General features: G+C 45.4%; 10 protein-coding genes across 19 annotated transcripts in view; 3 read left to right on the top strand and 7 right to left on the bottom strand.

Moving 5' to 3' along the window:
• exosc9 (exosome component 9) overlaps window positions 1-625 on the bottom strand; it is a 5,919-nt gene extending 5,294 nt beyond the window's left edge. Inside the window, exon 1 of the mRNA XM_035418877.1 lies at window positions 462-625. Within this exon, the coding sequence (XP_035274768.1) occupies window positions 462-527 (66 nt within the window). The 5' untranslated portion in view covers window positions 528-625. The remainder of the gene's footprint in view (window positions 1-461) is intronic.
• Window positions 626-2,063: 1,438 nt separating this feature from the next.
• LOC118227881 (annexin A5-like) lies at window positions 2,064-11,859 on the top strand. 2 transcript variants are annotated; one of them, XM_035418879.1, is made up of 13 exons: window positions 2,064-2,183; window positions 2,409-2,441; window positions 5,495-5,570; window positions 6,652-6,746; window positions 7,163-7,276; window positions 7,801-7,891; window positions 7,966-8,045; window positions 8,305-8,355; window positions 9,023-9,116; window positions 9,681-9,776; window positions 10,025-10,083; window positions 10,566-10,688; window positions 11,163-11,859. In XM_035418879.1, the coding sequence occupies exons 2-13, from the start codon at window positions 2,439-2,441 to the stop codon at window positions 11,223-11,225; spliced, it is 945 nt and encodes a 314-aa protein (XP_035274770.1). In that variant the 5' UTR covers window positions 2,064-2,183; window positions 2,409-2,438; the 3' UTR covers window positions 11,226-11,859. The 2 variants fall into 2 exon arrangements, with proteins under 2 accessions (XP_035274770.1, XP_035274771.1); XM_035418880.1 differs by having other exon boundaries at window positions 2,108-2,183; window positions 2,406-2,441.
• A 12,538-nt stretch (window positions 11,860-24,397) lies between these two features.
• LOC118226827 (fibroblast growth factor-binding protein 1-like) lies at window positions 24,398-25,810 on the bottom strand. Its single transcript, XM_035416766.1, has 2 exons — window positions 25,745-25,810; window positions 24,398-25,404 (listed from the first exon to the last, which is right to left on the bottom strand). Exons 1-2 carry the CDS (start codon window positions 25,808-25,810, stop codon window positions 24,700-24,702), a joined length of 771 nt encoding a protein of 256 aa, XP_035272657.1. The 3' UTR covers window positions 24,398-24,699.
• A 3,905-nt stretch (window positions 25,811-29,715) lies between these two features.
• LOC118226828 (fibroblast growth factor-binding protein 2-like) lies at window positions 29,716-31,548 on the bottom strand. The gene is made up of 2 exons (XM_035416767.1): window positions 30,870-31,548; window positions 29,716-30,233 (listed from the first exon to the last, which is right to left on the bottom strand). Exon 1 carries the CDS (start codon window positions 31,546-31,548, stop codon window positions 30,874-30,876), a length of 675 nt encoding a protein of 224 aa, XP_035272658.1. The 3' UTR covers window positions 29,716-30,233; window positions 30,870-30,873.
• A 1,823-nt stretch (window positions 31,549-33,371) lies between these two features.
• LOC118226826 (prominin-1-A-like) lies at window positions 33,372-61,654 on the bottom strand. Of its 5 annotated transcripts, XM_035416762.1 has the most exons (28): window positions 61,137-61,654; window positions 54,583-54,641; window positions 53,647-53,673; window positions 52,994-53,199; window positions 51,341-51,461; window positions 50,931-50,994; window positions 50,463-50,552; window positions 49,469-49,492; window positions 48,431-48,648; window positions 48,045-48,119; window positions 47,638-47,701; window positions 47,213-47,221; window positions 46,758-46,917; window positions 46,242-46,394; window positions 45,739-45,862; window positions 44,493-44,596; window positions 44,103-44,187; window positions 43,835-43,981; window positions 43,580-43,651; window positions 42,811-42,903; window positions 42,207-42,224; window positions 41,734-41,787; window positions 41,326-41,406; window positions 40,780-40,848; window positions 40,369-40,458; window positions 38,293-38,408; window positions 34,705-34,742; window positions 33,372-34,608 (listed from the first exon to the last, which is right to left on the bottom strand). In XM_035416762.1, exons 1-27 carry the CDS (start codon window positions 61,360-61,362, stop codon window positions 34,721-34,723), a joined length of 2,571 nt encoding a protein of 856 aa, XP_035272653.1. In that variant the 5' UTR covers window positions 61,363-61,654; the 3' UTR covers window positions 33,372-34,608; window positions 34,705-34,720. The 5 variants fall into 5 exon arrangements, with proteins under 5 accessions (XP_035272653.1, XP_035272651.1, XP_035272652.1 ...); XM_035416760.1 differs by lacking the exons at window positions 33,372-34,608; window positions 34,705-34,742 and adding an exon at window positions 37,855-37,968; XM_035416761.1 differs by lacking the exons at window positions 33,372-34,608; window positions 34,705-34,742; window positions 47,213-47,221 and adding an exon at window positions 37,855-37,968.
• Window positions 61,655-62,985: 1,331 nt separating this feature from the next.
• tapt1b (transmembrane anterior posterior transformation 1b) lies at window positions 62,986-81,820 on the bottom strand. Of its 4 annotated transcripts, XM_035419457.1 has the most exons (16): window positions 81,614-81,820; window positions 78,429-78,559; window positions 76,916-77,034; window positions 75,763-75,795; window positions 71,703-71,865; window positions 71,367-71,502; window positions 71,114-71,211; window positions 70,508-70,577; window positions 69,948-70,028; window positions 69,657-69,766; window positions 69,283-69,342; window positions 68,794-68,862; window positions 68,210-68,286; window positions 67,638-67,801; window positions 66,332-66,451; window positions 62,986-65,470 (listed from the first exon to the last, which is right to left on the bottom strand). In XM_035419457.1, exons 1-16 carry the CDS (start codon window positions 81,801-81,803, stop codon window positions 65,220-65,222), a joined length of 1,872 nt encoding a protein of 623 aa, XP_035275348.1. In that variant the 5' UTR covers window positions 81,804-81,820; the 3' UTR covers window positions 62,986-65,219. The 4 variants fall into 4 exon arrangements, with proteins under 4 accessions (XP_035275348.1, XP_035275351.1, XP_035275349.1 ...); XM_035419460.1 differs by lacking the exon at window positions 66,332-66,451; XM_035419458.1 differs by lacking the exon at window positions 75,763-75,795.
• A 1,299-nt stretch (window positions 81,821-83,119) lies between these two features.
• On the bottom strand, window positions 83,120-88,184 carry LOC118226813 (dihydropteridine reductase-like). Its single transcript, XM_035416731.1, has 7 exons — window positions 88,027-88,184; window positions 87,476-87,568; window positions 87,191-87,287; window positions 86,607-86,747; window positions 84,620-84,728; window positions 83,997-84,080; window positions 83,120-83,473 (listed from the first exon to the last, which is right to left on the bottom strand). Exons 1-7 carry the CDS (start codon window positions 88,117-88,119, stop codon window positions 83,368-83,370), a joined length of 723 nt encoding a protein of 240 aa, XP_035272622.1. The 5' UTR covers window positions 88,120-88,184; the 3' UTR covers window positions 83,120-83,367.
• Window positions 88,185-88,726: 542 nt separating this feature from the next.
• clrn2 (clarin 2) lies at window positions 88,727-90,821 on the top strand. Its single transcript, XM_035419441.1, has 3 exons — window positions 88,727-89,555; window positions 89,991-90,170; window positions 90,265-90,821. Exons 1-3 carry the CDS (start codon window positions 89,303-89,305, stop codon window positions 90,531-90,533), a joined length of 702 nt encoding a protein of 233 aa, XP_035275332.1. The 5' UTR covers window positions 88,727-89,302; the 3' UTR covers window positions 90,534-90,821.
• Window positions 90,822-91,696: 875 nt separating this feature from the next.
• On the top strand, window positions 91,697-97,163 carry lap3 (leucine aminopeptidase 3). Its single transcript, XM_035416917.1, has 13 exons — window positions 91,697-91,929; window positions 92,275-92,390; window positions 92,536-92,590; window positions 92,819-92,924; window positions 93,167-93,326; window positions 93,510-93,674; window positions 94,031-94,189; window positions 94,679-94,803; window positions 95,050-95,138; window positions 95,617-95,719; window positions 95,843-95,922; window positions 96,053-96,165; window positions 96,567-97,163. The coding sequence occupies exons 1-13, from the start codon at window positions 91,834-91,836 to the stop codon at window positions 96,751-96,753; spliced, it is 1,554 nt and encodes a 517-aa protein (XP_035272808.1). The 5' UTR covers window positions 91,697-91,833; the 3' UTR covers window positions 96,754-97,163.
• A 7,422-nt stretch (window positions 97,164-104,585) lies between these two features.
• Window positions 104,586-114,602, bottom strand: LOC118226946 (ankyrin repeat domain-containing protein 50-like). 2 transcript variants are annotated; one of them, XM_035416952.1, is made up of 4 exons: window positions 114,245-114,602; window positions 112,599-113,809; window positions 111,524-112,020; window positions 104,586-108,359 (listed from the first exon to the last, which is right to left on the bottom strand). In XM_035416952.1, exons 2-4 carry the CDS (start codon window positions 113,072-113,074, stop codon window positions 105,022-105,024), a joined length of 4,311 nt encoding a protein of 1,436 aa, XP_035272843.1. In that variant the 5' UTR covers window positions 113,075-113,809; window positions 114,245-114,602; the 3' UTR covers window positions 104,586-105,021. The 2 variants fall into 2 exon arrangements, with proteins under 2 accessions (XP_035272843.1, XP_035272842.1); XM_035416951.1 differs by having other exon boundaries at window positions 112,599-113,815; window positions 114,245-114,600.
• Window positions 114,603-140,911: the final 26,309 nt, after the last annotated feature.

The following is a 140,911-nucleotide window of genomic DNA, read 5'->3' as shown; positions in this document are numbered from 1 at the left end:
ATATCAAAAACCGCATTTCAGACTGCTTATCGATGTAGCCTAATTAGTTAATTAGCCTGCGACTTGAGGGAGTCCTCTCAGTGTTACGATCCAAGAGATGTATGCAAACTTGTTCATTTCCTTAACTGAAATGGAACAGACTCAAACCCAGATTAACTCAGTCACGGTGGTAATACTGCCAACGTCCCTAGTAAACATCAATAGTCCCTTTGACACCTGGATATGCTACACTGACTATTCTCCAGCAGTAATCCATTAAAATGCAGTGAATCCGAGTTATCACAGCGAAGTACGCCTTGGTTAACAAAACACGTATTAGCAAGCGTTAGCAAACATCCCAATATATCATAGCTATGTTTTGGGAAAATTGCCTAGCTAGCTAACTATACCCAAGTTAACGTTAATGCATTAACGTTTGTTCGCTTGAATTGCGTACAGCTTGTGCCGTCATTTTAAGTTACCTTTTTTTCTTCGATGGCTTTCAACAGAAATTGCCGCTCGCAGTTTGATAACGGTGTTTCCCTCATCTTACTATATAAATTAATAGTATAGGTAGCCAATGAAACGTGCTATTTCACTCCCTCTTACGGCATGCACTGAGCGTCGTACATTGATGACGAAAGCAATATCTGATGGCGGCGCCTTAAATGACGTTTTAACGACATGGATCCAACATAAGCATATGAGATCTGTTATTGAAAATACTGAAAATCACTTTCTCAAATATAAAAATTATATATGTATTTTATACATTATATGATTATAAATCTGTATTTCTTTGTACCTATATCATTTATTTCTGTTATACTGTCATTTACACAAAAACAGATTTATTTCTTCATTTTAAAATATATTTCATCACCATTTTCACAAATGTAGCTAAAATGGCTGAGAGGCTGTGACTACAGGCTCTGACATGCCATTGGCTAATCATCCGAAATCGCTGACATTAAATTAATTACTCCACTGACCCTCTGAAGACATGCACCGACAGCCTAGGAAAGCAATTGTGTTGACAACAGTAGTTCCATCTTTTTTTGGCCTAACATAGTGTTTTATGTTGGACATGCAGCTTTTATTAAACCAAGTCAAGGTCTGAAGCAAATAGATCAAGCTGTTGCTATGCGAATGCATGAGTACTGTTCTTGGCTTTCTTCCCGGCGATACTGAGATTTGCCTTTGGGTAATTATTAACAGGTGGCGTTCATTCACTGTTCCATCAGTGTAAAACAAAAAGTTCTCCTAAAGGAAGGGGAGGAGACAAACCTGGGAGTACTGTTAACTGTGGAAGGCAAGAACCAGAGAATTGTTTTACAAAAATCGTGCTTTAATAAGGGATAATAAAATGGTACAAAGCTAATTATTTTATAGCATTTTGAATTTCATAGTGAACTGAAATTCCTTGATCAGTTTGGCTGTTTGTAAACGTCCGTTGTTTCTGAGAATAAGTGAGAATGAGTAGGAAGAGAGAGAGAGAGAGGGAGAAAGAGAGAGAGAGAGAGAGAGAGAGATCCATGTACAAACGAGGGAGAGACCCTGAACAAAAAAGGAAGTGAAATCCATGAATCAGTTATGCCTCCTTTGAATCACTGTCATGCAACAATATTGCAATGTTTCTCAACAGTACATACATTGTCATGTGAGGAATGGTCTATCATTCAGCGTATTTATATTTCACTGGACGGGCAAAGTTTAGTAATTTGTGCAAAATGTTTCTCAAAGTAATAAGAGAAATAATTTGCCTTAAAAAAACTGAGGCTGGCAGCATCGACAAATGCCATGCATTTAACCTGAGCTACTTTAAACAAAGGATATAAACCTTCTTGTTTAAACTCTATGCCAAGCTATCAAACTTCCCCCATAGGACTAGCTTCAATCACACACGTTTCTTTTAGTTAAAGTAAATATTACCTCTGGTATACAGTTACAAACTTCTCGCCTATCGCCATATCGTTGTATTTTTTTGCATTGCTATCACGAACGGGAAGCGTAAAAATTTCCAAAAATAAAGTCAAACTGTCAATTAAAACGACATCTCCCAGACTTCATTTCTGTTTTGCGCACGATATTAACTCAGCTGGGTGTGGCAAAGCGCAGAACGAAATACAGAAAACTTTCCTTTCCCTTCTGGCAGCTTACTGTGTCCTGTGACTTGGGTTGGAATACATCGCAGACGCTATTAGGTAGGTTTCCTAGACTTTAGCAAGTAGTGAAACGAACTCAAATTATGTACGTTTCAACAGGCGATCATATACTTGTGCACCCATGAATAGCGGTATTTGTTGAAAAGGTGTATTTTGACATCACTGCAGTACTTATAACTCATGAATGAACCGATTAAATATATGTGATGTGTCAATGTTAATGTTTTATTTTTTGTCTTGTCTTTGTGATTATCTTGCAAGCAGCATCAGTCTCCCCTGAAATAAACATCGAAAATGGTAAGTTGATCACGTTCTCTTAGTTTAACAGGTTGTATGTTTAAATGCGAAACCAGTGCGGCCACGTTGGTATCCCTCGTTGTACAAAGACACCGCCCACTCTATTTCTCAGTTATTCTTAAATATTGCGCAAATGAACTATTAACTAGCGAAAAGCCCCAGTTTATGCGAATGGGATGCTTTCTGAGTAATTATTTTATTGCAAAACTTTGCACACATTTTAGACTGAATTTTGTATGAGAACGGTACAGTTGAGACTTTAAAATCGGTGAAAGAGAATGGCGTGTTATTTTTTTTATTATTGAGATTTTCGCATAGACAGGAAATCCATTTTTTTCGGCTTCCCGGAGTTTAAGGGGAAAAGCACGGCTATTTTTCTTTTGTTTTAAGTGCGAACTGCTGGGTTTTTATATAGTCTAAGTCCGATTTAAGATGAGAGGAAGGAAAACCTGACAGGATAAATGCCATTTTCTTAGACTTTTTGAAGTGAGAAGGCAGTCCGCCTTCACGTATGCATTCACTTATTCAGACGGAGTCACGGAGGAGCAGACAGCGTTACAGATAGAGATGGAATCACAGCCCAGGAGGTGTCGTGGCGTGGAACTGAACACCAAGGCGCAAGAGGAGATTAGACACTTTTAGGAAAACCCGCAGTACTCCACCATTTCTTCGGTTCAGTAAATAATACTTGAGGATGAAGACTAGTCTGTGTGACTCATGCGCTGGCTGCTTGCCATTTAGGGACTAGGGAGGCGCCGTGTACTGTACCCTAGTTATTTCCACGTGGAACGCTAAGGATGCTGGGAGTAATTACACGCGCTTGTATTTCACGCTTTATGTCTCGGTCGGTTACATGGGTGTGGCTGCGTATTGTGCTGTCTCAGAATATTGCTTTCTCAGAATACGCAGGTAGGCGAGGCAACGGCGCCCTTAACAACGCTCATTAATAAACATAGTGAGGTCTAAAGGAGTGGTCTTATCTTTTTAGTATGTATTTAAATAATGACTGCTAGTCAGCTGTAGATTTACTTAACTTCCTTGTGACGTCTTGCTGATTTAAAGCAGTCCTGTTGTTAAGAGACAGATTTCCAAACCATGATGCAAAAGAAAGACTAAATTAATTCAATAAAACATGGCAGAAAGGAAACATTGTGGTTATATGAACATGGAAAAGGGACAGTTTCCTGGGAGAACAATCTTGCCCCTTTTCCCATCCTGCCATCACAGTTTAGAGTCAATACCTGTCCCCAAGAACTGGTAGTTCTCCACTTGTTCTACAACCTAGACTTTCATGGTTGTAACCCTGTGGGTTGCAGCATGGGACCTATAAAATCTATAATCATGTCTCCTGTCCGAGATATTCAGGTGCAGAAAAGATTAATCCCACCAAGAAACAAAGTCGGGACAATTACTGGACCATGATCAGACTCGTATTCCAGGAGCAGTCTGACAGTAACTGAATCATCTGCAGACTTAACTGACCCTGTTTCCAGGTTTACTGCAGCACATACCAGCATACAATAGAGGGTGAAAGAATTCAACCCTGGGGAGAAAAAGTAGAGGAGCTGAGAAAATCAGATGTTATCTCCATTTACTTTCTCCTTCTGGCTCCTGCTACTCAAGCTCGAAAGTCCATCCAACAAAATTAAAGTTCAGTTTAGAATTGTCCAGTCTCATTGTTAATATGTGATTGAATAGTGTTTAAAGGAGATGGGGAAAAACAATAAATATAAATCTTGCCAAGTTACATTCCTTCCTGTTGAATAACAAAAGCAATTGTGTTGATAGAAGGGCTTTCAGAGCTAAACTTGAATTAAACAACACAAATAAAGCCTACAGGGCTAAACAATAATTTAGACTGGTGTAGACTTGAAATGATTAGCAAAGTCTACATCTGCTGGTCCCCTAGCACAGATGACCCATCATAGGTGTGTTTTAAAATAGAACATCAAGTATCAAAAAAACTGAGACGGGATACACCATTTCCTGCCTCTAATACCAAGAGGAAGGCCGTCATCACGCTCTCATTGGACAGAAGAAAATTTGGCACAGCTGCTCTCAATGACTAGTTAACTGCCAGTCTCCCTGATCAACAGCTGACCCACATAGCCCTGTAATCAAGTGCTGAGTCAAAGAAATCTCTCAAACTAAGCGAAAAATGAAAACACACGCTAAAGGAAACTATATGACTACTACTAAATGTTTATGGAAGAAATGAAGCCGAATGTTGGCAATGTGTTTAAGTCCGCTGTTCAGTCTATGAGCGATCTGCTTGGAGGCAAAAGCGTGCTCAGTTCTCTTCAAAAGCTCTGCGCTCGCTAGTTTTCAAAGGACTTCATTATCAGGGATATACAATAAGGGCAGCTGATCTCAAGTCATTAAGAACCTTAGGGCCGCTGCTTTTTGGCACCAGTATTACTAATGCGTGTTTCCACAAAGTTCACATGCTGAAGACTTTAGGACACACGTTATAGTCCGTCTAACTCCACATTGAAATGCCATTCATCAAAACTGACAAAATTTAGAGCTTTTGCAAGTTCAATCTCTCATTTAAAAGCATCCATATTAATCAGCTCTGACCTGATGTTAGCCAACTCATTGCTTTCATTCCAGACCATGCTGAGAAGGGCCTTGCAGAGACCTTTAGAGGGGCGGGTGCTCAAAGGGCACACCAGCCTCCAAAAACTGTTCTGTGACACCTGGTTACTGTACAGAATATATTTTACCAAAATGAAAGGCCCCTTTATTTTATCTGTGAGGAATGGAGCCAGCGACATTTCCTGTTTCCCACATCCTGTTTATTATCCCCGTGTGTGCTTGAGACCTGAGACCCAGCAGTATGCGCCAGTGTGGACGCACTGTAAACACACACAGCCCATGATTCACATATGTACTGTGTTTGTGTGTGTGTGTGTGCGTGCGTGCGTGTGTTTGCATGCGTGTGTTTTTTTTGTGCTGCTCTGGATAAGATGTTGCTCTGCTCGAGTCTGCTAAGTGATTGTAATGTGATGTACTGTGTGTGTGTGTGTGTGTGTGTGTCTCTTTTTCGGCAGGCCACTGTGAAAGCAAGCGGTAATTTCAATGCCAATGGCGACGCTGAGGTCCTGTTCAAGGCAATGAAAGGGCTGGGTGAGTGAGCGGCACACAGCGCCTGCCATCAGTCTCCAGTTCTGCGCCTCTCTGTGATGTCATTCTGAAAATGGTATTATGGTCCATGGTATTACAGCCCATTTTCAAAATCTAAACCAAGGACAGTTGCTTGCACATTTCTTTGCCCACATGTTTGTTCATTACAGTTCATTACAGTGTTTTGTTGGGTCATAGGTTATAATCTCCCTCATAACGTAAAACAGTGTGCAAATCAAGTAAACCAGTCACAAGATCCCTTCTCAAGTTGGGCATGGACGCTCTGTACAGTATTTTGTTATAGTAAGGGCATTTTCCAGTTGAATTCGCAGCATGCATGAGCAAGTCGGTCCGTTCTTTTTACAAGACTGAAATATGTTTACTGAAGTCCTGTGGGGACAGTTGGAAAGTTTTTGTTGCATTTCAGATATTTATAATGAGTGCCCATCTCCACTTTTGGAAGCCGTGCTTGTTTACTGGCATTCCGTGCGGTCACACCAGACTAATCTGTCCGGGACCTGTCCTCCTGACACTGAGCTTCTCTTCAGCTCTTCCAGTTGAATGCTGTCAGCTGATGTGACGATTTATGACTCCTGTTTACGCAGCGCATCCGCAGCGGTCCGTAATTACGGGGTGAACAGCTTTAGCCGATGCAGCTGTCATTTCGTACTCTCCCGCCATCTTGTTTGGCGGTGACTTTGGCCGTGAATGTACATTGCACACTACCCCAATCCTGACCTCTGTTTGGAAAAGATTTTCTGATTTTATCGATCGCTTTTAATACGCTACGTGGTTTAACTCCTGACAGCAGAATCACTGATGCCCTGTAAACCCAATATATCTCTTAAGGCATCAAACAAGATCTCCTAGTCTCTCTATTGCTAGTCTGAAGGGATTCTAGTCTATCTATCGCTAGTCTGAAGGGATTCTAGTCTCTCTCTTGCTAGTCTAAAGGTAACTTTTCTCCCTGGGGTCTGCTGTTTCTGAAAGGGGAGCTTGCTGACTGTCCTTGCTGCTTCAGGTGCAGTTGTGACTTTAGCTCCTGTTCTCCAGTAATAGTGTTTCGGTGGCTCGTGTTTTCTAGGCACTGATGAAGCTGCCATCCTGCAGCTCGTGACTGCCCGTAGCAACGCGCAGCGGCAGCAGATCAAAGCAGCTTATAAGACCCTGCACGGAAAGGTGAGGTCAGCGAGAGCCACTGTGGCACGTTTCCATGGTGACGTGTAGACCTGTAGCCACCCTGGACATGGCACTATAGAAATGGCAATCTATGATGTCAAACCCCTTAAAGAAAAGCCAGGTTAATAATAGTCAAACCCAATAGCTAATCTGGTGGTTTTGGTAAATGTCTTTGTTCACAGTGTTCTGCCTGGGATGGTATTGTATTGAGCAAGTGAAGGCATATCAGTAGAGTACTGATTTAGTCAGTTGGATGAAAAGACCTGTGCTTGCTGTTGATCTGTTTGTGCAATGCTGGCACAGTGTTTAATTGATTATCTTATCAGTAAATATCACAATGTTCCAGTGTTCTCTCTCAGCTGAATCGCCAGGCAAACCCGGTTTGAATGCTTTTCTTTTTTCCTGTTTTTCCTCAGGACCTGGTGAATGATTTAAAATCTGAACTGGGGGGAAAGTTTGAAACTCTGATTGTAGGTCTTATGACTCCACCCATCGAATATGATGCCACGCAGCTGAGGAACGCAATAAAGGTAAATCACAGTCTCCTGCCAGACATAGTCCCCGCCATTATAGTGGTGCGTGTTTTCTTATTCCTGATGATGTCACGACAGCAGGTCAGTAATGATGTCTGTACTTTCCTTCCTTGCATTCATTGCTAGGGAGATTTAGGGAGACCTGGCCTTTAGAAAAATAGAATTTATACACCTGCTGGAATGTAGGTGCAGTAGTCTCCTTCACTGTGGATGGATGTTGGTACAGTAGTCTTCTTCACTGTGGGTGGATGTTGGTGCAGTAGTCTTCTTCACTGTGGGTGGATGTGGAGGCAGTAGTCTTCACTGTGGGTGGATGTTGGTACAGTGGTCTTCTTCCCTGTCGGTGGATGTTGGTACAGTAGTCTTCTTCACTGTGGGTGGATGTTGGTGCGGTAGTCTTCTTCACTGTGGGTGGATGTGGAGGCAGTAGTCTTCACTGTGGGTGGATGTTGGTACAGTAGTCTTCTTCACTGTCGGTGGATGTTGTTGCAGTAGTCTTCTTCACTGTGGATGTTCTCCAGGGTGCAGGCACTGATGAGAAGGTGCTGATTGAGATCTTGGCGACTCGGAGTGCGCAGCAGATCAAAGACATCATCAAGGCCTATAAAGAAGGTGAGAACTCCTGTGTGAGTGTGAGTGTGTGTGTGTGTGTTTGTGTGTGTTACTAACACACTGCTGTGTTTCAGAGTACGATCATGACCTTGAGGAGGACGTTACTGGAGACACCTCCGGACACTTCAAAAGGATGATGGTGGTGCTCCTGCAGGTGTGTGTGTCAGAGTGCCGGATTGTGGGGACTCCAGTAAGACAGGAAGAGGCGTGCACGCAGGGGGTTACCTCTAAACACTAAACCCTGTGGGGACTGTGGAACACATTACATTTATTTAGCAGACGCTTTTATCCAAAGCGACGTACAAAAGTGCATATTATGGTCATTGGAACAACAAACCCGGTGTAATGCAGGAGCTGGTGGCACACAGGAAGGTAAAAGCTAAACTGCTGTTTTTGATTCATTCTTTCCTCAGGCCAGTAGGCAGCAGGGGGTTGATGAAAGCAAAGTGAACAGTGACGCTGAGGTCAGTCTGTGATGACACCACACACACAATGCAATGCATACAACACAACCCGCACACTCACACACGCGCCCATGCACGCATGCATGCATGTACGGGTATTACTGTCCTGTGGGTGGATGCATAGACACATATATTTAGCTAGACAGGCAAGCACACTTTCAGCTAACCTAAGCTTGTTAAGTCCCAGAAGTAAGGGTGCACTGTGCATGTTGAATGCAAAACATTGGAGCTCCCATTAAAATGAAAGGGAAATATTTTTGAAGGCAAAATGAAATTCCCCAAATTGTTACGCTTCATATGAAAAGCAGAGTTCGAAAATATGTGATATGTAATTAAATATGTCAATTTTAAGAAATGTTTTACCAAAACTTATTGACCAAAGCAACCGTTGTTTAAAAAAAAATACTGCTAGTCACAGTTAAATTTGTGATCACAAAAAATTTACCGATGAAGTTTTTAGTTGTTAAACCACTTAGATTTTTTACAGTGGATTCAGTGGGCAGAAAGCTCTTTTGTACTCATCATGTGTAGGAGAGGCTGTTTCCCATAACTTCCTAGGCCTCACCGCCTAGCCCCTCCTACCCTCTCCAGTTCCTATGTACGCTGAACGTCCTGTAATGGATATATTGAGAGAGCTCCCTCTAGTGATCACTGTGATGCACCACAGGCGCTGTTTGCTGCTGGAGAGAAGAAGTTTGGCACTGATGAGGAAACGTTCATCACCATCCTGGGCAATCGGAGCGCTGCTCACCTGAGGAGAGGTGTGTGCTCCTCTTGCTCCCGCTCCTCCTCCTGGTCTACTTGTTCCTCCTGCTCCTCCTGGTCTACTTATTCCTCCTGGTCCTCCTGTTCCTCCTGCTCCTCCTGGTCCACTTGTTCCTCCTGCTCCTCCTGGACTACTTATTCCTCCTGGTCCTCCTTGTCCAACTGCTCTACTTGTTCCTCCTGGTCCAACTGGTCTACTTGTTCCTCCTGGTCCTCCTGCTCCTCGTGGTCTACTTGTTCCTCCTGGTCTTCTCGCTCCTCCTGCTACCCCTGCTGCTCCTCATGCCTGTCCTGATCTTCAAACCATCTCAAACTTAAGTAAATACACAAAATTTACATTCATAAAAATTATCTAGATTCATTTTCTCTACATTGTTCCTCTTTTGTATTGTAGGATTGTCTTAGTTAGTTGGGACAGGAAAATGTTTTCTTATATTTTTGTAGAACAGAATTGTCTTCTGATTGTTAAAAAATAACATTTTTGTTTTCAGAAATGTTTAATGGGTAATACAGTACAGTACATATTTGTGTGTAAGACCCAGTATTTGTGTGACCCTCAGTGTTTGCTGAGTACATGAAGCTCTCTGGATTTGAAATTGAGGAGACCATTAAGAGAGAAACATCTGGAAGCTTGGAGGATATGCTTCTGGCTGTGGGTAAGAGCTGATCTTTACGAACATTTGGACTCTTTCACATTATTACAAATTGATTAGATAACCTGCATGAGGATAGATACCTGGTTATATTCCTTACATGAGGTCTGCAATCATTTACATTTATATATTTTTTTACCTGTATTTAAATAATTGTGTGGGGATAAAGGCTCACTCTATAGATTAATTCCTGTTGTTTATGTTGCAGTAAATGAGAAAAGCTTGAGATTTAAAATGTTGTCTTCCCACAGTGAAATCTGCAAGAAGTATTCCAGCCTATTTTGCAGAAAGCCTGTATAACTCAATGAAGGTATCAATCTGTACTTTTTGTACATTTTCAAAAATGGAAAGGGGGAAGTATTCCTGCTATTGTTAACTAATTATTCAGCCAAACATAATCATGTAATGCATTTCTGAAATAACTGTTGAGCTACATATGTTTATGCTGGACTAGAGATTGTTTTTTTTCTTTCCCTCCATTTTTCACAATAGTTTTCAGTGGATCCATTGTCATACAGATTGCAATAGTGTGAAATACTATGTAGTTTAGCTCTTGTGAGACAGCACAGTGAATTAGAACAATGTGTTGCTTTGTGGGAGCAGTGTGTAGTTTAACCCTTGTGAGATAACACTGATTTACAGCAGTGTGTAGCTTTGAGAGAGCAGTGTGTAGTTTAAACCATTGCTTTGATTGAGCAGTGTGTAGTTTAACCCTTGTGAAAAACTGTGATTTAGAGCAATGTGTAGTTTAACCCTTGCACTGACAGCTGGATGATGTGATGTCACCATCAGGGAAGTGGTACTGATGACAACACCCTGATTCGCATCATGGTGTCCAGGAGTGAGGTGGACATGCTGGAGATCAGGGCTCAGTACAGGAAGCTGTTTGCCAAGTCTCTTCACACCTCCATTCAGGTAAGCCATCACACCAGCTGTACACACGCAGAAGCCTTCTGCTCCCAACCAGAAACAGTCAGGCAAAAACACATCAGGAACATCAGGGAAGATTTCTCGATTCCTGTGGAATTTACCTTTAGCTAATCTCCACCTCTTCCCATTGTTCTTTTGTAAAAATTTGACCTGGAAACTCTTTTGTAGTTACCTGCATGCTAATCCCTTTGTGAAATAAAAGGATTAGCGAGACTGGCTTGGTGCCGGACTGCATACTCACTAGTTTGTAGGTAACTGGCGAGCATAGATGGGCTGAATGGCCTGTTCTCAGTATGTATTCATATGTTCTTAATGGAATGTCTCTTCTCACTGACCGTTGGATTGTCAGTATTGGTGTTTGCGTGCATGTTGAGTGCATCCGCACGGTGTCTGTTTCTTGGGTAGGGTGTCAGTTGCTTGTGTTGATGGGCTTTTTTTGGGGGGGGGTCTGTGTTTCAGCAAGACACATCGGGGGACTACAGGAAGGCCCTCCTGATCCTGTGCGGAGGCGATGATAAGTGATGACATCACTCAGTGGGGCGTGGCCTGACACCAGCATGTGATCAGCATGCGCTGATAATCCATGAGTATAACTGCTCTCAAGTGTACTGCCTGTCATGTGCTGGCATGACACCAGTGTATTACCTTTATTTGTTCTGCAAACTTCATTTACTCATGTTGTTTAAAACTCTTATTAATATGCCAGTTATGTGTTGCCAGCATCATAGCATGTCAGTTTTTTTTAATGCTACCGTTAACAAATAGGTGCTCAGTGTGTTTGCAATTGTTTCTTTTTTTAAAAATATTGACACCCAACATGAAGTTTAGCACATCCAGTGCCCACCCTGAATTGGAAGGTCAAACTGTTTACAAACACAGCTTCGTTCATATGTGAATCTTTGCCGATTTGGGAGAATGTGGACATCCTGGGTTCCCCTCGGAAAAACACGTGGAATGGTTTCTTTATGAAAGATGACACCTCAGCCTCCTCGTGAGTTCAAACACCACGCATTTGTTTTGTGCTGACCCCGCCCACAAACCCTGTAGACCCCGCCCATCAACCCTGTCTGTTACGCAGATGCAAGTGTATCTTGGTGCTTTGGAATTTGAAATGTAGGCAATGTGGAAATGCAATAAAGAATGCACTGCAGCCCTGGCTGTGTTTGTTCAGTCCTCCTGCTTTCAACACTGGATGAGTTTACCCACTAGGGGGCGTCATTGTGCCATAATTGGCTGAAAAGTCTCCCAGTTGGGTTCTCCCACATTTACATTCTAGACATTTATTAGATACTATTATCTAGACAAATTTACACAGATTACATATTAACATACAGACCATTTATACAGTAGGATATTTTTTTTACTGAAGCAGTACATGTTAAGCGCTTTGCTCAAGGGTACAACAACTGCACCCCAGATGGGAATGGAGCCCACAACCTACAGTTATGAGCCCAGACAATAATAAGACGTGTTTATGAAGATCGGGGCAGTGGTTTCCTGTAAATAATTTTTTTTTAAATTTTCAGTGATGTCTCTGTGCTACCAGTGTCATTTCCCATCCAGCTGCCCAGCAAGGGTCAGGGGTCATGTGTCAGAATGACTGGCGCTAAGTATTACCAACAGTGCTGTGCATAATGCGTCCTGCAGTGGTGAATTACCACACGGGGGCGCCAAAGTACAATGGAAGTTTAAAACCGCGTAACACTCAAAAAATCACCCGTAAACTTCGGCTGGTTCCACTGACACAATAAGCTGATTGTGGTTGAAGGGAATGCGTGAATGATTTCCGTTTTCATGTTGCAGCATGCATTTCTGCTGTGTGCATAATTCTCTGTGTACATATGCTGAATGTGTGTGGTGTTTTTTTTACCATGTAAATGAAATTAGTAACATATGGCATATGTTAGTATTAGTAACATACTAAGCAAAGCAGAGATTTCATCTACTCCAGTTCTTCAATCTGATCTGAGCTGCAGGGGGTTGTATTTTACTGCACAGCTTTTTTTTTACTGCATTTCAGCATATCCTGGCTAATGGGAGGTACTCCTGAGGTACTATATAATAGCAGTGTAAATCAGTGGGGATAAAATACTGTGTAGTAGGGAGCACCTCAGTGCACACTCACTAGCACCCAAACAGTAAGTACCTGTGTGGCTGTTCAAAGAACAAGATGGAAAAAGAGCTGACTGCAGCCACTTTTATTTCTGAACCCATTCAGTCAACGCTAAGAGCAGGACCTTTGCTAAAGTGACCTTCCTTTTTTGAGTAGCTACTATCATATTCACATGTTTGTTTTCATCCATTATGGGAGCCATGGAGGAGGGCAGGAAGAGGTGTATAATCTGCACCTCCTCCACAGGGCAAAGAGAGGGGCATAATCTGCACCTCCTCTACAGGGCAAAGAGAAGGTCATAATCTGCACCTCCTCTACAGGGCAAAGAGAGGGTCATAACCTGCACCTCCTCCACAGGGAAGGGGGAATGTTATAATCTGCACCTCCTCCCTCCACAGGGCAGGGAGAGGGTTAGAGAGCATCCCTATTGACGTTGGCACTATTTTAGCAGCCAGTGGCAGCACAGAGAGGCCCTGAGCCAATGCCAGGTCACCTGTGCGTCTGGAGAAACAAAGACTTCAGCTCCACCCCAGAAACACTCACTCCGCATTCCAGGCCAACGCTCACGTGAGAGAGTGCACTGGTGCAAGTGGTGTCGGATGTGAGTGCTGGGGGGGGGGGGGGGGGTATGAGTAATTGGGCTCGGTGGGGTTCCCTGCACAGTTTCTGAATGAATAAGCATCTTCCTGTTTTCCCATTTTCTCCCAGCTGGGGGGCACAGTCTCAGGGTCAAAGGTCAACGCAAACTCAGTCTGCTGCTGCGCAAGCCAGCGCTCGCGGCCGAGGATGTTCTCTGGCCCGAGCGCTCCCATGTGACCCGGCTCATTTAAGGAACGCTGGATGGTGAAGTGGTGCCTGGCCAGATAACTCGACAGTGAGCACACGTTGAGCCACGCCCTCTCCACGGTTGCATACACCCTCACACGCTCTCATATATAAAACAGGGAGGAAAATATAACTCGGGTTCCTGGTGCACATGAATGTAGTCCAATCGTTTTAGAGTCAGGACCAAAGCCCCTGTGAATATATAAATCTGAACTTTTCAAGGACAGAGCCTTCCTTATCATGTGCAGAATTCACATAAGGTATTCTCATGTATGCCTCTGTGTGTGTGTGTGTGTGTGCATGTGTGTACACGTGTGTATGTGTATGTGTGTATGTACATGTGTGTGTGTATGTGTGCGTGTATGTGTGTGTACGTGTGTGTGCCTGTGTGTATGTCTGAAACACATGGGCTACATGGTGTGTGGTCAGTGTTATCTCAGTAAACAGCACACAGCGTGTGGGTGTTCACTCAGGGCTCCACTGTGGGAAAAGAGCTTTCATTTCACTGCTGCATTCCTCCTCTCACAACTAACAAGTAATGTTATAGTGTTAAAGTATCAAATCTTAAATAAAGATTTTTTGAATATCTTTAAAAATAGGCTGCTGGGCTTCCTTCATGTAGATATTAACGCATTTATTTTTTTAAATTTGGAAAACGACCTGGCGAATATATATTTACCGCAAATATGTAGAAATTCCCTTTGTGCAATTTGATATATTTATTAATATGTCCAGTATATTATGACTTCACACTGTTAAAGTTATTAGCTTATATGCAGTACTATTTTCACACAAATTTACAGTGCAACAAGGTTGCGCAAGATTGTGGCAACTGCACAGTTTGGCCTTAAGTAAATATAGTAAATTAAATTAGGCTTTCGGTTATATGTGAGGTTTTGACATCTAAGACTCCTCTTTGAAAGGCTGACCTTTCCATAGATGCAAATCCTCTTTCTTCATACAAACTGTCACACGCAGCACAAGTCCATATATGTTGTATAATATATAGGTTGTTGTTGTTGGATTAAAACCTAAATGATTAAAGTAGTTTCACTCCAGGATGCACCCCTGAAGACATTTTTTAAAACTTGTTTGATCTTAAGCTGAATTATAAGCCTTTGCAACCACAGCCAAGAGGGATGTAAATATTCAAGTCTGAACTTGATTTTATGAATGAAAATTTGCCATGGAAAATGAGATTGGTAACGATAAAACAGTTGCATCCAATTTTTACTCCTCTTTGTTCTGTGAGCTGTGACTATATATCTAAATCAATGGTAAATCACCCTGTTCTTGGAAATCTTCCGCCTTGTAGGTTTTCATTTCAACTCTAATTTGGCACACCTAACTCAATCAATAACCAGCTCAACAAGACCTCTAGCTGTTGAATGAGATGTGTTTTTTTAGGGCTGGAGTGAAAACCTACAGGACAGTAGATCTAACAGGAACATGATTGGTTACCACTGATCTAAGTCATCTCAGAGGGATTAGTTCTCCTTATCGTTAAAGCATATCTGGAAGGGATTAACCCTCAGTATTATTTAAGCGTATCTGGGAGGGATTAGTCCTCAGCATTATTTATGCATATCTGGGAGGGATTAGTCCTCAGTATTATTTATGCATATCTGGGAGGGATTAGTCCTCAGTATTATTTATGCATATCTGGGAGGTATTAGTCCTCAGTATTATTTAAGCATATCTGGAAGGGATTAGTCCTCAGTATTATTTATGTATATCTGGGAGGTATTAGTCCTCAGTATTATTTAAGCATATCTGGGAGGGATTAGTCCTCAGTATTATTTATGCATATCTGAGAGGGATTAGTCCTCAGTATCATTAAAGCCATGGTAGGAGGCATTAGTCACCAAAGACTGCCAGGACTGGCCTGCTCTGTCACACAGAGATAGATGCAGAGGTGGGTAACCCGGCTTCAAAGAGTAAAAAGACATGAACATGTATTTGCTCCACCAACATGCACTAAACCAACTGATTACAATAATTAGTTCTCCTATCATGCTGAAGAGTTACGCTAATTAGAATCAGCTGGTTTAGTGCATGGTGGTGGAGCAAATACACGGTCAGTCTTTTTACTCTTTGAAGCCGAGTTACCCACTGGATAGATGTGATGCTGCCTTAAAAGAGCCCTTTCTCCAGCCCATTTGAGTTGTCCTTTCTGAGTGCTGCAGTACTAAGAGAGATATCGCCAGGCTGTTAGGGACTTAGGCTCCGAAGACTCTGATCATATATCAGTCCATGTGCTATGGGAAAACCAGCCAATCAGAGAACTGGGGGGAAAAAAAAAAACTATATGATGTGGAATGTACATGTTTTAAAGCTTGCTGTGCAGAAATCTCAGGAATTGCAGGATCCGTGAAGACGTGGCTGATGTCTGGGTCTGGTCTGCTGAAACGGAACACATTTAAATTCGATTCTGTGTGTGAAAATCAATACACACGCAGGGCAGAGACTTTTACTGGCCTCGTGCGTGTCATTCCACACGCCAGATCACGTTCTCGAGAAAGGATCGACTTCCATGAAGCAGCTTCCCCCAGCCAATCCAATCATAAAACAAATGAAAGATAATTCTACATCTTCTTTTTCAAACTGCAGAAAATCTACTTTATTTCTCACATCATAGGAAACAAAGACAGCTCACAGGGAAAGTATGAGAGACGAGCTCAGACTGGAGAGAGTGACTTACACAGACGTATGAGAGACGGACTCAGACTGTGGAAAAGCGTGACATACAGACCACCCTGGATAACGCGGGGTCTGTGTCAGTGAGGAAAGTAAGGGATCCTGGGACAGTCCTTAGAGAAAGAGTCTACCCCCATAGCTCTCTGTAGCTCTCCATTAACTCATCCATTGCTGTTGAGTTATAGAAAGCCACCTGTAATGTGATAATTACTGTGCTTTGCTGATGAGACTTTTTCATTACGGTGTACCAGATCCGCAACACACGCGCATGTGACAGCTTCTCATTTGCTCTGATTATTTGGCACCTTCCTAAAGTATCCCATGGTTCCCTGCTCTGTATGTGAAAATATTCAATATAGGGCGGCAGTGTATCATAATGAGGAAGGAACTGGTCTTGTAACCTAAAAGTCACCAGTTTGATTCTCGGTTGGGACACTGCTGTTGTACTCTTGAGCAAGGTACTTAATCTGCATTACTTCAGTATATATCCAGCTGTATAAATGGACGAAATGTTGCTCTGGATAAGAGAGTTTACTAAATGCCTGTAATGTAATGTAATGTAATGTAAAGACAATGGCAGTGAAATGGGACATTTCCTGTTTAAACAACCACACCCGAAGGATTTAGGGTTTCAACAGTGAACACAGAATGGTGAGGTAATCGTATAACATATCATCGGGATTGTGCATAAGCCTCATATCCCCATATCAATTAACACATGGCTGCAAATACTGTCAGAGTTTCATAACTCAAACAGTTTGTTCAGAACTCTAAATCATAAATCCATCATGCTCGTTGGTAAATGGAAAATAGTGAGTTTTTTTTTAGTATTATTATTATTATTTTACAGAGGGATGTTTCTGAAGATCATGAATGGGATACTAAAGGATTGTGATAGCGCTGTGTGTTCTGTTACCTGGGTGATGTACTGGGATGATAGAGAAAGCTTCTACTGGTTCCAGTGCTACAGAGCTCCATTCTTTTGCAGTACCGCGTGAACTATGCCCAGTTTATTCCCAGTGTATCCACAGTTATTCAAACACGGACAGCTTTATTGCACAGGAATGTGAGCTGGGAATACTCAGCAAAAAGCAGAGAGCCTTTGAGGAAGCAAAACATTGTCTCTGCTCTCCTCCAAAGTATTAGTACATTACCACACGTTTGGGATGCTTAACCGTGACTAAGAGAAATTATTCTCAAATAATAAATCTCTACACAAGAACTGCACCTTAAATAGTAAGATTATTAGGCAGCTGACAACAGTATTTCTAACATGTTCCGACGACTATCCATTCAAAAAGAGCCATTCCTTGGTAAATGACTAGGAACATCATATTTTCATTTACCATGATGCATGCATATTTCTCATATTGTTAACTCTGTTTAACTTAAATACGACAGTTGTACAGTGATTGTTTAATCCACGAATCATATTAAAGTGCTCAGATCTGACGGTGGTGTGAGTCTTTAAGGAATTGGGGTCAGTATTGTATAAATTCAAAGCCAGTTACCCTGGTAACTAATGTTTGATTATTGTTCAGCTGGTGCACGACTGTAAGTTAAACACTGAACCGTGCCGCCATTTTAAAGTCAGTGCTTAGAAATCAAACAGACACTGTTGTATCATACAAAATGGAAGCAAATTATGCAGCAGCAGAAGCTTATTCTACAGTTTGCTCGCTAGATTCACCATCGAGGCCATCTGAGATTCGTTCGCACAGTGATTCGTTCGATGTACCCTGTGGGATCGTGATACTTTGGTTACCAAGCAGCAATGACATCATAAACATCCAATCCGGCGATACGGTTACTGGCAGACTATCCCAGCCGCAGTATAACAAAATACAGTACATATGGGGAATTAACATGGTGACTTTAGTGAAGCAAAATTTTCATCACCCACCCACATCCACACTCATACTCACACATACACACACGTGCACACACACAGACAAACAGAGAGAGCTTTATTTTTTTCCCCACCAGGACACAACCAACACAACCAAGTGTATACTCCGTACATACTGCAACCATTCTACAGCATGATCAGAGTTAATACACAGGCAGAGTAACGCACACTGTGCCACAAACCGAGTGCAAATTACAGACAGAACCACCCACAGCTCGAGAAATAGAATACTTTGTGGCACCCAAGTATTTAATTGCTCGTAGAGAAAGGCGGTTACCAGTATGAGGAGATTGAGTTTTTGAATATCACTGGCTTGCGAATGACCTGATTTCCTCTTTCCTCCAATCACAATTTCTTATGGTAATCAAACTGTCCTTCCTCATGTATATGAACAAAAGATCATGTTCTGGGAGCCTTGCATGCATGAGTAAACTGCTGGTGTCTGTGACTGCCCGATACCATCGACTCCACTTGGCACCAGCGCCAGAATTCAATCCCTCCTGAATAATACAACTGTTGCTGCCGAAAAAAGGTTGAAGGCATGACTATCAAACGCCATCATACTGTTCGTCACGCATCACCACAGTCTCTAAAACATCAAACATCATATTTTACCGGGGCACATACTGTGGACGAGCCAAGACACATGACACAGAGTCTTGGGGGGGGGGGGGGGGGGGGGGGGGGGGGGACCCTAAACAGGACCCTAGACATCAAGAATAACACGGTGAATGTTTTTGTGTTGAACCTTGAAAAAGAATGAAATGTGGACAGGAAACCGTCCTGTTGTGCCTTCGCTTGTTTTTGTTTTCCCCTTTGTGCTCCCACAAGTCCGGGTCCCGCCCGCTTCCTGCCCGAGGACCACCCAAACGGGATCCGGTGATGACAGGACGTCAGTTGCTCAGGTTTCGCCTCTCAGACCAGGGGGAGTTTGGGTTGGAGGTTACTAACAGACTTAACCAAAAAAAAAAAAAAAAAAACTCATATGCAGCAATGCCTCAGACCATGGGACGCAAGAGAAGAGGTTAAAAAAGGAGGGAGTTTGGGCCACCCTACGGTAGGATGTTAAACCAAAGGCCTGACTAAGACTAACAGGAACATAAACGTGAAAACCTGAAAAAGAGCTCTAACAACCACTTCCCACTAGCTTGATCAGTAAGTAAAGAAGGTTTGAAAGCCACAGAAGTGGTGGAAAAAACAGTGCAGCATGGCATCCATCAGCAGGTGCTGCTGAGTGCTCACTTTCATCTATGCTGGAAGCTCCATTCAGGTGAGAACACTTGTCCTAAATCAAGACAGAGAAGCATGCTGGGAGAGATGGAAAAACTGGAAAGCACGATCCTCCCCAGGAACAGGAGTCACCACAGCTACAAGAGCACCTTTGAAGAAATGTCAAAGTCAGTGGTCAAGACAATTTTCAGGTTTTGGTTTTCACTTTAAAATCCTTCTCTGATTCAGAACCAAAAATAAGGTTATGTGAGTTAACTGTAAGCATTTTGTACAAGTGCTACGCTTCATGTTTGGAGCAACAGCTGGATGAGTCATTTGGGGTTCCTTCTGTGCTAAAACATAACGTGGGAAGCACTGTACAGCTGTGATTGGGCAACACCGATGATATATAGAACAGGACCCTCTTTCACAAAGCAGAATTATAGAATTAGCTGGATAACTGCACTAAAGTAAAACTTGGAACCTTCCCAAATCTGGAACATGGATTGAAGGCAAAGATCCAGATCTTTACAATAAAAACATACATAGATGTTTGTATTTACCTACCTACAAATTACACAGACAGCACAGAGTCAGCTGCTCCTTTACCTCTCCCCTACATTGCAGAGCCAATCAGCTGCTCCTTTACCTCTCCATTGCAGCCCGGAACCAATCAGCTGGTCCTTTACCTCTCCACTGCAGCACAGAGCCAATTAGCTGCTCCTTTACTTCTCCTACCGCAATGACAGCAAAGACAGCGGAAAGAAGAAAAATGGGATCCCTCAAGAGAAAATCTTCCCTTGAGGTTCCCTCCATGTTATTTATCAGTTGGTGAAGTTCCTGGCAGACACAAATGCTTAACAGATGCCTCCTGGAGACCAGGTTTTGTAAATGAAATGGTTTTGTAGGGACTGATGCCCCTTGGGTCCCCGGTTGCTTAGCCCTGCAGGCAGTCTGGCCCTCCAGGACCAGGGTTAAGTAGCCTGGCAGGCCTTTGGCCCTCCAGGACCAGGGTTAAGTATATTTTCAGATGCCGTGATTAGTATGGGGGTGAAGCGCAGCCCTCCTGCAGTTCCTGAATAGGGGGTGTGTCCCAGAGGGGAAGAAACTGAATGAAAGGGTGACTCATAACTCATGCCAGATCCTGTCGGTAAAGAGACCATCAGATTTCTAGGCAAGGCCACATTTGCATCACACAGAGAGGTGTGTAACCTTTGACATTTCAGGTAGGATTGCACAATAACGTGTATCTCTGATTTGACCTCCATGAGACAAACCTGCCAGCTGCACTGCTGGGTTCTGTGTGATGCGGCTACATTTAGGCGTTTAGCAGATGATCTTATCCGCAGCAACACGTGTACGACTTGCATGGTTTTCATTAGCACATCGTATCCATTTATATAGCTGGATATTTGCTGAAGATCACAACTGAAGGTCTCGCCTGATGATTCCGTTTAGAGACAAAATATTTTAACACTGTGTATTTTTGGGGAAAACCTATATAGAGCCAATGAAATACCCAGGCAGATGTCATGTCTACTGGTACCATTGTTAGAACTTGTCCAGTGTTAATGCTACAAAGTGTGTGATGAGGGAACATGCTTTGCCTCTAGAACCCACTCATATGGAGTGCAGCCTGTACCGAATGCTGCTGAAGATCAGTGTTATATTCAGTTTACCCAGAATTCATTGTGTACTCTGTGGTGATCTTGATATTGTGTTGCTCGCTGAGTTAGTCATTCCAGAAATGCAGTATACCAATCAGAAGTGTCCGAATGCATTTATACCAGGGCTTCTGTGTCTACCACAGGTGGTGTAAGAACAGCCAGTTCCTGGAGTGGTTCTACATCAGTGTTGGGTCGGGGGTTGGGTAGGGGTGGGTTTGGGGGGCTGTCCGATATTTCCCGGTCAGCTGGCAGCCACTGCCCATGAGAGCACAGAGAAGGGATGTGGACTGCCCACCCCCCCTCCTCTCCCCTCCCTTCCCCTCCCCAGGTCTGACTGACTGTTATAAGTGCCGTGGGACCAGAGGACATTGCATAACGTTATGTATTGGGCTGGCAGACTTCCTGGTCTCACACGGGCTTACGCAGGCCTGGAGTTTCTCCGCCGCCATTTACACAGCTGCACATTCACTCAAGCAGCCACTACAGGTTACGGGCCCCGGGGAACACCAGCAGTCTGCCTGAGCACGCCGGGGTCAAAGGTCAGGCAGCTTCCCCCTGCTATTTCACGCTGCCTTTTGATTGGTTAAAGCAGAAGACAGAAGAACATTGGGTCCCTCTGAGGTCAAATATAATGTATTTTTCTCTGGAGCTCCTTTTCCAAATATTATCTTTGCCGGGTTTGTCTGACTGCAGTGCATAACATCAGGTATTGTACTGTGTGCACAGATTTCCATTACAGTGACTGATGCACTGCGCAGCGATAGAAAGAATCCCTTTGCGGAAGATGCATAATGACTTCCGAATGGGTTTATGCAGCACCACAAAACTTTTGCGGCAAGGTTGATCAGGGGCACTAACTATTTGTCAACATCTGACACATGGAACTGGCATATCTTCATAATTACAGTGTTGGCAGAGATATGTGCCCCACTGAGTGCCATCTTCTAGTATTATATTAATTGTTTTTACATTGTTAATTGTGCGTGGGCGAATGAAGTTGAGTAAAGTACTCTTCATCAGAAACTAAATTAAGCAGGCGAATATGGAGAGGCCAACGTCACATTACTGTATGAACAAGCGTCAGCTGAGAGAAGAATTCAGTCCTACCACATGTTACCCATCTACAAGATCTCTAATAAGGCCTTGCTAAGAGTCCAATCTGCTGAAAGTAGATGTTTCTGCGTGTTTCTGTTACCCCCGTCTGATTTACTCACTCTGTACATTTGCCATGATCCTTCTGACTCGCAGAAAGGATTAGAGAGGAACGTTTTCACGTGAAACAATCACAGATCATGTGCAGGCTTGTCTGAGACAGACAGACGGACCGTGGGGGGAGGTTTGGGGGGGGGGTGCAGCTGGAGATGAAAGGGATTGGAATGTGAGGGGGGAAATTTACTACCAGATAATTTAGGGAGCTTTCTTTTTTTTTTTTTTTTTACACGGTGGTGCCGGGCAGCACTGCGGTGAAGAGAGGCAGAAGCGCTTTGTAATTTGTTTCTAATTTGAAAGTAATGGAATCTGCAGGAATGTCTTAGGGAACACTGTCATTAGGCTTAACTTTTTAAAAGAAAAGAAAAACCACAACTACAGATGCCTAAAATGTAGGCATGTGAAGTTGTGTGTATATGCACATAAGTCTGTGTATGTGCATCTGTATGTGTATGTGTGTGTATGTGTGTGTATTTGTATGCAGATGTGTGTGTGTGCGTGTTTGTGTGTGTGTAGGCACGTGTTCTTTCTGATAGGATCATGTAAAATCATAACAGATCGGATCATGCTTTCCTGTTAGAACATACTGTACAGCGTGAGCTCATAAATCTCTGCAATAGTCAGAGAGGAGCCCCCAGCATAACGACCAATGCTGCCCGTTTCAATCCAGGAACTTCATATGATTACTCTGACAAGGATGTGCCAAGTTTTCCCCTTTCCAACAGTGTGTGTGGCCCGAACAGTCACACTTACACACACACTCTCACGCAAGCACACACACACACACACACACACATGCACACACACCCACACACAGACAAACACACATACACCTGTTGAGTTATTCAGGGTGATGTTTGCTATCTGTCTCCTTATCTGCACTGCTGAGCCTGTAGTCAATGCCAGTGCAATGGCAGCTCTAATTATTTAAAGCCCTCGTACACGTGGTGTGTGTGAGCTCAGGTAGACAGGTTCAGCTCCAATATCCACCTGCGGAGAGCTAGTCCGCACCTGCAGCTTCACGCCTGTGAAATCCTTCAAGTCTCGCTCTACAAAGCGTTCATTTGGATTCACAGATTGAGAAGCGCAAAAGATAATGGGTTAATTTTGACTGAAGGAGTTTGTACGCTCACCCCTTCATTTGAAAAAAAAAATAGTTTAAGAGGCAATCGGCACGTGTGATCAAATACATACTCTCTGGTCACAAAGGAACTGCCTCAAACTGTGTTGGGACCTGCTGGTGGGCTGGGAGAGGGGCACTGTGAGATATGTTTGAGGAATATGGCACACCCTTTCTACAGACATTCATGTCATTCAAACATGTTGTGACTTTCACGGACAATACAATGATTAAAAGGGTGAGGGGGGGGGGAAAGGAACAGGAAATGTATTTGTTCCTTGAATGTACTCACCCATGGGCAACCCCTGCCCCAGGCAACACTCCCTGCTGCACACAGCAACTTTATTCAAGTGGGATACATCTGTTTAACATGGACAAACCCACACAGAGTGAGACAGCCCAAGTATTTACTTTCCCATAATGTGTCCAGGTTGTGTAATCTCCGCTTCTAGCAGCCTGCGCATGTGGGTAGTAAAGCTTCCAGCGTCTGTCATCCCCCAACACAGAAACGCATAGACATGCAGACAATGGCAAGAGATTGAGCAATGGGAGGCACTGCTCATGTCAGCGATGGGCAGAAAACCTTCCCAGCCAATGTCCACATCTCTCCACAATGGTTGCCAAATTCACCAGAAGAAATGTCTCCCCTTAAAAGATCCAGTAACCATGGGAACGAGTGTTTACAATTTCTATTAGTGTTTGGTGCCAAATTCAGTGCAGGAGAGTCACCACACTTACACACACACTAAATTAAGCAGTTTTAGTTCAACCTTAAAAGACTACATGAGTCCAATAGTGAATATATGTACTCTGTAAGAGTTGATTTAACACTGAACATTTTAGAGAGAGAGAGAGAGAGAGAGAGAGAGAGAGAGAGAGAGAGAGAGAGAGAATACATATACAATTTTCCCCATCAGACAGCACACAATGCACAATAAAAAGTGATTCAATAAAAAATATTTATTTAGTATTTTTTACAACATAAATACAGAAGTGTAGTTTAAGGACAGATAAGGTAGAGAGTGTAAAAATAAACGTGGCAAAACTAATTTCAAACAGTGCAGCTTCATATAGTTAACATTATGCCTGATATCTGCTTGTAAAAAACATAGTATTTACAATCCGTAATTGAGAAATATTCGACTGCCCCTTACGCGTGCGGCATGAGAAAGTTCAGGAGACACAATCGCACTGAGCAAAGCATTTCAGCACGGGGGATCGACTACTTACAACAGATTGTTAGTCACTTAGCAGTCCTCGCTTTGTACCATTGTAAAAAAGAAATTACAAAAGGTGACCCAGGAGCCACTGCAGTATTCTTCAGCTAGTTTCTTTTGATCAACTTTATCTGAACACGACTTATTGTCCGATGAAGACTGCCTCGTGTTTTCGGGCTGTACAACCGGAGGTGGTGCCTCGCTGATTCTCAGTTTGAAATGGGCGTCCCTGGGGGCTTTCTTGCACATGCCAGCTTTGACCAGCGCCGCGGCGTCCTGGCAGATGTTCTTCTGCTTCTTTAGCGCGCGAGCGATTTGTTTCCAGTACTGCTTGACGTTGGACGCGTACGGCGCACAGGTAGCAGGTCTGGCGGAGTACTCACAGTTGAAACCAACCCCGCCTTTCTGGCAGACAACGCCAAGGGTAACGGTGTCCTCTTCGTCGGCTAACCACGTGCATTGAGTTTTGTCTTTGGTAGAGAACTTCCCCTTCAAGAAAGCCTTTCCGCTTTGAGTCTTGCCGTTGCCGTCGGCCAGAGGCTTCTCTGGTTGACGGTCTTCACCTCCACTTTCTCTTCCTCTCCCATCTCTTCTCCCCGTTCTTCCCTGACCCTTCTGACAGTCAATTACAAGGAAGTGCTGGGCGACGCAGGCGAGAAGCAGCAGCAGTGCAAAGTGGTTTAGGATCACCATGTCCTCCCCGGTTGTGTGCGTTTCCAAAAGGAGCAAGGAAACCTGTGGATTAAAAGCATTGGTTTAAATGTAAACTTCTTCATTTATTTTGTATCGCTTTATACCTGAGACAAGCTAAACGTTCTACATTTTCTGTTGATGGTTTCCATGGTTTAAATTATTATTAATAATAATAATAATAATAATAATAATAATAATAATAATAATAATAAGCCGACAAGTCTAACAGACTCAGTCATGAAATTGTAAACAGGCCTAACAACGAATAGTTAACTTATTTAAATACTCTCATGGCAGTCATATAAATAGAATGATGACCACATATTGTCATTCATCTTTATGATTCAAAAGATTCCAAGTTAATAATTTGTAGGCTACTTACCAATGACCAAGTGCGCACGTGAGGAACTGAGATACTCGCGCTCATGAACACCTGAAGTAGTTGCATGTGCAATATATACTTCTTTTGACACGCCCACCTCCCGCCCGATCGCCAGTTTTTTTAAACACAATGCATAGGCGAACACATCCGCGCTACGCTGTGAAGGCTGTGATGCGGGAGACTTAAACACCGATGAATCAACTGGAGGAATGTTAAGGGGGCGGACAAAGAGAAGCCAAGGTAACCTGATATGACATGCCGAAACGGCTTTATCGTAAAAGTATGTTGTCATATAGCTTACCCTGCACTGTAGCCTGTAAGACCCCTCTGCCAAGTAGCTTCAGCACCTCATTGTGTCAGCTGCATTGAAAACGTGCCGTTCTCCAGCCATGCTCGTGTGTCTCGAGTTTATTTCTCCTCGTTTATTTTCGTATTGATATATAAGTACAGAAACACAGAAGTCCCAAACACAAATTATTCTCATTATAGCTCCTTTTGTAGGCCTACATGGGATGCATCGCAAGCGCTTCTCCGAACAATAGAGTAGCCTATTAACTTGTAGTGCTAACAATACAAGGTAAAATATAGGTAAAAGAAGGTAAAATATGAGAAAATAAAAAATGCGAGACACAAAAAATATAGAATAAAAGTAAAGTGAACTTGATTTAAAGTTACTGATAAATGGCAATAAAATATGAATATCATTTAATTTTAAAACTTGAGATTTTACCATTCAACTGGAAGAAATTTAGCACCGTATATCAGTGCCAGTTCGATATGTTTTACTATGAGATCTGCCCTGTAGCACATTTGTAAATCAATGTTATTGCAACTGGTGCGAATCTGCATTAACGGGTCCTGTAGCAGACTGGCATACTAGTTGAGCGCTCACCATGGCAACCTAAGGAATGTAGGGAGGAAAAAAACACCGATGCATAATGAACTGCAGGACCTTCCAGGACGTAGAGAATAACCCGTGGAGCGACACTTGAGTTCTCCCACGTGATCGCATTGTTCAATATTTCATAGTGTCTTATTGTGGGCGCTCACAGAGAAACGAAGTGGAAGTTCGGTAGCAGAGGACGTTGTTTTCCTGACTTGAGCTCCTCCCCTTCAATTAATTTCTCTGATGCGTGACTACAAAATTGTCGGCTTCCTTTATGGTTTGGGAAGGGAACACCATTACCTGTATTTACACGTATTGCCGTGGTAGTAAGCTAAGCTACTTTCATGGTCAATTTCCTTGACATTTACGGGGTTTTCATTCTTCGCATTTAGCATCGCGCGATGGATACTATGCTGGTATTTTTCATTATCGTTTCAGCTGAGCCGTGACGAATTGCAGAGTGCAGACTACTGCAGTAGAGAGGGCTTTTTTTTAGATGAGTGACATTTGATTAAATACAAGTGGCTTTGACATTTTAAGTGGACGAATGAGACGAAGACCACAGATATTATGGCTTCCTTTAAAATAGCCTATAGAACGCAGGCATGTGCCCTTTGAGTGGGCATTAAAGGGCATATTGTTGTCGTTGGCAGTGCTTCTGCTGAAAAGCTTATTTACTGAGTTTACCGAGAGCAGAAAACCATTCAGCTTTTCATCTCAGCACCTCAGTCCTGGCGAAATGACACCGATGTGGTGCTGAGACCCCAGAACACTCTGTGTGTTCTTTCACGGTTTGTGACCGAGAGTGATCATAAAATCTGCGTGTATGTGTGTGCGAGAGAGAGGGTAACGCAGAGGCATTGGAGGTCTCCCCTACCATCTACACCCCCCCCCCCCCCCCCCCCCCCCCCCCCCCCCACCCCCACATTGTGTTTGTTGGCAAAATTGTCCCGCTCAGTAATAACGGGATTATCTTGAAGCTTTTTTTCAAAAACATTTAAACTATTTTAACAACTATTTCTTAATGTCCAACTTGCTCCTGTGCACATGCTTTAAATGGTTACTTTTTACAGGTCTGACACAATAGCTGCAGAGCAGTACTTGAATGATTAGTGGGAATCGTAGCAAATCAATCTTAGCATGTCTCTCCAGTGAATTGCCTTTGGCCTCTATGCTTCAAGTGTTGTTTAAGAAAAAAAAAGAGAACAGCTGTTTATAAAAAGTATTGAAAGGATTAAAGTCAGGTAAAGCACTGTGAGGAGGAGGATGGGGGGGGGGGGGGGGGGGGGGGTGTGCACTCAGAGGGATTTGCAATAGGAGCCTGTAAGGCCTGCTTTGTTGCAATTTTGTGCAACACGGCTGCTTATTGGATGCTGATTTGAGATTGATGTGCAACACAGCTGCTGCTTATTGGATGCTGATGAATGAACTTAGTGTGCAACATAGCTGCTTATTGGATGCTGATGTGTGAGATCAATTGAAAGAGCCACAGTTGTTATGGTAAAATAAAAAAAAGATCAAAACATATTTTTAACTGTCTGCCCTTAGGTTAATTAATTTTTGCCATCTCAAAGAAGGTTGTGAGGTAAATTCACAATCAATGCTAATTTACATAATTTCTCAGAAGACTGAACATTACAGAACATTTTCAACACAGTGCATATGTTTGATTCCACACAGGCAACTGTAGGCCAGGGATACTCAAATTTGTCCCTTCAGGCCAGTAGTACTGCTGGTTTTGTTTTCTATGTGAAAAATGAATTGATCAATTAATGCCAGTGATTGGGGAAAGATATTTAGCCTATCTGGTGTCCCAGGTTTAAATCAGTTCTGATTAGAGGGGAAGAATGATAACCAACAGTACTACTGACCTTGAGGGCCAGATCGGAGTATCCGTGCTCTAGGGGAACAATCCGTCAGATTCCTCCTGTAGAGCAGCGCCACCTGCTGGCACCGATGCAATCAACAGCTGGATGCAGGCTTTCATTGGATGCCTTTGTGTATCCAGACAGATGTGAGATTTGTCAAGGACAGTCAGTCCTTTATGCATTCGCAGTTCACCTCAATCGCTCTCTTAACATACACATTCACTGACGTTGATATGTTATATATTTTTGTTGTCATCTTTTTGGCGGACAAGTTCAAATTTTTTTACAGCAAGCTCTCTCGAATGTACTGAGAATAGTTAGCAATGCATCGTGCAAATTTCCAAAATAAAAACCCAGGTAACTGCTGACAACTACGACTGGATCATAATCATATGCACAAGGTGTGTATGGGGGGGGGGGGGGGTGTTATGTTGTTATGTGGGAGAACAGAGCTGTAGATGGAAAGAGGCAACAGAAAGAAACAGGGAGACCAACACAATGCACACTTTTTTTTCCTGGGCTCTGAAAACACTTTGTTCTATGAAGGTTGTTCTGTTCCTTATGCTCTGATGCTTGTTTTACATTTTGTACAGTTTGTACAGCTGTGTGGTGTGGGGCTGAAGATTGGCTCCAGTAATGTACTAATCATTTTTAAAAAAAATGGATATTATAATGGCAATATGCCAGTTGTAAGCTATGTAAATCACACTTGGAACAAATGCATTGTATAACCGAATGCGTGTCATTTTGGCTGAAAGTGAGGGTGATGCAGTGTACATCACCCCACCCTTAACCCCCCCCCCCCCCCCCGCCCACCCCCACCCCTATGCGTTTAGCAAATGTCCACATCTTCCCTGCAGTTCATGGCTCAGTTTACTAAATTCTGTAAACATTTTCAAGGTTTTAATGAAACAACATCATTTTGAAGAAGCCCATTGATGCTGCGAGACAACTTAAAATACATCTGTTTGTTTATAACAATTTTTGGCTACTTTTATGATTGTTTATGACTAAGACTATTTTTAGACTATTTTTGCACCACTTGGTACACATTTTCAGCCAAAGCTTCTGCCGTTCCTCAAAGGACTAAACAGGAAGGAAACTGCAATGAAAGGGTTTAATAACCATCTATATTTATTACATGTGCATGTACACACCAGATGGGTTTTATTATTTAAATGTTACACCAGAAAGTGAACCAGTGGTAAAATCTGCTCGTCACCTTTGCCGTTTGAAGACATAACCACACACTTTTGTTCTCTTCGGTTAAGATGATTTGTGGAAACCACAGCATATACAAACTGGCATTATATGGACAATGTTACTGTTGTAATGTACAGGGGTCAGACCTGCCTATGGAGTGAGCATTACTCCAAAACATTAAAATATCTAGCTGTCCAAAACAAGCCAGGCAAATTTAAACCTAAAAGGTTTTTGTTCCAGTAACCCCCACCGCATCGTGTCTGCAATGTAGCTTTTCAAATACCATTTACTCAAAAGCTGATATCTTAATTTACACACAATACATATATAAAAAAACAGAATTTCTGACAAATGGTGAAATGAAATGTATAACAACATCATATAAAAACTGTTGAAAAGGACAGTCTGTTTATTGACAGCAAAGCCAAAAATCTGAAGCTACTGACAGATGGTCTGTGGATCCTTTCCTCCTCATATATAAGGTACTGACCACAACTGTGACTTATAAAGTCTTCTTTGTGGGAATTTAAACCTACAAAACAGAAAACAGTGACTTCAGCATCAAAAATTATTGTTCAATCGAAAACCACAAAGAATTCAACGAGTAGGGTTAATCAATGATAAAAACTAAACGATAATTCACACTGAATTGCAAAGAATTTCATGACACAAAGCAGAATTTTAATGACATACAATAGACTGTTTAAAAATGCACAACTTTTTTCACTGCCATCGTGGAGCTACACTTGGCTGCCCTAAAGTTGTGCATGTTTTCCTGGCTTTTGATCAGTGTGGATGCGGGTGGAAGGCTATCTGACCTGTTTAAGTGCAGAAGGCTAGCTCCCCTGTTTAATTGCAGAAGGCTAGCTCACCTGTCTAATTGCAGAAGGCTAGCTCATTTTTTTAGTGCAGAAGGCTAGCTCACCTGTCTAAGTGCAGATGGCAAGCTCACCTGTTTAGTGCAGAAGACTAGCTGACCTGTTCAATTGCAGAAGGCTAGCTCAGTTGTTTTAGTGCAGAAGGCTAGCTCACCTGTCTAAGTGCAGAAGGCTAGCTCATTTGTTTTAGTGCAGAAGGCTAGCTCACCGGAATAATTGCAGAAGGCTAGCTCACCTGTCTAATTGTAGAAGGCTCGCTCTCCTGTTTAATTGCGGAAGGGCTAGCTCACCTGTCTAGTTGCGGTGGAACCAGCTGATGAAGTAGGCGCAGACGCCCTGCAGGGACTTCCAGCAGTACTCCTGGGCCAGCTTGACGGCGCGGCTTTCTCCGCCGTGCTCTGTGGGCCTGGGCGTGGTCTGGCCCCTGGTGGTCTTCGGCGTGGGCTTTTTGGGCTGGGGGGCTCTGGCTCCCGGTCTGGCGGGGGCGGGCTGCGGCGGCTTGTTGGCGGCGGGTTTCTGGGTGGCGGGCTTCCTCTCGTAGGTGATCTTCGCCGTCTGCTTGGGGGCGGCCGGCTTGGGCCAGGAGCTGACGAAGGTCATCTGCGCCTCGTCGGGGGCCTTCTTGCACATGAGGGCCCGGAGCACCTTGGGCCCCTGGCAGGCGTTGGTCTGCTTGCGCAGGTCCCACATGATCTGGGTGAAGTAGTGGCGGGGGTTGTTGCTGTAGGCGCGGCAGAAGTTGGGCTTGCCCTGGTAGTCGCAGTAGTAGGAGCTGGCCTTGTTCCTGCAGGAGATCCTCAGCTTGGTGTAGTCCCCCTGGCCCGAAACGTGCATGAGGCAGGCGTCCTTGGCCTTGGAGTTGAACTTGATGGGGTCGTCCCAGATGCTCTTCTTGGCGCTGTCGCTCTGAGCCAGCGCGGCCCACAGGCAGCAGGCGAGGAGCAGCGGGATGCTGAGCGGGGGCGCCATGGTTACGGTGAGGGTAGCGGCCGAGGGTGCGTCTCTGCCTGTACGGGGCCGGGGTCTGTGCGCCGTCCCCTTACTTATGGGCTCCCCGCTACAAAGAGGGCATTGAGGGGGGCGAGCAGGGCCCTCTGGGCGGGGCCGAGGAGACCCGCCCTTCTGCTGTGGGACATCCTGATGGGTGGGGGAGGGGGTGGGGGGGTGGGGGGGTGGGGAGTAAAGGTGCTGTATACATCCTGAGCTAAAACGTTTAAACCTTCACCAGACATTATATAAGCTCGCCCCAACACATAAGCGCTCCATTGACTATTGATGCCAGGACTGGTCTTGTGTAAAAAAAAAGAAAGAAAAAAGTCAAAGAAAGCAATTCACCTGGTACAGGCTGGTCTTCCCACCAACGTCCAGCAAGATATTTAATTTATTCCAGAACGTCAGTTTACTGGTGTATGGTCTGCAGTAGGCTATAATAATGTCAACTGTGTTAAAATGGCGAATCTAAAGAATGATGCACAAGCATGAACAGTTGTGAGCTTTAAGCAACCGATTTAGTGCATCGCACAGTGGCCTGTCTACTAGGTAAAGATGCATTAAAAAAAAATACATAGCAAAACAGACTATGCTTTGAGGTTATGGAACTGCTTAGTTGGAAATATTCCACATACAGTACGTACCACGGAGCGGAGCGAGATTGAGGGAGAAATATGAGTGACCGGAGACCACAGACCCCTCAGGACTTGTGTTTTTTTAGCAATCAATCCAGCGGAGCGGAGAAAGAGCTCCTTGTGAGTGACACGGAGTCGGTAACGTAAACACGGGAAGCCGGCTTGCTCCGTTCGGGCTGAATCAAAGGCTAGCGGGACGGACTTGTGGATCTCGGCCAAGTGGAAGGCGCTGCAGGCTCTACCATTCATGCAGGAGAAGAAAAAAAAAAGCATTTTAATTGGCGCAGGGCTTATAGGACGCCGAAACATCGCGCCTCGCTGCCTTGCAGAATCGATTCGTCTGGAGAAGCGGCGTTTCTTTCAGTTGTCTGTTTCACGGGGGCTCAGGCTCGACAGGAAACGTCTGACAGACAGACATGACTCAAGGGGCGAGGAGCTGCAGAATGAATGGTTGAGCTTAAAATTTTTCACATGAAACAAAGAGACTGAAGGAGGCCTTTTTTTTGAATGTGGACTATTCAGTCTGATGCCACCCCCCCCAATACCACAGGGAACTTTACACAAGTCTACACACCAAAACCCCATATCTCTGAAGCCCCAGGGAGTGTGTGGGTGTCCAGTTATGTTGTTTACATTGCAACGATGGCACCAGGACTTGAAATCTTACACAAGAGGGACTTCATTATTTTCCTTTCTCCAGTCTCATTTTCCCCAGACTAAAATGCATGGTTTTTTTTGTTTATAGCTGTGGTCATAAGAGAAAGATATGCATTATCGCAGATTGTAAGTTTCTCTTCAGCTGAACAGGAAGTTCTGCCTTGAATGATTCTGCAAAATAATTATTGTTTTAGATAACTGTATTAATATTATTTCTCATATATACTTTCTAGGGTAATTGGAGACCCTAAATTGCCCATAGGTATGAGTGTGTGAGTGAATGGTGTGTGTGTGCCCTGCGATAGATTGGCAGCCTGTCCAGCCTTTCCTCCAGGTACTGTGTAGTCCAGGTCATGGCTGTGAAATCTACCTTCACTGCTCCACACATTCTGTGAACCAACAAGCTCAGGATTTCGCTGTAATGGATAGACATACATGGTATTTCATATTCATCTACGAACAGAAACCTGGAATGACTGGAATGAAATGAACGGCATAAGACACCGCACGGAACTGGAAAATTTTGACTTTTTTTAATTCACAATTTTTACACCTCGAGTTGTCCAATGGTACACTTTCCCAGTGTAAGCTAACACCACACCTCGTAAAGAGCTATTTCACAAGCTGGGCATTCCTACACGCGTCCAACTTTATAACAAAAGCCTATTTTTTTACACTGGTGAAAAAACATTAGCTGAGGTCTTTAACAGTCAAAGGGACAGGTTATAACTGCGGACACAGAACACCTGCAGAAGCATACGGATGCCATGGTATCTTCAGGGAGTCTGTATATGTAATATTACCCAGTGTAATAATACCCAGTGTAATATAACCCAGTGTAATATTACCAAGAGTACTATCACCCAGTGTATTACTACCCAGCATAATATTGTCCACTTTAATATTACCCAGTGTAATAATAACCAGTGTAATATTATTTGGTGTAGTAATATTACCCAGTGTAATATTATTTGGTGTAGTATTATTACCCAGTGTAATATAAGCACAATTTACACACAGCCTCCCCAAATTGGCACCACCCACAGACGGCATCACTCCTGAGCCTACGGCAGTTTGATTGGCTAACTGCATTTAACTGTATATGCCCATTCCAACACAGCCAGAAAATTCATTTTTGTAGCTGCATAAGAGGGGAAATGATCTATTCCCATGTAGTGAATCTTCACCCGTAAAAACAAAAATTCACCTCTATTCCTGTAAAAGCCAGTGACTGAGTCCCCAACACACGTGCAACGAAGAAAAAACTAACAACATGGTTTATAAAACAAATATTCACAAAAAATATATAAAACTTCCAAAGTTTTGAAAGCATATAAAATGTACATAATAGCTGACCTGCATATGTAACTTATATTTGAGAAATGAGGTTTCATAGACAATTACGATTTGAGATGTATCATGTAGCCAAGGAGAGTGCTATTATAATAAGTTTCAAGTTTCTTTACCCAAACATCACACATCTAGAAAAAACGACTCCGTTAAAAAAAAAAACACAATGAGAGAAGTGTGAGTATTGCTTATGATTTTGCATGAGAAGTGAAGTAAAAAATGGCTGAGATTTGGGTGGTGGAGCTGCTGTATTTGGACCAGGTGAAGATGATGTTAGCCAGGTGGACGTGATGAGTTAACCAGGTGGAGGTGAAGTTCCAGGAACGTGTGGACTGTTCTGCAGGCTGAATAAGAGCAGGAGCTTCTTTGGTCCAAGTTCTGGAAGCTTCCAGATATTCTGACAAAGAGACGCATTAAGAATATTAATGTGAATGTAGATTTATTATGATGAATAACAAGCCAGATGTCAGTGAAACACATTCTAGAGCCTTACCATCATCGGCTGTGCTTCAGCTCCAGTTCTCCGTGCCACTGTAAGCAGGAAGACAGGGGATTAGGCCCAGGGGGTACTACCGTCACACAGGGGAGCCATATAACAGAGTCACCCCGGCGTTGTGTTTGTGCACACGAAATGAGCGGGAACGAAAGTGCTGGGGTGTAGTGTGTGTGTGTGGGGGGGTGGGGGGAGGGGTGTGAGTGTGTCTGTGGGGAGGGGGGTGTAGTGTGTGTGTGTGTGTGTGTGTGTGTGAGAGTGTGTGCATGTGTTTGGGTGGGGAGAGGGGTGTAGTGTGTGTGTGCGTGTGTGTGTGGGAGAGGTTGTGTGTGTGTGTGGGGAGGGGTGTGTGTGTGTGAGTGTGTGGGTGGGTGGGTGGAGGGGGGCAGTATGTGGCAGGGGGACAGGGAACAGGATTTATTTGAGCTAGCTCTGTCAGGCTCAAAATAGGAGTAATAGTCGCAGCCATGCTTTGGCTGAGAGAACACAGGCTTAGCCACATCTCTGAACCAAAATACATGCTTAATTTAGACACAGAAATATTAAATTTGGCCATGTGGACAGAAATGCATGAAAATATTTTGGTTTTTCCTGCTCTACTTCCCTGCTGGTATGTTTTGCACAAACAAATCAGTTTCAGAAAAGATCATAAGACATGATGACAGAAATGCTGTACGAAATGAATCGGATGAAAATAACTATTAAAAAGCCAAGTGTCTGACAGACTTGGTACCCCATAGCTGTTAAAAAGCCAAGTGTCAAACAGACCTGGTACCCCAGATCCTTGGCTTTTGGCTACTGGGTAGTGAGGCACTGTGGATGGGCCCTACGGTTCGAGAATCGAATCAGTTTGGGATCAAATCCTGACACGGCCATATCCGACTATGCTGGCAGTAATTGGCAGTAGCCAGGTTTAGGAAGGTTTCCGTCGGCCAGGATCTGCGCCTCTCCAGTGACCTCTGCTGGTCATATGGGGTGTCCACGGCGTGCTTGCACATGAAGTGTCTGCCTCCGACTCATGTCTGTGCAGCTTGGCTTGTGGGCCACAGTGTGAAAAGAAGCAGTTGGCAACACCATGCGCTTCAGAGGAGAGCGTGTGTTTGTCTGCACTCTGTGATGGGAAATGGAGAAGCCCCACAGTGATGTACAGGTGGGTGGAGTCCCACAGTGACGGACAGGTCGGTAGGTGCAGTCTCAAAGAAATGGACAGACAGGCAGGTGGAGGAGAGCAGATGAGAATCATGCTGGAACAGATGGGGGATGTGGCAGCCAGTACCTTCCTGGGTCAGGTAAAGCCGCCCTGTGTCTCACCAGTCTGTGACTCTTCCTTCTCTGTCTCTTCGCCAACACCAAAGAGCGGTTAGCGCTGTCACTGTAGTGATGTCATTCCACACTGAGCACTCACTATTAGTGATGTCATTCCATACTGAGCACTCACTATTAGTGATGTCATTCCATAGTGAGCCCTCACTATTAGTAATGTCATTCTATACGGAGCGCTCACTATTAGTGATGTCATTCCATACTGAGGGTTCACTGTTAGTTCTGTCATTCCACACATAGCTTTTGCTGTTAGTGCTATCATTCCACGCAGAGCTTTCGCTGTTAAATGTATTTTGTGAAATTAAAAGCCAAAAGCATCCAAGAAAAATATACAGCAGGGCTACAAGCTGTGCATTTGACGAGCCATCACTGTTACAGAATGTTCCGTGAGGATTAAAATGCATATGGCCTGTCCAAATTTTTTGTTTACCTACCACACCAGCACCAGCACTGCTGAGATATTTTAAATCTCACACAACAGGGTTATAGCCATGAAGGGGGGGGGGGGGGCGTCATATGGTGAGATATAGCCGTATAAGTCCCACAGCTGCTTTGGGGGGTGGGGGGTGTTGTCCTTAGCTTTTCAGCTCTGTAACTCCTTAAGGAGCCCGTGCAGTGAGATGACTGGTGCATTGCTTAAGACTCGCATGCAGACGTGCATCTGTATCCATGCAAAATGAGCACACAAAATGGTGGCAGCCCAGGGCATTGTGCACGGAGCATCAGGGTGTTAGCAGTGCTTCCAGTGAAACACTGTGCTCAGTGAAGCCCACAGAACACAGAGGTGTTAAACTTGTTCTCTGCAAAAGCTGCTGTTTAAGCACATAAAAATGCTGTTTAAAAAAACTAAAATACCAACGTTAAACCTTAAGGTTTTTATAAAATGCTGGGCTCTGCCTGAGGCCAACATTCAATCTCTCTGTTATTTTTTAACCAGAGCTGAAATGGTTTCATTGTTTTACATTTAGAGAGCAGCTCAGTTTACACAGGAATGCAAACACAGCTAACACCCCTCTGGCCAGCATCATGCAAGAGGGTAGATAAGAGCCAACCAGCAGCCTTTTTCCAGTACTTCCCATCATGCTTTGCCCCAGACATTATAACATTTAAGTAAGCCACCAGTGGCATCCAAGCTACCACTACTGAGAAACATGCAACAATAATGTGTCACTTTCACCTCACCATTACAGCACTGTGAATACCTCGTAGATGTCCATTATGATAACCATTATTACCTGTTTCCATACCGGTACAAAATGTTGCACGTACAAATGTCATCATAACACAAAAATCATGGTGTGCTTACAGGTGTGCTTACAGCGATACTTAAAAAATAGATATTAAATGTCAATTGGTGATGCTGTATGGGGGTAGAGGTGTGTACGGGGGGGTTGGGGTGGTATATGAAGAGTAGGGGTGTTGTATGGCTGGGGTAAGGGTGGTGTATGGGGGGTAGAGGTGCTATATGGGGTGTAAAGGTGCTGTATGGGGGTAGAGGTGTGTACGGGGGGGTTGGGGTGGTATATGAAGAGTAGGGGTGTTGTATGGCTGGGGTAAGGGTGGTGTATGGGGGGTAGAGGTGCTGTATGGGGGGTAAGGGTCATGTATGGGGGTAGGGGTGTGTACGGGGGGGTTGGGGTGGTTTATGAAGAGTAGGGGTGTTGTATGGCTGGGGTAAGGGTGGTGTATGGGGGGTAGAGGTGCTGTATGGGGGGTAAGGGTGCTGTATGGGGGTAGGGGTGCTGTATGGGGTGTAAGGGTGCTGTATGGAGGTAGGGGTGTGTAATGGGGGGTAGGGGTGTTGTATGAGGGCAGTGGTGCTTTTTCAGCTTTTCATAAAGTGCAAAGTGCATAAAGAGAATTTAGGAGCGGGAGAGAGATGGTGGAAACGGTAAGAATGATCATCACAAAGTAAAGTGCCAGGTCTCTGAGACAGAGGAACTGAAAGTCAGAAAAGAGATGCTGATTACTACAGGGGGAACAAGGAACTGAAGCAGGAAGTGAAAGGCAGAGCTAACGCTAAATCGTTTAAATCAGGGGTATCTCTATTCGGGTCAGGTAGCACAGGAACACAATACGATACACTGATGTTACACAGACGTGCCGAACAAGCATTTCATTAATGTGCACAGTGGCATTCATAACCATTCATACACATTCATAAACCCGTTCACAGACATTCTAAAGATTAATAACAGGATTAAAAATCATGGCTTTCAGTGGCTTTGAATGCTGTCAGGAAAGGGCCTCGCTTGCCATACTCACTCATCATAAACGTCCTCCGTGTCCATCCTGCGATAGAATTTCGCCAGCTTCACCGAGAATATTATACTGGGGACGAGGAAAATCGCACAGCAGCCAAGGCCAAACCAGAAGGTGTTCTGGACAGGAAGAAAGTTCAAAGAGTGGATGAGGTTACGCCAAACGCTCACTAAATCAAACTCCCACTAAAACCAAACACTCACTAAATCAAACACCCACTAAAGCAAAATCTAATTAAATCAAAGGACCGCTAAATCAAACAGTCGCTAAACCAAACACTCGCCAGATCAAATGATTGCTAAATCAAACAATCGTTAAACCGAGTAGTGGCCAAATTACACTACTGCTAAACCAAACACTCACTATATATCAAATGATTTCTAAATCAAATGATCGTTAAACAGAACACTTGCAAAACCAAACCATCGCTAGACCAAATGCAGGATGTGAGTTACAGTAGAAATACAGCTTCCTGCAGAGCTTTTCAGTTAGCTGTTTAATTAATCCTGCCTGCACACTGTTTGTTAAGTAGCCCTTTCACACTAATGCACAGTGCAAATGCTAAGTTCTGTGGAAAGAGAGACCCTCTCGAACCCTGTTTAATGTGAGTGGAAGTGGACACGCTCAGGGACACTTCCACAGTGTTCCTGTGTTATATGCTGGTGATTTTAAACGAACCCCCTGCAGGCGATCTGTGCTTCTTTCCTAAATTAACAAGCTACTGATTACCTGATTGGCTTCACCTGCCAGTGGCCCTACAAAAATCCAGCTGCAGCTGAAGAATGGAGAAGCTTTTGTGGCTGTACTGTCACTACTGTATGTTACATACTTGTGGCTTTGTTTGGTTTCTTGTCTTTTTTTATGGTGTTTGGACGAGTAATGTTCTTTTCCTTTTATGTGCATGTTTTTGTTAGGTTTTAGGTCAGAGTAGGATGACTATTAGAGATGAATATTTGTTGCAGACTAGGGTTATTTCTGGGTTTCTGGGTTTAGTTTTAGAGTTTTTATAATGAGTATGTTTGTTTATATTATATTGGGGGAAATTTCTTTTGCACTTTTGTTTTGGGCACAAGGGACTTTATGTTGCATTCCACTTCGTGTTTTCCTTGTTATTGTATGGGTGGATTTGGGACGTAACATACTGTACAAACCACGCTGAGCTGCACACAGAATTCTGTCTCGCCCGCAGCTGTGTGCAGATCCTGTTATCTGGATCGCTTCCAGGAGCTGGAACATTTTAATCTAACACATCCCCCCACACAGCACTACAGCCAGCAGACCTGTCCAGCTTGTCATCCAACAGCTGCTCCAGGCTGTAAGTGCGGAAACGTCCAGCAGTAACAATATAGCTGCTTTTTTTAAGCCGGGAGGGGGGGGTTACATTCCCTACGCTGTGTTCATCAGGACATACACTACATTCCCTGTGCCAAGTTCATCAGGACATCTGCTATACTGACTGCACCCCTTGAGTCAGGACATTCGCTCTATTAACTGCGCTAAGTTCATCAGGACATTCTTTTTAACTGCGCTATGTTATCCTGGTTTTGTGCATTAGTGCTTATATGAACCACGTTGTTTAAATTAGCATCTAAAACACCAAAAACCCCTTTAAGCCTCTGGGTACTTATAGTTCCAATTGTTAATAAATCATCGGTAAAAGCTGCAGGTTAAGGACCTGAACCCCTTATATCTCCCCACCCAAAACCCTAGCTGCCCTCTATGGCCCATTCTTCATACACATAAACCATAGTACCATGTGTGTGACCCACAACTTCATTCACATTAGAACATTAACCATGGCACCATGTGCGTGACCTACGACCTCTGGCAGTCTCAGTCTCCGCCTCCACAAACAGCCATGTTCCGTCCTCTGGGGTGCCTGGGACCCCACAGCGAACACTGAGCGAGTGTTCGGACCCCCCCCCCCCCATCCTGCGCCTCTAATCGGGGGGCCGGGGTGTACGGGCGTGTGTGTGTCTGTGTGTGTCTGGGGGGGGGGGGCACACTGTGCCCGTACATGCGAATGCTGTACCCCCGGGGGGTTCCAGAACGGTCTCAAAAGGGGGCTTTGTGTCTCACCAATGAGTCCACTATGAAGCTGCAGGCCACAATCTCCATGCTGTCCAGAATGTTACTGAGGGGCTTGCAGGGTGCAACTTCCATATCCAGCTGCAGAGATAATATCATGTAACGTGTATGTTAAAATCATACATACAAATCCAACAACACAACAAACCTGGTATAGAATGCCACACGTATTAAAACGTTATTTATAGTGCCACACATGTTAAAATCTTACACACAATACCACACATTAACATCTTACATACAATGGCACATGTTAAATTCTTACACACAATACTATACATTAGCATCTTGCATATGATGCCACACGTTATCAGCTTAGATGCATGCTAAAACTTGATATGTCCCATGGATAAAAGGATGTGGAAACAGGATGTGTATGCAGCAGAAGAGCTGAATGCTTACTGAGGTTTTGACCCAGTCCATGTACTGTCTGAAGTACCCCCCGACGTTCTGCATGTACTTCAGGGTTTCCTGTACCAGGAGAGAACATAAACACTGTGTGTGTTCAGCGCGACTACATCTGCTGTACATTTATACACCACTTGATTCTTGGCTTCCTGTGATTCTGAAGGGATCAGCAGTGATTACCATTCCATGAGAATTACTGCACAGTATACAGCTGCATAGAGTTGCTCTACTTCATTATTGTGCTGTACTGAGTTTCTGTTCTTTAGTATTGTGCTGTACTGAGTTGCTCTCCTTCATTGCTGTGCTGTACTGAGTTGCTGTTCTTTAGTACTGTGCTGTACTGCGTTGCTGTTCTTTAGTACTGTGCTGTACTAAGTTGCTCTCCTTCATTGCTGTGCTGTACTGAGTTGCTGTTCTACATTACTGTGCTGTACTGAGTTGCTGTTCTTCAGTACTGTGCTGTACTGAGTTGCTATTCTTCATTACTAAACTGTACTGAGTTGCTTTACTTTGTTACTGCGTGGTACTGAGTTGCTGTACCTGCTTGACCACGAACGATGCGTTCTGGCTGATGAGGTATTCCGCTGCATTGATGGCGCTCAGCACATCGTTGATCGTGTCCTGCACAGCATGGGAAAGAAAGAGGAACAGCACTGTGTGGAAAAACTGCGGCATGATGATGTGTCCAAGCAAAAACTTTCTCTGGGTTTTATTTTTCATACAACCTCTGACCCTTACAAATGGATGAGATCCTGCACACACAATAATGCTATCGCTAAACAGCAATATAAACTTCTACAGCTCCGATGAAGAGTTGGGGGATAGGGTATATCATGGGTGGGGGTCGGGGGGGTTATGTTTGTGGTTTATCATGGGGGATAAGTCTGTGATTTATCATGAGGGTGGTGGGGGGGGGTGTACATGTAAACCTATGATCTGAATACTCACCGGCAGGGTAGAAGCAGATCTCTGAAGCTGCCGAATGCTCTGGTTCAGAGTGCTCTGTAAAGAGGAGTTAAACATTACAGACACAGCGCACACACACGTGCGTATAACCACAGCAAGACAGAGTCTTATAAAGGGAATCCAACATGTCCTACCTTATAAAGGGGAGTGGGCGTATCCTACAATATAAATGAAAGTGGGAGTGTCCTATTCTAAAAAGGGGAGTTGGCATATTGTATCATATAAAGGGAAGTGGGTGTGTTTAAAGGAACCTGGGAAGCCAAAAGTTCTCTGCCTCCATGCAAGCTGCCCCATGCGAAACACGTCCGTTTGCAGCATATTACTAGTAGCGCAAAGCATTCACATTGGACGGAAAGTCAAAGTTAAGGAACGTCCCATTCAGAGATAGGGCAGATAACCAGGCCTCAGCACCAGCAGCTCAGGGGGAAACACAGGGACGCTGCAGACATGCTTACCCTCGCTCGAACAAATTTCTTCACGGCCATTTGATAGCATTGGGAAAGTCATAAATGAAAGGAGAACAGTGACCTCTACTGCAACAGATGTTCCATTGCAATTTTACTTTGTTATAATGAGTGTTGAAGATTATAGGACATAGTCAGGTATATTTCATTATTATAGTCAGCAGTGGATGGCAACCTACAAACTAAACAAAGCATGCACTTCTCTTACTCTGTGATATTTTCTATGGATAATTTAAAGGACAATACTACTTTTCAAACTCAGAACTGTGCCTAATGCCAGAGCTTTCTGTAGCCATACCAGCTTTGAACGGGCCATTTTATCTAAGTTACAGTGCATAAATAAGCTTCATTTCTACCTGCCTGTGTAATGTATTTTACTTAATGCTGGACACAAAGCGCACAGACTGCTGGGTTTCAAACTGAGCCCATTACAGGGAGACAGGCGATTCCACCCAGGCTTCACACGGACTGGGTTCATTCTCCTGAGAGCTCACGCTGTCCTGGCTTCTGGCCACAAGACCGCAGGCAACAGAGGCCTTGGTCGTTAATGCGCTCTGGTGCCGTTTCCCAGCAGGCACCGGGGCAGCATAATTACCATGGCCTGCTCCATGGGGACCACCTGCAGGCTGTGGATCTGGCGGATGCTGCTGGCGTGTCCCTTCAGCGCGTTCTCCAACGCTCCTCGCGGCTGTCAGCCCGACGGACAGCGCAGGGGCGGGGGCGGACAGAGGGGAGAAGACAGGCAGGGGCAGACATGTGTGGGGGGGGGGGGGGGCAGCATAAAAATATATGGAGGGGGGCAGACATGCAGGGGAACGGGGCAGAAAAAGGGAGGAAGGGGGAAGACGGGTTGGCGGGGCAGGGCAGAAAGAGGAAGGGAGGGTGGCAGACAGGTTGGGGGGGGGGGGGCAGAAACAGGCAGGGAGGGGGGGCAGACATACAGAGAGGGGGCCAGACAGTAAGGGAGGGGGGCAGAAAGGGAGGGAGAGGGGGGCAGAAACTGGACACATCAGCTCCCCCCACAGGCACGAGGGGCTCTCGCTGTTTTATAAAAAGCATTTCCCGGATGAATGGGGGGTCTGTTCAGGAAACTGAGCAACGCAGTAAAGCGGTACGTTAAAAAAAACACCGCTTTCCACAGACCTAGTCAGCTCTTCAAGTGCATAGCAGGGCTGCATACTGCAAGCTTTGATTTGAAAAAAGTAAGCATCTATTTACAAAGCGAAAACAAAGCCTAAATCTAGCCAAGTGCTTTACTAAAATCACTACTATCTACTAAAGCGGGGATTTGGGAGCCGGTGTTTAGCCACTATGCAGAAGCGCTATTCTGATACTTTACGTGATTAGATTTTATTTGAGCTCACCAGCTGGTCTGCTTGAGCTTCCAACTCATTGGCAAATGACAGCAGGTCCACCAGTGTCACACCTTTGTTTACCTGTAAAGTCCACAGAAGTAAACTCGCATGCATATGCACAGACATAAACTCAAATGCCTTTCGTATGATACATATGAGTTTGAGTCGTCAGGTTCATGCTGCACGTAGCAGGCTTATGCACAGCTGTGTATGTAATGTATGTGAGAGAACAGGAGAGCAGACTTGTGTCAGAGCCCACCCCACCTCAGCCAGGTAAGCAGCGTAGTTGATGCCCCCAATGCCTGTGTTGGCAAACTGCATGAGATTCTCCCTCCCCGCGGCCTCCAGCAACACAATCCCCCGGAAGTCCACTTTAACCTCGTTCAACAGTTTAGTCAGATCCTTGGTGTACTGAAAATAAAAAGAGGCCTTTACCAGAGGTATTACTTCCTGAAAATTAAATATCAGTGTAATTGCAGCGTTGGTTGAGAGCATGGACACAGTGAGAACCATAACACTAACTCTCACTCACCACACTGATATTCAAGAACGTGTGCACATTGAAGAGATTGTCCAATTTCAGCGCAGAGTAGAGGCCTCTATTTTCTTTGCAGCTCCTGAGAGAGAGAGATAGAGAGAGTGAGAGGGAGAGAGAAAACATTTAATTGCTCTGTGAAACACAAATGCTTCTGTGTCTTTGTTATTTCATCCTGATTCCCTCTATGGTGAGGTCCACATCTGGGGTAGTGTATGGTGAGGAATGGATCTATTTTGGTTTACTGGTACACTCTGTATATGGTAAGGCAAAGGTCTAGTTTTGCCAACTGGTACACTCAATAGAGTGTCTATAGAGAGGCTGAGATCTAGTTTGGCTTACAAGGACATGCCATCTATGGTGAGGTTGACATCAAATTTTGCTCACCTGTAAACGCTCTCTATGGTGAGGTCCAGGTCCGGTTTGCCAAAAAGCATGGTTGGGAGGATGTTTCGTGCTTTGGGGTTCACCATGTACGGAGTGTCCATGACCTGTTGAAGGCAATATTTCATGCTGGTCAGGAGCACAAGGAAACAGTATCAACATCATAATAATTTATGATACACAAACTGTTCTATTCGTTAAGTTTTTAGAGTGCACGGTCCATAGTGTGAATGTGCAGAGCACACTTCTGTGCACGTGTTCCACCAGTCCACAGTAACAGCAGCCGCCCCTGTGTAGAGCGTTATATAAGTATTTACGGGATGCCAACATCAACAGCGAGCAAAGATTATGGCAATGAGACAAGATCGAAAAAAATCCTCTTGAAATGTGTTTCCTAACTACCCAAAAAGAATCGAATGTGTCCCGGTCTGCAATCGTACTTCATCGAGCATCAAATGTGTCCTGTTCAGCAATTGCAGTTTATCGAGCGTTTCAATAAAACAGTTTCTGTCGGCTGTGTTTCACTGCAGTCTCTGTGGCGTGGATTCTTAACGAAAACTCCCTCCTTAAGTTTCTCAGTTTAAATGCAGTTTTTCATTGCGTTGAATGGGACGGCTTCTGTTACAGGCTAATTTATAACTTTTTACAAATCTGTTTCCCTTGAAAAACATTGGTTGGAATGAATGATAGCAACAGTAAAATCGCTGAAGTACAAGAGAACAATGCTGCTCTTGAGGAGAGGTGCCTGTTACTGGTGGGAGTCATACTCACTGGTAATGAACACAAATCCAGAGCAGTGTTCTCCAGAGAAACTGAATGAATGCATGAATGAATGAAGACTGTGGGGTAATATCCGGACAGAAATGAGCAGAAAAGCACACGAGACTGGGGAACAGGCCGTGGTTTGTGTTAAAGGCAGCAGTGTGGATGTGCAGCTCCTCTGTTTTGAGTGACACCCTGCTCTGTCTAACGCCCAGCTCTGTGTAACACTCTGCTTCGTATAACGCCCTGCTCTGTGTAACGCCCTGCTCTGTGCTGTGTACCACCCTGTCGTGTGTAACACTGTGCTCTGTGTAACGCCCTACTCTGTGTAATGCCCTAGTCCGTGTGACGCCCTGCTCTGTCTAACGCCCTGCTCTGTGTAACGCCCTAGTCCGTGTAACATCTAGCTCTGTGTAACGCCCTGTGTGCGTAATGCCCTGCTCTGTGTAACACGGTGTGAATGCTAGGCCCCTATCTCTCGACTTGCCTTGAAAAGCTGTCTGGTCTCATAAGGCTCACAGACTAGCTTCTCCACGTTGCCCCCGACGACGAAGGTGGTAGTGACCAAGGCCATCAGCACCCAGGAGAAGATGAAGCTGAAGCCAACTCCACTGATGCCGACAGCAAAGGAGGAAGGGTGTTAGATCACATCCCACACACTCAGAGAGGAATAATGTTAGGTCACATTCCACACACTCAGAGGAAGTTGTTAGATCACATCCAGCACACTCAGAGGAAGGGTGTTAGATCACATCCCACACACTTAGAGAGAAATAATGTTAGGTCACATCCCACACACTCAGAGGAAGGGTGTTAGATCACATCCTACACACTCAAGAAGAAGGTTGTTAGATCACATCCCACACCCTCCGAGGAAGAGTGTTGGGTCACATCCCACACACTCAGAAATGTGTTTTTGATGTTTTGGCAGGGCATTTTGGTGATTGACAGGGTGTTTCGGCGTTTAGGCAGAGAGCTGAGGGCACTCACGCCATGAGGAGGATGCCGCCGGTGTTGGACAGGCAGCCGCGGGTGGTGGGGGTGGCGTGTTTGTCGTAACCGCAGCTTCCGCACAGTATACCCAGGAAGTTGAACGCAAGGATGAGCACCACCATACAGCATACCACCACACAGCCGACCCACCTGCAGGGGGAGCCAGAGAGCCAGCTCTCAGCACCAACATGACAAACACATTTGCAGACGTGACTGAACAGGGAATATCCTGAAGCTTTTTGAAGAAAGGAGACTGCTTCTTTTAATGGTACCACCAGAATGCCCTTAGTCTGCTCTCTGTCACCATCCATCTCTCAGAGTGGTCTCATCTCTTCTTATGACTGAAAAGCCACATGGAAAGGGTGTGCTTTACAGAAACTACTACAACCACACTGCTGTAGAAACACAGTGCAGATTTAGCCAGGGAAGAGTTGCATTTTCACGTCACAGAACTGAGATCGAGATCCTGGGACAGTTGTGGTTGATGGTGGTGGTATGGGGTGGGGGGGGCACCTGTAAAAGTCCATCTGGTCGATCTGTGGGTAGAAGGCCTCCATCATCATCTGCTTCTCTGTAAGGAAAAGGGTGAAGTTGGCCAGAGAGTCCTGGATGGCGAACATTTTGGCGAAGGCGGTGATGTTTCCCCCGATGGTGTCGAGCACGCCTTTGACCCCTGTGTGGGAGAGGGGTGTATAAATTCAGCAGAACGAGAACAATGTTGGGGTGTGACTAGAGGTGACAGCAGGGAGCTGGGATCTGTGTTCAATTCTATGAGTAGGACAACATTGTATGACTATATACACAACACGCAGGAACAGCTCTGCACAGACACACACACATGCACACACACGCACAGAGCCACAGGCTATCACACACACACAGAGCCAGGGGCTAGCACACACACGCACATGCACACACGCACACACACAGCCACAGGCTGTCAAACTACATAATTTGACGTCACTTACGAGGCAAGGCTGTGAAAGACACAGACAGCAGTAGCAGAAAAACAGAAGGAACACATTGAGTGATTAACTCCAAACACGCCAAAGCATTTCAGTTCTCATTTGGATGCTGAAAGAGAGATAATGACTGGCATCCATGTAAGAAACCGTTTTACTCAGGCTCTCACCACCTTGAAGATCAGAAAGTAAAATATTGTCAAGGGAGGAAACATTTGTGGAAATTGTGAAAGATAAAAAGTTTTTAGCATAGCATGTTGGGCAGAGGTTTGCTAGTCTGCCCCCAAGAAAGCAGGTGAGATGAATGGTTATGAATAAAAAAATAAACCAATCAAACAAACAGTCAAATTTGCATGGACAGTGAAATGTGTAGCAGATATTTTGCAAGAACAAAAGATATTTTAAATGACAATTATGGCATTTTCTCTCACCTAGAACCACACCCCTGGTCTGTTCTTTTACCATGCTGGGAGTGTTGTTAAACGAGGAATACCCCTGGAATCATACAACACAGGACAAAGAGTGAGCTCCACTGTGAAAATATGCCCTCACACTCAATTACACACACACGCACACGCACACACACACACACACACACTCAGACAAGCACAAGCACACACACTCTCAGTAACATGCTCACACCTGCATGCAAACACAAACTGATGAGTATGTATTTGACTATATTTGTCTGACATATAATAAAAGGACTCAATTCTTTTAAATACGTAGGTAATCTGGTGCAGTTTACTAGCAGGTTTCCAAGGTAGCAGGTGAAGACAGAGGGCATCCCATCAGGAGTATGTGTGTGTGTGTGTGTGACGATGGTGTCCTTGGTCACCTTTTGAACGATGTTGCTGAGGTCAGTCTTTAGAACAGTGTTCACATTCTCCAGCTGCTGACCCACTTCAGGCAACTGAGAAGCACAAGAGAACTTTAATAAAGGCCCTGTTAAACACACCAGCCTAACAGGGGGGAGCTTTAATAACAGCACAGTTAAAGAGACCAGCCAATCAGGAGGGGGGTGGGGGGGGAGGGGGCTTTAATAACAGCACTGTTACACTGAACAGCCAAACTGGGTGGGAGAACTTTAATCACAGCACTGTTAAACAAACCAGCCCAACTGAGGTTTGGGCGGGATGGGAGAACTTTAATCACAGCATTGTTAAACAGACCAGCGAAACTGAGGTTTGGGGGGCGGGGGGGGGGTTAAGGGGAGACACGCACCCCAGTGAAGTCGGCGTTGATGCCCAGCTGGCTGAGCGTGCCGCGGATGGTGTTGCAGGTGTGGGACACGGCGCCATTGGAGCAGGCCGGGTCGTTGAGCGTGTTGCCCAGGCTGGACCTGACGTTGCTCAGGAGGGTCTGCAGCTCAGTGCTGCCGCCCTGCAGGGTGTCCAGCGCGGCGCTCACGTTCTCCAGAGCCTCCTTAGTCTCCCGCATCGCTGCTCACAGCAACAGAGCACATCAGCGTCAAAGGCCCTCACGCACGCACACACACACACACACACGTATATACACATACACACACACACACACACCAAAGGTGGGCAGTTCTGGCCAAAACCCACCATGACTCAGCCAGGCAGAACCCCTTCTGTTCACTTCCTCAAATCACTTTCCTTCCAAAATCACTCACTACACAAACAGTGCCCTAATGACACTTCATCTAGAGTATTTACAACTGCTCTGTTTTAGGCTGACAAAAACAAACCTGCTGCTTGAACGCATGAGTAAGAGTATGCGTATGGAATTAGCCTGAGAGCTATACTGGGACCCAACAGCAGATAAGACTCTCAGTGTTTCCCACAGTAATTGGCTGAAATCTCCTGAAGACAGGAGGTGGGTAGCACCAGAAGAAAGAGAGCAGCGTGTTTATTTAATCAGCTCAGTTCTCCTGAAGTATAAAGGGACAGAAAGTGTTTGTTTTTAAAAAAATAAAAGCACAGTGGGCTTTGAATCCCAGTTCAGCTACCACCGCAGTTCAACATAACGTAACACAAAGCAGAATTAAACATAATCCTACAGCACAGTGTCCATTATCTAGAGCCCTTCACCTTCACTATAACAAAACAGACAGAAAGAGAAACTCTCCAATCACAGTGTTCCCTGTTGCGATATGTTCTGTTCTACACACCAGTTCCACCAGCCCTGTCCAGAACCTCAGGAGACTGAGATCTTGAAGCACCATGATGGGTTTTGACCAGTCCACATGCAACCAAACAGGAGTGAGAGCAATGTACTGGGGGGAAGAGTGCTTCTTACCTTTGATTGCCATCTCCACTTTAACTTTGAGAAGAAAAAAAAACAAAAGTATGAGAATGAAGAGCAAGCTCAGTTATGTAATATTAATACTAATATGTAATGGGCATGTTCTTTGTACAAAGGCTAATATACCGAGAAATAAACAGCTGTAGAATCTCATATAAGAAATAAAGAGAGCAGGTAAATAATGTGAATCTAATTATGGAGAATCAGACAGGATTTAATTAATACATTTACTAAACAAAACAGAACAATACAATTGAACTACATTATTCTGTCATGGAAAATCTATAGAAATATGAGAATATATATATTTTTTATTAAGCATGAAATGCATGCAAGACAAAATGCAAGATGCTAAAAGACCCTGCTTGTCTAATGATAACTAGACTTACCAGAACACAAATGTTGCAGGAACCTCCCAAATCGTAAACTCAAAACTCCCCCCAGTGGCTAATTATGCAACAACAGTTCACAGATATACAGCTGTGTCGTACAAATTGGGTTGTACATATAAACAAGCCCCTGAGAATAATTATAAGAAATGCATCATGTAGACGTTTGGCACCAAAGCCCTGTTTATCTGGATTCTGTCATTAACTGAACAGAAATCTCTAGAATGAGTCCCCAGATACTGGTCAAGTCTCTGTAGGATTTCATGTTTTTAACAACAGAGCCAATCAAAGACGAGCAAACGTTCAATTAATCTGGTTGAGTGATATATGCTACATTCTGAGAAAAGCTTTGTGTGGCTCATACACAGAACTGAGGTCACAACATGCCGAGAACACATTGTGCTGAGGTCACATTGTAATGAGGTCACAGTACTGAGGTCACACTGTGCTGAGATCACAGTACTGAGGTCACATTGTGCTGAGGTCACAGTACTGAGGTCACACCTTGCTGAGGTCACAGTACTGAGGTCACACAGTGCTGAGGTCACAGTACTGAGGTCACACTGTACTGAGGCCACTGTACTGAGGCCACACCATACCTGAAGCCATGCTCAGGGCTGCATCGAGAGCAGGAAGAACTTCTTTTCCAAGCTGAGCCTGAATTTTAACTCCCAGCAGCTGGTGAATATCTGAAAGGACAAATGCAAGCCTGGGAATGAATGTGATGAACAGGACTCATATGATTGATTATAAAGTACATGATAAAATCTAGACTGCATCTTAGTAGAAATATATATATATATTTAGAAATATATTTCTCCGCAGTCTCCATAGCATTAGCATGTAGCATTTCATGTCTCTATAGCATTAGCATGAAGCATCTATACTGTCTATAGCATTAGCATGTAGCATTTGCAGTCTCCATGGCATTAGCATGCCTACAATAAATCAGACCTCCATTCTATACCTGCTGTGCTACACACACACATAATCACAGATATTTCAGAATGGCACCATTATGTGCATGTCCCATAGAAACCATGATGCACTGCTCCTGCTGCACTTACTGTCCAGGTCGTACAGGACTTTGTTCTTGGCAGTGTTGTACTGAGCAGTGAGGTAGTCGATTTGCTGAAATACAAACAGATTGTCATCAGCCAAAAAACATGGGTTTAGTGGCAGATGTAATAGCTTAAGGACAGAGGCATCCTTACAGTCACTGCAGTATGTTTAGGCTGGGACAGAGCTGTCTTAACACATTTACACACACATACATTCACGTACGCATACGCATACATATATGTACACACACACACGCACGCACATACACACACACAAAAATGTTACGGTCGCAGTTTGTCTGAAAGGATTTCCTGTTGTTTTTTTCATGGACTATGCTATATCTCTACCCCTTTCACACACACGGCGGGCATAGTTCATACGTCTGGATGGCCAATCACAAAGCCACGCTGCTTACCGCGGGGGTCTCGTTGGCGAAGGACTTGAGGTCTTTAATGTTGGCGTTGACCAGCCTCCTGGTGCCCTTCAGCTGGTTGGTGAGGTTCTGGTTGGCAGCGTAAGCGCACAGCACGCCAGCTCTGAAAGAGGAAGACACCACGCTGATGACCGTCTGCCATCTTACTAAGAGCTGAGAGGGCTTTGCTTGGCAAGGCTACAGACTTACAGTACTGTGAGCCAGACCAGGCTGCTCATTACCTTAGAGCACTGTGAGCCAGACCAGGCTGCTCATAACCTTACAGCACTATGAGCCAGACCAGGCTGCTCATAACCTTACAGCACTATGAGCCAGACCAGGCTGCTCATAACCTTACAGCACCATGAGCCAGACCAGGCTGCTCATAACCTTACAGCACTATGAGCCTGACCAGGCTGCTCATTACCTTACAGCACTATGAGCCTGATCAGGCTGCTCATTACCTTACAGTAATATGAGCCAGACCAGGCTGCTCATAACCTTACAGTAATATGAGCCTGACCAGGCTGCTCATTACCTTAAAGCACAATGAGCCTGACCAGGCTACCTCAAAACCTTACAGTACTGTGAGCCTCATCGGGCTGCTTATAACCTTACAGCACTATGAGCCTGACCAGGCTGCTCATTACCTTAAAGCACAATGAGCCTGACCAGGCTACCTAAAAACCTTACAATACTGTGAGCCTGACCAGGCAGCTCAAAACCTTACAGTACTGTGAGCCTCATCGGGCTGCTTATAACCTTACAGCATTATGAGCCTGACCAGGCTGCTCATAGCCTTACAGCACTATGAGCCAGACCAGGTTGCTCATAACTGTACAGTATTACAAGCCAGACCAGGCTGCTCATAAAATGATGGTATTATGAACATGACCAGGCTGATCATAACCTTACAGCACTGATTTATGTTGCCAGAAATTAATTTTCATGACTGATCTCAAGCAAAAAAGCAACTGCTGTTGATGTAGAAGTAATAATTATTTTTGAATGAATTTTTTGGGATGAGCAGATAACATTCAGCAGATGCAGATTTTCTTTCGAGATTTACTGAACCTATAAAAAAGACACCTACTGTACGGCTGTCCTGTGAGAACCATGCAGAGAAAGGCCCTACAAAGTTCACCCTGACCGCACGAAGGCCAGCTGACCTTTGACCTTGTTGCTATTTTAATCATGGCCCCCCCCCCCCACACACGGGGAATTACCCTAATCAACTTTAGCCGCCACCCCTCACCCCAGCCTGGCCAATGGCAGAGGAGCAGGGGTGGAGGTGGGGGGTGGGGTGAAGCATATCAGGGATTCGCCGCGCGGTTGCTAGTTTCTCGCTAACGCTGGCTGACTGTGCCATCCCATGTTTCCCTCATAATACAGCTACATTTCATTAGACAGCTATGTGCTCTTTTACTTCAGCCTCTGTCTCTTCACATGAAAGTGCTGCTCAGGGTGTTTGTGGTACACAGTCCAGTTCCACACTGGTGGGTAGATCGGATCTCACCTGCACAGCCTGTGCATGTGCTTAAATGATAGCTTTTCTCGCAGGGCTGCATACTGGGCAGGCTGTAGCATGTAAATAAGTTAACTGCTGAGAATCCCTCTGGCACGTTGCTTTGCCGGTGGGGGTGACTGCTCACTCACGTGATGATGACGGAGGTGGCGATGAGGACGGTGGTGAAGAAGCCCCTCTGGCAGTCCGCGTTCTTGCGCTGGCGCTGGTGCATCTCCCCGCCGCAGTTCTCGCAGCAGCGGCACAGGCAGAAGCACAGCCCCACCAGCGGCGTCAGCAGCACAAACAGCACCCCCACGCACGCACACACCACAAACCCTATCTCATAGTATACGGCCTGCAAGAGAAACAGCAGAACCATCACATGCACGCACACACACACACACACACACACACACGCGCACGCACACACCATACACCCTATCTCATAGTATACAGCCTGCAACAGAGAGAGCAGAACTCACACACACACACGCACGCACGCACACACACGCACACACACATGCACGCACACACCACAAACCCAATCTCATAGTATATACGGCCTGCAAGAGAGAGAGCAGAGCCATCACACACACACACATACGCACACACACACACACACATACGCACGCACACACACACACACACACATACGCACGCACACCCTGATTACATTACTACATCACCAGCTACTACAGGCCTAAATGCAGTACGGCATGCAGTATGTAACATAGAGGTTGCAGGCGTGGGGTAGTGTGAATAGGGGTGGGGGTGGGGGTGGGGGGGGGGGGGGGTGCATTACCTGAAGTGACAGAACTACGTTCTCTGGCTGCGTAGCCAAAGCAGACAGGCAGCAGGCAGCAGGCAGGCAGACAGAGCAGCATGCAGAAGACAATGTGACAGCAACCGGTGAGAGTGATGAATCCAAAGGCAATACCAATAAAACAAACAGCAATACTCCAACCAACAAAAAACAAACAGCCAGACTCCGACTGACACAAAACAAACAGAAAGACTCCAGCTGACTGAAAACAAACAGCAAGACTCAAACTGACACAAAACAAACAGTATGACTCCTACTGACACAAAACAAACACAAAACAAACAGCAAGACTCAAACTGACTCAAATCAAACAGCAAGACTCAAACCGACTCAAAACAAACAGCAAGACTCTAACGGACACAAAACAAACAGCAAGACTCAAAATAACTCAAAACAAACAGCAAGACTCCAACGGACACAAAACAAACAGCAGGACTCAAACTGACACAAAACACACGCAAAGACTCTAAATCAGCACAAAATAAACCAAAACATTCAAAATCGACACAAACCAGGTATATTGAGCATCTTAAACTGCCAGTCATAGACCTAATGTATTGCAGATATCCTCCTATCCTTCTAACAAAAGAGTAACATCAAAACATATTTTAATCATCTTTAATCAAATAATAGATCTTTGCTGTAACTGAATGAACAAATAAGCTCTTCCAGGGCAGATCGTGGAATTCATTGCTAACATGAAGCAGTCATTCATCCCACACAATGACGCACAGACTGCATAATCCGAGCAGCAAAAAGCAGCCAGAGACACCACAGACGTTTCCATACCACACGTCTCCTCTGGCAATGCTATGAAAATTTACTGCATATTGTGTCAGACGCATGCGTGCACACACTCTCTCGCACACGCGTGCACACGCTCGCTCACACACGCGCGCGTGCACGCACAGATACCTTCTTATATTCCGTCTGGAGCTCTCCCATGCTTTGCAGGGCCACTTTGACGATGAGATCTGGAATGACATGGGAAAAACAAGCACAGCCTTTCGTCATGAAACATTGCATGACAGACTGACACTACCAAGGTCACTATGAACAGTTTTGCCTTGAAGAAAATTCACATTTCACGTAATAAAAAACGTGAAATGTCACTGCTTTGGCATTGCCTGCAGCAAAGTATGAATAAACAGCCTTACAAACCACTGCTACCATACAGAGTACCCCAATGCTACTTATTAAAAATAACCTTCATACCCATATTTCTTTTTTAATAAAATATCTTCTCTGTTATGTCTTGTAATCTGAACTGGCGTATTAGTTAAAAAAAAGTGCCACACACCTGTAAAACTGTCAGGATGTCAGGAAAAGTGTCTGGCATTATTAAGTCGGTGACAATAATATTGCATAAAATACAGTCATACTTAGACTGTACTATCAGTATGTCAGTATCAGTATGTCTGTACTATACTGTCAGCATGTCAGTACAGTACTGTCAATATGTCACTATTGGTGTGTTAGTACTGTACTATCAGTACATCAGTACTCTATTGTCAGTATATCAGTATCAGTACTGCACTGTCAGTGTGTCAGTATCAGTATATTAGTACTGTACTGTCAGTACCAGTGGGTCAGTACTGTACTGTCAGTGTGACAGTATCAGTATATTAGTACTGTACTGTCAGTACCAGTGGGTGAGTACTGTACCATCTGTGGGTCAGTACTGTACCATCAGTATGTCAGTATCAGTATGTCAGTACTGTACTGTCAGTATATCAGTACGTCAGTACTGTACTGTCAGTATATCAGTGTGTCAGTACTGCATGCGTATGTGTGTCACGGAGGTGAGGGTGGGCTGGCGTGTTGAGCGTGTCACATGCGGCCACTGAGATTACGGCCAGGTAATGGGATTACACAGCGCACCTGCCATCAACGCTCTCCTGCATCAACAGCCTTCTGAGAGAGCACGACAGCGTGATCAACACTGCTGCCACATGCCTCAGCCAATCAGCTCTTCCACAGAAGCACTTCCACCTTCCTCAGCCAATCGGCTCTTCCACAGAAGCACTACTCCCACCTGTCCTCGACCAATCGCCTCTTCCACAAAAGTGCTGCCACCTGCCTCAGCCAATCAGCGCCTCCCCTGAGAGAGAACCATCCGCACATGCAGGCATGCATTCCTGTTCTGCTCATCGCTTCTTAAAATGGTGCACGTCTAGCACGTTACCAACATCTGTGTGAAAAGTCGGGGAAGGAAGGAAAATAAACGCACTCCATAATTTTAACGTCATAAGGTTCTGGTGATTACATAAAAGAAGACAAGGACACCGTACATTTCAGCTCTGAAATGTTATTACCAACATTTTAAGTACTTGAACATGAACTCAAGTCTTCATCATCATGTTTTCATCTGCCCTGATGAAGACTTCAAGATCAAATGTTGGCAATAAAACGGCAGAGCTTAAGTGTGCTGTGCTCTTTTCTTATTCTGCACATGAATGCCCATGTAAAATAGAACTGGCAGCCCACTAGAGAAATGAGTCTCTCTCTATTGAAGGACCATTACAAGCCCAGTGGCCCCACAGACCTCCATTTATTCTGTTCCCAAGTCAGCTGGGTTTTAAATGTGAACGTAAATATGGAAGCGCATACACCTGAAACCAGTTTGGCTAAAAGTACGAAATAATAACCCTCCAGAAATCCGATATGCAGGTGTTCCGTCCGATAGCCTTGAACTGATACATGACACTAGGGAAAGTGCTCCGGAATTTTCAATGCAAATGTTATATATGATATTTCATCAAAGTGAAAATCTCCGCTTTTAAACCAGAGCCACGAAGTGCGTATGCCCCCGGGTCACAAAAGCGCAGAACAATATTCAAAATGTTCTCTCCAATAGCTACGACGCCAGCGCTTATTTTGTATGGCCAAAACTCTAATTCAAATATTGGAGGGTTTTTTCTTGAGCTGAACCAAATCACATCCTCAGCAATAGACACCGCACGCGTGAAACCGAATCGCACATTCAAAATATCGTCACATCTGAACTCTTTGAAGACGAGCTATTAGCATGCCATGGCCATGTTACCCCTGGAGCAGTTGAGAGGTTATCACAGGATAAAAAACGACAGCCTGTGTTTCAGAACAGTGGAGTCTTTTTTTAAATCGAGTGAATCGGCAACTAGACGCTGCAGAGAGCTGTCATTGTCCTGTCAAGACATCTTTCGGGTTCGCTGTCATTGTGTCAAAAGGCTTTCTTGCATTCCGTGCCATTTTAAATGTATATGTGATTGGAATGTGAAAAAGCTTTCAGGAAAAAAAGAATAATAAAGAGTAAAATATTAATAATAATAGAATTATTCTTGCAATGTTAACTATAATGTAACTGTAGTATTAACAGCTATTGAAATAACCCCATAGGCGAAGCACTTGGTTCGATATATCAAACCCCAGCTATCATCCAACCAAACACTGGACTCCTATTCCCTGCCTAGTCCACTTCAGATCAATTCAATTTTATTTGTATCACGCTTTTTACAAAGACACTATCACAGACTCTTCACAGTGGAAAAACAAAAGAAAATTGGGCAGCACCAGGCATGAACCCAAGAGTGACAGAGACACAGAAACCAGGAGGGGGAATATAATGATGGGGACACAGAGACAAGGAGGGGAATACAATGATGGTGTCACAGAGACCAGGAGGGGGAATATAATGATGGGGACACAGAGACCAGGAGAATGAATATAATGATGGGGACACAGAGACCAGGAGGGGGAATATAATTATGGGGACACAGAGACCAGGAGGATGAATATAATGATGGGGACACAGAGACCAGGAGGGGGAGTATAATGATGGGGACACAGAGACCAGGAGGATGAATATAATGATGGGGACACAGAGACCAGGAGGATGAATATAATGATGGGGACACAGAGACCAGGAGGGGGAGTATAATGATGGGGACACAGAGACCAGGAGGATGAATATAATGATGGGGACACAGAGACCAGGAGGGTGAATATAATGATGGGGACACAGAGACCAGGAGGGTGAATATAATGATGGAGAGATGAAGGATCAGCTCTGGTTCCTGGCTGCAGTGATGGGCTGTTTTTTGATCCTCTGAGGCTATTTCAGGCTGGATCACTGCCCCACCAGCATATGGATAATCGTCTTAAAGCGGTCCTTCGGTTCGACAGTAAACTAGCCCCTCTGTGTCACCCTGTCCCCAGCATGGGGTCTACTTAAGACCTTAAACCTCCTGGTACCCCTGACCGGGGGAAAGGGACACTCCCCCCCCCCCCCAGCCAGGACACCCCTCCTCCAAGACACCGTAGTGTTTGGGGAGCCGGAAGAGCTGACAGCAGTCTTCCTCAGTCTCATGGAATGTGCTGGAAGGGTACCAGACTGATATCCAAGCCCTGATTTTATACAGCTACAAAATGAGAAATCAGACAGGTTTGGTGGGCTTTCAGGGGAAGGGCACACAGAATGTGACTTTGAATGAAAGCACCTTTGGACAAGCCATCATTTCAGCTCAAGGTAGCTCGCAAACTGAATAAACTATTCTCACTTGAAGCAAATGGCAAACAATAGTAAATTAAAGAAATACTATGCAAAGCTAAGACACAGTATTACGACTGTACTGCTCCAGAGAATGATACATTCTTTACGTCTGTCCTGTGAGTACAGTTTTCCTTATGCAAGCCTATATTACAGTATAACAATATATGTCAATGATCCTTTTCCAAAAGGTTTGAAATTCACATATTAAACAGATGTAAATATCACATGAGAAGAACAAACAGATACTGGAAGGTCATATTCCCAGTCCAAATAAATCCAGGTAGGCTTAGCCAATGTAACTATTGTTTGTAAAAAAAATTTAAATTCTCATTTTATAGAATCCACAGAATATAATAGAATATTATAGGATACAAGAATAAAAAATGAAAAGATTGAATATCTACAGCAGTGCTCACAGCTATCCAGAGCCAGAGAAACAATGACTTTTTTTTTGCTGAAATTCAAGTGATTCATCAGCTCGTCATGCTTTGAGCTGATGACGGGTGTTGTCTCAGTCATGTCTTAGACATTTCTGGAGAAAAACAAATGGTGGAAAGTCTAAATGACATTTGAGATATGATGCACAGCCTGCCTCAAGCCAGATAAACCCATTACACAAAACGGGCAAAAAATTTAAAAGCTCACTTTGTACAAGAAGCTTAAATTAAAATGCAGAGACAAATTACAAATGCTGACCTCATTTCTGAGAGGACTTTTGTGGCCACAGCACCTGACCACCAGAGAAACAATGACATGTGCACTGCATGCTGGGTAAAAGACCTAATCCTGTAATCTGCACAGGAGGCCGAGTGGCGATGGAGACTTTCACGCAGATCAGGAATTTATAACCACCGGACGGCACCAGGCACCTGAGAGTTTCAGAGTCCAGGGTATCCTAGCAACATTTTATGAATAAGCTTGTCAAATGAATGAAAAAATGAAGGTCAATTCTGTCTTCCTAACCGTGAATAGCCGTTTTATTTGTTTAAACGGCTATTCACCGTCTCCTGCTGTACGGAACAGCAATGCAGACGTCATAGTTGGGCTCATTGCAAAGTGGGAGTGGTGTTGCACTCAATTGCACTGAACAGACATAGAGAGAATGTGAGCCATCTCTACATGAGAACCTCTATTTAAAAAGTATGTATAATGTGTTACTTTAGGGTGGGGGGGGGGGGGCGTGTCAGTGTTGGGGGGGGGGGGGGGTTGAGGGGCCATGTCAGTCATGGAGGGGGGGTTCATTCTGCATTGAACTCCCTCACTCGTCCTGACAAATCTACTGCTCTGCACAGACAGGTATCACCAGTGTGGCAGTCTGCGCAGCTCAGCTAGGGGACTGCTGGGGTGACTGCGCAGCTCAGCTGGGGGACTGCAGAACGACTGCGCAGCTCAGCTGGGGGACTGCAGGGGGACTGCGGGGTGACTGCGCAGCTCAGCAGGTGGGCTGCAGAGTGACTGCGCAGCTCGGCCGGGGGACTGCGGAGCGACTGCCCAGCTTAGCAGGGGGGCTGCAGAGTGACTGCGCAGCTCGGCCGGGGGACTGCGGAGCGACTGCGCAGCTTAGCTGGGGGACTGTAGAGTGACTGCGCAGCTCAGCTGGGGGACTGCGGACTGACTGCGCAGCTCAGCTGGGGGATTACGGAGTGAAAAGTGGTGGTGGGTGACGTGACAGAAGCGCATGCTAATCTGATTAGCTCTACAGTAAAATCTGATTCTTTTTATCATATCATTTATCATAAAAACACTGAGCTGCATTTAAAAGTACAGGAGCTACACAATCTACCTGCTCACTGGTTAACAACCAAAGAGAGCAATATTTATACAGAGCACAGTGACTTGGGATTCAGTCTACAGAGCAAAGATATCATGGGATGCAAAAAAAGAACTTGGATGAATTAACAGTATCAATAGTATCCAGTAAATATATTGTATAACAGCTTTAACAATGTGCAGTGGATGTAAAAATGTGTGCTCTGTCGGTCAGTATGATACCACAAATGTTTAAAATCCAAATAACCTTATTCAGAAGCAGAAATGGAAGCCATGCTTATGGAGTGTTTGATTAAATATGTATCCAGTTCCCTTCAGTTATGTAATGCCTGGCATTCATTATTCAAAATGTAAAAAGCCCCCATTTTTCTAATCCAGAGAAAACGGCATCTGACTCTGAAACAAACACATAGCAACATATGGCCCTCCAGATTACAGGATTACCTAATTAAGCAGGTGACTCAGAAAGCCACACCTAATCACAAGATTTTCTAAATTGATTACGAACACCGAAAATGGTAAGGACTTAAGACCAATCCTATTGGACTTTACCTTCTATCATGACCTCAGCTCCCTGAATGAGGAACAAACCACCACCACCACACAGAAAATACAGCCTTGCTTCAAATGTATTCCTACTGTATGTCAGAATCAATATTATCATCACACATTAGGTGCTGTAGCTTCATACTCCTCAATCAGACGTAATCATACTATACAGTTCAATCAATCTCCTTCAAATATTTGGCTGTCTGACAAACCCTCAGTTTTGCCATTGTAACAAAATATGAGTGTACAACTTTCCACGAAGTACCAGGTGTTTAAGTGTGTTACTGTCCACCAATGTCTGCAATTTAGCAACAACAGGACCAGTCCTGTGAATATTTATCTCTTCTGGATTCCTTGCATTAAATGAGTGGCACGTCCGAATTATTGTGATTAACTGCTAACTTATCAGGGAGCCAATTAACCAATTAATCAAGGAAACTAATTGGTTTAGTTCGGTGCATTTGCAGGCAAAAGTGACCGACGTTGGACCGAGCGTAAAATGATCTGTGTTTAATGACACAAACCCAAAAATCAGGGATGGAGAAATGTATGCGTATGCGCATACTTTACCTGCCGGCACACCTGGGGAAGGCACTGGCGTGAGAGAAAAGCAACTCACCTTTGGGGAAGGGGTTAGGCTGCACCACGTACAGGAAAGCGTGCACCATGTGAAAGAGAATCCCGATCGCTCCAGGCTCATAGTAGGCGAGCGTCTCGTAAACTCCAGAAGGAACAAAACCGAAATCCAAAGTTCCTGGCTGGAATTGTTTGGCAGCTTTCTGAGGCTCCGTGGTGGCCACCCCCCAACAGCAGGCGAGAAAAAGCAACCCCACTTTCCCCAGCATGGCAGGACCAAAGTTGTTCAAAACAAACTGGCAATAATATAAGGAAAGAAACTAAGGGAAGAGGGATTATTCAAGGGGTATAAAAAAAAGTAGATATTTTGGTCAGATCAGATCTTTACATAAGAAAATGTAATAATGTTCCAGATAAGAACTGCGTGATTAAGTTCTGCTCTCCCGGGCTCGGTTCAGGGTGGACATCTCGCTCAGGTTATCTGCTCATCGCTCGTGCGCTGCGTAAAGACGGATGCGTTGCTGTCTGCTGCTCAGTGCTGCCAGAACCGTCACCGTGATCGCGGAGTGCGCGCGAGTGCGCGCGAACCTCAGCGTGCATGAGAGAGAGAGAGAGAGAGATCTCACCTGTCAACGATATGACAAATCACGATTGGGACGGTGAATTCAGAACAGGTAGCTGGTTGTCAGTGACAAACAGGGAGCGATGATTTATTGCAGGGACGAGCTCTACAATTGCTCCTCACATTTATTATACTGAAATATCACGCACATTGCGAAAATAATGAATTACCATTCCGTGCCACAAGTGGCAACAACTACAATAATACTAGATAATAAAATACCAGTATTACGTGACTTGGAATATAACATGTCTGTAAAATGACAGCTTTGCTTAAACCTTTTCAAAAAAAAAAAAAAAAACGATCGATAATAGAACACTAAACCTGTTATCTTTACAATTGGACCAATGTGTGATAATAAACCATTCCGACCCAACGTATGCAAAAGAAAAACAAGTGAAATGTTGCTTGGCCACAAATTATTCTGGTGTTTTCTACAGCAGTTCCCCTTAGTACTGACTTCACTGGCATAAACCCAATGTGGTTCTCCAACCAATTCTTTGGGAATTTTAGCTAGCTTGAAGACGTGGGCCATGCAGTTTGTAAACATTACTTGACACGTTGTACTGGTGTAATTTACCCAATTAAGTTGCTAAATATGGAAGAACTTTCATAAGTGATACAGGAGGCAGTGCTTAACCAGAGCTCTAAGTCAACGACACCGCTTCACATCACGCTATTTCTTCAGTGATAAAAGCCGCTTCACTGTTGTATGTATATTTTGCCACTAGAGGGCAGGAGAGAACGGCATGAAGGGGACTTCTAGCTCTACCCTGAATACATTCTTTTAAGTAATGCGACTACATGCCGTTAAGATCTATGGGTAGATTTCAGACGGAATGTCTTTTTATGGTAATCCCGCCAACATAAAGGAACTAAAAAGGAGAGGTCACATGGCTCGATCCAACGAAAGTCCAAAAACATGCCCACCGTCCCGTCTCTAAGTTTACCATTCTGCCTTCATGCATTTCAATGCACCATCTCGCTTGAGTGACCGAGGGTTCGGAGCTGTCCCATACATATGCAAGTGTCAGAGGGCTCCACATTGCCCTTCTCTAAAGTATCTCTGGGCACTTTGGTGATGGGGATTACCCACAATACTTTGCAGCACAATGGAAAATCAGGAAAAACTACAATCAGAAGTCAATACGATACATTACTGGTCTATCATTTTCAGTATTCTCTGTCAATGATAGATCAGTAATGTATAGATACCTGTCAGATAGAACTTTACCTTCACAAAATGTTTCCACGGAAAAAATGCAACAAATAAAGTTACAAAATCTTTTATTTATCACCCCCAATTGGCTGTGCTTCCTACAGAAGTACAGCTATTTTGAAACATGAGAAATTAAAATTAGTGAAACCATAATTCTTTGAGATTGCTTACAACACATGACAAAGATAATTCTGAGGTGTCCAAAACTGTTCCATGCAAAAAAAAATGCTATTTGACAAACCATCCAACTTGCTAAAAGACTGATTTAAGCTCTCAAAACTGAAGCGTCTCAACTATTTCATGATTGATGTACAATAAAGGCAAATGTTTCTGTAAGTGAAAATGGGATTGATGCTGGCATGTAGATTTCATAGTCTTCTGATAACTGGTCAATGATAGCCGTAAAAATCTTAAGCATTTTTGAGCCACGCCCATACACTGCTTGCAGGATAAAATGCCTTATTGGTCTTTTAAAAAGTTGGCAGCTAACTCAGACATGTTTATATACATGTATCCATAATCTCCCCTGTAGATTTTTACACAGAAGGGTTGCAAAATTAGTCATTTAAAACATCACATTTCAAAAAAAAAAATCCCACACTCCAAAAAACAATTAATTGGCAATTTTGTCCAAATGAGTTGTACGGGGCAAGCGCTTGTACATGAGTACCAACACATTTTCACACAAGCAGGCTACTTTCTCAAACCCACATCAGAATTTCCTACAGTGGTAAATAACATGTCATTTCACCATGGAAACAGAGCTATGATGCTTTGTTCAAGGTTGTGAGTCAAACATTAAAATGCCACAGTGCAATGTAGGCCCTGTAGCAAAGAATGAAGTTTAAGACAGCATGGTACTTCAGTGCAAAACAAAATAAAAAATAAAAAAAATACCCAAAGCAAAACTCAAACAATCCAACGTCAGAACAGCAGCAAATACAAACCTGGGAAAAAAAATTGTTTGCAGTAAAATATTCTCACACACGTGTGTAACGTTTGCTTGACTCGCCTAACAAAAATACTGATTGCACTGGAGAATAAAAATGATCATTAAGTTCCTGCAGGATAAATCTTAGCCTACAATGTGATGACATACAAAAGTTTAGTGTTCGCTGCAAAAATATCTCTTCATTTTGTTGCAGCTTTTAGCTTTAAATAAAATTTTCAAAACCCGTTAGAATTGCAAACAGATATTTTTTTTTTTTTTACACGGACTGCATTTGAATCAAACTCATCATTTCAGCACAATCACTTATCTCGCCATTCACGCTGTCTGGTGCTCTTTAAAGTAAACCAGATTATTGATGGGTTATGATTTTGACTTTTATTTTGATAACCTGTAACACCGGTGGGGGAGGGGGCGGGGTGAACTGATGCATTTTCCCGCATCCTCGTTCAGTGTCCGTGTCACTGCACTGTTCTCCGATAAAAACTGCGCGTCAGCTCCTCTGAAGTGTCCCAGGCACGTCTTCCTGTACTGAAGGCCTTTCACGGGATTCGCTGCTGAACTGCAGCCCCCACTGCGTCTGAGCCGCCCGTTTCCATGGCGATGGGGGTCCCATCGCCGAGGGGGGGCAGGGGGGTACGGGGTCAGGGCTTGTTCATCCCCTTGGCCACATCCAGTAAATGCCTAATTAGGAGGAGAGGGGTGGGGTCAGGGGGAAAGGCGGAGTTGAGAGGGAGAGGGCAGGGTTGAGAGGGAGAGGGCGGAGTTCAGAGGGAGTGGGCGGAGTTGAAAAGGAGTGGGTGGGGTTGAATGAGAGTGGGCGGGGTTGAGAGGGAGAAGGCGGAGTTCAGAGGGAGTGGGTGGAGTTGAATGAGAGTGGGCGGGGTTGAGAGGGAGAAGGCGGAGTTCAGAGGGAATAGGCGGAGTTGAGAGGGAGGGGGCGGAGTTCAGAGGGAGTGGGTGGAGTTGAAAAGGAGTGGGCGGGGTTGAATGAAAGTGGGCGGGGTTGAGAGGGAGAAGGCGGAGTTGAGATGAAGTGGGCGGGGTTAAGAGGGAGAAGGCGGAGTTGAGAGGGAGTGGGCGGGGTTAAGAGGGAGAAGGCGGAGTTGAGAGGGAGTGGGTGTTGGTCTTCCGCCCAGGCCTCTCCCAGTAGATGTCCACTTCAAGGAACGAGGCCAGGGAAAAGCAGAAAGCTACATTTAATTCTTCCAGTCAACAATAAATTACACTGTGCATTTCAATAAATACTCGGGCGCCACTCTCTTTGGCGAGGAAAGGCTCCCGCCGTCCCGTGGCACTTGGCGCATGCTGCAGCGCCCTCTGCAGGAGGGGAGGGTCAGTCGATGCGGTTCCCGCATATTGTGAAACGGTCGATCTCCAGCAGGTCCTTTTTGGGGGTTCGGTGCTTGAGTTCGGTCCCGTCCGGCGCGAGCTCCTTCTCCTCGCTCTCGTCGGGCGTGGTCAGGAACTGGTCCGAGCTGCTGGTGGGGATGCCGGGGGCGGGGCCGGGGCCGGGGGCGGGGCTGTCCGCCTGCTGGACGGGCTGGCTGGTGATGGACGGGGACACGCCCTCGTCTGCGGGATTGCCTGGGTTTGGGGGGAGGGGGGGTAAAAACACTGCTCTGTTAGTGTTAGCTCTGACACGTTCAGATCAAAGCACAGGCATTATAACACACAGGCCAGCTGCAGGAAAGCTCCCTCCTTCTCTGGGGAAAAAAACACAGACAGCGAGTTCAGCTGGATGCACCCTGTAAAGCCCGATAACGTGTGCTTGGGATGGTGAAAATAACACAGATTATACATTCATAGCCCTGGATTACACATTCATATCCCTGGATTATAAATTTGTAGCCCTGGATACACCTTCATAGCCCTGGATTATACATCCATAGCCCTGGAGTGATATTCACTAGAAAACCTGTAATTAATTGCAAGGAACAATGTATAAAATGCTAAATAACTACGTAAAAGAAGGCTTCCTGAACGTAAAACGTTTATCAACACCACCTGCGTAACTTGACTTTATAAGTACATAAATATTTCCGTTACTGCTTCCAGGAAGAGTATTAAAAAGCCTTCAAGGTGGAAGCAAACATTCCAATCAAAGTCAGCGAAGCTTGGGAACCTATTTACACTGAAGTAAGAAATCTGTTCACAAAGAATCATGGTCCTTCGTTGTAAGATTTGAGCTCTGGACAGAATTGGAACTGAAAGAGGCATTGTGAATACCCAGCATGCAATGTGGCTGGTAGAGTGACTCCTCCCTGTGCACTCCAATTCCCAGCATGCCATGTGGCAGGCAGAGTGACTCCTCCCTGTGTACTCCAGTACCCAGCATGCCGTGTGTGCTCCAGCGAAAGCAGGCTGCTAGCGGAGAGTTGGAACAGAGGCTTTCTGCAATGAGGGGGGTTAGAGCAGGAGGGTTCTGGGGTGCTGACTGGGCCCTACCTGGGGTTTGGGGAAACAGGAAGCCAGCGAGGGGTGGGGGGAGCAGGGAGGAGGGTTTGGGACAGGCGGCTGCACACGGGTCTGTCGCGGTAAGCAGAGGGGAGACAAGCCCCCCCGGCCCTGGGGCAGAGAGAGGGAGACAAGAGCAGAGGCCAATGCAGGTGCTGAGCAAGGGAGGAGAGCGCTTAGCCTGAACACAGAGAGTCCTAGCCTGAACACAGAGCACCCTAGCCTGAACATAGTGCACCCTGAACAAAGTGTGTGCCCTTAGCTGGCAATGCGTGCCCTCAGCTGGTACAGTGTGCCCTTAGCTGGCAGTGTGTGCTCTTAGCTGGTAGTGCACCCTTAGCTAGAAGTGTGTGCCCTTAGCTGGTAGTGCACCCTTAGCTGGCACAGTGTGCCCTTAGCTGGCAGTGTGTGTCCTTAGCTGGTAAGTGCACCCTTAGCTAGAAGTGTGTGCCCTTAGCTGGTAGTGCACCCTTAGCTGGTAGAGTGTGCCCTTAGCTGGTAGAGTGTGTCCTTAGCTGGTAGAGTGTGCCCTTAGCTGGCAGTGTGTGTCCTTAGCTGGTAGAGTGTGTCCTTAGCTGGTAGAGTGTGTCCTTAGCTGGCAGAGTGTGTCCTTAGCTGGCAGTGTGTGTCCTTAGCTGGTAGAGTGTACCCTTAGCTGGCAGTGTGTGCCCTTGACTGACAGAGTGTGCCCTGCTGGGAGACGGGCAGTAGAACAGGACAGCCCTTGCAAAAGCAGGCAGCTGTGCTCTGGGGCTGGATCAGCAGGACTGCAGGACAGAGCAAGCTGGACAGACAGACACAGAGCAGCAGCCCCTTACTGGGCATGTGCAGGGAGGGCAGGTCAAAGGGCACAGGACACCACAGAGAACACACAGCTGCAGGGTATCTCACATGCAGTGTTAGACCATGGCCCGTGTAGGTCTCAAACCTGCAGAACCGGTCCAGTGTAGGTCTCTAACCTGCAGAAACAGTCCAGTGTAGGTCTCTAACCTGCAGAAACAGTCCAGTGTAGGTCTCAAACTTGCAGACCCGGTCCAGTGTAGGTTTCAAACCAGCAGAACCGGTCCAGTGTAGGTCTCAAAACCTGCAGAACTGGTCCAGTGTAGGTCTCAAAACCTGCAGAACTGGTCCAGTGTAGGTCTCTAACCTGCAGAACTGGTCCAGTGTAGGTCTCTAACCTGCAGAACCGATCCAGTGTAGGTCTCTAATCTGCAAAACTGGTCTAGTGTAGGTCTCTAACCTGCAGAATCGGTCCAGTCAAGGTGTCTAATCTGGGGGAAACAGTCTGGGTTCTTACCTGGGGGGGCCGTGAATCTGCTCCTGTTGGTCTTGCTGGAGGCCCTCCCCGGGGCCGCAGTGGGGGGGGTCTGGAACAGCTTCTCCTCCATGTTGGCCTCCTTAATATATAAACAGGACTTTCCCAGCAGGACAATGCTGTTCAACACTTTGAGTGTTATCATCCTGGGGAAAGACAGTGTGTAAGAGGGTTACTGTAGGTCAGGCACATCCATTCAATCCAACAGTGACCTGCTTTGATCTTTGAGCAATACACTTGAGTGCCACTTAAGTACAGATACATGGTTGAGGGCTGGAGCTGCCAAATCAGGACTTAAACTGAGCTCCCAAATCAGGTCTTAAACTGAACTGACATATCAGGCCGTAAAGTGAGCTCACAAATCAGGTCTACACACACTTTACAAGCTAGACTGTATCTACAGCAGTGCTAATTAGAGGGACTACAGCGGTGTAAATGGCAGAAGGACTACAGCCATGTAAATGATAGAGGGACTAAAGCATGGAGATCTGAAGACCACACAGAAGCCCTGCACCAGTGAAGTGTAAAATGTCGGACTGGGAAATGAATCTCACCCCAGGTAGAAGAGCAGCAGACAGACCAGGACCAGCGACCCCTGTATCCTCACTGAGCTGGTCACCACTCGGATCAGCTGCCACACAACAATCACAACACATCAGTGATTACACTGATCCACGCACTCTCCAATCAGGAACTACACTGATCCACACACTCTCCAATCAGTCACTACACTGATCCACACACTCTCCAATCACAAACTACACTGATCCACACACCCCCCCCATCAGTCACTACACTGATCCACACACTCCCCAATCACAAACTACACTGATCCACACACTCTCCAATCACAAACTACACTGATCCACACACTCTCCAATCACAAACTACACTGATCCACACATTCCCCATTAGCTTCTACACTGATCCACACACTCCTCCAGAGACACAAATAATGGCTAAAAAACACATTTATAATAGGCATCATAAAATGTATGCATCAAACAACCAAATAATGTATCACCAGTTTTAAAAATGGTTATCATAAATCACTTGGGTCCTATACAGGACACAGTAAGTAAGTATGACTAAGGAGAAGCAGGTGACTGAAGTTGTGCTGAAGAACAGCTGAACTCACCAGCAAAGCCAGAGGAAGAGGGATGAATCCCATTCTCCTGGAGACAGAGTCGCTGTAGTCTGTATAAGCCTGAGGTCACACAGACGGGTCACAATCAGGACACTGTGTACAACTCTATCTGCATTCATAAGTCTCTGATTTAACAGTTAGAAAGCTCCACTGTGTAAAACTCTATCTGCATTTACATTAATATGTCTCTGATTTGGAAGTTAGATGGCTCCACTGTGTACAACTCAATCTGCATGTGTGTTACTACAGCACCTCATTTAGCATTTAGAAAGCTCCACTGTGTATAACTCAATCTGCATCTCTGACAGTAAGGTTCCTGATTTAGACATCTCCACTGTGGTTTGTGAAGCTGCTATATTCGATGTGAACTACATTAGGTTTAATCCAGCAGCTTCCTGTTCCTGATACTGATGGCCTGTTTGCACACTGCTGCAGATGAAGACGCTTCAACACAAACGTGGTTTCTCATTTCCGACTCACGTTCTTCTGCCGACTGCTCACGAGGTCGAAGGCCAGACTGGCTCTGTATTCGCTGTAGACCTGAGGGGACAAAGAACACGAGGAATCTTCCGGTAAACTTTATGAACCAGGACGCAGTATAGAGTCTGTACACAGACTGCATAACTACAGACCGCAAATGTAAGTCACACAGTGACATAGTCCTATGGCATAATTAGCATAACAGGCCAGGAGACATACATGGAAGGATTTATAGCCATATCTAAAATGGTATCAAGTATGTCAGGTACTACTGTTACAACTACCGTGATGTCATAGGTACTGCAATTATATCTACATCTATGTCACAGGGACCGTAGATACATCTGCTGTGATGTCGTGCACACCGCACTTACGTCTGCCGTGATGTCATTGAACTTTGTGATGAAAGCGTGCTTTACAATGTCGACGGCGATCTCTGAGGCGATGACCATGCAGACGTCAGGGAACAGAACCCACAGGTGATCTGGGAGCACACGCACAGCCAAATATCAGCAGAGAGCGTCAAGTAGAACGAACACACAACACAGAAAACAGTACTTTTAAAATTCTGTGCAGTTGAGCGTTTTAACGAAAAGGAAAACAGACCCTTCGTCTGTTACAGCTGGGCAGTGATAAAGTGTCCGTAGAAAGGAGCTCCTCATTACCTGGGTTCCATGAGAACTGCTCCATGTTCCGAAGACACACGATCAGGAGCAGCACGTAGTTGGTGAATCTTTCTTTGATATCTAGGAAGGAAAGACGTTGGTGCTGAAAATAGTTGTAAAAAGCGCTATACAAAAAGAATTGATCTGATTTGATAAAAACAAGCACCCCTACCAATGACAAAACCGCATTTCAGACATATATTCCAAATACCTCTCAAAATACCTTCTCTAAACACACAGCTAAATACATTCATTCATTTAAAAAAATTCATAATACACACACAGTATAATCCAGAAGCACATCAAAATACTAAGCAAAAATAATCATAGCCAAGCAAAATGCTTAAAGCACTGATTGCTGCAACTCTGTCTCAGTTCATAAATGCACAGAAGGATCTCTCATCTTTTCCTCATGAGATTCAGATCTGAGCGTGCTCAGAAGAATCACTCATCTTTTCCTGATGAGATTCACAGGAGTTTCGTAAAACCAAGCCCACATTTTGACCAGTCATGGCCTCCTGGCCATGTATGGAATGAAAAGCACAGCTGGAAGATCTTACCACTGTTGGACATCTGAAACAGGTTATTCTTCTCAAACTTCTTGAACACGCTTCCTTTGATCTCCACAAACTGCATGTGATAAAAAGGGGACAAACATGAGGTTTGTTCAATCAAACTGCAGTGAGGTTTATCCGTGCCTGTGACAGAGACACTGTAGTAGGCATTTTAATTATTCCTTACACAGTTATCCCAGTAACTGAAGGAGCTCAAACCGAACAAAGAGGCTTAAAGTAAACTCAATCTGACCCTTATACGACAGAGGCAGTAAGATTTGCTGTTGTCACAAGTCCCAGCAAAACAAGTTACATGTCAGGAAACCATCATTTTAATGAAAGTTAATTCATCTGAAATATTTGCTTGCTCAGTTTGCAGCTCTACCGTAGCTAAAAGTAGGTAGCTAATACCATTTCTTTAAAATAATTTATTTGCTAGCTTTCAAACACTAATCACCATTTTCAAAATCTTTCCTTGTTTGCTACATTACCAACAACACCAGCTCTGTTACAGCCAGCAACAGCTACTAGTAAACTAACAAGCTACCTAGTGCAGGTGAGTTTAACAAAAATGCAGGCTAGCTTTTGGGTTTTCTATCTGAAGAAACTCACATTGTTGGACATCATGATGGTGAGCAGTGACTTGTTGTGAGAGTTGAAGGCCACGTTGAGGGTCGTGGCTTGGACCATTATGAGAATGGCATGGAGAACTGTGGAAAAATGCTGAGGAAAACTGCACAGTGCTGGAGCTAACACACACACTGCTAAAACCTACACACACACACACACACACACACACACACACCCTGCAGAAACTAGCACACACAGTGCTGAACCCTGACCTCTGAACCCTGTGGAAGGATACAGACATACAACACAGCCATGAGGAAGTGGGGAATGACTCCAATGTGGGCCCGCTTCTTCTTCTTTGGCTCTGTGGCAGTCCAGTACAGTGCGTCCAGGATGTCCTGGCCAAAGGAGGAGAACAGCCGATCCGCTACCTGCAAGGGGGAAGACCAAGTTCAAACAGCCAATCAGCTACCGGCAAGGGAGACAGCCAAGTTCAAACAGCCAATCTGCTGCCTGCAAGGGAGAAGGCCAATTTCAAAAAGCCAATCCACTACCTGCAAGTGGGAAGGGAAGACCAATTTCAAAGAGCCAATCCACTACCTGCATGAGGGTAGGCATGTTATAGACATACCTCCAGCATGTTGTAGATGATGTAGAGCTTTATGACCGACTGCCCCCGGATCAGGTGGTACATCATGGAGTAGTCCACATAGTGCATCATGGAGTAACAGATGATCATGATGAAGCCCTTCAACAGGTCACACACCTGGGCCGGCTGCAGGAGCCGTGAGCCGCTGAAAATACACACACACACACACACGCGCGTGTACAAACACACGCACATGCACACACACACACAGAAAAGGACATGTTAGTCCAGGGATAGAACTACACTACACCAGACTGGGTCTTTTGACAGAGAGAGATATTATTATTATTATTATTATTATTATTATTATTATTATTATTATTATTAAGATTCCAGTAAGTACAACATGCAACATGCGTAAAAGAAAACGAAACAGAAAATTAGAAATTACATGATTTCTTTATATTGCATTTTATGCAGCTGAAGGATACTCAGAAGTATTTAGGTTATATTTTATGTTACGCAACTGAAGCATACTCAGAAGTATTTAGGTTATATTGTATGTTACGCAACTGAAGGATACTCAGAAGTATTTAGGTTTCCCAAGAGTCCACATGTGGCTCTCAGCCAGTAGGTCCTTGAACACTAAACCAGACTCTGAGTCACAATCTTCACCAGGTGGAGATACCATGTGACTGTGGCTGACACACATACTCTGCTGCACACAGACAGACAGACCTGGTTTATCAGATTCCTAAGAATTTAAAAGATCTGCTTTGACATACATAATGCTGATCACTACACTATTACACAAAAGCATTCAGCCAATGGCGTTAGTACACCCAGGGAATGAACACGGTAAGATATCACAGGACTCAAGAAGGGGTTAAGTTATGTTTAATTAATTTGATACTTTTTTCTCTCAGAGTCACTCAAAATTGTCAGTTTGCTGGCTACAAAGGGGGAACCACTGCACATCAAAATGTCTAATTCAGTCCCTGAGGTGGAACTTCATCCCAGCACAAATATTAACGTTTCTTACAATCCCATGAAAAATGTTTAATGTGAAGAGCGTCCCCATGTGGCTGAGTAGAGAAGTTGTATTGCCGGTGCAGGGTGAACGGCAGGCCACTCATAGCAGGGTGAGGCTACAGGTCAATCTCATCACATTAAACAGCCAATTCATTCCATTAGCAGTTTGGCAGCTTAGCGGCTCAGGCTAATACCCCTCCACTGTAAGCCAGGAGCTAGCCGCTGCGTTTGGAGTGACGGGGGCCCCCGCATCACGGAATTTAACCTTCATCTGTTCTGCAAACCACACCGCAGCGAGCTCGATGTTACAGGGGGAGGTGGTTAGCATGAGGATGCTCAGAATGTGCTGGTGTTAACAGGGTTTTAGGTACCACAGCTCCACACCTCCAAAAAACAAACTCGTATAAATCTCTGGCAGCCTTCATTTTGCACCGTCTTCAAAAATGCTACAGCTATGCTAGCCAGGCAGTCGTGATACTGCGGTGAGATAAACTGTGACAGAAAGGGAAGTTATAATGTATATAATAATCACGCTTCTGTGAACCAAAATTTCTGAATAAATATCCTCACAACAAAAGCAGAAATGATGGTTTCTGAGCCAAAGAAGCACAAAAAGCAGAAACAACCGATGGGCGATTTCTTGATTGTAGATAAGATTCTCAGATTTTTAAAAAAGCACATAGGCCTCTCCCATGGGGGCGACATAGCTCAGGAGGTAAGACTGATTGTCTGGCAGTCGGAGGGTTGCCGGTTCAACCCCCGCCCTGGGCGTGTGGAAGTGTCCTTGAGCAAGACACCTAACCCCTAACTGCTCTGGCGAATGAGAGGCATCAATTGTAAAGCGCTTTGGATAAAAGCGCTATATAAATGCAGTCCATTTACCATTTGCCATTTACCATGGCAGATCCACTCTCAGCCACTAGGGGGCGTTAGTCACTGTGACCACACTCAGCCCACTGTGACTGACAGGCTGGAGTTTCTGTTGGGATATCCAAGCAAGTGGATTCCACAGCTTCAGCCTCTTCAATCCATCTTCTAGAACCCTCTGCCAACAGAATTAAGTCCTGGGGGGCAACGCCGACTATCTTCTCCTACTGAGCTCTACAGTATCCCCAGCAGCACTCAAATGGAGATACTGGTGTTTCACAGAACAAACAAAGAACAAAGTCCAGGTAGATTTTCAAGATGTTTCCACTTTAACTTAGGATGTAATGCTCATTTTCTCAAACTTCCTGCTGACCTGACATTCCAAAGCACGTTTTACACTGACGTTACAGTACTAATCAGGATGGATGGGTTACAGTAATGATCACGGTGGCTGTGTTACTGTAGTAATGAGGATCGATGTGTTAGAGTACTGATCAGGGTGGATGTATTACAGTAGCAATCAGGGTGAATGTGTTACAGTAGTGATCAGGGTGGATGTGTTACAGTAGTGATCAGGGTGGATGTGTTACAGTAGTGATCAGGGTGGATGTGTTACAGTAGTAATCCGGGTGGATGTGTTACAGTAGTGATCAGGGTGGATGTGTTACAGTAGTGATCAGGGTGGATGTGTTACAGTAGTAATCCGGGTGGATGTGTTACAATAGTGATCAGGGTGGATGTGTTACAGCAGTGATCAGGGTGGATGTGTTACAGCAGTGATCAGGGTGGATGTGTTACAGTAGTGATCAGGGTGGATGTGTTACAGTAGTGATCAGGGTGGATGTGTTACAGTAGTGATCAGGGTGGATGTGTCACAGTAGTGATCAGGATGGATGTGTTACAGTAGTGATCAGGGTGGATGTGTTACAGTAGTGATCAGGGTGGATGTGTTACAGTACTGATCAGGGTGGATGTATTACAGTAGCGATCAGGGTGGATGTATTACAGTAGTGATCAGGGTGGATGTGTTACAGTAGTGATCAGGGTGGATGTGTTACAGTAGTGATCAGGGTGGATGTGTTACAGTAGTGATCAGGATGGATGTGTTACAGCAGTGATCAGGGTGGATGTATTACAGTACTGATCAGGGTGGATGTGTTACAGTAGTAATCCGGGTGGATGTGTTACAGTAGTAATCCGGGTGGATGTATTACAGTAGTGATCAGGGTGGATGTGTTACAGTAGTGATCAGGGTGGATGTGTTACAGTAGTGATCAGGGTGGATGTGTTACAGTAGTAATCAGGGTGGATGTGTTACAGTAGTAATCAGGGTGGATGTGTTACAGTAGTGATCAGGGTGGATGTATTACAGTAGTGATCAGGGTGGATGTGTTACAGTAGTGATCAGGGTGGATGTGTTACAGTAGTGATCAGGATGGATGTGTTACAGTAGTGATCAGGGTGGATGTATTACAGTAGTGATCAGGGTGGATGTGTTACAGTAGTGATCAGGGTGGATGTGTTACAGCAGTGATCAGGGTGGATGTGTTACAGTAGTGATCAGGGTGGATGTGTTACAGTAGTGATCAGGATGGATGTGTTACAGTAGTGATCAGGGTGGATGTATTACAGTAGTGATCAGGGTGGATGTGTTACAGTAGTGATCAGGGTGGATGTGTTACAGCAGTGATCAGGGTGGATGTGTTACAGCAGTGATCAGGGTGGAGGTGTCACATTCCTCCCCTGCACATAAAGCTTCTGGACAGGCCACAAACCCTCAGTGTGAAGTGAGCCATTAATGGTGAAACTGCGGGTATGCTGAGCGAAGCTGAATGAGGCCCGTTTCTCTCCCACCGCCCCAGAGCGTTCACGTAGCGGAAGCTTGCTTTTGGCGCCCGCGCTAGCGCACTACAACCGTTACACAAGCCGTGGACACTCGACTGGAATGCTTCGTTTCCGCTACGCGAGCGCTCGGCGTCCGGTGCAACCGCGGCCTTAGCGCCAGCGCTGCCGTCGGGCGGGGACCTCTCCGGACAGGGAGACCGGCGGCGGTGTTAAAGAGAAGGGAAGCGAAGCTGCTCGACTGCCAGATCTACGGAGACGGCGGTGGGCCGAAGCTCTACAGCGGGGCGAAGCCACACCTGCCGTCCGCGCACACAGAGCCACAGGCAGAGGCGCTCGCGCGGCCCGGCGACCGGCCTACCTGCTCTTTTTGCAGTACGGGCAGACATATGCCCTGAGGGCAGAAAAAGTGGAAGAGAAGGGGAGGGGGAAAATAATCACAACCTGTTTAATCTTCTTCCCCATGTCCTGTGTGTGCCGTGTTGTCGATGAAACTTTGATATTTTAGATTTCAGTTTTATATTCTTATGGACATAAATGACGGCAGGACTGGAAAATGAAACGCTCAGCTTCGAAACATTTCACACCTACCATGGGTGTGGCGCTCTGCAGTACAGCACATACATACGGACTGTGCACTCACTGAACGCACAGACACGCACAGACACCACCACGCTCTGCTGGGGTTTGTTTCAGGATGCAGTGTGGTGTGCCACTTCAACGTGAGAAACATTCAGACATAAAACGCACTTTATTTAAATGAGGCATTTTCGTCTGAGTTTAGGAATGGCTGACCGTACAAATGCCAGTAACTTGTGTTTCTGTAACGAAGCAAACGGAATGAAAGCCTGGATAAGGTCCTGGATAAAGGCTTAGGGGGGCACTTCTGGGGGGGGGGGGGGGGGGGGGGCGACAGAGCTCAGGAGGTAAAAGCGGCTGTCTGGCAGTCGGAGGGTTGCTGATTCGATCCCCCGCCCTGGGTGTGTCGAAGTCTCCCTGAGAGAGACACCTAACACCTAATTGCTCCCAATGAGCTGATTGGTACCTTGCAGGGCAGCCTTTCACCGTTGGTGTGTGTGTGTGAATGGGTGAATGAGAGGCATCAATTGTAAAGCGCTTTGGATAAAAGCGCTATATAAATGCAGTCCATTTACCATTTACTTCTGCTTTAGCTGCTGATTAATAGGCGAGCCACGTGGCACATATGTTTCATAACGAAACAAGATCACGTGTGCAGCACTTCCATGCTAAATTTGCAGCCTATATAAGATATACGAATGGAGCGGGACAGTTTCATGTGTATATACAGGGCATATATGACCATTCCCTGTTCTCAGTGTTTAGGGAATACATGGACTGTTCCCTGTATTTAGGGTATATGAGACTGCTCCCCGTGTTAGGGTGTACATGACTGTTACCTGTGTTTAGGCTATATGAGACTGCTCTCCATATTTAGGGTATATGAGTCTGTTCCACGTATTTAGGGTATATAACGGGGCGTACTGGACGCTCACCTGAGGCCGCAGCAGGGCAGGGTGAGCAGTCGAACCAGAGCCAGCAGGACCCGCAGGGGCAGCAGGGTGAACACGTACAGGAAGGCATCCAGGCACAGGAAGAACCCGAAGATCATAAGCTGCAGGATCAAGGTTCAGCATCAACATTAACGCACAGAAAACAGTGTGGCTAAAACATGAGAATGAACTTACATCTGCCAACCGGCAGAGCCAGAGTACAGCATGGACACTAACACCCAGCCAACAGTGCGCCACAGACAGCTGCCACCCGGGTTAAACATGACCACAGCTAAAGGGAATCTGCTGAGTGTGCACATGCACACACACACAAAAATACACAATCACACACACAAACAAACAGACACACACACACGCACAAACAGACACCCACAGACACACGCGTATGCACAGTAACACACAAGCACTGGAACACACACACGTATACACGAACACACACACACACGTATACACGAACACACACACACGCGCACACACACCTTTGCAAAGACAGCGATCATGTTGCCGCTGTGAGCGGGTGACACAGCTGCAGTCAGACAGCAGAGGCTCAGCTTACTGGAGCCACGGGGAGGCGGGGCCGCAGGAATCTGAGGAATCCTCTTTGTCTGGGGTCGAGCGGCCTTTTCATTGGCCCGAGCTCTCATTGCAGCAGCCAATCAAGCAACCTTCAAAAGCCCAGCAGGAAACGCACAGAACCAGCCTCCCATACTGGGATCTTTCCCCAAATATCCACTACAAACGAATCTCCATTCTGTACCCCGTGGAAAGCAGAGCTGTGTGGCTGCATTTCCCGGGAAGTCCTCAGCTAATGGAGCCAAAATGGCTTCCCACAGTTGGTAGGCCACCACAGCCAAGCCATGCATTTAGAATATGACCTTTTCAAAATGGTTTAACTTAGTACTGATTTACAAACACTGTGTAGAGTGCAAATACTGCATCTATTATCATAAAAAATGAGTGAGGTGCCATACTTCCAATGACTCTGTGTGCACTGATAATAATAAGATTATACATTCCATGCAGCAGAGCTGGTGATAAGAAAGCAAGGTGGTGCATTCTTATCGCCTGGTGGTCAAACTTGTTATTACGCTGCAGTTCATTACTCAACCTGAATAGGTCAAAGTACTGCATGGTGGACCCTTGAGGCAACAGCACCCTCTGTTGGACAGACACGACACTGCAGTGAGCGATGCAGCTCTTCTGATTGGCCAGTAGGCGGCAGTGTGACCACTTGTTTATCATCACCCGTCCGGTGCAGTTGTCTGGTGTCAGTACTCTGCCCAGGGATGGATCACACAGCTCAGAGCACGAGAACCAGACTAAAAATAACAACTACACGTCTTTATGCCTAATCTAGTGAGAAGAAATAATAAATCACATTTACAGCGTTCGTCAAGCTATGTTATTAAATTCAAATGTGGAAAAGACATCTGAATTTGGCGAATGACCAGGTACTCAAACACGGCTGACGTCAGGCAGAAGAGACACGGCGTACCTTTTCCAGCTCCCTGGGGATTCTCAGGCATGTGTACACCCTCTCTCTCCGCTCGGTGTACTTGGCCTCGTTGTGTTCCAGAAAGTAGCCCCTCGTCAGCTCAGTGCCGATGAACCGGAACAGCGTGAGATCTGAATTTCAGGAAGAGATAAAAATTCTAAACAACGGCGTAACAGAAGCAAAAAACATTCCCACTGAGCACCAGCCGATACACATATTTACTCTCACAAATGTTAAAACACAACTGGAGAATACACAGAGCCTGAGCATTTCATTGCACTATGCGTTACTGATGAGTAAGGGGTGGGGCACACTAAGCAGTGTGTGTGTTATTAATGAGTAAGGGGAGGAGTCTCTCAGAGCAGTGTGTGTTATTAATGAGTAAGGGGAGGGGCTTCTTTGAGCATTGTGTTTATTATTAATGAGTAAGGGGCGGAGTCTCTCAGGGTGCCCCAGTGCCCTGTGATTGGCTTGCGTGTTTCAGCCTTGCAGAAAAAAAAGCCTCTGACAGTTCAGCGTTGCCATGGAGATAGTGTAAATATTCATATCCAGATCTAGGTCTGCTGCCAGGTAACTGGCACCTGGATGCGCAGGTTCACCTTCAGGACAGAGCAGCTGAAAGGTGTGCCAAAAGGCAGGTAATTCAGGTAGCATGAGCAGACGGTGGCAGATAATGAATGCATTTACCCCCAAGCCGTGCCCTGAATTAGTGCCACAACACAGCAGACTATGTCAAGTCTATGTTTAGCCTTCATATATACTCTTATGAAATATCCAATAAAACCACTCAGTCATCAACCCAGCGGGTTTCCTCAAAGGACCCCGGGAGCTGTTTTATGGTTGATAGCTTGCCTTATAACTGCACTATAAAAGGAAGTGAAGCTTCGGTATTTAAAGAAGCTAAAATTAAAAGCTTAGTACCTCTGATCAATCTATCTCCCTGGCTTTACCAGACCATCCGTCAGACAATAGAAACCATGAATACTTTATCTATGAACAGCTGAACCTTAACCTTAACTGCCCCCCCAAAATAAAATAAATAAATAAATAAATAAAATTAAGAAAGACAATCACACCTTAATGGACTCCTGAAATATACTGTGCATCTCATTCTCCTGCTGGCTGCTGTATTGGTATAAGAAATCACAGCTAAAGTAATTAGTTGGCGTTGAAGTGATTGTGCTCTGCTCATTTTAAGGCCACTGCTGCTGGATGAGTCCTGTAAGTCCTGTGGAAGGATGAGTCCGTGGGGGCTGTCTAAAATCCATTTAGCACAGAAAGCATCAGGGCCAAATCCATAACAACTATTACTCAATAGGCTTTATAAGTTGGGAAATGCAGTAGAGCTATTTGAAGCTGTATTAGGATACGATACCAAACACTTCATTAACAGTACTGGTTGATATAGAGTACCCATACATGCAGGCCACCTTTGTTTTTAAAAAATTGGAATAGCTAATGATCAAAATTCTACATACGACTTTAATGAGATTTCATTATTAATGTTTTTTATGCTTTGAAAATCTACTCTAGTTAGCAAACAGTACTAAAGTTGTTTTTCTCTATTATAAAGACGGATAGAGAGTTAACCATTAGTTCAGTTCCACTTTTATCCCCTGCAGAAACATGCTCGTTGACAAACCAGAATTACATAAAGTTAAGGAAATAAGTGGATCGTACGCGTGGGATACCGATTCCAACCTTACACCGATGAGATCCACGTACTGGACCATGGCTTTAATTCTGCGCAAAAATTCTGCGTTTACTTGCATGTCAACACTGTCAACGTTCCTCTGTAAAATCTACAAATGCAAATAGTTCCGAATATCTTTTAAATGAGCCTATAATTGGCTGGCAGTAAAATGCATGTCCACTGAGACTTGTCTTGGCCATCAAACAGCACGTTGGTCAAGGCTGAACCCCAGAACAGCATCATGGACCGCGGATCGATACTTCACACACCCTTTCTGCATTAACGAGGTTTAGACGGGTAACGCTAGACGTGCTAAAAATAAATACATACTAAGAAATTATTAATTAAATGCAGACATGGATTGCCTGCCTGATACTTCCCTCACAAATGAAAACCAAGTATGTATTCCCTCAAAACATTTAGCTAGGTATTTAGCCTAATAATAACCCACTTGAACTACAATGCTAAGAAATGTATCTATTTTCAATTCTGTTAACCAGCGAAGGTAACTGGCTAATCAGTCAGTTAGCCACAAGGTACTGTATCGTTCTGCGTTACACAGCTCCGGGTTTTGCGATATCCAGCTGGTTTCCCAGTTCGGCATGAAAATTGGCTAGCAAGGGATAACGTTTGACAGATACAAGCTACACGACTGCCTGTCATTACATGGACTATCTAGCAATATGAGTTGCCATACCATGCACGGAGACAAAGCATAGCAGGTTTTTGAATACTGACAGTAGTGAAATATAGCGGCGAGTTACATGTGCTAATGATTAAACAATGCCATGAGTTCTAGAATGGAAGCTGGGTTATTGGTGAAAGGGTAAGCAGCCACTCTCGATAATTAGCAAACGTTAGCTAGGACAGAGACCATCGGCTAGCTTTACGTTAGCTAAGACCAAGAGCCCTGGTAGCCTGTTAGGCTGGACCACGAGTCTGGCTAGCCCGTCAGCTAAGACCGACAGCCCGACTAGCACATCACCTAGAACTGACAGCCTGGCTATGTCATTAGATCTAGCCATGACCAACAGCCTGGCTAGCCCGTTAGCCCACTTTGGACTTGGAATTCTCCTGCACTCGGTAACACTGAACGCATGTGGTTACTGCTTATTCCAGCTACTGGCAACCAGGTAGATTAAATATGCTACATATTTAGCTGTCTTTTATGTTCGTTTGCATCTGAAGTTTAGCTTGCAGACTGCTAACTTTACATATTTATTCTGATAAAACGTCATTGCACGAAATATTCACATCCAACGTAACACTGACGTTAGCATTAACATTAGCAATAATTCGCTGCCAGGTAGTTTAACTAGCCAGTCTAGATGAGGCTCCACAACGAAGTGTCATGCTAATATCTAACGTAACGATTAAAAACAAAAATATGACATAACCCCCAGGGCCTTTGCACAGTCCACTGTGACAGAGCTGGACGGGCAGTGGTGTCCACCGCTGGTACAGCTGGCTGCTTGGTCAGCGACCGACTCACCTGAGAGACTGCTCTGTTTACCCTTCTTGCCAGCGTTTCTCTCATAAAAACCCAGAGTTTCCGTAACTTCCGAAGGGCTGCTGTTCTTCTCTGACTTTATTTTGCTGCTCCCAGTCAATTTCTCCCTCTCCTTGTCCTCCGTTTCGGTGTCTTTTTCCTCCCCAAGCCCAGCTGCCACCGAATCCGCCATCTTCGCTCAGTCGCAGCAAGAGCAACTGACGCAAAATATAAACTCAACGTCATCACGTCACGTTGGAATATATTACTCCAAATCCCAGAAAGCTCCTTTGGTTGTTTTTGTGCTGATGACGTTTAACTTCAGGGACGTCGGTCCAATCCGATGGTCCAATAATATAAGAAAAGGCCCGATGTTGGTGTCAGTTTTGGCCGGGCACTACTAAGACACCTGAATCTACTTATTAAGGTATTGATTGAAGACCAAAAACCTGTCACCAATCAGCTGAGCTATACAGTACATGTGCTGTCACCTTCAGCTGAATCTATGCAGTATACATGCTGTCACCATCAGCTGAGCTGTGCAGTTGTACCCTGCACTTTTAAGGCTGGTATGATAAGCATTTTAAAGCAACTCAAAGTCAGGTGGGGAGGACAGAACCACTTTGTAGAGCACAGAGATGACCTGAAACCCTCAAACGTGGGCTCATGCAGTTCTATTGATGATATAATCTTTATCATATTCTTTTTACTTCCACTAGATGGTGCGAAAGTATCATCTTTCAGAGGTTTGGTGCTTCTGTTTCTGTCATGTTCTAGATGTGAAGAATTGAAAACAGTGCAGCCACGCATATTTGCACATTTTAGACCCTTTAAAGGACTAGTATGACCCCAGCACTACCGAGTTAAGATCAATTGGATGAATGGTGGTAAAAATTAGTGGTCATTATAGTTGACATTTGCACCTGTTTTGGACCATTTTTAATGCACATGTGACCGATCTGATGATTGCAGGTGTAATTTTGGTCACAGATTCCTTGTACCATATAAAATTATGAAGTTCTTATACAAACCCTGTTTAGTGTGTGTGTGGGCATGAGGAGTTATGTAAAACAATTACATTATAAAAACAATCTAAACTTTTTTTTTTTTTTTTTTTAAAGTTATAATCACAGATCAGGCACAAACCAACACAAAAATGGCACAAATGATTTGTGATTTATTGATTTCTGTGACATGTGGGGATGCTTCACATCCTCATAAATCAGAATCAGAATCAGAATCAGAATCGAATTTATTGCCAAGTACATTTACACATACGAGGAATTTGCTTTGGTCAACACACCGAGGCAGCCGTCTGCGGCAGCACATCAGAGCTCAACCCCCCCCCCCCCCCCCCCCCCCCCCCCCCCCCCCACCCCACCCAGACACCGTAACGCCATTCTGACAATATATCTTCTCCTGTTCTGTTCTGACCACATGTAATTCAGGCTGAACTAAAACACTGCTGCCAGCACACAGGTAACTTGTACAAAATACTGATTTCTACAGTTGAGAGGACAAATCACACTTTTATCATCATATTCAACTGACATTCTCACAAATACTGCTGAGGACAGTGCAAGCACAAGGTAAGGCCACTTCACCAGAAAGTGAAAAACAAGAACAGTGTTAAAAAGAAAAACAGTTTCTCTTTCTTTGGCTCCGTATTTTCTGGCTACAGATGGTGGATTCCTGACAGGACATTGGAGCAGTGTGTGGCTGCTGCTGCCGCTGCCTGTAGCTAGGGGGCGCTCTCCTCACTGCTGCACGACCTTGGCCTCAGTCTGGCCCCCAGACGTCATGAGCTGCACCAGGCTCCCCGACACCGGGCGGTCCACTCCTGTTGTCCATTTGAGGAAGGTTCTGGAAGGACGGGACAGATATTGCCATATATTCATGTATTTTGCAGCACAGTCTGCACCCTGCACTTTGTTTTTTTTGGAAATTCGACAGAACTGATGGCTCCCACATCTATAAGGACTCCTTAAACACTCTCAGTCAGGTGCGTAATGGGTGCTTAATTCTGTCAGGACAGCTTTCAGGATTAAACAGTGTTTACAGCAAATCCCTGTCTAATCTTCATCTATCAGATAAATCCTTCAGCCAGACAATACATTCGTTACGTCATACATACAGAACCTGTGCATGTCAGTGTACTACATGAAGAAGACCAGCAGACCAGTGAATCTGATAACTGCTCACGGGGTAAATCGTGCTCTGGTTCTTGTTGCACTCAATTATAAGGCAATAGAAAACAGGCAAAACATATTAGAGTAGCAATCAGCCTTGTTAGAGGACAGAGGCTGCATGCTACATTAGACAGAGAGAGAAGTTCAATCATCTCACACACACACAAACACACAAACACACACACACACTCGCTTACTCTGCCACAAAATCCAGTGGTGTCCAGGAACCAAAGTCCGCATCAGGCATTGATTTTCTGTTCATGGGCGTATCCAAGGTCTCACTGAGCCACACAGAAAGGAAAAGTAACTGTTAGCATTTCACTGTAAGCCACTGTCCACATTCACAAATAAAACATACCAACTACACACTTTAAACCACTGTCCAGTGTCCACATTCACAAATAAAGTGTACAAACTATAAGCCACTGTCCAGTGTGTCCACATTCACAAATACTGCATGACACTGATACTGCTGAACACCACGGGTCCGATACTGCTGAACATTGTGGGCCTGATACTGCTGAACACTATAGGCCCGACACTGCTGAACGCCATAGGCCCGATACTCCTGAACACCATAGGCCTGATACTGCTGAACACCACAGGCCCGATACAGCTGAACACCGTGGTCCTGATACTGCTGAGCACCATAGGCCCGATGCTCCTGAACACCATTGGCCCGATACTGCTGAGCACCATAGGCCCGATACTCCTGAACACCATTGGCCTGATACTGCTGAACACCATGGGCCTGATACTGCTGAACATTGTGGACCTGATACTGCTGAACACCACAGGCCCGATAGTCCTGAACACTCACGGCAGGATGGCGACAGCACTGGCGCGCGGCGGGAGGCCACTCTTCTCCCCGGCGAGACTCTGGCACAGCTGGTGCACGGCAGCCTTAGCCATGCCATATCCCAGCATGCCTGTGGGCGAGGGAGAGGAGAGTTAAACAGCTTTCTTCGCATATTTAACTTGTGCCAGGGTGCCCTGAATTTTGCTTCAATTCCATTTGAACACTCAGTCACTATTAATGCTAAATATGCTAGGACAATATTGTTTTGAAATGTTTACCCAGTGTAAAAATGGCAACATAGTGAATGCAAGGAATAGGAACTCAACCAGTGTTGAGTGATTTAAAAGGAGAGAAGTGTCCTAAATTCTGTGAGAGGTAAGCTATGAAGACCGGTGCTGAAATGGGTGTCTAGAGCCCCCCCTCCTCCTGCAGTCCATGGCAGGGATGTCAGTCTCTGATTGATACTGCTCCAGGGTGTCATCTGGCCAATGTCTTGTCTGAGCCCCAGGGAATGCCGTTAGCTTGGCCACAGCCAATGAGATTGAGGGGTGGAGCGCTGACTCAACGAGCATTCCTCAAAATCCATGTCACACAGTCTGTCGTTTTTTTATATTTAGGTGAAGAAATAAACATGTGGTGAACTTTGTCAGAATGATAATAGTTTCTGTCATTTTGCCATATAATCAGAAAGGGACAAAAGTTCACTTTAGGTTGATATGAACGCTTGTTACACTTGTAACTGGAAAGTGCGTGTGTGTTAATGTGTGTGTTTGTTAGTGTGTATGAACGACTCTGCAGACAGGCGGCCCAAACCGGGAGAGAACACGCAGTCTGGCCCTGGCTGGAATGCCACGAGTGTGTAAAACTGCAGGAGTCAATAGGCTGCTTTCTGCTCCCCACACACGCACACAATAGACCATGTGACCTGCCTGCTGAGGCAGCCTTTTCCTGAAGCCTCAGCTGAGCCAATCATTGTCCTCCGTGCACGGGTCTCAGTGTATGTGTCTCTGTGCACGGGTCTCAGTGTATGTGTCTCTGTGCACGGGTCTCAGTGTATGTGTCTCTGTGCACGGGTCTCAGTGGACTGCAGGGTCTCAGTGCACGGGTCTCAGTGTATGTGTCTCTGTGCACAGGTCTCAGTGTATGTGTCTCTGTGCACAGGTCTCAGTGTATGGGTCTTTGTGCACGGGTCTCAGTGGACTGCAGGGTCTCAGTGCATGCATCTTTCAGTTACAGGTAACAGACAATGACAGGAGTGCAGTTTCCACTTGTTAAAGAAATTATTAAACATGCCTAACATTGGGAATGTTCTTTCCATGCTATCTTCCACCTTCTAATTCTGAATCCACTGGCGGAAGATATTTCATGCTCAGTTTTAATTTCCTGTAGGGCTGCTGAGCTGTTCAGTCTTCATAACTACTGGAACAATGCGTGACTAAACAAACATACACCACAAGAGGACAAACACACACACACAGATAATGACTGAATCCTATCGCTTCATCTGATTGGGAAAGGACATTAACCTGATAAGAAAATTGCATAAACGCCATGCATGGATACAGATAAGTATCTGGGCTTATACCGTTGTACCATTGTACTCCAGCGAAGCTATCACCATGAACAATAAATTATACTGAAAATGTAAGAAACACTGCAGCATTGCCCTTACCTGAAGCCCCAACTAGCATTGCTCTCACCTGGAGCCCCAGGTAGCATTGCTCTCACCTGGAGTCCCAGTTAGCATTGCTCTCACCTGGAGCCCCAGCTAGCCTTGATCTCACCTGGAGCCCCAGCTAGCCTTGCTCTCACCTGGAGCCCCAGTTAGCATTGCTCTCACCCGGAGCCCCAGCTAGCCTTGCTCTCACCTGGAGTGCCAGCTAGCCTTGCTCTCACCTGGAGCCCCAGCTAGCCTTGATCTCACCTGGAGCCCCAGCTAGCATTGCTCTCACCTGGAGCCCCAGCTAGCCTAGATCTCACCTGGAGCCCCAGGTAGCCTTGCTCTCACCTGGAGTGCCAGCCAGTGCTGCTTTTGCTCCCGCTAAGGTCAGCAAACCCCCGTCTTTCAGGTGCTTGGTGGCCAGATGGCTGGAGATGGTGGACGTCCACACGCTTTGCTTCCACATCAGATCGGCATTTTTGTACAGAGCTAGAGAGAATACAATGACGTAATGCATGTTCCAGAGATTATGATTTTATGTCTTTTAAAAAAATATATATCTTCTGACATTATTCGAATCCAGTAGGAACAAAAAAACATATTGTGAGCAAAAGATTATTAAAGAAAAATGAAACAATTGAACTGAATACTGACAAAATGAGCAGATTTAGGACTACTGGTTAGTGCTCTTTATTGTGTATAATGCACATTATGCTTTCCTGCATAACTTCTTTAAGAACAGGACATTTTGCAGCCACACTTGCTTAAATGACATAACCGAGTTGTCATTAAATGCAAAGTCAATCTAAAATAGATTTGTTTAATGAAAAAGTGGCTGCTATTTCAATATTTTACTGGAGCTTTGCTGTGAAATGATTGTTTCTGTCGCTATAGTCTTTTAAGATATTATTTCGATAATATGAGGCACTGACCCTTAGCCTTGGCGCTGCCGCCAGCCCATCCTCCGGCAACACATAGGATCGCGTCCACTTTCTCACCTCCAAGCAACTGGGACACATCTGCAGTCACCTAAAACACAGCGGAAACACACACACATCGGGACACACACTCACTCTTCTCCCCCCATTAAAATATACATTAATTCACGATTTCTTTGCTCCGATCGTGCCAGTCGATTTTTTTCTTTCTCGAGCGCAGCAAATTACAGTATCCTTGACAACTGGATGTGTGAAGTGAAAGATTGATGTCCCTCCTACCTGGTCCGCCTGTTCCGTAAATGACTCGGATTGTTTGACAATCACGTTCGCGTTCGCCTCTTCGTTAGCGCTCAGGTCAATACAGGCAACCCACTTCAAATGACACAAACAAAGTCGTTACAAACAAATTACAACACACGCTAGAAATGATACTTTAGATGTGTAAGCACGCCTGCGTGTTATTGGTCAAATAGGGCCTATCTCAGATAGAGCAAGCAGCATGGTAAACAGATGACTGACATATGCATAGACGCGTTTCATTTAAATTATGGGGGAGATGCACTGCTGGACGCATAGTCAAACATCAAGTCACACAAGCATACTGACAAGTCTAGCAATTCAATTTTGGGGGTGACATGTCTCCCTCCACCCGAAAACCAACGCACATTAATGCCTGAAACAGTGGCATCTCAGAACTCCCCAACTAAGCTATCATGCACAGAACACTGGCTAACCAGACGGCTAATTCTAGTTAACGTATCTGCATGCCCAAATGCTGCGATAGCCCCACAGTGGCAGTTATCAACTGTAAAATATCGTCTGGGACTTACCCAGCTTTTTGACTTGAAGAACTCGACACATCTGGAACCGAGGGCACCTCTCCCCCCGTAAATAATAACCCGCTGCACTTCAGCACCTGCCATGCTGTTCCTTCTGCACCAAAGAACCAAATAAACTCAGGCAAACACGCCCACGCTGCAGCTCAGTGTGAATCACAATGACTGGCATGTCGCTGCTCCCGCCCATCGGCCGGGTAAAGGTGTAAAGAGCAGAACACAGCACCACTTGTAGGCCGGCGGACTTACACACCGTGGTCTATTTGGACGTCATTTGTTGAACCTTTGAGTGGCTATATTATTGCCGACTAGGATTTAAAATCATTGTCCATCTGCCATATGATAATATTAATGACTCACTCCAGTGAAAATTGTGAGTTATTTTTGGCTGTAACGTGTTGTAGGTTCGTAAAGAAAAACATTGACCGTGTCTATGAATATTTACACAATAGGTTTACTTAAAAGGGGGCAATCCATGCCCATGACACCTCTGTGTTTAAAAAAAAACAAAAAAACAAAAAAAAACAGGGAATTGTTTTACATTGAGTGAGTTTAAAGGGAGGAAATATATGGTTACTGCCGACAGTTTTATCCCCTGCCCAAGCAGCACTGCTTAATATTCAGTGGCTGGGTTCTGAACATTTCCCCCACATTTAGTTTCAGCGTCATTAAACATGATGTCTTGACCTTATGGTTCTATTTCTTCACCGTCTGGAACTCAGTGGCTAGGAAGAATCGCTCCGCTCACGCGTGAGGCTGACCTTTAGGGACAGAGTGAGATGGCAGTCCTCTGTCATCTGATACACGGTAATGGCACGGCTGTAGATGAATAGCAGAGGGTGCCTGTACTACGTGCCTAATATTAAGACATTTTAATATTTCAATCTGACAGCATCGCATTTGGAAGGACGGCAAACATGGGAAGATGGTCTCTGTTTATTAAAGGTGGAGGAGGGGAAATTAAACCATTGGCTGGAACACTAGCACCGTGTGAGAGATAGAATTTCCTCCTGAGGCAAGCCAGGTCTCTTTGTCACAGTAGATTCTGTTTCCAGACCTTCTAACGGCAACATGCTATTTTCAAAATAAGCTGGACATTTCTGAACCCCTTGTGGGACTGTTTTGACTCTGCAATCAAGCTAAAATGCAGGACTGGTTCGGTAACTATTTGTATATTCCTAATGTAGCATTACTGCCATGAGATCACTGGCACAACCTGGCATCATGTTACGGCTTGGCAGAATGGGGTCAGAATATCATAAGCTATGAAATGCCTGGGATCTGGAAGAAGATTACTTTTTCCTTGGCTTCCGTGCTCAGCATCGCGTCTATTGTCCTGATCGTGGTGGCTCTCTCTACGGAGAAGTGGGTGACTGGAAAGATCCTGTGCAAAACTGGAGCAGAGCTGGTGAACGCCTCAGATCCGGAGCTGGTGAAATTCGTCGGGGATGTTTACTTTGGACTTTTCAAAGGTGGAAGAATCTGGAAATGTGGCCTGGGAAGCCGACGGTCCAAGATCTACAGTAAGAATGTGTGCGATTCTGTGAGCTATTGTAGTGTGTGGAACATGCCTGCTTAGACAGAACAACATTCCTGCATTTTCATTTAATTAATGTAAAACATTCATACTCTGCCATTACAAGGCTTTGTGATAAAAAAAAAAACATATATATACAAAACAGTGGAACTGATATAGAAATACTTCTTTCCACACAAAATGGGATTGCATTGTGTTGTTCTCCAGTTTTATTAGTGCCAATTTGATATTCTATTGAAAAATTCTAAATCATTTAAATGCTGTATATAAACCTGGCATTAAAGTTGAAACAGCACAGCAAGTCACAATAGTGACAGAATTTTATTCAGTTGCTGTGTTTTTGCAGTTATTTTGAAATCAGTGAGTCAACGCACTCTGAAAATGTGCATTATGTCTTTTTTTTTTTGTTGTCATTTTCCAGTTTTCCCCAAACTCGTGAGGAGGCTGAACGGCGGACTTCACGTGATCATCATCTTGTTCCTCTTCGTCGCCATAGGGTTTGCTTCAGTCAGTCTGGCATTCTGCATTTACAATGCGAGAAAAGTTCCATACCAGTCAATAAAAGGCCCACCGGGACTATACTTATGGAACTTCATTGCAGGTATGACAGCATAACCGTTATACAGGGAACAGTGAAGCGTCAGCGCTGAGACTCTGGCGGCCCGTAACTGTGACTCTCTGTGACCTCCCTCCAGGTCTCTTTGGAGCGTTCGCCATCGTCTGCTTTGTCGCGGCCACGAAGCACCACCGACTCACTGAGAGGGTGGCCAACTTCAGGGAGGAAATCTTCCAGTTCATCGTCCTGGAGGAAGACTACGACTTCTCCTTCTGGCTGTGCGTGGCAAGCGCGGCGACGCACGGGGCAAACTTCATCGTCGTGACCATGAGCAGGATCCACCTTCCGAAAATACAGACCAAGAAGCCAGAGGAACCGACAGCCAGAGCAGAAGACCTCCTGTACTGAGAAGGACCTGCAGCTCTGGATAGCCTTGAGTGCTAATGCATGCATTAGTATGAGAACATGCAAAAATTACAGGCCCTACATCCCAGAGAAGGCACCACTGTTTTTAACATGTACAGCTATGTGAGCTACCCGAACAAGGAACATACAGTACAATTATCAAATGAACAATAGAGCAATCTGTTAGTGACTGGTACCTATATGACACTGTACAGTGATTAAATGTAAAACCATTTAAAGCTATTTAGCATTTCCTTTAGAATGTTTGTATAAAATAAAAATGTACATGATGGCACAAACCTCAAGCTTCACTTTTTTTTTTTTTTACTACAGTGAAGTTTTCTTAAATCAAGTCCAGACATTATATGCAGTGTAATGATTGCATGCCCTCTACCCCTATTCTTATCAGAGGTTCTGTTATATTTCAGTTGTGTTCTACATGTTAAGATGTCACTAAAATGATTAAATATGATTTCTTATTCTTGGGTAGACATTTAAATGCCATGTCTGAGGACATTAAATTTAAGCAGGTATGAATGGGGCATCTCAGCATCAAGTGATCACCAGTCAGCACTTGCCAATTACGTTCTGGTGAATTGGTTTTCAGAAGAAGCTTCACCTGATGTGACCACCCACACATCCAGTCACGTTTCTTAGCCCTGTCCCCAGCCTGAGGCTGCGGAACAAGTGGGCACTGACAGGAACAGCAGCAGGTAGATCTAAGAGGGAGCAGGTGTGTGTAAGAGTGGGCAGTGAATGTACTGCCACTGATGATGGGCGAGTGGACTTAAGTTACTAAGAAATAAAACGTTCTTGCATTTTTCATATGCATTTAATAATATAACTATGTGATTACGTTGATACAAGGTAGTTTGCAGTCACAGGGATGTTTTGGATATGGCGATGTTTCCCCGGTTTGCATGGAAGCATCTGCGTAATTGCCCAACATTGGGGAAATACGGCTTTTTTAGTTTCATATTGTTGGATGCTTTGTAGCAACTCGTCATACCTTTCATATCAATAAGTTGGTTCGCATAAAAATTTTAGCAAGAGTGTTTTTACAAATGCGTAAAGTGCATGCATTGTACCCGTAATTTGGCTTTTGTTACTCTGAAAACGTTTTTGGTGAGGAACTCCTCTTGCGAGGTATCCCTTACTCGTTGTGTCGCTCTCGGATGACATAAGCAAACGCGACAGTAAAAGGTTGTAATGACTTATGAAAGCTCGATAATGAATGCACATGTGACTTTTTTGTCGGTATTGTAAAACAGACCTATGGTATACTTTATTGTTCTACAGAATAATGATGCTTCCGTTTAGAAAATTACTATTACCTTTGGTTAGTAGACCAAGCTGTAGACCATTTTCAGTATCCCAAAACTACTGGCATGCCAAAAAAGTAAGTGTCCTTTCTCGCCGCTTAACAGTTACTATACGATGTCGCTATTATAGAATGTCGTCGCCAGCCAGTTATATTGATATTATTAGTTTGCTTCATTGCGTACATTTTAAACCCGATTCATCCTCACACAAGTAGTAAAACTATTTAAACGGATAGATTAACATACAGATTGTCATGGAAACAAATAGGCTATACCTGCTCAGTCCCGAGCTGCTTCAAATAGTTTGCAAAGTTCAACAGCAGTCTTTCACATTGTGTGCTTCAGTATTGTGTACGTGGTATTTGAATAATCTCGCTGATTATTAACGAGTTGCCATGACATCGGTGTCGCTGCATCCACAGGGCTTGGTACTTGGTGTGTACGAGAAAGAAAAGGACGATGAGAGCCTGCGTTTCACGGAGGCGGCGGAGAGTTTTGACCGCTCACTGTCAGGAAAGCTACGCGAGCTGTTGTCAATGTGAGTCTGATGAAACAAGTGCAGTGAACGACGTGGCTGGGATTGTGCATTTGTCGGCACAGTTAATCAACGTTACAAAAATTGCTAAAATGCTTTTTAAATGATTGTATTTATGAATGTACACTTTTCCTTTAACGCAACACAGATCTGGACCAGCGCTGAAAAAGGGGAAAAGCCGGGTATTTTATGGTGTACATCAGGTACGTTAGCAAACACACATATGTCAATTAGATGAAATTGTATGTATGTGATTAGCACATCACAAAAATGCAAATCTACAGCTCAATATCAAACTTCAGTTTTACTTCAAAGTATTCTGGAATGTGACTTTTCACTTTTTTGTGTCAAATGTAAATTATTTAAAATTAAATGATTTAAATTCTTTCAGTGCAGGTAACACAATTTCCCACCTTTCTGTTTTACTTCAGGATTTTTCCAGCATTGTTGTTGTCGGTCTTGGTAAACATTCAGCAGAGGTTTGTGGCAAAGAGAACTGGGACAGTTGCAAAGAAAATATTCGAGCTGCTGTTTCAGGTAAAAATGCCTAGTTTACAGATTGTCTGCTTGTATCTCGATGCCACCTGTCTGCAGTCCCTGTTCACTCAGTGGCCCAGTCTAGTTAATTTAAGCTCCTATACTGATGTACTTGACAAATGAATACTGAAAACTGATACAGTGTGCAATCGCAGCACTGCTGCGTGTAACCAGCTAATGAGCTGACTATGGTTGACTGACCCTGTGCTGTCTCTGTTCTGACTGCACTGCCCCCCCCCCAGTGGGCTGCAGACTGCTGCAGGACCTGGAGCTGGGGGAGGTGGAGGTGGACCCCTGTGGCGACGCCCAGGCTGCGGCGGAAGGGGCGGTCCTGGGGCTCTTCCAGTACGACGAGTTCAAGCAGAAGAAGAAGACGCCCGTCAAAACTCAGCTGCACGGCAGGTGTGCTGGAACCCGTGCACACTTCACTACAGTCCTGCAGCAGCAGCAGCCGACACACATCTCCACATCCTTATTTTAAAATGCAGTCATGCTGCTCACTTTCTGTGTCATGGGGAAGCTCATTGCAGCCCAACAGTTTAAAGTATTCCTTTTTTCATGTATAAAGTATCCGTTGTTCTTCAGCTCCAGTACCGCAGCTTGGCAGAGGGGCGTCCTGTACGCGGAAGGACAGAATCTGGCCCGTCGCTTGATGGAAGCACCAGCCAATCACGTCACCCCAACGTTTTTTGCGGACTGCATACAACAGGAACTTTCACCGTTCTCCGACAAAGTTGCTGTCCATAAAAGGTAGCGTCAGATTTGATGATGTTTTCCCCTGAGCCTGGCCAGCGACCAACACTGATAGAACCTGGAGTGATGTCTGAGCTTACATTTTTACTAACGATAATATTTACTTCTATTCAGAGGTTTCCGGTATGAATTTCAGTGGCAGCTGAATTCAGGCATTATGGTTTAATTGAATCAGAGCCAGAGTTTCTTAAGTCAGTACTTTCCGCATTGTTCTTTTGCCATTTTTACAACAAGGTATTTAAGCAATTCATGTTTAGTTCCCATCAAGATATAAAGTAACCATCAATTTAAACGGTCACCTATTACAAAATAAGCCAGACAGGATATTGTACAGCTGTATGCGTTTCTGGCAGACAGCAGTCCTGGATAGAGGAGCAGAAGATGGGGGCATTCTTAAGTGTCTCAAAAGGCTCAGAGGAGCCCCCTGTCTTCCTGGAGCTGCACTACAAGGGAAGCCTGGAATCCGGTCAGCCGCCACTGGTACTAGTCGGGAAAGGAATTACTTTTGACAGGTATTGTAAACATGATCGTATCTACTTCCTCTTTTCATTACTTTATTACTTCCTTCTTAAATGTTTTGTTAAATCAGGAATGTCAGGAGTAAGAAAAAGTACACCGTGGGTGTGTTTTAAGTGGCTGAGTAACACAGTGGGTGTGTTTTATGTCTCTTTGTAGCACAGTGGGTGTGTTTTACTGTATGAGTAACACAGTGGGTGTGTTTTACTGTATGAGTAACACAGTGGGTGTGTTTTATGTCTCTGAGTAACACAGTGGGTGTGTTTTATGTCTCTTGAGTAACACAGTGGGTGTGTTTTATGTCTCTTGAGTAACACAGTGGGTAACTGTATGAGTAGCACAGCGGGTGTGTTTTATGTCTCTTGAGTAGCACAGTGGGTGTGTTTTATGTCTCTTGAGTAACACAGTGGGTAACTGTATGAGTAGCACAGTGGGTGTGTTTTATGTCTCTTGAGTAGCACAGTGGGTGTGTTTTATGTTTTTAGCGGTGGGATTTCGCTGAAGCCCTCCTCAGGAATGGACGCCATGAGGGCGGATATGGGCGGGGCCGCGACCGTCTGCTCCGCCGTCGTCACCGCGGCGGCCCTGAAACTTCCCATCAACATCATCGGTGAGGTCACGGCGAGCCTAAGAACATTCCGGCAACTTAACAATCGACCGTCGACAAGCGCTGAAGCATCGTCACAGTTTCGACGCGTTTTCATTCGCTGCTGCTTATTACCGCACGTTCCGAATCACCCAGAATCTTGCTGTTTGTCTGCGAGTTTTGTGTTCGGCGTTTGCCTGTGCGTGAATTTGTGTTCAGTGGGGTTTGTTTGTCTGCGCGTGAATTTCACAGGGGTTTTGTTTTCTCAAGGTCTGGCGCCTCTGTGTGAAAACATGCCCAGTGGGAAAGCTAATAAGCCTGGTGACGTTGTCAGGGCGAAAAACGGAAAAACCATCCAGGTACTGCTCTGCTTTTTTTACATACAGTGTTCTTTCATTAGGCTGCATTGGTTTGTAATACCTGCGTACAGGACAGGCTGTGGAACATGTTTCAGATATTCTCTGCGCTTAACTGAGAAAAGTGTTTTGGGAATGCTGCAGAAACGCTACTGAAACATTACTGAGAAGGGGCAAATGGTAGAACCTGCAGCTTAAAGCAGTAGAAGTCTGTTGAGACAATCTGGATTATACCGTCAGATACTTTGAGCAGCAGATTTTCAGGGAGGTAGACATGTTCTGGAGTATATGCCATCAATCCTGAATTAGTATTTTACACGCAGCATATAGAATAGTTGCATTAAGTATCGGACGGACTTGCAATTGCAATTTCTCCTTGCAATTTGACTTGTTTGAATCATAGTAATGAGATCATTTTAAACTAGATTTAAAATTTAGGCGGATACGTGTGCTTAAAGCCCACCCCTGTGTTTCCCTCCAGGTGGATAACACAGACGCAGAAGGCAGACTCATACTGGCCGACGCCCTCTGCTACGCCCACAGCTTCAACCCCAAAGCGATCATCAACGCTGCCACTTTAACGGGTACGGAGTGCGCGCGATTCACTGAACTCAAGGCCGCGACCAGTATATCTGCTGCTTAATTTCATATAAGCTGAAAACGTACTGATGTTGAGCGTTTTGTGAGTTTTGTTAATGGGTTTACAGGTGCGATGGATGTAGCTTTAGGATCTGCTGCTACGGGAGTATTCACCAATTCCGATTGGCTGTGGAGTCGCCTGCATAAGGTATGTATATTAATATTGGACTGAACACTTCCCTTTGCCGATATTTCCTGGTAAACAGAAATTATATTGCGTTGATGTTGTGTGTTTGATTTGAGCAAGCATCGTGAGTAATATTGTGTGTTTGATTCAGGCGAGCATCGTGACTGGCGATCGAGTCTGGCGAATGCCCCTGTTCCAGCATTACACCCGACAGGTCACTGACTGCCAGCTGGCTGACCTCAACAACATTGGGAAATACAGCCGGTGGGTGAATGCAATAGAATAAAGCAGATTTTTTAAAAGTAAGATTTTCTGGTTCCTTTTAGGGAACTACAACAGAGCGAGAGAGGATGTTGGCAGGAATTGCTTTCATGTCATTTGCATTTTTCTGCTTCAAGTAAATGTCACCATTTATATTTCTGCAGTGCATCTCATTTTCCAATCACCTGTAAAGGTTAATGGGACAGAAGCAATTCATGCATTTCATTCTGTCAATGTAATTGGCTGAGAGGTGGTTTGCAATGTGATTGGCTGAGAGGGGGGTTGTGATGTGATTGGCTGTGAGGGGGATAGCGATGTGATTGGCTGAGAGGGGGATTGCGATGTGATTGGCTGAGAGTGGGATTTCATTGTGATTGGCTGAGAGGAGGTTTGTCCGCCCACAGGTCTGGAGGTGCATGCACTGCAGCGGCGTTTCTGGGTGAGTTTGTGACGGCCCCACACTGGGCGCACCTGGACATCGCCGGGGTGATGTCAAACAAAGACGAGGTCCCGTACCTGCGCAAGGGCATGTCAGGCCGACCCACACGGACCCTGGTGGAGTTCGCCGCTGGCCTCAGTGCAGAATCCTGAAAGAACTGGCTCTAGATCTCCTAGAACCGGCTGGGTCTATCCAGTTATGTAAATCCAATTTTAACAAATGCGCTTTCATTTGTTGAGTAAATCATAACTGTGGTAAGACGTCACGTGTAAAGGAAGATTTCTTAACAAACTGCACAACGCTCCAACATTTGGAGGACAAAAAGAAATAAGGATTCAAAAGAGATTTATACCTATACTGTATCCAATATTACGTTTAAGGAAACGTTTTAAGCTTTTGTAATGCTCCAGGATTATTGGCTATCCAACACTATCTGCCAGTGACACTGCAGCAGCCACAAGGAGCATCTAAATCAAGTGTCATAAATAATTTCCTGAAAATATCTGTACTGTGTAATGCAATAAAACGGTGATGTTAAAAAACTTGTGTATTGTTAAACTCATGATCATTGTGTTGTGTATTATTAAAGTTATGAGCATTGTGGGCCAAATGCAGTTGAAAACGGTTCTCGGTATGAGAGTCAGTGTAACTATTATAACGAAGATGTTTGCAGATGTGAACGATTTCAGTGAAATACTAAACTATTATATCAAGGTGTTGGGAGTTTATAAATTCACACACACACACACAGACACAAAGGGACTTACTTATAAGCTTATTTGTTGTAAAAAATAATCTGGATGTAATGATGGTAATTTTTTTGAACGTTTATTTGTTCCCATTCAAATTTGATACCAATATTTTTCTTGGATTACTGCATTGTGACTCTCCAGCAGGTGGCGATATACCATTGAGCTACACAAGCCAGCTTTACTGCAGTGGAGGATTGTCGTGAGTCATCTTCACAAAAACACTGTCATTTCACCTCTCTCGTTTCTGACTTGTCAAGGAAAGCCTACACTTAGCGAAATAATACCTATTTTACCTATAAGGCCTATGTTCCTATAAGCTTATTTTACAAAACAGTCCTTGGAAACATTTACTGACAGTTGCATGTTCACACCACCATCACCCTCGTTAATAATGCAGCATAACCGTGCCAGTACAGAGACATCCAGTGAATTTGGGAGTTCAGGCAGCACAGCGGAATCGTGTCATTGCAGAGACAGCTGGAATGCGTCCTGCGTAAAAATGTTAACAGACGAAAATCCACATCTCACTAAACGGACCCAGAGCCAAAGCAGTGCACCAGAGACCAATGATATGAAGATATGTCCCAGCATTCTCTGTGGAACATTAGACAATTGGATGTTTGGGGCCAGCACCAGACACTACCATTGCAGTACAAATGGTATGTCAGTATACATGTAAGTTGTGTTGGTATACGTGCAGAGTGTGTTGGCCCTGTATACGTGTAGCGAGTGTTGGTAAATGTGTTTACAATTTTAATGTTTTTTTTTTTTTTTTTAATTATTCAAATCCGAATTTAAAAAAATGTGTCAGCCCCTCTGTGTGTTATCTCATGCTGTTAGCATACTTTGCCCTATACACATCTGCTTCACCCTGACTTTTCTGCGATTTCTTGCTTGTTACCAGCCAATCACAGCCCTGGGGTCTGTATAGCATCAGCCAACAGCAGGGTGCAGATGTGTTACCTGTCTCTTAGCAACGCTCAGACAGAAAACATTACTTGGATCTGGCATCTGTCCAGCTGCCTGTGATTTCAGCCTAAACAGCCCACTGCTGAGGTCCAAATTATTTCCTCCTGTCATGGAACAGTGGCCTTCCTGCAGGGTTTCGAGACCCTCCCCTGTGATGCAGTCATTTCCTCATCTGTTTCTATGGCAACCTAACGAAGGAGTGGAGAGTTGACAGCCTGCCACCAAAGTCCAAAGCCCGTCCTCCATCTACAGTCTGCACAGAGAGCTAGACTTTTGCCTTTGATTTTTGAAAGCATTCATAGACGTTATACAGCTGGAATTCACTATGGAGGCCATCCGAAACCCAAAATGAAAGCATGCCATCATTATAACTACATTTTGCCTGGCTTTTGTTTGGCACTTTTATATATTAATTGTTTTCTTATCAGACGTAACCAAAAAAAAAAAGTAAATAAATAAATAAAGCTTGCATGCCTATTTGAAAACTAGCGGTTGTCAGCAAGCATGATGACAATCACAATTAGTTAACAACAGTGCTGTTCTTCAGAGAGGAGTATTTAAGTAAATCACATGGAACTGCCTGCCCATTTGAATGGTGGGTTGGTGTGGAACCCATTTGAAGTGCTCTGCTGTGAAAAAAAGAGAACGCGCGTACTAGCTGACCTAGTGTCTACTTATTTTCTCAACTATAAAGAAAACTGCCAGGGCTTCAGTATGTGAGAAAAGTAAAGACGCTTTAGGAGGTAAAATATTCAAAAGATTTACAGACCAGCATCCTGAGACGCATATTTCACTAACTGGTAACAGACTGTTTTGGATAATGTCCTGCGTGAAACAAAACTTTATAAGCAGCCACGCCACTCCTGTGTCCTTTTTTACTTCAGTGGTAAATTAGGTATGACTGGGAAAGCAAACTGTAAAAACAGCAAGCAAGCCCTGGCTTCCAGTTGGACAGTAAATGCCATTAGCCACTGTGCTGTAGTCAGACACAGGCATAAATTCACAATCAGTCAGAGTCAGTACTGACACACACACACACACACGCACATGAGAAGGACCTAGGCAAGTCTTTCAGTCATTTCAGACTTGCTTAGTCTGTGGGAGCACTGGACAGTACAGGAATGCCTCTAAATGCCAAATTCTCTCCAGGGTTTACATTCAATGATTAATTAGTATAAACACAGCCATTTCCCATGAGTCTCGCTGTCAGTATCTCTACATTATCCAATATCAGCTGGTTTGCTCTACAAACCAAACCACATCCCTGGGAAAGAAAATTTTCTTTTCATTTTTTTTTGTAAGACAGCAGTTCTATGCTTCTCTTCAGTGGATTTAAGAAGCTGCTGTTCATTTTTTTTCTGGAACAGAAGTGTTTCAGACCCACATTGTTGTCAGTGATTTACCAGTGCAGACACATCTAATTTTAGTATGGCATTTCAGCTTCCAATTGAGCCTCTGCTGCTCCACTGTTCCAGTGCAGTGGAGTCTCCATAGCTCTACATCACTGCAGTGGAGTCTCTGTAACTCTATATCACTGCAGTGGAGACTATAGTTCTATATCACTGCAGTGGAGTCTCTGTAGCTCTATATCACTACAGTGGACTCTCTGTAGTTCTACATCATAGCAGTGGAGTCTCTGTACCTCTATATCACTGCAGTGGAGTCTCTATAGTTCTATATCACTGCAGTGGAGTCTCTGTAGTTCTATATCATAGCAGTGGAGTCTCTGTACCTATATATCACTGCAGTGGAGTCTCTATAGTTGTATATCACTGCAGTGGAGTCTCTGCAGCTCTGTATCACTGCAGTGGAGACTCTGTAGTTCTATATCACTGCAGTGGAGTCTCTGTAGCTCTATATCACTGCAGTAGGGTCTCTGTAGCTCTATATCACTGCAGTGGAGTCTCTGTAGCTCTATATCACTGCAGTAGAGTCTCTGTAGTTCTATATCAATACAGTGGAGTCTCTGCAGCTCTATATCACTGCAGTGGAGACTGTAATTCTATATCACTGCAGTGGAGTCTCTGTAGCTCTATATCACTGCAGTGGAGTCTCTGTAGTTCTATATCACTACAGTGGAGTCTCTACTGATCTATATCATTGCAGTGAAGTCTCTGTAGCTCTATATCACTGCAGTGGAGACTGTAGTTCTATATCGCTGCAGTGAAGTCTCTGTAGCTCTATATCAATGCAGTGAAGTCTCTACTGCTCTATATAACTGCAGATGAAGTCCCCAGCAGTGCACACAATCAGATATATTATTGGCTGGTCAGTGAGCTAAATCAAGGTTGACTCATTTGGTGTACTGCGTCCAATTATAAAATCTGCCAAAGGGATGTGAGCGGGTGTGGGTGCCTGTGTGTCCAGTATTAGAAACAGCGCCATGGTAACCTGGATCAGCTCTGGGATGAGGGGTGGGGAGGTGGAACAGGGGAGAGCAAATCACTGAACTGAAGAACAAAAATGAGGCAGCAAAAGTAAAATAAAAAACACACATGAAAATGCAGTTATATTTTTTATCATTGTTGCAGAGCATCTTCCAGTGATCATCAAAGATGAAATAGCAGAATGTCCTTGCAAGGCAGATTAATTCTGTTTAAAGCACAACTGCTGTGGTATATCCAGTAATTCTTCTCATGCTAGTGCACTCTCCTCTCTAGAATGTTCTTCCTAGGCTTCCTCTTCCTATGGGTTCTAAGCAAGTGGAACGCCCTGCACAGGTGCGTATGGGCGAGATGATGTCAGCACAGCTGTGTGCAGGAGAGAAGACATCTGCGCAGCTATGTGCAGGTGAGAAGATGTCTGCGCAGCTGTATGCAGGAGACAGGATGTCTGCGCATCTGTGTGAGGAGAGAGGACATCTGCACAGCTGTGTGCAGGACAGAAGATGTCTGCGCAGCTGTGTGCAGGATACAGGACATCTGCGCAGCTGTGTGTGTGACAGGACGTCTGCGCAGCTGTGTACTGGTGACAGGACGTCTGTGCAGCTAGGTGCAGGAGAGAGGACGTCTGCGCAGTTGCATAGGGGTGAGCTTGTTTGTCAGCGCTGTCCTGAGCTGAACCAGGCTGCAGTCGGAGGGCTGTTTGTGGGACAGCATCAGGGAAAGACTCTCTCTGCCAAAATTCCTTGTGTATAACAAACAGGGTCCAAAGACTATCAGCACTGCTGCTGCTGTCTAAACCCCACAACTCACTTCTGCTGACACCATGAAAACAAACACCAAACAGCCCAGCTACCAAGACAACTGTCTCTGCAACAGAACACAAAACGAATATCTCCAAAAGGCTGACATGCACGCATGCACATATGCAAACAGATGCATGCATTTACGTACACAAACACAAGCATGCATGCACTTACATAACTACACGCATGCATGCATGTATGCAAACACAAAAATGCATGTACATGCACAAACATATATATACACACACACACACATACATACACACACTCCCTCACACAGGAACAGAGGAGCATATTGTGCTGCTGCTTGAATAGGGGCGATGCGCTTACTGTGCGATTCCCTTACAGGGCGATTCTCTTACAGGACAATTCTCTTGCAGGGTGATCCTATCGCAGGGTGAATCCCTTCTGGTGTGATTCTCTTACACTGCAGTTCTCTTACAGGGCGATTCTGTTACAGGGTGATGCTCTAATGGTCCAATCCTCTTACAGGGCGATCCCATTACAGCGTGATTTTCTTGCAGGGCGATGTGCATTCAGGTTAAAGAAGCAGATACACGTGTCAGCAGTGCTGCATTACAGATGTTTTTCTTTTTTTTAGCAGAACTCCGGTCTTCAAGGACCTCATCAGCGGCATCACCATGGCAACGGTTACTTACATTTCCAATTTCCTTGCCTTTTAACAGCTCAGACCTCTGAAAGGCAGCACAGACTGCGCAGACAGTAAATTAATGAAATGTTTGTCTGCTGGAATTTGCAATCCTGTTTTTTTCTCTGTAACATACATGATGAATACACTTAGCACTTCACACTGTAGTCTGAGGATTTGATTGGTGGATTCACTGCAATCTGTGGATCTGATTGGTGGATTCACTGCAGTCCTGAGAATATTGCAGTTCTTATAGAACTTTTTTTTGTCAGGTAGCAAGATTTATCTAGCTGCTCGATTGTTAATCTGATGAAAATATTTTGAAAATCAAGCCCACGCAAGATATAAGAATGTGGTTGTGCATTGTTGTGAAACCAATTTGCCAACTTCATGTTTTTTTGTCTTAGGGATTGTAGCTCTCCTATACAGATTGGTATTCATACAATACTTATTTTATCTGAATTATGGATTATATGCGTAAAACCTCAAATGATATTATATGAGTCTGTTTTTCCTTAGTTCAATTTCTTAAAAATCTGCAAGACTAAATCCTCACACCCACACAAGTCACAGTACAAGATTTTTGAATCATTTCCCTCCAACACAACCCGCCTACATCTGTGAGACTCTCCAAAATCGGATAAAGAAACTGACTGGCATCAATCTGCATTCATGTTCATTGTTAGCCCCATCTCTCCGGTTCAGTGCTGTTTTTCAGTAATTTCCTGTTGTGTTGAACTGAGCTGTGTTGAGCTGAGTTGTGTTGGGTTGTGTTGAATTTTGCTGTGTTTAGCTGAATTGCATTGGGTTGGTTGCGTTGAGTTGTGTTACATGCCTACTCAACAGAAACACAGATGCAGAGCTGCATTCAGGATGAGCACATGGATGTAAACCCTTCGTGGGACGAGGGCTGGATTGCTCTCAAACGTGCACCCGGAAGCACAGCTGTTTCAATGTGCTGTAAACTGTGCAGTTCAGTCTCAGATATCTTAATGCGCTTTAAACTGCGCAATTCAAGTTCTTTGCTCCTCAGGATATAAGAGCACTTTCCCAATAAAGGCCAAAGGCTCTTTAGGTAATGTAAGAAAATGCTTTCTTTTTATGTCCAACATCCTCTCAAAATGTGAATGAAAGATGTACAGTCAGTGTGAGAGTATTGGTGTAAGGGAAAGTAACTGGTCACTGTATCTGGAGTAAAGCAAATGTATTTATTTAGCACTGTAATATACATCAGCTAATAAAGCTCAATACAGTACAAGAAATATTTGTAATGAGAACTTTAATGTATATTTTTAGGCCATTTACTGTACACATATTTTTAAGTGCAATTAGAAAAACAAAACCTGTCTCAAACAGACATCTGTCCAGGCTGAGAAAGATCAATAAAATGGCTTAATAACTGAACATTATCCAGAACTTCTTCAAACTATTCTGTTTCGCACACACACAAAACAATTCAGTCAGGTTGTAGTTAAATTTTTTTTTGGTTATTAAACGTAATTTAATGTAACAGACCAAAGTATTTACTTACTTTACTTTTTTCATTAGAAGAAAAGTGGTATTGTGGCTTTCACATTGCACTATTTGCAAACGGCAAAAATCTGACTACGCACAAAAAAACATGCATGTGTGTCCATTGCCAGGTCAGGACAAACGCATGTTCAGCTCACATGGTACATACACGAGTTTGCCATGGCTTTGGCTTGGATTTGGCATGGGTTTGGTACGGGTTTGGCACTGTGCATCAAACTGCTTGTTCAAAGTAAACAGACAATTAAAGACCAGTTCTGACGCATGCCAAAATGAAAAAATATTCCACACGATGATATTAACGTAACTGCGTTGAGTTATCACGGGCCCCGGGGACAAAATCAAATCAATACTTCAGTAATTCAGTGGCGCAATCTTACACAAATCTGTAAACCTCTGAACATAGCGACAGGGGTTAAACAACCAGCACAAACATGAGCATTTATGCCCATAAAAAAAATGTCCTGTGTTTGTTCCTAAATGGTCTGGCTGTTAAATGGAGTTTAAGTAAGCACACCACCACCAGGAGAACATAGTTCCTGAACTGGTGTCATAAAAGGCATGCACATTTGCAGATAGGAGATAATAATAATAATAATAATAATAATAATAATAATAATCACAAAAAAGGCAATGCAGAACTTAGTCTATGTTCATCAACTGCTTTGTTCAGAAATATAAAAAGGCTAAAACAAAGTTTGTCTAAAAAGTGCATACTTTGCGCAATAAATATGGATATTGAAACATTTTAAATAATAAAAAAGTGCACAGGGTTACGCTGTAAAGGCTGTTAACATGGCAGAACTAGTGTGTTCTGTAAAGTAATCACATTGCCCCCCCATGGTCTGAAGGACAGACAGACACCCGTTCTATACCCACCCCGCCCCCCCCCCACCCCCCCACAGTCTGAAGGGCAGACAGATGGCTGTTCTCTTGTGAGAAACTGGAGTCTTGGGGGGGGGTTCTGAATCCCAGAAGAACACAGGGTCCCCACGAGGCGAGAGAACTAAAGCCAGTAATTATACATTGTGAAGACAGAGCGAAATGAGTTGAGACGACTATAAACTGAGAGTGGAGGGGACCTGTGGTGATGTATGAACCCCTCAGAGCTTTAAGCCAGAAGGGTAGATGATTCTGCCACTGTCTCGTACCCCTTCCTAAATTCAGCATAAATTCAACACAACTGATGTAAGAACCACAAGCTGACATTTGCGCATGACGCACTTGAAACTCCCGGCTTCTGTTCTGTCCGCGAACGAAGGACCGCGGTGATATTTTCCAACGAAGTAAACAAGCTGAGACATAATTGCGTAACCGCATAATTAGTCACCAGCTACAAGGGCGTCTCCTTCTTACAGCTAAGAGAAGGGTCGGCTGCTTCGCTCAACATGAGGGCCCGTTTCAGGCTCAGTTCGGCCTCTCTGATTGGGTAGAGTTCGGGCTCTCTGATTGGGTAGCCCTCCCCTCTGCACAGGAAGCCCTGCTGGCCCTGCAGGTGATATTTGGGGCCGGTCGCCACAGCGTTGCGCTTGTTCTCGGCGCCGCCCTGCTGGCTGTTGCGCAGAGGGTCCGTCGGCCTGACGGCGAGCCGGCTCATGTCGTACTCCGGCGCCGGGCCGTTCTGGAACTTTCTCCGCCCCGAGCCCGACCTGCCGGAGCCGCCGCCGCCGCCGCTCCCGGACCTTCGGCCCTTGGGGGCGAGTTTGACGCGGTTTCCCTCGCGGTCGCTGGACGGGGAGCGGCTGGCGGACGCGGGGGCGGCGCCGGACCCCCGGTCCCGCCTGCGCGGGAGGGAGCGCTGCTGGACCTGCAGGGTGTGGCTGGGAGGCGGGACGCCGTCCGCGGGCGTGGTCCGGCCGGTGCCGGCGGAGGAGGCGGTGCGCAGGGAATTCTGGGAACTCTTGGGGGAGTGGTTGGGGAGGGAGCGGGTGGCCGGAGAGACGGGGCACTCGGACAGGCAGACGAAAGTTTGGGCGGGGCCCGCGGGCGGAGGGTCGTCCCGTCCCGTGCTTGTGCCAGTGGATTTGGTGCGGGGGGGCGCTGCGCTCTTGGTGGTGGGGGGGCTCCCGGCCTGGCGCACGGCGCCGTACTTCTCCAGGAGCTGGACGATGTGCGCGTGGCCCCCCCTGGTGGCCACCCGCACGGCGGTGCGCCCGAAGCGGTCGGCGTGGTTGGGGTCGGCTCCGCGGTCCAGCAGGGCCCGCACGACCTCGGCGTGGCCCTCCTGCGCGGCGACGCCCAGCGCGGTGGCCCCCTGGTCGCAGGCGTGGTCCGGCCGCGCCCCGGCGTCCAGCAGGAGGCGCGCCACCGCCGCGTGCCCCCGCCAGGCCGCCGACTGCAGCGGTGAGCGCCGCTCCCCGTCGGCGGCGTTGACGTCGGCGCCGTGGGTGACCAGCGCCCGCGCCATCTCCAGGTGGCCCTGCCAGCAGGCCACGTGCAGCGCCGTCCTGCCTTCGGGGTCCCTGGCCTCCGCGCCCGCGCCGTGCTCCAGCAGGCACTCGGCCATGCCCAGCTGGTTCTCCAGCGCCAGGGCGTAGAGCGTGGTGCGCCCGTCCGCGTCCCGGCAGTCCACGTCGGCGCCGCCGGCCAGCAGGAGCTCCACGACGTCGCGGTGGCCCTCCTGGGCCGCCACCCGCAGGGCGTTGCGCCCGTCGTACCCGCGCTGGTCCGGGCCGGCCTGGCAGGCCTCCAGCAGCACCCGCACGCAGTCGCGGTGCCCCTCCTGGGCGGCCAGCACCAGCGGGATGCGCCCGTCGTTGTCCACCTCGCCGCAGCGGGCGCCGTGGTCCACCAGGGCCTGGCAGACGGCGCGGTGGCCCTCGAAGGCGGCGGCGTGGAGCGGGGCCCGGCCGGCGTCGTCCCGATGGCTCTCGTCCAGCCCGCGGTCCAGCAGGAGGCGCACCACCTCCACGCTCCCCTGGGCGGCGGCCACGCCCAGCACCGTGCGGCCCTCGGCGTCCACGCCGTCCACGGCCGAGCCCCAGAAGAGCAGCGCCTTCACCACGGCGGCGTGGCCCATGGACGCCGCCGCCAGCAGGGGGGTGCGGCCACTGCGGTCGGCGTGGTCCACGTCGGCCCCGCCCTCCAGGAGCAGGTCCACCGCCTCGGCGTGGCCCTCGTACGCCGCCGCCAGCAGGGGCGTCACGCCCTCTTTGTCCGGGCGGTCCACCTCCGCGCCGCACTCCACGAGGAGGCCGACCACGGAGGCGTGGCCGCCGCCGCTGCCCCCGCCCCCGCCCCCGCCGGAAGGAGCTCGCAGCGCCGCCACGGCCAGCGCGGTCCTGCCGTCGGCGTCCTGGTGGTCCAGCCGGGCGCCGTGGCGCAGCAGGTGCTCGGCGACGCGGCGGTGGCCCGCGTAGGCGGCGGCGATGAGCGGCGTCCTCCCCTCGCGGTCGGCCCGGTCGGCCTGGGCCCCGTGCCGGAGGAGGCTGAGCGCGATGTCCGCGTGGCCCGCCCAGGCGGCGGCCCGGAGCGGCGTGCGCCCGTCGGCGTCGGCGCAGTCCACCCTGGCGCCGGCCCGCAGCAGGGCCGCCACCGCCCCCGCGTGCCCCGCCCAGGCCGCCGAGCGCAGCGCCGTCCAGCCGTCGTGGTCGCTGCGGTCCACGGCGGCGCCGTAGCCGATCAGCCGCTCCACCACCGCGGCGTGCCCCTGCCGGGCCGCCAGCGTGAGCGGCGTCTGCCCGTGCCCGTCCGCCAGCTCCAGGTCCGCCCCCCGGCCCGCCAGCAGGTCCACCGCGCCCAGGCTGCCGCCGTACGCCGCGCTGGCCAGCAGGCTCCGCCCGCCGCCGTCCGTCCAGTTGACGGAGGCGCCGTTCTCCAGGAGCGCCCGCACGGACTCCTCCCCCCGCCGGCCCGGCTCCCCGCCGGCCCCGCCCCGCTCGCCCCCTCCGCTCACGTGCGCCCCGGCCTTGACCAGGAGCTCCAGCACCTCCCGCTCCTCCGGCGGGGAGGCGCCCAGGGAGTCCTGCGCCGGGGTCCCGTTCCACACCATCCACAGCGCCAGCTGCGCCGGCTCCATCCGCAGGTCGGCCCGGACCAGGTGGAGGGCGAACTCGCGCACCTCGGCCGGGCCCAGCTCGCGCGCGCGGCAGCTGTAGCTCATGGCGAGCATGCGGTGGCCCTCGGCGGCGCTGCACAGGTACCGGGGCGTGCAGTGCTTCACGTCCAGCAGCCACTCTGCGAAGCTGGCGTGGAAGAGCGTCCTGGTCCCCGCCGCGCCCTCCACCAGCAGCTCGGCCAGGGCGTCCATCTTCCGGCGGAACTCCTCCATGGTGAGCGCCGTGTCGCGGGTCCACGCCGCGTGGTACAGCTCCTTGACGGCGAGCGGGCGGCGGGCGGCCAGCGCGGCGTCCAGGACGGGCCGCACGGCGGCGAAGCGCTTGCGGGCGAACAGGCGCTGGCACAGCCACAGGTAGAGGCCGTTGAGCGTGCCGGGGATGTGGCGGATCTCGCGCAGCGGCAGGAAGCCGTCGCCGGCGCCGTCCAGCACGCGCTCCAGGTACAGGAAGCAGCCGCCGCTCTTGATGTGCAGCTGGTTGAGCATCTCGGCCGTCTCCTTGGTCAGGTGGCGGCGCAGCGCCTCCTCCTGGTCGAGCCGGTGCAGGATGTACTGCTGCACGTCCTTCACCACGTGCGCCTTCCGCAGGTCGTCCAGGCTGATCTTACGGAACCCTGAGAGGGGAGAACAGGAATATAAAACAGCGTCATGTCTGTGTTTGAATGTGGCCGCCGCCCAGGGGAGCGTGGAGGTGCTGCGCCTGTGTTTGAAGAGCACGGTGGACATAAGCCTGCTGGCTTTCTTGTGTTCCTATCCTGGACAGTCTTTAAAGGCTTGCAGTCTGCTACGCAGTCTTTGGTTGATGAACCTTTAAACCACAGCCAACCGTATAACAGAGAAAGTACTGTATACTGGGTGGGGTTTTTACAGGAATCTGAACTCACTCTGGTTGTAATAAAGGTCCAAATATTGCAGCCCATCTGACTGATTTTACTGAAATAGTCTAATTATCCTCATTTATTGCTACAATAACTATTTCCACAGCAGCTTCACCGTTACCAGGAGCTGCTTTAATGTGCCAGTGTTTTTTTTGGTTTTTCTGGCTCTAAACGCTGGCGTCAGACACAGGAAACAGGAAGTGCATGTTCTCCGTGTCTCTGAGCCCCGGGGGGAGGGAGACTGGTGCAGATTTACTGTTCCCAGGACTTCTGCACTGGGGGAGAATTCACACCAGCGTGCATATTTCACAAACGCAATGCGGTCCTTCTTTGGTGGGAAAAGACCTCCGTGGACCCCCCCCCCACCCCCGGGGTCCGAAAACACGCCCCAAAAAAACGGCAGTGCCTCGGGTCCATCCAGTAAGTGGATCCAGATTCAACATTTCCGATGAGAAAGGTTCTTTAACACCCATGTCACAGAAGAACAGCATTAAGTCCATGCTTTGTTAGTTTTATAGCCCAATCATCCTGCACCTCAGGGAATGGAGAAGAATGAAACTACATAAGAGGCATTCAGCACTGCTGCCATTGTGGTTCTTACAATGGAAAAAGTCACATCTTTCAATCAGTTCAGGGTTTTCGCACAAAAGAAAACTCTCTCTTAACTCACGAGAAAATAATCAAATCTCATATCCACAAAAAAAGACGCAGATCCTTGTAATGCCATAGGAGTGGAAGATCAGTGGATTTTATACTGATGGTTCAGAGTACAGACAGGTCAGATACAGACAGGCCAGGTACAGACGGGTCGGGGTACAGACAGACCAGGGTACAGACGGGTCAGGGTACAGACAGGTCGGGGTACAGACGAGCCCCTTTTTGTCTCTTATAAAGCATTATTGCACAGTGCGTAAGCAAGACAAATCTACTGGGAGTATCACAAAATGACCTTCAATGGGGTGGGAATAAATTCCAGATTCTGTGTTGCAGAACTCAAAGAATTTGTGACATTCTGACTATGTGTCAGCGTTTGATTCATTTGCACTGTGGAAAAAAGCTTTTGTAAGTAGTGCAAAACAAGTCACACAAATACACTGAAAGCAACCTGCTGGTCTTCACCCCAACCATCCTAGGAGAAATGAAAATATTTCTGACTATATTACAGTTTCCATACAAAGAGAAAGCCTGCTCACGTTTCTGCAGCCTGAGTGAGATCCAGTTTATCTCAGCTAATGGGCAGATTGTGTTTCAACACTTTGTTTTAAGAACATCATCGCGTAATTGTTAGCATATGGAAAAAATTAATCAAAGCCTAATTACCCCAAAATGATTCCAAATTCCCTCAGACTACACACCACCCGATTTAACAGACACGTTTCTCATCAAAACCTGTGGTTTTCATTTTAACCACTATTATGCTCTTCAAATATCTGTACATGATCTACAATTCATATTAGAACAGTAGCAGCAGCATAAATGACCATGAGGAAACTTTTCCAGTTAGATTTTTTAATTAGGACTGCAGGATGTTCGGACAGGCAGACAAACGCACACAGCCGTCCGGTGGGAACGACCCTCTAAGAGAGTTTAGCCGCAAGCCAAGGTCAGAAAATGAACAGGGGGGAGGGGGAAGGATTTTATCGCCGGACATGTCTGTCTCAGGAACCTTCAGAACGCCCTTGTCTGTTTTAACTTGAGGCCTGGTCAAAATTTTCTGTACTTCGGAAATGGCCAAATAACAGTAATATCTGGCCGATGGCAGAATTGGATTGCTGTACAGCTGTTTCATATATTAAGCTGCTAATATTAAGTAAGTAATATTCCTTGTTGGGCATATTGCATTAGCCTGGATCATCTGACTCACAGCAATACTTCACAAAACGAAACCCTCTTTCTACAGAATTTTAAAGTTTCAAATAATTTTTTAAAATATGAGATTAGCATACAAAGTGCGAGGTGATTTAACAAAATGCAAATGAGCGCCGGTTTAAAAAGCATCGGAGCGTGAATCCTGATTAAAATGTAGATGAGTAACCACCGCCAGATTATTCAGGGAATTTCAGAGAGCATCGTGTTCAGTTCTCCCAGGAGAACACTAAAAAGAACACTTTTTAAATTCAGTATCCTGCCCTTCTGGTTCGGAACATGCATTTAAATGTCTTAGCTTCATACACAAGGGGAAAACAGAGCGAAAACAAGCACCAAAACCCGCAACACAGACCACAGTCCATTTCAGCACCTTTCAGCACAACCGCACTGTGACACAGCATAAAGCACAGTCTAAAGCAGTGGGTAGAGCAGTGTAGGAGTGAGCAGTGTGTAAAGGGAGCGGGCTTTGGTGTAGGAGTAAACAGTGTGTAGTGTACGAGTAAGCAGTGTGTAAAGGGAGCAGGCTTTAGTGTAGGAGTAAAACGAGTGTAGTGTAGGAGTGAGCGGTGTGTAAAGGGAGCAGGCTTTAGTATAGGAGTGTGTAAAGGGAGCAGGCTTTAGTGTAGAACAGTGTAAATGGAGCAGGCTTTAGTGTAGAACAGTGTAAAGGGAGCAGGCTTTAGTATAGAACAGTGTAAAGGGAGCATGCTTTAGTATAGAACAGTGTAAAGGGAGCAGGCTTTAGTGTAGAACAGCGTAAAGGGAGCATGCTTTAGTGTAGAACAGTGTAAAGGGAGCAGGCTTTAGTGTAGAACAGTGTAAAGGGAGCAGGCTTTAGTGTAGAACAGTGTAAAGGGAGCAGGCTTTAGTGTAGAACAGTGTAAAGGGAGCAGGTTTTAGTGTAGAACAGTGTAAAGGGAGCAGGCTTTAGTATAGGAGTGTGTAAAGGGAGCAGGCTTTAGTGTAGGAGTAAGCAGTGTGTAAAGAGAGCAGGTTTTAGTGTAGAACAGTGTAAAGGGAGCAGGCTTTACCTGTGAACAGCTTGGTGACGGCCCTGTTCTGGCGGCGGGAGGAGCAGATGAGGAGCAGCCAGGGGGGCAGGAGCTGGTGGTGGCTGGCCAGAAGTTCAGCGATGGTCCTGCAGGGCCTCGCCCCCACACTGGGCTCCGCCTCTGACTTCGCCCCCACTCTGGGCTTCGTCTCTGACTCCGCCCCCGTACTGGGCTCCGCCTCCGATCCCGTCCTAGGCTCCGCCTCTGATCCCGCCTCCGTCCTGAGCTCCTGCCCTGACCCTGCCCCTGTCCTGGGCTCCGCCTCTGATCCCGCCTCTGTCCTGATCTCCTCCCCTGAACCCGCCCCCTTACTGGGCTCTGCCTCTGATCCCGCCCCTTTTCTGGACTCCGCCGCTGACCACGCCCCCATTCTGGGCTCCGCCTCACCCAGCTGGCAGCCTTCATCAACCGAGTCCACCAGGAGGAACAGGGACTGCTGCGGGGGTTTCAGGGACAGGAGGGGGAGCAACACGCACCTGTTGGGGGGGGGGGGGGGGGCACAGTGTTATTAAAGATTGGTAGGCGGATGCATATTTCTGATGTCATTTCTCGGGGCCCCACAACACCACACATTCCTAAAAAGCAAGAGCCCCTGGGCACTAGTCTGTAATCAGCACCAGCAAGGAAAATAAAACAACACACAACACCTGCGATTACAGCCTTACTCTGATCTGAGGGAGACAAAATCGTACCTTTAAAGGGCCGTAAGGACAGGTAAACTGTACCTTTAGAGGGGCATAAGGGCAGGTAAACTGTACCTTTAGAGGGCATAAGGGCAGGTAAACTGTACCTTTAGAGGGGCATAAGGCCAGGTAAATTGAATCTTTAGAGGGGCATAAGGGCAGGTAAACTGAATCTTTAGAGGGGCATAAGGGCAGGTAAATTGAATCTTTAGAGGGGCATAAGGGCAGGTAAATTGAATCTTTAGAGGGGCATAAGGGCAGGTAAATTGAATCTTTAGAGGGGCACAAGGGCAGGTAAATTGAATCTTTAGAGGGGCATAAGGGCAGGTAAATTGAATCTTTAGAGGGGCATAAGGGCAGGTAAACTGTACCTCTTGAAGGCCTCAGCAGGGTCCCTCTCGCACTCTCCGGGCTGCAGGAGGCTCTGGGCGGCAGGGTCTCGCAGCGCCTCCTCGAACCCGGGCACCAGGACGCTGCGGCACAGCTGGGCCACCAGCCCGCGGACGAAGCGGCCGACGCTCAGGGTGTCGGCGTCCAGGGCGTGGCAGAAGTGGAAGGCCAGGCTCCGGAGGTGCAGGCCGCGGAGGAGCCCCTGAGTCCTGCTGGGCCACAGCAGCTCCCTGCAGAGAGCGGTCTTCCCACAGCCCGGCCCCCCCACCAGCAGCACCCCCCAGGACGCCCCTCTACCCGAGGGCGAGGCGGCCCCCCTGCCGCCTGGCTGTAGGGTGGGGGCGGTGCTCCCCCCCGCCAGGGGGTTGGACTTCTCCTGCAGGCAGCGCTGGAGCTTCTGGAACACCCACTCCCTGCAGTAGAAGGGCCTGCCTTGCTGGGGTCCGGGGGGGGCCATCGCGGCTCCGCCCCCGCCCCTCACACGGGCCTCCTCATCCTGCGACGCCAGGGCGCCCCGCACAGGCCGCCCCCGCTCAGGACGTCCCCCTCCGGCTCTCAGGCCAGCATCTTCGTTCTGGGCAGGTTCTCAGGGTGCCCCAACGCACAAACTGAATTTCGCCCTGCCCCCTGGTTAGCCTCCGTTTCTAGGGCTATATGAGGGTAACTGGGGCCCACCTGGGAAATGGCGTGAGTCTAGAGAACAGCATTGCAGGTGGAGGTGACAGTGATGCCTTTTTACCAGAGAACTCCCACATACGGCTTATTCCGGCAGTTTGCTGGGTTTTATCACTGGTCCCATTCCATCACCATCCCAGCACTTACGGCTGTATCCGGAAGTTTCCAGATTCAGCGTTTACAAGACTGCTACGTCCAGAAACACAGCCTTGGTAGCCCCAACAACAGATCTTCAGTGACTTAAACTGTCTTTGATTTGTTTACTTACATTCCCTCAAACAGTTTATTTTTACATCTCAAACTGATGCAGCCTTGCAGGACAGGCATGGTAAAATGCAGTAACAGGCTTCCTTATGGCAGCAGGCAACGGGTTGTGGTGTCCGATGTCTCTGTTTGGAATTTTTGCAAGGCAGTTGGGGAATTTCCCCAGGCTGGCACTGGTGTTGGTGCGGTTTATCCGTCCGTGTGCTGGTTTGTCTGTCATGGCCACATTACAGAGCCGGCAAATTCCGCTTGACTGCAACTGCAAGAGACAAAATCACGCTGTTAAATTCAGTCCAGAACACAGCGTTAATTGGTCGAACGTCCTACAGTTCACAAAATTAGATTCAGGTAAAAATAAATAAATAAATAAATAAATTATACTTCGCGTCCTTCTATATAAGCTACTGTACGTGCGGCGTGGGTTCAATCTTACAGGGATCTCGCGATCGGATTCCAATATGTACACGATGTTCAGTACTGCGCAGATCGCGTCCTGGCACCCACGCCAAGTCCAACCGAACCGAGCCTGAGCTTTCGCAAATCAGGCTTACAGGGATCTTTCCATCGCTGGGCATTACACGCGTCAATCACAGCGGTCCGTGTGTCTTATGATTTGGGGCGTCAGTGTGTGCATATGCGCGTGGGTGCGTATCCCATGCACTTTCTGGATTTAATATGTATCTCTTACCCCTGGTGATGTGACTGATGTTCCCCTTCCTCTTCACCGCGGGTAGAAGACGCTCCACTCGTTTGTCCTGTGACCACCAGCACGGTCTATATTTGCTGTGGTCTTTTACGTTTATTTTCTCTTGACAAAGTAATTGTTAGTCCACACTGTGTTTTGATCAGCAGTTTATAATCCCTCGCATTTTCTGCGAGCCTGTCCGCTCGTTTCTCACCCACTGCAGTCCCTCCTGTCCCCAATCACTGCACAGGACTAAGCATGTTCCCCTCCTCCAAATGTTCAAACCAGCTCCTCATAGGTAACACGCGTCATCCAGCACTGGCACTCTGGGAGTTGAAGTTCTTCTCAATGATTTCACACGCAGAACTAAACAACTAATACCCCCATACCAATGCAACACCATGGATATGCACGTTTACGCATTTACTGTACTACAGAAGCAACTGCGTAATGACTACAGTCTCTATAATAAATCAAACACAATTTAGTTGATTGACTAGTTTGTTGATTGTCCAACAGAGGTATTTGGAAACAGACCCAGGTGGACAGAGGGTATTATTTCACCCATTCTTCTTTATTCCATATAGACTGTATAGTTTTAAAGCATTTGCCTTGCCTGTTCAAAGGACACTTAAAAAAAAAAAAACTAAGCAACAATGTGCCACAATTTATTCTATTTATCACCTGCAAAGAAAACAGGAAGGTCAATCCTGATTTTCATTGAGGGTGATCTGGGTAAATTGGATATTTGGATAATGCCGGGGATATCTTACAGTCTGCGCTACAAAGGGTGTGTGACTGTGTACTTCAAGGCGTCAATATAATGCGCTGACCACAAGTTGACTCATAATTAATCACAGTACAAACGCCCACACATGTGTGAATGACGATCTGGAGTGGGAGCGAAAAAGCATCACACACCAGTCCCTCACTGGAAATCAATGACCTCTTTTCATTTGGATGAGTCTGAAAAACAAATTCAGTTCAAATAATTTTATATGTACATTTATTCTATTCTGCTCTTTTATTTTGAAAATTAGATTACATGTGTGCTTGAGAGGGTTGGTTGTTTTTCCTTACAATGGCTGCAGGTATCAGAGATGAAAATCATGCTCTGCATGTGTCTCAGAAAAAGCTGATGTGTCAGACTAGTTTGCTATACTGTATAAACCACTGTTTCCTTTGAGTACAATGAAAACATCATCACACACAAGGACTGTCTGGGCTCATCAAAAACATGCACAAAAACAGAAATAGTATATAACAATTCCAGAAAGTTAGTTATCCCATCTCAGTGGTAGTTAGAACGAGGGTCGGATTAAACAGTGTGCATGTTTAGAACCCGCAGTTTTTCCAACACAAGCATTTTACTGCATTTAGATTATCATGAAAGCACAGTCCCCTAAAGCCCTAATCACAAACTGTGCATTGCATTGCTGAACATAAGCTACAATTTGAAATGTATGTCATTTGCTATGGGCTTGGTTAGTTTACTGGATGTGCTACAGTCATATGTATTGTTTCACATGGTGCTGCAGTAGCCTGTTGGCTGTCAGGCGACTAGCTCTGACTTTCATGACTAATACTTCACTATTGTGTTGCGACATAATAGCACTGTCGACTGGTTCCTCTAATTACTACATGGCCGCAGAACATGTCATGCTAGCTGTAATTATATCTTTTCACATGTAGCCCCTGGCGACAGAAGTCTATTTTCATCAAATGTAAACAGCCCTCTGCCAGGAAAAGCGTCTAAATAAATTGGTTTGTTGTAGCTGCCAAAGACATACTGTGCGTGTGGAGTAATCTGTGCACATCAGGTACCTGTTGAAATGGGTGCTGTATGTGCCACTGTTCTCTGGCAAACTCATATACCAAATTCATCTGAGACTGTGATGAGAAAGGTGGGGAGACTCATGATTCACTCATCTGAGACAGGGGAGGACTGAAGGGCGACTCGAGCAACTTCATAATCTCACCAGTCATCGCTCATGTGGTCACTCTTGTCAAAATACAAACAAACAAAAAAAAAAACTTCACAAAGTTTGTTGCCAAAAAAATAAAAAATAAAAATAATTAATAAATACAGCAGGGAATTTAGCTGGACAGTTATTAAAGTAGAAGTTAAAAAGCTGCATTGTTAATTTAAAAAAGAGAAGAAAAAAAAAACTCAATGTTCCATATGGTTTTCTTATGATAAATAGATGATGCACTTCAGCTTTTAATGCACTTTTTAATCATTCTTTAATCAGGCAGGTCAGTTGAGAGCCAGTTCTAATTTGCATTTCGGAAGGATGTCCTGGCCAAGAGGCTTGCAGAACTATTTTCAGGCCAAAGGAATATAGGTACAATGCATTGTATGTAACCCATGCCAGATTGTGGTAGAGCCAATGGTTGCACTTTTTTAAGCCCAGCAATGGAGGCAATGGAGGTACAACTCCGGGGCCCTCTTTTCGGTATAGCCAGGTTACTGACTGCCTCCTCCTTCACAAAACAGCCAGGTGCATTCCTGCAGCATCTGGAGATGTCGATCCTTATTCCAGCCTCAGGAGGCTAATCTGTATAAAATAAGGATTTCGGTGTCACACCAAAATCATAATAGCACAGGCCTTTAAATTATTTGTGAGGTAAGCTGTGTAGCTCATGCGGAGTGTAACTGTGAGGTAAGGTCTATTGAAATGTGTGATTTTTAAAAAATCTCAAAATGAAATAATGTGACAATAACTCTAACGTAGAAAAAAAGTACACGCACATCCAATAATTAAGGTATAAGCCAGTTAGCGGGTAAAACAAATATTACATTAGTATTTTTTCTACAACACTGTACAAATAAATGTTTTCATTTTTGTGTCCCATGCACTGATCCCTCTACTGCCCTCTAGTGTTGTAGATAGTTGATACTAGATACAGTTGAATAGGCTAAATCATTAAAGCTATTTGTAAAACGCTGCTCTCTGCTGACTACTGAGGATGTATACAACATCCATGTAGGCCACTGTCAAACTAACAGTCAGATTGAACAGAAATAGCTATTCTTATATGCAATACAACAGCTTATAATTTGTATGAGTTAAGCTTGAGTGATTTTATGGTATGTGTGCTCTTCATAAAATTCTCATAAATATTGTCATCACAAAAACGCGTTGTCCTTTTTCTGTTGTGTCAAAACAGTAGAAATATCCCCACCAAGAGGCTAGCGCGTGTATTGCAATGCAAAATGGCCGCCGAACAAAGTTGAGAGGCTGTGCTCTGTACGCGCAGTTCTCTGTGACCTCTGCAGAATTCATCACTGCTGGCCCACTTTAACATGCAGTGCTCTGGGATTTCTGTTGTTTCGAACATTCCATTTCATCCATATGGATTTGCTGCGTTGTGTTGTTGTGGGACCGTACGGCGCAAAGCAAGACATGAAGTAGATTTCGTCCCCCTCAAAGCTATCCTTGCTCATTCATATGCAAGCTTTGATGTCTACGGATGGAGTAAATTAATAAAATGCTTGATCTGTGTAAATATGATGACTTTAACCAACTTGAGGAAAAACAGCGGCAACGACTTAATCCTAAATCTGAAACCAAACTGCTCATGTGCACAGCAGATGAATCTATGATTTACGACACTCAGCTACAAAGAAAAATAAGCATTAAATTGAGCAGATCGACCTGTGCAAAAAATCTATTGTTCCTTTAAACTTGGGCATCAAAGTACAGCAGAGTATGATGGATGTGTCCCTCTTACATAAACTGCGTAATAACTTCATGATTAATCGCAAAACATTTATAAAATAAATCAAATAGAAGCCAAACTAAAGTCTTTTTTTTGTTTGTTCTTAATGGTCTTTTCTCTATAGCTAAATGCATATCAGATGTGGCGATGTCTTTCTCCTGTAGAACAGCTGGTGAGTTTGACAGGAAAATTACAAACACTCTGCCACTTGGACTTATGGTTTCATATGAAAGCTGTGGTGTGTGACTTATTACTTGATTTAGGAATTTCACATAGATTTAGGAAACGCTATGCCCAGCAACATATAGGAAAATCAACTTAAATAGTGCCTTGGCACGACTGCCCTACTTTTCAAAACACCTCACTGCATTCTATATGTTTACCTCTGCCCTACATGTTCTTCAACATGTATGTAAATAATTGATAAAGGTATATGCGTTCTGGTGGGTGTATTGCATGAGATATTTATGCATAATGAGATTTAATTGCCCCGTTAATTTCTCCTTTTCATTTTATTTTTCCGATATACAGGGTCAGTGAAAAACATGAATACGCGAGTACTCACTGTGAGACTGTGAGTGTTTCGGTCACGGGGAACCAGCAGGGAGCCCATGTGGACTCCTGCTGGTAAATCCGTTCCACAGGCTGGTGTGCAGGTGTGGGAGAGGGAGCACTTCTGTGGGGGAAAATAAACTATTAAATCTCTCCCACAGGCTGGTGTGCAGGTGGGGGGAGAGGGAGCTTCTCTGTAGGGGAAATAAACTGTTAAACCCCTGCCACGGGCTGGTGTGCAGGTGGGGGGAGAGGGAGCTTCTCTGTAGGGGAAATAAACTGTTAAACCCCTGCCATGGGCTGGTGTGCAGGTGGGGGGAGAGGGAGCTCGTCTGTGGAGGATATGAACAGGACAGACTTAGTGGCATCGGGCAGCACCATGCTTCTCACACATGGTGTGTCCTTCTCTAGAATTTCTGCTGGGAAGCAGGCTGTGTTTTATCCTGGGACAGACGTTTGGTGTTGGAGGACACAGATTTGGTTCCCATGGGGCTATAGTGTTGGGCGTTTCTCAGGAATTTTTCCGGGGGACGTGTGGTGTGTGGTGTGTGTGTATGTGTGTGTGTGTGTGTGTGTGTGTGTGTGTATGAGAGCACTGCAGGTGTGGGGGCCTTCAGGGTGTAAATGGCTCAGCTGTGTCCTACAGGATCGGCCTGAGTCTGAGGCTGTGCTACAATCACTGGAAAGTTCAGATACTGACAGAATAAACTTAGGACTGCCTCGATGGAACTAAAGCCAATCAGGATTGAGAGGGGTCTCTGAACCTCCACTCACGATTGGGCCACTGTTAACAGATCCTTTTTTATAGCTCAGCAAAAGTGATCCACAGGTGAATTGCTTTAAAAAGCATGTCAATGAAATCTACGTATGGCACATCAAAGCTAACAATCCGGCCCTCTCCTCGTTAGCCTTCAATCCGAAGTCTGCTTGCCACCCTGTCCACACCTACCGGCCCCACCCAGGCAGTACAAAGGCTGCGTCGTTCCTTTGTCTTTGAAGACAGGAAATGACACGTGTGAGATCAAGTAGAATGCGAAGGAGATTTGGGGAACTGTCGACTGCACTGATCGAAAGCCAGGCTGCCCGCATGGAACCAGACGTATGGGGTTCTTAAACGTGACTTTTAAGTCACTTCTTAATTATTATTAACAACCTCTTTGGTGGCACAAATGAATTAATTAGCCTAATGTGATTACAGCAAGTTAAAATGTACTGGCAGTAATCACATTATCAGGAAAATGCATCTCGACAAAGACAACCCGATAAATGCTCACATTTCTATTTTTATTTCACCTTTATTTCACCAGGCAAGTCATTAAGAACAAATTCTTATTTATGATCATCATCAAGGACGAATGATCTATGGTGCCCACCTCCCAAAATCACCCTCATACCGGGCTGATGGAATTGTCCAGTGCCCCTGTTCACAGGTAAACCTTTCTTCAACCCTTCGATGCTCCAAAAAAAAAAAATCCCCCACTGCCAAACAGATGCCGTCTGTGGTGCCTGAATAAAGTGCTGTCCACTGCAGTGGGTTTGGTGCATGTTGACAGCCCCAGTCCACTGGAAACCTGGACCGGCCCGCTCTGAATATGGCACCTTCCTGTAAGCTTTCAGGTGCCTCATTGAGCCCAATAGTGTTTACACGTCTGTATGCGTAACAGACAGGAAGTCTCTTGGATACGGCACAGGAAGTCCAATGAAAAGGGCCTTTTCTGGGGTCTTTTATGAAGTCGAACTGTTTGAATTCTTGGGGAAGGAGGTGCGGAGTGCATTCCAAAGAGGCGAGCCACAATCTGCCTTGTGAATTAGGCTGAGATGTGCTGGATTTTCCAGACAGGGGAAATGATGTTGAAACACACTTTATCTGAACAGTGATAAACCGATGTTTAAATAAATGGCTTTCTGTACAGAAAGATCTTTCCATTAAATTGCACCGCTTTCAATGTAATGTCCGTTTTTTAACCCTGATTCAAACAAACATGATGTTTGACTATGTAACATAAATCTGTCCGAAAAATAAACTGTTATACCAGGTCAACTTTGACCATCCTTATGATATTGTTTGAATAACTCTGGACATTTTGAAAAGCTTGTGTAATTACTTCCCCTCTCGCATGCTAGTGATACTGGATGACTGTGTCAGCTGCGGTCAGTGTGCGACTGTAACTGCTGTCAATGGAAGGCTGGGGGCAGCGTGGGACGTGACCATGTCGCCAATTAGAAGCTGTGGTCAGTGTGTGACTGGGACTGTGCTGCCAGTGAGAAGCCGTGGTCAGTGTGTGACTGTGACTGCACTGTCAGTGAGAAGCTCTGGCGTTTGAACAAAGAGCAGCTCCTAGCAGTAATGTGTGTGTGTGTGTGTGTGTGTGTGTGTGCCTGAATGTGTGTGTGTGACTGTGACAAGGGACTTTTTTTTTGCTCCTTTACACATCCTTACTTTCACAATTTCAGACTCGACTTCTGGTGTTTTGGAGGCATTCTAACAGCCTAACTCCACTCCCCTTTGCCTACAGTAACTTCATAACTCTATGAGCTTCAAGGCCACTGAAATCTCCCAAATCAAATCACATAAGGGCACCAGGCTGTGGTTTGAAAATAAGCCATTCCTGGTTCGTGAATACTGCCCAGGAAATAAAGACAGCATCATCTCCCCAATCATTTTACGAGCCTTTTCCTGCTTCTCCTTGTGTAACATGGGGCTGGAGAGGAGGAAATGAGTGATGGATGTTATTATCTGCAGCGTGATGTTTGCAGGATCATCCGTGCCAATGGCCATCTTGATTTCATTAGTTTAACCACTCAAGGGTCATTGTGTAAGTACTTCTCTCTCTCTCTCTCTCTCTCTCTCTCTCTCTCTTTCTCTGTCCTTTCTCACCCCCACTTTTCCCCCTCACTATCTTTCTTTCCCCTCCTATCCCCCCCCCCCCCTTTCTATCTCTACAAATTTCTTTTCCTGCCCAGCATGCATCTGGCTCTCTGTTGTGACCCTCTGTCTCTGATTGCAATCTCACCCTTTCCCCAGTTCAGCAAAGCGCGTCTCGCTTGCGTGGAACGGGCTCTTTAATCAAATCGCATCACCGCGCCATTTTATAGAAGAGCTTATCTGATGCAAACGGGGTGCGTCCCCCCCACCCCCCCTTTTCCAGTAAAATTCCTCCGCGTTGCAAACCGCAGGGCTCTCCTCGGCCTTCGCGGTGACGCTAACGTGCTAACTGCTCGCGAGGCTGGGAGCGCGTGAGGCTGATGTTGCTCAAGTGCCACTGTGACCACGGCGCATTCCACTTTTTACTGCCTCAGATAATGTGAGACAGGCCTAAAAAAAAAAAAAAGAGTTTCACACAAACAAGCAAAAATATTTAACCGTGTCCATGACTAACTGCTACTGCACAGCACACTCATCTGGATGGATATTCAAATAAACTTCTCAGAACTTCACAATAATAGTAATAATAATAATAATAATAATAATAATAATAATAATAATAATAATAATAATAATAATATACCAAAAAATTTGGAAGAGTAAAGAGGTTAGTAAATATTACAGTTTGCAGGAGACTGATTATTTTACTCACCAGTAAATTTTGTCTACAGATTTAAAATAGGAAACGTCACATTTATTGTTGTAGAGAAAAGATAATCGATTTGGGGGTGGGGATATATAGTGCCCCACCCAGCCCCCTGGTTCATGGTGGGATCAGAGCCCCCCCCTCCACCCCCCCCCCACCCCCCCCCGGTGCATAAAGGGGACTCCCGCTGCTAGGAGACAATCTGGGAGAGTCCTCAGGAATCCGCCAAGTTCAAAGCGGGTTTTGCCGAAGCCCAACCTTAAACAGGGACTTAAAGGGACCCTGCTGCTCTCATTATCCCGCCCGGATTTGACTGGGATTGAAGCGGGATTTGGGAATATCTCCTGCGCCACTCCGCTGACTTCAGAGGGCACTAAAAAAAAAGGGGGGGGCGGGGGAGGGGAGGGGAGAGGGGGGAGGGGGCAGACTCTTTAATTAGAAACATGTCGGGCCTTTTTTTAAATCACAAAACAGATACTTTATTGAGAGCTCTGACAAAGGCCTCTGAGGGAGACAAAGTCAGTCCTAATGCCCCTTTGATCACCGAATCGCCTTTGTGTCTCCCGGCTGTTACACATTCTTTAACTTTTGTGCAAATGTGTAATTAGTGGGACGATTCACTCGAGCTCAAGCCCCTCAGATCCCCCGCAGCCGCGGCCCTGCATGGGACGGGCCCGGCGTGGTTCCTCTTTTCAGCATGTGCTCTAACTAGCGTTATTTCATCCATTCATCCATTCATCCATTCATTCATTCATTCATTCATTCATTCATTCATTCATAACTATGTTTGTGTATGTAAGGAATACAATGCTAACCAGTGTAAAAAAATAAAATAAATATATATATATATATATATATATATATATATATATATATTTTACAAAACTACATTTAATTTTACCTATTTATGGAACTATTGCCAATGACGCTTGGAGCCTGAGAACTCATATGAGTGTGAGACCCTGACAGTGGCAGAACTTCCTGTTTCAGCGGCACTACACCTGACAGTGGCAGAACTTCCTGTCTCAACAGCACTACTCCTGAGAGAAACACATTAAAGCAAAGCAGCAACAAGCTGACAGGCCTGCAAGTGGTTGCAGGTAAAAAATAAAAACTTTCTATCCAGATCTATTGAAATTCAGCTTGCCCTCAAACTTCCAGGATATCAGCTGCACTTGTGGAAAATTAAAACAAAGTCATATTTGGATGCCGATGTTATAGGCAAATGTCGACAGAATCCCGGCCAGTGTTTCTCGTAATAGGTGGGGCGAGGGTGGGGGGGTAGGGGGCTTGTTTTGGCTATCTATCACCCCTCAGTCTGCAGTGGATTTAATTTCAACTGCCCAAATCCTCTTCCTGTTCTGCCCACCAGCAGATCTGACTCTCTGCCTGGGAGCCTGGCTTCCATCCACGAGATGAGCACAGCAGATAAGCATGCTGGGAAGGGCAGGTCCCCATAGCGCTACGGCGGTAAGTGAGCATTACCCGCTAATCTGCGCAGAGGGGAACAGGTTGTGTTTTGGGAATAGGGGTTTAGGAGTCACCATGCCCCCCCCCACACCATGTCGCCCCATCAGGCTAACTGAAGAACTTCCTCTTTATCTCCCTTTTGGGGGGATATGAGGTACAAACACACATCCCGGATGCAAGACAGTGTGTGTGTGTGTGCGTGTGTGTGTGTGTGTGTGTGTGTGTGTGCGCGCACCAAATGTGATACATCTAACAGTGTCAAACTTAATAAACCGTCTGAGTCAGCATCACTGACTCAGGCCACATGGTTTCCAAATTCTGAGGTGCTGCTGCAACAGACTTTCCTACCATAAAACTGAATTTTGTGGCAAGGAATAAACAATGTGGCACTGGACAAGTATTATGTGGCACCAAAACACAATTAGCAGCATAAAATAAGCATTACACAGCTTGACACAACACAATCAAAAGTGTAGCAAAATAAGATAACAAAAATACAAAATAAGAATTTCGTGCCATGAAATTAAATTTAGTGCATTTCATAGGGGAGAGTACTAGTGCTGATCTAGAGCTTGAAATGCTTGCTTGGTAGAGAGTAACCAGACAGGATATTTATCATTCAGAGAAATTAGTTTTGATAATATTTTTCAGGTAATGTTGCCTAGTGAGGACTTGAGGTCTGCTGCTCATAATGACTAGTTTTCAAACCGAGTCAGGTCCAACTGCACGGAGGCCGTAGCTCAGAAGTTATGTGTTTTCTTTCGTCTTGTATGCCCTTGAAGCAGCGTATTCGAGACGAAGCTGGTCAGATTGACAGCCATTTTGTTTTACATCGCAGTCTGACTGTGTTATGAAGGAAAGCCCCTCGCTGAGCTTGGCCTGCACGGAACCACATGGAATAACACAGAAAAGAAACAGATTAATCCCCGATACACTCAATAATCTAAATACACTTACATACCGTTACAAAAACAATAATCATTTGCCTTGTTACTTCCCATTAAATACATTTCAAGATTAAATAAATGAAGAAAGATTTATTTTCCCCAACCGACCTCTATCAAGTAGTAAGAGAGAGGCCTTTCAGTTTTACTGCATTGCAAAATGTTTTATGGTCTTTCAAATAGGTTTTAATGGGTACAATTTCAGCACTTCTCGACATAAGTGATACATCAACAATTAGCGAAACTCACATTACCAATTTACCATCTGCTGACTGTCGATAAATCATCATATTAGCCGCTTTTAACATAATAAACTGTCTCTTAAAGTAATGTGTGTCCTTAGTTATTCATGGCTTATCTGAAGTAATTGGCTCTGCACTTAAACAATGACCAGCGTAAGAAGTTCTAACGTACGTAAGATTTACTAAATAATCCAACAGTAAGACTAAGTAACACTCAATGAACGTTACTTTACTGTTTACTTTAATGTGTGATATGAAATCCCAGTGCACTGAATTAAAATTAAACGTAACTATTTTATGAAGATTACAGTGTGTGTTTCTGTATCATGTTTACTGGAGGGTGATTTGTTATTGTTTGGAATGTGTAGGGATCAGAAAAAACTGTCCATCTCCTCAAAAAGACAAGACTCTACACTTTCAACCCACAGATAAATGCAGTTCCTCTCCTTGTGTAACAAGGATAACATCTGTTGTGAAGGTCGAGACCTGAGCCTTGCGATAACGGTCAAATTGCTTCCTATCATTTTTAATAACCAGCGCATACCTCGCCCTCCATTTTGACTCCAGTTTCCGGAAGCTTCTCAGCAGTTGAGGAAATTGTTTCGTGGCAGCTCCAGCGGAGAGAGCCGTGACCTCTGACCTTCCCGTGGGAGTAAAGATAATGTGCAGAGATGGAATTGCATATCCGCGTATTTTTAGATGAATTATTAGATTCTTCTCCGTACTGCAGGGGATACTGTTCAACCTCAAGGCGTTCCAGGCGAGCTGCAGCAATCAAGTTTTCCGCTAGTTGAGGAAAATCTGAGGCTACCTGAGGCCATTTGATAAACATTCTGGATTTAATGCTAATTTCATTAGCTGTGCCCCCCCCCCAAAGCTGTGGGCCCCCAGAATCATCACCACCTTTCACCCCACCCCTGATTATGTGGCTCGATATTCCCCTGTACTGTGTACTCCTGTATACATAAAAATACGTACCAGCCAAATAAATCAAATAAATTGTGTTTAATCCAGCTGCCAGCCCGTTAAGATCTTTTTGGGTAAGCACTCCAATGCTTATTTAATGTTTTATACCATGCAGATTTAGTAGGCAGGTTGATTTTTATTCCATTTTTGCATGATAGTAAACACACAAGGCTGTTTAGTGTAACTTCAGCTCCAGTCTGTACACCCCATAATGCATTGCATTACAGTGCATGCTTATTGTGATGCATAGTCCTATTGGCCATATTGACAGATATTTATCATGATGTCATTACTGCCTATATGCCCCCCTCCGCCTCAATTGACAGATAAAAATGAAAAAAAAAACGAGGTGGCTTTTTGTCCAATGCTTGCCCTTTACGCGTGCTCAGTTACTGCTTTTAAAACCTTGGAGCTGAAAGCTCCCATGCCACAGCCTGAATGCGCAGTTACTGCGAATCCAGGCCCGGCCATCCTGCTGCGCAGAAACCTTTTTTCATTTGAGCCGCTGGGCTCTGATGTATCTGGGTTACCTCTCTGTATTCATACGGCAGGGTTCGCCCACTTTGGTCAGCTGGCTGGGGGGAGATTTATCGCGGGTGGGGGTGATTGAGATCAGGAGAGCGGGGGGGGGGGGGGGGAGATGTGATTGGGGTGGGGGTGCGATTGAGATTGTGAACTGGGAGGGGGAGGGGGGCTCTCTGTAATGTTAATGAACCAATCTCACTTTGTCCCGCGAGCTGATACGCAATTAGTTTAGGCTTTGTTTGTAGTCGTTATTTGGTGTGGGATGTGTTTGGGCAATGGGAGAGCATGTGACAGAGGCTGAAAGCGTGTGTCTTACGCCAAAGTTGGAAACTCTGTCATACAGACCCCAAGCAGGACTCGGCTGACCACATTGTCAGTCTGTACAAGCATTCTAATCGCATCTGACCACAGTGTCAGTCTGTGCAGGTATGCTAATCACATCTCAGACGCAAAGTCTTTCTAGGCATGCTGATCACATCTGAGCTGGGCCCCACTGCCATTCCTCCACCCACAGCTAGAGGGCACTAAAGCCTACACTGCAAAGCTCCGGCTCGGAGAACACCTGGGACGGCACTAAAATACCTGTAGCTGACATACAGCTAATACCATTTGTCACATACATTTAATTTCATCTTCAGATTAACTATTTCCGATGAAAATGCACAAGTAGGAGAAATATAGTTATTTATTTAAATATGAACATATAAACACACCAGAACAACATATTTCAAAATAAGAAATAAAAGCCTGGCTTACGTGGTTATAATCTAATAATATTTAATCAAACAATTCAATATTACTTGCAACTGCCCAACTGAAAAGTAGTCAGAGTGCTACAGATTTGCTTCAGGATGTTTTGGAGTAAAGCATTTTCTTCCTTCAATCGCAGCCCCAGCAAAGAGTTAACTCATCCCAACTCATCTCGGTTTCCAGTAAAAGTTAGATCTTTCGTGACCGAACGAAATAATAAGAATTTCTGCAAGTTGTAAAAAAAATCATTTTTCTCGTGAATCTTAGTAATGCTTCCTTTGTCAGGGGAGGATGAAACAAGGCGAACCGCTGTGAGGTTGGGGAGGCAGCCGGGCCCTTCCGGAATGTCCCATTATTTCCAGATCAGCAGCTCTCTTTTGACCCAAACCAAACCACACTTGGTCCTTTCATCAAAAAAAAAAAAACAAAAAAAAAAAAACGGGAATAACCCGCTGCTCAGCCTCCATTAAATCTCGCGGCCTCAGCCCCCTTACATAAGTGCACAATAAAAGTCTCTAAATAATGGGTGCTTACTGATGTAAATAAATAAATAAATATAAAAATGCAAAGTCACATGTTATATGGGTTTCCTTGGAAACCCCATAGATCCTTCCTTCCCAAGATCCCTGTGGCCAGTTCAGACCGAAAAAATGATCAATTAAGCCTTTTAAGAAAATTTGATCGGGATGAACAACAGCAATCTTATAAAAACTGCTGCCAGAATTTTAGAAGTTTGGTTTGTGAAAACCATAATGGAAGTTGACACCAGCCTGCTTAGCCAATTGAAATGCAGAAGGGTTTGCTGCCCAGCCAATTGAAATGCAGACAAATGCCCTCACCTCCACACCATCTCCTTCTCAGTGCCTTCACGCTAGCTTAGCCCTGGTTCCTTAAAAAAGAAATTCTGTGGCTATTCCTTAGGAACTAGTAGTGCTTGTGGCAGTAGACTCTGGCTAGTTTACATTTCACACACACACTCACAAACACACACGCGTCTATTTTAAGCCCAAGCCTCTTGTTCTTGTGCCCCGATTCTACTCTAAACCGAGGCTCTTGTTCTGTTCTCAAACTGTGGCACGAAACGTCCTTGCCTTCCCTCCTGAGCGTGCGTGCTCCATGGTTCGTGAATGTTTTTGAATGCTCGTGTTTCTCAAGGCATTAGAAACACAGAACACACAGAACAATGACTTCGTAATTCTACTCCTGGCCTCCACTTCCTTGCTCAGGGAAAAAAAAAAAACAACCACAGTCACTTTAAAATCAGGGCCAAAGTGTCGCCCATTTCCTGCACAGCCACTGTTCTTGTCCCACAAAATAATGACATGCACTCAATTCGAAAACCACCAGCAACCCGCCTCTCTTTCGGTTGCTAAACTGAAGTTGCTCATTTATATTTCCTTTGTTCTTATGAATTTAAAAAGAACCATTTTTTGGGCAGTTCCAGTGTCTCAGTGTTGAGTTTCTTTCCTGGTTTTCTGTTGCACTGAAAAGATGCCGGAAGGAGAATTAAAATAAATCTTAATAAAAGTAGAATTAAGTACAATACTGACACATTAGAACAAAGTTTATTTTATGTTTATTTATAAAAGTATAGTTTTGAGAAAATTTTACCTGCCATATACCATGTTTTTTTTTTTGCTATTTTATTTTATTGACAAAAATGGAGTTGTCTGGGAGACTCACCCATTCCATCAAAGGCACAACTGCTTTTTCTTTGATACACCCACTTCACACCCAGTCACCCACAGTCTAGCACAGATGTGTATAACAGTACTGACAGTCACAGGTGGAAAGATGAGCTAATTTCTCTCTGCATTAAACTAGTCTTTTCCTCCTGCCTGACTATGTAGCTCTGTTCTTTCTCTTCTACCTGACAAAGGCCTTTACATTAAACCTGTTTTATGGAGATTAAATATCATGTGCAGGTATCTGTTTATCTTCATCAGTCCATTTCATACCTAAGACTCTAGCACACACACACACAAATGGACACACACACACACACATATGCATGCACACATTGACACACACACACATGCACATGCATGCAGGCATGGACACACAGGCAAACACACGCACATGCACACACAAACGCACACACACACACACACACACACACGCACAATCACACTCACGCACACACACACCGCACACACACACATGCATGCACGCATAGATGCACACACACACACACACACGCATGCATGCATGCACGGACACACACACACACTTGCACACACACACACGCACACACATGCATGCATGCACGCACAGACGCACACACACGCACATGCACACGCACACACACACACACACACGCACAGAGGCTCTCAGCGGCTGTAGATGCCAGGAAGTAGAGGAGACAGAGGATGATGGATGTCCAAGTCAGAGTGTTTACAGGAACAAGGTGTTCCAGTGCTCTGACACTCAGGGTGAGACATGCTGCATGTGTGAGTGTTTATTATCCACCAGAAAAATATGGTCTTAAGTATTATTCATTTATACAGATACTTAATTACATCCATATTTATATTCCCAATTACATTTACGCTTACAGTGCCAAGTTAATCAATCAGCAGTCTTGGTCCCATAGAGCTCTCTGGTCTGGTTTGGAAGAGAAACCTGCTTTACTTTGGTGTATCAGAGTAAGAGGAAAGGTCCTGAATCCACTTAGGCTATGTGAGCGAGTGCTAGCTGAGGCTTAAACTAGCTCACCCAAATTCAACTGTGAGTACATCTTCCCCTCTGGAGGAATCCCACGCACGCACACACATACACAGGTTATACAGAAGCACACACACACACACACACACATACGAGTACTTGCATGTTGCGTGTATGTTGCATGTATGTGTATGTGTTTGTGTGTGTGATGGCACAGTGTCCTTCTTCAAGTCTGCTTTCGCAGAACAGAAATTGCTTTTGGATACTATGTTGGGCTTTGAGATTTGCACACTATTATTTGTACAATCCAATACAACAGAAAGCATGGTGTTTTAATGACTCACCTGTAAGCACTGTAACAAATTCAGGATGACTCCAGAGGGGAACCAGCAGGGACTCTCTGTCATTTATGAGAAGGTTACCAGAAATACTCACCTGTTTATCTCCGCGGTTTAGCGGAAATAAATGCCTAAATGCGAAAGGCTTCTGAAAGCCACTCATTTCTTACATTGCAAAAGAGGGCCACGACATTCTGAATAATATATCACATTCCACATCTGCCGTTCCCCCTACCTTGTGTGTAGGATGCCCTGACCAAACCCCTCCCCCTCTGAGAGGGCTTCTCAATAACAACAGGTGTCTCTGGTGGGCATGCGGAGCATAGAAGTGTTTATAGCTAAGTACCAGCATCAAGCATTCCACCGAACAGAAACCAAACGGGCCAGTTCTTTCTTTTTTTCATATCTCTGGTCATTCTTCTCTAAATATAATACATCTTTTTGAAATGTTTGACTGCGCACACTCAGCACCCAGGAGCCCTTTGCACTGTGGGAAAAATGTCCTTCTGAAACTGAAGGTAAATCTGCAGGCACTCTCCTTTACTAACCCATCTTCCCCCAGATATCAGTCTCAGGACATAATCTCAATATCTACATACATACCAACACACACCAACAATCAACACACACCAACCATTCACCTAAACCAACCATCAACACACTCCAACCATTAACACACACAATCCATCAACACATGCCACCCATCAACACACACTACTGATCAACACACACCAACCGTTCACACAAACCAACCAGCAACACACACCAACCGTCAACACACATCTTTGAACTGCTATTATCATTTAGAGCATTATTGACTTATGGTAACTAAACAGGAATCACTGAGTCAGCATTAAATCACTTTAAGGGCCAGATATTTTTTTTTTAATGGCATAAAGAGCACAAATGTGACATAACCCCCCTCCAAAAAAAAAGAAGGAAATGCTAATATTTATATATTGTATATATCATAATCCAAATGAATATCTAGTTCCATATTGATCTTTTGACAAAACGTGCTCGTGGGAATGACTGCCAGAACAGAATGGGGAGGCCCGAGACGGAATGGCCGGTCAGACTGAACCGACAGGAAGCTCAGTAAAAGACAGTGATTTGTGATGAAACGGGGGGTGGGGGGTGGGGGCGGCTGTATTGTTTTGGAGATTCTGGACTTCCTGACGCAGTCATCTGGCAGCCATTTAGCGCGAATGTAATTACAGAAATTAGGCCGCCGCGAGGAATGTGTTTTATCAACAGGGCAGGAAGAGAACCTCCAGGAGAGCCCGTGCTTCCTGATTAATTGCACGTTCCACCTAGACCGCTCGCATCCGTCTCCAGATGGTTCGCATTAAAAGTGAGCTGATGTTTCCTCGGCGAAGAACTCTGAGTTACTGTAGTCACTTACCGCATTAAAATGCCAATGGCTCTTTTTTTCTTCGTTCGATGAAGTTTTGTCTGAGTGGCTCGAAGAGTGCCCTCATTTGATCTCATTTTATAATGATGCCTGCGAAGCGCACTAAAATGCCATTGCGCAGTAATAATGTTTCGGCGAAGCGTTCCGCGAGAATTTAAGCTATTTGCTGGTTGTGAGGATTTGGTTTCTGATCTCCCTCGTCCAAAGAGAGGTCCTCTTTGGCACTTCCCACATACACACACACATGCATGCACACACACACACACACGCACACACATACACACACACACATGCATGCACACACACACACACACGCACACACATACACACACACACATGCATGCACACACACACACACACACCCACACGCACACACATACACACACACACATTCATGCACACACACACACACACACACACACACTCACACACATACACGCATACACACTCACATACACACACGCACACACATACACACACACACATACATGCACATACACGCATACACACACACACACACTCACACACAACACACACACGCATACACGCACACACACACATACACATGCACACACCCACACACACACACATACATGCACACACACACACACAACACACACACACCTCCTCTTTTGTCCCAGCATACCTTCCATGTCCTCTTTTCAGTTGCAAATGCACTCTAACGGAAGCGTGCTGCTTACTTACGAGACGACTGAGGTGTAGCAAATCACATCTGTCACTGTGGAATGCAGGACATTTGGAGGAAACCCGCTTTAATCGAATTCAGTCCTACGCTTTAAGAAATAAAACTCCTCACTGACATGTTAGCACCCCAGGGGTTATGGGTTGTGGAATATCTCACTCCTCTTCATTCAATGAAAGAAAGACAGGATGAGAGAGAAAATTAGTGCCACATATTCAAGACTGTGCCCCACAGATGTGCACAGGATGTGTATGTACACTGCATGTGCAGTGAAGCATTAAAACAAAATTCTACATTTGGATTGAGTTTGGTCACAGATGCATTTAGAGGACCACATTACATTTGTGAACTATAAAAAAATTTAAAATAGAAGGAAAAGAGAATCAGTCAGTGAATCATTCATGTGTAATTAAGCACTAACAACCTTCATGACTAAAGACGCATTGCCAAAAAGCACCCTCATTAACACAAAAGAAAAACTGATTATGTAAAACAAAATATTTACTGACATATTTTTGCATACATATGTCAAATGAAAAAGAAATAAAAATTGCAAGCAGTAACCAATGACAAAAACTATTATTATAGTAATTATCAAACCCTAATAATGAGTGTGAATGATTTCAATAGATAAACTGAGTGAAAGGAACAAATTCAGAACAAACAAACCGGACAAAAATGAGAACATGATTGTACTGGGACCTGATTAAATCCAGCTCTGTGTCTACAGCAGTCAGCTAATGCAGGAGACCAAAGGCAGTCCAAGCGCTCTGGAAAGAGGCAGAAATGAATCTCATAAAGCAAAGCCAAAACTATGCGGCACAACATTGATTAGAAACGAAGCTCAAACACGGAAAGTCACGTTCGACCGAGGCGGCCGCTGCGTAAACTGTTGCTACGTTGACCCCCGCTGATTCCAGGAATTCAAACAAGCCAGAAGCAATACTCATTCCAGGAATTAAAGAAAAAAAATGTTAACATTGTCTCCAAAAAGAAGGAAACTGGCCAGTTTTCTCTTCCAATCCCTCCCATTTCTCCCTTACGTGAGTTATTCCATAAATGTAACAATGTCGTTTTTTTCTTTCACGGAGGGCAACGTTATGAGCAATAGCAGCTTATTGACAAATGTTATGTAAAGTGTTATTTAAAAAAATAATTATAATAAAGTAATAAATAGCCTAAATATGGTGCTTTACATTAAAGCTAAGGACAACACACTGGAAATTAACCGAAAACATTAGTTTGAAGCAGGGTACAGATATCTTACACTGCAATTGAAGTAGGGTAAGATTTGTTGCTATTACACAAAATGGTTGAATTAACTCCCATTGAAAACAGTTTGCAGCCTAAACATATTGAATATTTTGAAATATTACTTTTGAATTGCAAGTTAATTGCACAACATCCATTGCTTATAATCATTCCAAAAATGTGGTGAAAAAGTAGAGACTTTCAAATCCAGTCCAGCTGGATGTGTCAAAACATCGGTAACTATAACAGTATATGTTTATTTAGTCCATTCAGCTGATGGGTGTAACACGTTAATATTTGGGCTTGCATATGCTACGCTGCTGCATGGCAGCTGCACTTCTGGGAGTGATCAGGTGATGTAATAATCCATCAAATGTTTCGTAACCTGCAGAGAAAGAGCTAGCCACCCCTGTTTCTGCAATGGGGGTGCGATTAGGGATGCAGTTCCAGCGCTGTACAAAGTGATCTGTTGGAAGCAGGGGCACACATGACTGTGAATATGGCCATTAGCATGAGGAGAACACTTTGTACGCACGCACAAGTTGTACACACGTGCGATGGAAACAGGCCGTGTATGGATGTGCTGGTTACTCTGCATGAATTTTCTGGTTAAAAAAATACAGAAAATCTGTCAGAATTTGCATGAGGCACAGTTATATTTGTAACAGGGACAGTTAGTCATTTTTGCACGTGAGTCCAAAGATTGTGAAGCAATGTATGTGAATGAAAACATGTTTTTGTTTTGTTCAAGGAAATGGGAAGACCCTTTTTTTCTGTGTGAGTCAAACCTCTGCTTAATGAAGACTCTACTTAAAATTCTAATATATGCAATATGCAAATAGAAGAGTACAGGAGAATACAAGAAGAATATGAGAATACAAAATATTTCAGCGAATACTGTGAAGTTCTGTCGTGGGCCACATTGTACAAACTATTATAGATGACTATATAACTTTATCTTAGGCATGAGACAAAGGTTTTCCAGAATTTCCAAAAGGTATGTGGAAAGGCCAGCTGCTTTCAGAAAGGGGCGGGGCAATCCAGGGCCACTCCTCTTTGTGGGGCGTGCTCATGTGTGGCAGCCATTAGCGTTCTAATTGGTTGCCACACCCCCTCAGGGATTGCTAATGTGCACAGCTGATTTGTGTTTCATTTGATTGCATCCAAGGATTTCAAAAAGCCTTTCTCTGGTTAGTCAGTTTGGCTGTGGCAAAGGAAATGGGGGAGCAGATCTGGGATCTGGGATTTGGGACAAGAGTACGAGCGTTTGGGTATGCTCGATTAGAGTTCGCGAATACGAGAATATGAAATTGTGAGAATTCTAGAATACAAGAATGCAGGGGTATAAAAATATACAAGAGGCAAAAAGTACAAAAGCTGAACTGGCTCTTGGTTCAGTTTATGTTTAATACCAGAATCCCGTGAGGGTGAATGGTGAAGTTTTTTTTTTGTCTGTGTTATTGTTTGAGTGAGAGAATTTCTGCTTCATTTGTCAGTGCTAGAAAAAGTTAGCTTTCTTACATGTTCAAAAGCAACAGGGATTCATGAAACATTTTGCCCAAAAAAAATGTATCCATACATGGCATTAATGTGAGTTGTATATCCAAACAGCACAATACCTTCAAAGCCAGCTGAAATGTGTACATAGTGCTCCGACAAGACAAGCAAGATGTGATCCCACTTCTCTGGGAAATAATACATTTGTATAAAGTCAATTGTATGTGATTTAACTATCCAAACTGGTGTGTATGTCATTCACGAAATCAGGGCTGTGTTGGCACTTGGAGGCGTTCAATAGTTCTACACCTGGCCAAAACCTCAAAATCTCACTACAGTGGAACATCACACCTTTATCTCACAGCTAAGTGATTATCATTAACATTCCATCCAGTAAATGTGTGAAACGTGTGGATGCTTGTGCAAACGGACCGTAGATCCGAAGGGTTTGGTGGGTGAAACGTATAAAAAAGAAGGTAGAACAGACAGGCCACAGCACACTGGGAGCATGTTTATGGAAAGCTTATCTCTAGATTTGCCTGTTGCAGGAACCTCTCATATCTGAAGAACCCCCCCCCCCCTTTCCCCACCCCCCCATTCTTCCTATCTACAAAGGCTGCTAGAGATAGGAGTGAAGCTGTAACAGGAAGCGGACCTACAGCTAGAAGTGCATCTGTCGCAGTGACACAGAGCAGGGCAGCGAGAGTGTGAACAGAGCAAGACCAGCTCTGATCTTAGCTGTATTTTTCAAAAGAAAGTCATTACAACAGGTGTGCGTTTGCGAGTGTGTGCTAGCATTAGCATTACTGCTGTGACGTTCGGTGATGGCAGTTGGAAGCCTGGAGGTGTAAGATTAAAGGGGGGAGTGAAATTTCCTGACCAAACCGTCTGGAGCCTCTGCAGTCAGGAAGGATAGCCTCAGAGCTTCACAGCAACAAGCCTGCAGCATTAAGAGGGACATTATTGAGTGCCTCATTTTCTAAGATAGCAAATAAATATTGTTTATGGGACAGTTATTGGTTTGATTTTATTTTGTGGCCAATAGGTTTTACGGTGGAGTCTATTTGTTTATGCATCCAATTTCCTAGAGTTCCGGGCCTAGTTATAGGGACAGTCTGGGAGTTCAACTGGCTCTATCCCATTGGCTAGTCTGATTCCATCTCTCACCCCCATTGGCCGGCATCTGACCCTGCTTTCAAAGAAAACTAGGACCCGACATCCCTTGAAAGCAGCATTACTCTATCTCCCTCCTCTATTTGTCAGGTTGTGACTCCATTCTCCCCTCCCCCTCCCCCTCCCCCCCAATTGGCCAGTATGTGACTCCGTCTCTCCCCCTTCCGTGTTTTTGATGGTTCTTTCATTTGCGGTCCCTCCATAAACACACCTCACAGTGAGAGATCCCACGGCGAGGAGGTAGTTCCGGTCCCTTGCGCTCATTTACGGTCTGTTTATGGTCCATTTATGGTCGTTTTACGGCCTTTATGGTTCTGCTGGCTCCAGCGTCCCTCCGACGGGGCAGGGGTCCGAGTCTGGCCGGTGTGAGCCCTGTCTCCCCCAAACTCGTTAAGCGTCTCCTGACCCCCGAGTTTCCACCGTGGGCATCGCAGTAAACCTCCGGCATGGCAGCGAAATGTGCCGCTAATGAGATTTCATCCATTTTTGACACTTTAGGAGTTTGCTGCGTTTAACTGCGTTTAACGTCACATTTTCCGCTCTCTGCACAGCGTGGAGGAGAGCTGCAGAGACGACAAGAATCAACGCTTTCATTCCATTGTAACACCATAGTCCAATATCACAATGCTTATTAGGTGACTAAAATATTTACTTTGTTTACATTTCAAATGTACCATTGGTGTTTTGGGGGAAATCACCCTCAAAAGAAAATCGATGTACCGTAGGTGCAACTAAACAGAACGATGATTTTGAAGAGGATTTGGGAAATTTGTCCTGCTTACTTGCACTTGGGGGGTTGGGGGAGGGGTGTTAGGGGATTGGCGTTGGAGGGATCGAGGGGTTGTTGGGGGGATTTGGGAGGAAGTTGGCCGTCTGGAGGGGATTGGGGGGGTTGGGAATTGGGGTTAATGTTGGGAGAATTTGGGAGGTGGAAGAGCATTTGAACAGTTTACCATTGTACCATTTTAATAAATGAATTTTAATTTAATTTAAATTCTAAATTATATATTTACCCCATAGTGGTGCTTCGAAATAATAATGATGCATGTTTTCATCAGGAATCATTATGGCTATCATAACTGTAATATATTACATTTTATTCATATACAACACAAAAGTATATTTACTATTTTAAATTGCACTTTAACAAGTTGGAATGCACTTTAAATCTGTGAATGTTGGTGCAGTTCCTCTAGACAACCTTAAATTGTGGTCAGAGCGGTAATATTTAACAAGCAATCCACTACAGACCATAAAGAATCCAATAATGTGTCACTTGTAAAAAAAAAAAAAAAAAAGTTTGAAATGGATTATTTCCTTCCTGGTGTTTACTCAACCCGTGCGCTTTTCAGGGTTACTTCCTGGCCCCGGGCCACTCTTGCTTCGTAATGGAGGCTGACAACTGAAGCAGCGCTGTCCTGCCGAGTCCAACAGCCAAAGTACTGTAACCGGCCAGTTTGTTTGCAAAAGTCTACCCGTGAAAAAAACCCCCAAAAAAGTCATGGTAGCAATTAAGCAGCAAAAGGCTGACTGTAATGACCTTGTTTGGGAAGCACCCCCCCCCCCCCCCCCCCCTCAGCCGAGCCTCAGGAACCCCCAAGGGAAACATAATATGGTGAATGGGGGGTGGGGGGGGGTGGATGGAATGCTGTGACTGGTGCTTTTAGAATGGCAGTATTGTAATGCTCACGAGTAGAGTGTACTATAAGAAGCTCTTCTGTATCCAGGATGAGTGTACTTTTGGTTTTGAGCACCCCTGCTGTTCCTGATATGATTTACTCATGGAGCTGCAGAACTGCAGAAGTGACATCACCTCCTGTAGCGATAAAAAATTGCTCTCTGACCTCTGAACTCCTCTACACAGTTATGATCAGATTTGACCTCTCTGTGATTTTGAAGGTTTTCAACCCCTTTACATCCACAATCTGTGTTCAGCTGGGTCCAATTATTTTATGGTGGTCCACTTATATCTTTATAATATCTAAAAAACATAAACATTTTTTCCCTGTATTCACGCTTCAACAAAACCTACATCTGGAAATCAACACTGGAAACATGACTCTTGTAACCAACACATTGACAGTCAATGACCATCGATATATGTGTCATGTGCTTTGCTGATACAAAGGTAAGATTATGGAAAGGTGATGTCAACTCATTGAAATGTATCAGCGAAAGGTGATACTCATTAAAAAGCCCATTTTCAGCTGTGTAATGCTACTTTAAGCTGTCCAAAGTACCGTGCATGTTTATCAGGAAAAAGTAGATATTGTACGCAACATCCGATCCTTTGTGTCAAGTGTTCCGTCTACAAGAAAGTGTAGATTTCACACAAAACCCCAAGTATATTGTGAATATGATACTTCTCCATTTAACCAAAACTGGTCCATGTTATACTTGGCCATTATACTGGGCTCATTGAAAAAGTGTTTTTTGGGAGTAGCAGCTAGAACTTTTTTTTTCTTTCCTTTTTTCACTTTTCATAATGCCACACTGTTTCGCAGCCCTCTTCTTGTTTATTGAGCTGCGTGAAACGGATGATCTGTGCTGGGGATGGCACGGCTGTGCTACCCTCTGTACGGACAGCCTCCGTACGGACATCCAGTCTGTCCCCTGGGGCGCAGGTGCCGGGGATATCGTTTGAAAACCAAACTCTGAGTTACTGATTTGTTTGTGGGAGATGACTGCGGTCTGTGTACACTCTGCAGATCATTGACAGGCTTGTTACGCAAGCGGCCCTCGTGGTTGATGTGGTCTGAGCACGGGCTCGCTCGTCAGGGGGACACTGCCTTAAATGCTCCCATCCCTCTAATGGCCAAATGAATGGAGGAACGCCTGCCCCCCCCATTTTGTACACAAACACACTTATTTCTGTCCTTCTGAGGAAAACCTTGAAATGTTTAATAAGAGGAAGGCAGGATATTTTCTTTTTATCAGAACGATCCAAAACCCATGTAGCTGTCTGCATGCCACCCAGGCTGGGCTGGCAGAGCTGGTGCCCTCGCCACCTTTACTGAGGGTAAATGGGGCTTCATTTGGGTCAGGTGTGTATATCCTGTGCTTATATAACAGCAAACCCAATAAAAAAAAACTGTTTTCCTGCTGTCTGGAATACAACCTTGTCTATCACCAGCCTTAGTCTGGTCCAGCCAGGTTGTTCATGGGTGATACTGAACCTTCGGCGGATATGAAAGTTGCACCTCCTTCCCCAGTTAGTGAAAACCTGTTGCCGTGACTACTGCCATGGTTCAGTCATCAGGTGTGGCCCACCAGTGGACCCCTGAAACGTGCGTGACTGTGTCATGGCCGATTAACACAAAAAACGCAATCGCTTCCTGACTCCGCACCCTGATTAGCCTCTAATAAGCTGCGTTTTAACGGCTGTAACGCCCCTGTGCCTGCTCCAGGTGACATCACTCAGGTGCTCGATCGTATTTCACGCTCGACAAAAGGCTTGTTAGTTTCTGGCAGGTTCTCATGGGTTTGGGTGAAAGAAAAGGGGGCTGAAATTCTATACAGAATTGTGGACAAAAGGAAAAAAAATATCACCGTTTTCAAAAGAGCTAGCTCCTTTCTCATGAAGGATTTTGAAAATGTCCATCTTCCCTAATCAAGTTACAGTTTAATAGGAAGATTAAAAAAGGTAGACGGTGGCGTGTTGTGCCACGGCAAGTGTAGAAGAGTCTAATGGCTAAGCCGTACACATCTCGGTGGCCGGTGGCAGTTGGCCAGGAAGCCGGGGTGCAGCTGTGATCCTGCCGGATCATCGCTGGAGCGGGAAGCGACTGCTCCCGGCGGGAATGGCCTAAATCAGTCTGAGCGTGCTCTGGGCCCAAATCAGCCTGAGCGTGCTCTGGGCCCAAATCAGCCTGAGCGTGCTCTGGGCCCAAATCAGTCTGAGCGTGCTCTGGGCCCAAATCAGCCTGAGCGTGCTCTGGGCCCAAATCAGCCTGAGCGTGCTCTGGGCCCAAATCAGTCTGAGCGTGCTCTGGGCCCAAATCAGCCTGAGCGTGCTCTGGGCCCAAATCAGTCTGAGCGTGCTCTGGGCCCAAATCAGCCTGAGCGTGCTCTGGGCCTAAATCAGCCTGAGCGTGCTCTGGGCCCAAATCAGTCTGAGCGTGCTCTGGGCCCAAATCAGAGGCCCAAATCAGCCTGAGTGTGCTCTGGGCCCAAATCAGTCTGAGCGTGCTCTGGGCCCAAATCAGCCTGAGCGTGCTCTGGGCCCAAATCAGCCTGAGCGTGCTCTGGGCCCAAATCAGCCTGAGCGTGCTCTGGGCCCAAATCAGCCTGAGCGTGCTCTGGGCCCAAATCAGAGGCCCAAATCAGTCTGAGCGTGCTCTGGGCCCAAATCAGCCTGAGTGTGCTCTGGGCCCAAATCAGCCTGAGCGTGCTCTGGGCCCAAATCAGCCTGAGCGTGCTCTGGGCCCAAATCAGCCTGAGTGTGCTCTGGGCCCAAATCAGCCTGAGTGTGCTCTGGGCCCAAATCAGCCTGAGCGTGCTCTGGGCCCAAATCAGCCTGAGCGTGCTCTGGGCCCAAATCAGCCTGAGTGTGCTCTGGGCCCAAATCAGCCTGAGCGTGCTCTGGGCCCAAATCAGCCTGAGCGTGCTCTGGGCCCAAATCAGCCTGAGCGTGCTCTGGGCCCAAATCAGTCTGAGCGTGCTCTGGGCCCAAATCAGCCTGAGCGTGCTCTGGGCCCAAATCAGCCTGAGCGTGCTCTGGGCCCAAATCAGCCTGAGCGTGCTCTGGGCCCAAATCAGTCTGAGCGTGCTCTGGGCCCAAATCAGCCTGAGCGTGCTCTGGGCCCAAATCAGCCTGAGTGTGCTCTCTGGGCTCCAGTGAAAGGGCGGAGCTTCGCCTCCCAGATTCATCTCCAGGCTTCGGCTCC

This window comes from Anguilla anguilla, chromosome 5 (assembly GCF_013347855.1).
Source record: "Anguilla anguilla isolate fAngAng1 chromosome 5, fAngAng1.pri, whole genome shotgun sequence".
NCBI lineage: Eukaryota > Metazoa > Chordata > Actinopteri > Anguilliformes > Anguillidae > Anguilla > Anguilla anguilla.
The sequence above is the reverse complement of the archived record's forward strand: the minus strand, read 5'-3'. Positions and strand labels throughout refer to the sequence as shown.

Bases quoted from the DNA above. Each gene is read 5' to 3' on its own strand.
- clrn2 (XM_035419441.1), top strand. From the start codon at position 89,303: ATGCCTGGGATCTGGAAGAAGATTACTTTTTCCTTGGCTTCCGTGCTC. The intron at 89,556-89,990 runs GTAAGAATGTGT...GTCATTTTCCAG, and splicing joins CCGACGGTCCAAGATCTACA to TTTTCCCCAAACTCGTGAGG. The intron at 90,171-90,264 runs GTATGACAGCAT...ACCTCCCTCCAG, and splicing joins CTTATGGAACTTCATTGCAG to GTCTCTTTGGAGCGTTCGCC.
- lap3 (XM_035416917.1), top strand. From the start codon at position 91,834: ATGATGCTTCCGTTTAGAAAATTACTATTACCTTTGGTTAGTAGACCA. The intron at 92,925-93,166 runs GTAAAAATGCCT...CCCCCCCCCCAG, and splicing joins TATTCGAGCTGCTGTTTCAG to TGGGCTGCAGACTGCTGCAG. The intron at 95,720-95,842 runs GTACGGAGTGCG...ATGGGTTTACAG, and splicing joins CAACGCTGCCACTTTAACGG to GTGCGATGGATGTAGCTTTA.
- tapt1b (XM_035419457.1), bottom strand. From the start codon at position 81,803: ATGGCGGATTCGGTGGCAGCTGGGCTTGGGGAGGAAAAAGACACCGAA. The intron at 68,863-69,282 runs GTGAGTCGGAAA...GTGTGACCTCAG, and splicing joins TGAGCAGTCGGCAGAAGAAC to GCTTATACAGACTACAGCGA. The intron at 68,287-68,793 runs GTGAGTTCAGCT...GTTGTGTGGCAG, and splicing joins CTCTTCCTCTGGCTTTGCTG to CTGATCCGAGTGGTGACCAG.
- LOC118226826 (XM_035416760.1), bottom strand. From the start codon at position 61,362: ATGCTGGGGAAAGTGGGGTTGCTTTTTCTCGCCTGCTGTTGGGGGGTG. The intron at 46,395-46,757 runs GTGCCCCCCCCA...CTCCCCCTGCAG, and splicing joins GACCAGATGGACTTTTACAG to GTGGGTCGGCTGTGTGGTGG. The intron at 40,459-40,779 runs GTAAGCATTCAG...TTATCTCTGCAG, and splicing joins TGGACTGGGTCAAAACCTCA to CTGGATATGGAAGTTGCACC.
- LOC118226813 (XM_035416731.1), bottom strand. From the start codon at position 88,119: ATGGCAGGTGCTGAAGTGCAGCGGGTTATTATTTACGGGGGGAGAGGT. The intron at 87,288-87,475 runs GTAGGAGGGACA...GCTGTGTTTTAG, and splicing joins TTACGGAACAGGCGGACCAG to GTGACTGCAGATGTGTCCCA. The intron at 84,081-84,619 runs GTGAGTGTTCAG...TGTGTGGCTCAG, and splicing joins AGTGCTGTCGCCATCCTGCC to TGAGACCTTGGATACGCCCA.
- LOC118226828 (XM_035416767.1), bottom strand. From the start codon at position 31,548: ATGGCGCCCCCGCTCAGCATCCCGCTGCTCCTCGCCTGCTGCCTGTGG.
- LOC118227881 (XM_035418879.1), top strand. The intron at 5,571-6,651 runs GTGAGTGAGCGG...CGTGTTTTCTAG, and splicing joins CAAGGCAATGAAAGGGCTGG to GCACTGATGAAGCTGCCATC. The intron at 7,277-7,800 runs GTAAATCACAGT...GATGTTCTCCAG, and splicing joins AGCTGAGGAACGCAATAAAG to GGTGCAGGCACTGATGAGAA.
- LOC118226827 (XM_035416766.1), bottom strand. From the start codon at position 25,810: ATGCAACTACTTCAGGTGTTCATGAGCGCGAGTATCTCAGTTCCTCAC. The intron at 25,405-25,744 runs GTAAGTAGCCTA...TTTAATCCACAG, and splicing joins ACGTGCGCACTTGGTCATTG to GTTTCCTTGCTCCTTTTGGA.
- LOC118226946 (XM_035416952.1), bottom strand. From the start codon at position 113,074: ATGGCCCCCCCCGGACCCCAGCAAGGCAGGCCCTTCTACTGCAGGGAG. The intron at 112,021-112,598 runs GTACAGTTTACC...CCCCCCCAACAG, and splicing joins CCTGCTGAGGCCTTCAAGAG to GTGCGTGTTGCTCCCCCTCC. The intron at 108,360-111,523 runs GTAAAGCCTGCT...CTCCCCTCTCAG, and splicing joins CGTCACCAAGCTGTTCACAG to GGTTCCGTAAGATCAGCCTG.